At 40.6% G+C, this 144179-nt stretch overlaps 4 protein-coding genes across 14 annotated transcripts in view; 3 read left to right on the top strand and 1 right to left on the bottom strand.

Annotated features, from left to right (window-relative positions):
• The window catches only part of LOC148057621 (uncharacterized), an 11165-nt gene extending 8763 nt beyond the window's left edge, over positions 1-2402 (top strand). For 2 of the 3 annotated variants that reach the window (XR_015707963.1, XR_015707968.1), the window contains one exon: positions 1751-1885. The gene's annotated coding sequence lies outside the window, so the exon portion shown is untranslated. Of the gene's footprint in view, positions 1-1750; positions 1886-2275 lie in introns of those variants that run through there. The other variant, XR_015707974.1, reaches the window with a different exon arrangement.
• A 21484-nt stretch (positions 2403-23886) lies between these two features.
• On the bottom strand, positions 23887-74598 carry HYCC1 (hyccin PI4KA lipid kinase complex subunit 1). 2 transcript variants are annotated; one of them, XM_087773342.1, is made up of 12 exons: positions 74499-74598; positions 53421-53500; positions 52415-52516; positions 47638-47817; positions 44636-44716; positions 44105-44220; positions 43675-43770; positions 38784-38900; positions 37950-38037; positions 37255-37414; positions 29307-29601; positions 28307-28444 (listed from the first exon to the last, which is right to left on the bottom strand). In XM_087773342.1, exons 2-11 carry the CDS (start codon positions 53469-53471, stop codon positions 29333-29335), a joined length of 1260 nt encoding a protein of 419 aa, XP_087629468.1. In that variant the 5' UTR covers positions 53472-53500; positions 74499-74598; the 3' UTR covers positions 28307-28444; positions 29307-29332. The 2 variants fall into 2 exon arrangements, with proteins under 2 accessions (XP_087629459.1, XP_087629468.1); XM_087773333.1 differs by lacking the exon at positions 29307-29601 and having other exon boundaries at positions 23887-28444.
• A 23507-nt stretch (positions 74599-98105) lies between these two features.
• On the top strand, positions 98106-123709 carry KLHL7 (kelch like family member 7). 7 transcript variants are annotated; one of them, XM_087773267.1, is made up of 12 exons: positions 98332-98471; positions 100967-101167; positions 102773-102875; positions 103826-103919; positions 105118-105242; positions 107092-107267; positions 109986-110160; positions 111564-111706; positions 116997-117237; positions 120149-120350; positions 120639-120736; positions 122424-123709. In XM_087773267.1, exons 3-12 carry the CDS (start codon positions 102797-102799, stop codon positions 122705-122707), a joined length of 1617 nt encoding a protein of 538 aa, XP_087629393.1. In that variant the 5' UTR covers positions 98332-98471; positions 100967-101167; positions 102773-102796; the 3' UTR covers positions 122708-123709. The 7 variants fall into 7 exon arrangements, with proteins under 7 accessions (XP_087629384.1, XP_087629378.1, XP_087629393.1 ...); XM_087773252.1 differs by lacking the exon at positions 100967-101167 and having other exon boundaries at positions 98210-98471; XM_087773275.1 differs by lacking the exons at positions 98332-98471; positions 100967-101167 and having other exon boundaries at positions 102771-102875; positions 103803-103919.
• Positions 123710-124456: 747 nt separating this feature from the next.
• On the top strand, positions 124457-132982 carry NUP42 (nucleoporin 42). Of its 2 annotated transcripts, none has more exons than XM_087773306.1 (7): positions 124457-125210; positions 126130-126385; positions 127712-127806; positions 128112-128188; positions 130302-130388; positions 132091-132175; positions 132308-132982. In XM_087773306.1, the coding sequence occupies exons 1-7, from the start codon at positions 125090-125092 to the stop codon at positions 132874-132876; spliced, it is 1290 nt and encodes a 429-aa protein (XP_087629432.1). In that variant the 5' UTR covers positions 124457-125089; the 3' UTR covers positions 132877-132982. The 2 variants fall into 2 exon arrangements, with proteins under 2 accessions (XP_087629432.1, XP_087629444.1); XM_087773318.1 differs by lacking the exon at positions 124457-125210 and adding an exon at positions 125280-125778.
• The last annotated feature ends 11197 nt before the right edge of the window (positions 132983-144179 follow it).

Below are 144179 nucleotides of genomic sequence, written 5' to 3'. Positions count from 1 at the left end.
TCCTACTTTAACTATAGAAAGGAAGATGAGTCCTCCTGAGTTAAGAGATGAGTTAATTGTGTGTGGGATTTGTGATGGAAAGTTCTCTCTAAAATTAAAACAGTAATAAAAGTTGTTCTTCTTTCCTTTCACACATTAGGGGGAAAGACTGCTTCTAGTGACAGAGTACTAGACTAGACTGATCCTGATCTCTTTGAGGACTCCAGTACTTGACTGGTACATATAGCACTATATATTAGAATCGTTAATTGTATCATAGCAAAATATTTTTCTGTAGTTTTTCTATTAAATGTCTTTAAAACCATGTGCAGAATGTTACTTCCCATGCTATACATTAGTACCAGCAATTCTGAAATGAATGATATGCTGGTGGGCTTTTGAAAACCTGAAGAACAAGAATCTGCCAGGGAGCCTAGATGGGACTTTAAAAAGAAATTTACAAATTATTTAACTACTGTTAAAAAATTTGAAAAAAATGCGGACTAAAGGTCTCAATTAATAAATTGTATCAGCTTCTATTAATTTAGTTCCTTCACTTCATTACAAAAAGACACTATTGATCCAAAATTTATTAGCAGTGTTTCATTAAAGCCAGTGGAGGGCAGACTTGAATTGGAAACTATTATTGCTCCTTCAGTTACTTGAACTTAAAATACCAGATAGTCCCTCGAGCTCAAAGCTGATGACAATCTCATCACTTCTCTACTATTCTAATTACACTTGTGCTGGATAAGAGCTTCTTTACAATTGCTGTTTGACAAAATGAGTGTTTTGCTATGTCGCAGTAAGAATAGTGAATGTTTAAATAAAGATGCTAATATGAAAGTGGATAAGTCAGTGTATTAGCAGCTGTGTGTTATTCACAGGGGAGAATCCACACTACTTAATAATTAACCATGTATATCTTAAAATGGTTTTTAAAAGCTAGTGAATATCATTATCCGCATTTTATGGATGAAGAAACTGAGGAATAGAGTGGTAGCCTTGCAAGTTACACATCTAGGTGACCTATCAAAATCCAGATTTCTGACATCTAGTCCAGTGCTCAAGCATATCTTTTGCACAAATAAACTCTGACATGTCTAAGTCTTGCAAACATTGTGGAAATGACGGCTAGCAGCCCAAACTGCTGAAGCTGAGGAGCTTACACTAATGTAATAGGCAGGTAACCTGACAGGCAGGTTGTAGCTCTTGAGAAGAATATTCTCCTCAAGATGATGGGTGGCAGTCAGATCAGATGGCCAAAGATCTGCATTAAAAATAGTATTTTGTTATTAAAGTTAGGTTGTACTCTTTCCAAGGCATGAAAAGTCTTTCAGTGTAGACCTTTAAAGCCATTCCAATCTCAGTACTAGGAAATGTATGGTTAAAAAGTCAGTTTGCATACAGGTGAAGGATTAAGATGCTAATAGACTGTTCCTCCCTTCCCTTCATCTTTAATTATGAGCGTTTCAAATTATGAGAGAAAAAATGGGTTTCTTATTAACTCAGCAAGCCCACCCTATTTACTGTACCTGTGGTCAGTAGCATTCGAGGGATTAGTGTGACTTACCATTAAATGCCCTCCTTCATTGACACTTAAGTTGAATAGGTAAACATAATCACTAATTTTCTTTGATGAAATAAATCTATTTCATTTTCTTTATATGCTTAGGAGGTCATTACCCATTGTAACAGCTTTTTAAATTATAAAAATACACTGAATTTTTAATCTATAAACCTTAGTGTAAACTGTTCTTTCTGTTTCTAGAGAAGACTGGAGGCATGCTGTTACAAAGCTCGCCATTCCTGAGACTTGTATAAGATACACCACAGAACATTTGGTGCTGCATATTGCAAACTCCATTTGTACAATGAATGAGCACATTGCACAATGCATTTTTCCCTTTTTTTCTTACTGCTAATTTGCAGTAGACATTTGTTGATGGTGGGAATTAATCATTGGTTTATATGACTCCAATGAAAAGGACCGCATTGAAAATTATAAATTAGAATGTGAATGAGTGGGCACTTATAGTTTGGACTCAAATGCTGTATAACCTGTTACTGTGTTACTCATTTTTGGTGTATTTCCAGACAAATCATGTTGAAATAGGAGCCAGAAATATCTGGCAGTGATTTAAAGTAAATTAAAACAATGTGGCAATTATTCCAAAACTTGTTACTGTACATTTAAGCAATGAATTTCAGGTTAACCTTCAAAGAAGTCCAGAGAGAGATGTGCAGGGAGGGCTTTCAGACAGCCTATTACTGACTTTTCAATTCTATATTCAAGATTTTCTAAGTACTGTGTGAAGATTTGTAAGAATAGATTACAGAAGAGTCCACTTTGAGTTCCTTCAAGATTCTTGATGATACTTTTAATTTTACACCTCACAAAGAGCTGACATCTCCAAATAGTCACCACTTTCCATAACTCACAGAGGCCTGAAAATGCAATTATCAAAGGGAAAAGATTAATTTTCTCTTCTGCAGAAGGTAAGCTCTCCTCTTCTCAAAATAACCACTAATTGAAGGCATTTATTTACGGACTAATTTTATAGTAAACCACTGTATCCCTTAGCTCAAGAAGAAGCAAGAAAGATAACGATTCAATTAACTAAAACTGCTGCTTTGAGAAATGTCGTTCCCAGTCTCAAACTTCTTTAATTCATGCCTAATTATACATTGCTACCTATAAATTAAAAAAAAAGAAATTCATACTCCCAGGGCAAATGCTGTGATTTTGGGAAGAATACATACAATATACCATATTTTGAGTCTAAAATTGAACCTTAATTCCAGTGTAGCACCAATGCCTTCCAGAATTTTTTAGACTTGCTGTATTTCAGTGTGAAGAGGCTTTAGCTCTCTTGTTTAATCCCCTCTCTCAGTCTCTTGCAACAGTGCTAACCTGTTCTTCATTCTCAGTGCAGAGGTACAACATACTGGAAGAGCTACCACATTCTCCAGCAAGAGAGCAAAGGTGGGGGTTCATGGGAAGGGCAACATCCATCTGCCCCCCCCAGGTAAATCTAAGCCTATCTTCCCAGCTTTCAGGTGTTGTTTTTTACCTTTTGCTCCATGGTAGGAAACAAAACTTTCCATGGTAAAAATCCCTTTATATTAAAACCATAGATAAATCCACTCTGCACTCTTGAAGTTTTTTGACAGATAACTTGTAAGCTGTAAACATAAAAATCATGTACAAATAGAAAAAGTGTTGGTAAAGCAATTATATAAAAGAAGGTGTATGTGAAAATTAATGTTCAAAATGTCCTGAATATGGCGAAAAATGAGAGTTCCACTGCACCAGTTACATCTGTTCAATACATGGAGTTAAAGGAGAGATTTACTTTGTTATTGTTACCTGTGTTACTGATTAAGACTTTCAGTTAAAACCACTATTAAGGGGAAATAAGCCTGAGCTTTTGGGGGCGTGGCAAGTTTTTCCTGCTGGAAGCTTCACAGGTTTACAGCTCTACCTCCATCGTGATCTCTTCTTACACTCATCCTAGATGGTGTATATTCTCTTTTGTTTCTACCCAACTTTCCCTTTTATTTGTAATATATATGTGAAATGTTAAAAAAAAAATTATTTAAGAGCAGTTGAGATACTGCTACCTCAGAAGCACGGCACTGTTACGTACAGTTGTGTTTGTTCCGCTGGGCAGGCCCAGCTCAGTTACAGAGGGAGTTGCAGATAATGCAAAATGTCTTAGAGCAGTAGCTGTTGCCATAGGCAGATTGGCCAAAAGCCTGTTGCTGTATTTCTTTACATGGAAACAAATGGATAGATAAATCCTGTCTGAATAAAGAACGTGACATTGTTGTGTGCTTGTGATGAAAAATAAAATAGTATTTTATTGGCAAAGTATACTTAGTTTTGGATTAAAAAAAAGAAAGAAATTTGAATATGGCATGTATAAAGCTTGTACAATTGTATATGATCAAAATCGGCTACTCTGGTGATGTACTTTCAGAGACGGGAGTTTTAATGGCAGTGATAAGATACTTCTCCGGAAATTAAAGCCTGCTGCTGTCAAGTTGCCAGGACCCTTAAATGTGTGCTCAAGGGTCCTTCTCCCTTTTAGTAAATTACGCGTGTTTATACTTGCTGTCACAAGTAGCAGAAAAACACCAACGATTGCTTCCATGTTTAGAATTTTGTGGAGTCTACGACCTGAAAGCAGGCTCCGCTTAAATTACCTGAAACTACTGATCGCTAATCTCATTCTTGACATACTTCAGCCTCCAACAGCCTGCTGCAACTTCTGTTACACCGCCTGGGAATCTACGTCTAGCACTTTCTTTTTCTCCCCAGTTGGCTCCAAGCCAGAAATACATCCATTTGCACAAATGCTCCTTAACCTTGTTCACACCAGTTTTGTTTTTTTCATTTTTCTTCTTTCTCCCTCTCTGGTTGTTGTATGCTTTTATAGTAAATTCAGTACTTGCGGAGTTTTCTGTATCATAAACCAGTGGTTACGATGCATTTTCTAAACTGCTGTTTGTTTCATTTTAAGTGCACTGAATAAAATTATTTCTCCGTTGTCATTTTATGGGCATCTTACTGTAACGTAGGAGTCCTAAACATTAATGCATCTAACCAGCTTTCTGATAAGGTCGTATTCTTCCTACTCAAGAGGGCATGAGGCCCAGCTGGTAGAGGAAGGCTTTGGCATTTGTAGAGTAACCAGCGCTTTTGAAGGCTGAAAAAACATTGAGGCACAAGCATTTCTCACCAGCTACCTGGCAAGTTGCAGCGTCCCTGACATCAAGAAATGGCTTTATAACTCATTGGGAAGGTGGTGCTTGCCGCAGGAATGACATTGATATCCAAATTAGCTTGTCTTAAGTTGATTCTGAAGAACCTGCAGCTCACACACATACCTGTATATACATGTGTATTAACACTTATGCATGCATTGTATGTATGTAAATGTACATATACAGTACAGAACCGTAGGTGTATCAGGATTAGTTTTAAATGAGCCAGCTGGGATATCAATACCAACACCATTACTGAGCATAGATGTTTATACATGCATGTATCTATGTATATACACATACAGCGAACCTCCGCTGCAGCTTGGAGGTACTCAGTGTTTCAGCTACCTAGAACCGCATATGCAAATGTTTGGCATTAGAAAATGAAGAACATTTTGATTGGAGTGATTAGGTGGATACATAGGAGTTCTGTGGCAGAGGCAGGAACAGATAGTCCTGAATTTTCCGATTCCAGTTTCCACAACGAATTAAAAAAAAAAAAGTCTTTCAGGCACTTACTTACCTTACAGTTGCGGTGAGTGCTATACCAGAGTCCAGTCCAAACTTTGAAAAAGCCAGAAAGTGTGTGGTGACAAAAATAGTCGAGGATCATGATGGCATGCTTGGTCGGGAGCAAGGATTCTACGTTAAGATTGCCCATAGGACAGTCTGTGGCATCTCTTACTGCATTCTTCTGTGGGATCTTAACCACATTTAACTTCCATTTTTAATTGGATCTCAACATTAGAAAAAACCTGCAAATTCTAGCTTGTGTTAAATTTGGTTTATCTCCAGCTGAGATAAATCCATCCTTGCAGCTTCCAGTCCTCCGGGGTGTCCAAATACCTGTCCCAAGAAGACATTACTCTGCGTTAGAACCCGTGGAGTAAACTCTTAGATCAGTGAAGTTTTGTTCTCTTCAAGGTATTGCATCACGCATTTGCAATTTTTTTTCTCCCCTTAAGGCAGCTGGAGTTTCCCCTCCATCCTGTTTAACTGCACCTGTGTCCCAAGTCACTGGCACAGCAAACACATCTTAGCCCCGGTGTCGCAAGCGAATCCAGTTACGGAAAGAAGAGCGAGGTTACTAAGAGAACGGGTTTTAAGATTCTACTTCCAAGTAACACGGGTTTTAAGATTCTACTTCCAAGTAACAGCTAGTAGCTAAAATAGGGCTAAAAGCCAGGAGCGGGCAGGCTCCTACTGGTCAGTTTTCAGTTGATCAACATTGTTTTTTAATAACTAGCTGCAAAAGACTAATTAGTGACTTCACTGTGCTATTTCAAAGCGTCTAATGCTATCATGTAGTAGCAAGCTCTAGCGCTGGCTGCTAAATGCCGACTTGCCCCTCTTGACTCCATACCCAGCACTGCTCAGGACTAGCAAACCTCCTCCGCTCCGGGATTGAAGGTCAAGCCAGGAGTTCGCCTCCTGTCAGCAATAACACATAACTCTCATTGCTGGGCACAGGCAAGAAGATCTTAAACCACGAATGGTTTGCTTTTCTCCCACTAACAGTAAATTTAGAGCGGTAACTTCACGACACCAGTGGGAGCGGTGTGTTCAAACCCCCCAGTACGTGTCACGGGAAATACACACTGTCAGTTTCCCATTTACTATTTTGGCAGGCACAATTCTGTTGTTTTTCAAGCTGTTTATATTGGCCACCTCAGTGTTTTAATTATTTCACACCTGCTTCAGCATTTTAATAAGTCTGTGCTTCAGCAGAGATAGGGGACAGACACCACCCCCACCCCCACCCCCACCCCCCCCCGATTTTTCAGTTTTCTCTCACTGAATATGATACCTTAACATTTACAAGCTTCATTTACATTTCAACAGAGCATTCATCTGCGTGCTGTCAAAGACTGTGTGGCATTAAATGATATATTTTAGAGAGATTATAAATCCCAATAAAAGGGGATCAGGAATATCTACAGCAGGTGTAGAGATTTGGAACAGAAAAATGAAGGCTGGTATGAATGAAGCATGAATGGAAGTGCGTGCAAGCACCGGCAGGAACAGCAGGATAGAGGGTTAAAAGAATGGACTGTTTTGTTAACACAGAAAACCATTCCCAGCAGAAAAATTAAGGAATTGCTCTGTTTATGTCAAGGCCAAAGACCTGCACTTCGAAAACAGCCACAACACAGAGGACCTGTCAGCGAAAGACTCGGCATCCTGACCCCAGCAGGGTGGTAACAGGGCTGCGGCATCAGATAGGCCTCGCCTCTCCTGTTAGCCCCCCAGGAACACACACGTGTTGAAAACAGGGAAAAACAGGCAATGGGCAGCAACCTGGCCCATCATTTATGGAGAATAAGGTAAGCAGGATTCTGAGGTAGAAGACAACCACGTACCAGCTGATGCCTCCTAAGGGATACGAAAGATCTGTCCAGAAAGAACTTTGCTGTCCCCCGCCGAGGGGAACCTTGGGGATGTAGCGAGGGCTCGGCAGCTGGCACCCCTGCTCCTCTGGGTCAAACAGAAGCGATCCTGGCCACGCCGCCCGGGCTCTCGTGTCCTGGTGCTCGTGAATATATGAGTGTCGGAGTGTGAATGAATTAAATCTATAGCAGAATGAGGGGATAAAATCAACTTGCTTAGAAATTTTGTGAATAAATACCCCCTTCCCCTTTTGTAAGACCTCACACCGAACTTCCTTACACTAATTCCTCTGTTACAGCAATTCCCCAGTTATACGAATGAACAGTCATTCGTGTTGAGGACCATATCAAAACTCCCCCACAGACAGAGGGGCAGAGATATTCATCACTTGATCTAACTCGTGATCATTCCTAGATGAGGCATAATAACAAACTGTATGTCAGTTTATCGATAAGTATATAGATGATAATTTCCTCCCATTTCTTTTCTAAATGCCTGGTTTGCTCAGCAAAGCGGGACTTTGTACAGCATTTCATGCCACGGAATTTAAGTTTTTCTGAGGACACACATGCACTACTGGAGTGAAATAATCATAAATCATAGTTGAGTAGTTATTGATAAAGAACAGTTATTCCGTGGAAAGCCACACGAAAAACAAAAGGTTGTAGAGAGACTGAAGGAGGAAGGATGAAAAAGTCTGCTTTACATCCCTAAACATTAATTAAAATTGGGAAATAACATGTTGGCCTGAGACGAGGATGATATGGACTTGGCCGAAGTCACAGTATGACTCGAAGTTGGTAGGATGCTTGAACACCCCAACACCCCACACTAACCTGGATCCGTAGTGCCAGAGAAAGAGACTGCTAGAAGGGCTCAGTTACAACGAGGCTGGGCAGTAGCATGCAGAAATGGAGACTGGGATGTGTTGTTTCCTTCACGAGCTTTGACAGGCTTCACATATCAAGTCCTCTAAATGACAAGGTTAGGGCAACAAACTACACTGCCTTTTGCACTCCCCGGTAAAAACCTGGGGGAGAAATAAACATCCTTGTCCTTCTCTCTCACCATAGTAGCATTAAAAGAAGCTACAGTATGTACATCCATTTAGCTGTAGTATATGTAGCTTGTGCTCTTGAACTAGTCACCCAGATGTCAGCGAGGCTCAGCATCCTTGTGTTAAGTACTGCAAAAGCCATCCTCCCAGAGGACTAACATTGGATGTTACCTGGGAGCCAGCTGTATTTGATCTTAGACACGTATCACAAAAAGAGCTTAGATGTTTGCTCTGACACAATTATGTATTTATTCTTTCAAATTCAGTTTGGGCTTTTGCAGAAAGCAGGCAGACTACTGATAGCTCACCAGCCAGTTGGCTTCTGCTGTCCCAGAGGTGACCACGAGCTGGTCTTTCTGAACGTTTATTGGCAGTATTACCCTCGCTGGTTTAGCCAAGACTGACTCCCTCACAGCAAGTGAAGGAAAAGAGGGCAGGCGCTATAAGGAATTGATGCTACTTAGACATCAATGCCTGGCAAAATTAACCAAAGGCCTGATAAATGTGAAAGCTTTCAGAGACTAAGTTTGTTTCCAAACAAACATTTTACTATTGACATCACAAACTGGATTTTCTACCCAAGTAAAATGCTTAAATCCAGAGCAATCTCAAAATTGTGTTCTCCGGAGCGCCTCTAGATTTACAGAGCTCAAGAACAGAATTTCACTCCATATTTGCTCTCTTACAACGATGTTAGAAGGCTTGTGAAGCTTCTGCCTTGATATATATTTGGCACATACTTTATCTCAAATCAAAAGATGAGCCCTGGGGAGGGGGAAAGCCTGGTTTGCTAAGAACCATATCTGCCAGGCGATAAACAGTATGTATTTTGGGGGGAAAAGTTGTGCAAAAACAGGTTTAAACCTCATTTGCCCTCTCACAGAGCAGGACCGTTTGTCACCAGGGTAGGCGACCTGAGGGATAGTCTCAGTCATGCTGGCTACCAAGAGCTGCTAGACGCAGGAGATGACCTGACTGCAAGGGACCGCAAGAAGTTCAGCCTAGCCTGGGGTGACTACAAAAGCTGCTCCTCTGACAGTGCTCAGGACCTCCCATGCTGCGTCTGATCCCTCACAGCCAACCACAACAACTTTTGACTTGCCAGGCAAGACAGGTCATAGCAGCCCAGCACAAAGAATAATCCACTTTCTACATCGTCTCCAAGGACAAAGAGTCTTAATTCAAGCATTACTAAATTACAGAGCCCCAAAATTACACTGTTGAAGTTTAATTAAGCTGTGAAAATAGCCAAAAACCAGGTACTGACAGTAATTCAGCCACACAACATATGCACAGTCTCAGTTCTGCGCAAGACGGCAGCATCCATAGTAGGCAGTGAGGCAATAGCCAGGAGCTGGAAGGAAGAGGTGCATGAGCCACTGCCAAAATGTAAAGAAGCTCTCATCCAGCTGTGTAACAGTGCTGTTTTGAAGCCATCACAGAAGTGTTTTCGTTAGAAAATCAATAAGCTCATCAGACAAACCCTACCACCGTCCTGAAAAGCCCCATGAACCTGCCTGCATAGAAGTATGGTGCAAAGAGGCCGGCCCATGCATCACTTGCAAATGAAGTTCAAACTATCAGATCTCCAAGAATATGAGGCGCATGCTGAGGAAAAGGTTTGGGCTGTTACTCTAGCCACAGAGGGAAGGGGTACTCTATCATCTGCTGACAGGTACATGTTAAATATAGTTTTGATTAACTAATTGCAAGCGCTAAATCTGAGGGAAGCTAACGGAAAGATGGGGACCTCTAACAATTGTCTTGCAAAGTTTATATGTGAAGCAGTGATACAAAAAACGTCATGGGCAGATCATTGACCATGAAGGGCAGAATTCAGCTATGTGCACAGACATCTTTGGGAGCTGGCAAGAGTGGCCAGGAGATGGAGTAGGAAATTCCATCTAAATCCCTCTAAATCAGAGAGACATGGATTTGATGGATGGACCACTCAGTGGATAAGGAATTGGCTGGATGGTCACACTCAAAGAGTTGCGATCAACGGCTCAATGTCCAAGTGGGGACCAGTGATGAGTGGCATTCTTTAGGCATTGGTATTGGGACCGGCACTGTTTAACATCTTTGTCAGCGACATGGACAGTGGGATTAAGTGCACCCTCACCTGATGATGACACCAAGCTGTGTGGTGCAGTCGATACAATGGAAGGAAGGGATGCCATCCAGAGGGACCTTGACACGCTTGAGAAGTGGGCCCGTGCGAACTCCATGAAGTTCAACAAGGCCAAGTGCAAGGTCCTGCACATGGGTCAGGGCAATCCCAAGCACAAACACAGGCTGGGCGGAGAACGGGTTGAGAGCAGCCCTGAGGAGAAGGACTTGGGGGTATTGGTGGATAAGAAGCTCAACATGACCCAGCAATGTGCACTTGCAGTCCAGAAAGCCAACCGTATCCTGGGCTGCATCCAAAGAAGCGTGGCCAGCAGATCAAGGGAGGTGATCCTCGCCCTCTACTCCACTCTCCTGAGACCCCACCTGGAGTGCTGCGTTCAGCTCTGGGGCCCCCAACATAAGAAGGACATGGACCTGTTGGAGTGAGTCCAGAGGAGGGCCAGGAACATGATCAGAGAGCTGGAGCACCTCTCCTGTGAAGACAGGCTGAGAGAGTTGGGGTTGTTCAGCCTGGAGAAGAGAAGGCTCTGGGGCAACCTTATAGCAGCCTGCCAGTACCTGAAGGGGGCCTACAAGAAAGCTGGAGAGGGACTTTTTACAAGGGCATGTGGTGATAGAACAAGGGGTAATGGCTTTATACTGAAAGAGGGCAGAATAGGATTAGATCTAAGGAAGAAATTTTTCACTATGAGGGTGGTGAGGCACTGGAACAGGTTGCCCAGATAGGCTGTGGATGCCCCATCCCTGGAAGTGTTCAAGGCCAGGCTGGATGGGGCTTTGAGCAACCTGGTCTAGTGGAAGGTGTCCCTGCCCTTGGCAGGGGGGTTGGAACCAGATGATCTTTAAGGTTCCTTCCAACCCAAACCATTCCATGATTCTATGATTTTTTCCTTTTATACATTTTACATAGAACAGATAGAGGGACAATGGAAAAGACACATAGTGTTTCTGACACATTTTCCCTTGTAAAAGTCCCATTTAGGAACAAAGCATTTCAAAATGCTGGCATTTCTGTGTAAGAGAAATTCATGCTCCCACCCATCCCTGTATAGATGGCGAGTGTTTCTCAGATTGCAAGGTCATGATTAGGTCTGGCAAGTGAAATACAAAACATTAGAAAAACACAGTGCTGCTCAGCAGCAACTCCTTTTTTCCTGGCCCAGCCAGTGAGAAGAAACTGCAATTATGGAATCAAAGTCTCGACACTGTAACTATAAAATACCTTTAATTAATGGGATCGGTTCCCTTCCTCCAGAGCCAGGTTTGCACTACAGTCAGAAACCGCGTTTTTTTTCTTGATTGCCTCAACTGAGTTTCTGTTAACAGAGAGGGAAAGCGAAAAGTTTGATAAACACTGCCAGAACTCTATATTATCTGAAAGCATGCAGTCCATCATGCGACAAGAAGAAATAAATTCCTTTTACCTCAAGCCATAACACTGTGACATCTGTGTAGGCTCTCAGTGACATTAGTGCTAGCGTGTCTTGCTTTTGTTTTTAACCTCTTCACCTGGGATACTCCATTTGCCTCTTTCACAGGAATTGTAAATGGTAGTTGTTCCTTATGCAGAAGGACTCTATTTCTTCGTTCTCTGTCACTGCAGTTTCCAAGTAAGCCTACAAACAGCTAGATGGAGGCAGCCACCACTAACCCAAGAACTGCTACCAGGAAGAGCTTATCCCCGTATAATCCTGTGAAAGATACGTACATTGCAAAATAACATCTGAGTAAAATGGAAAAGGCGGAATGGTATTTTTGTTTCCGCCTGACAAAGCAGACCCGTACTATAACTACACAAAGAAAAACGCAGAAAGTGGGATGTATGAACACTTACGTTTTCAACTCAAATACCAGCATTTCTGGGCATGCTGCCCTGAACAGCCTGGTGTTTGAGTAGATACCAGCTCTTGGATAGATTTCTGTACTTTCAGAAATGAAAATGCTTCTCAGAAATGCCATTCATCTTTTGGAGCAGAGAGCCCCAGAACAATACCCATCAGGCCCCTGCTTTTCTGCTCGTGGCTTCCTATGAGGGCCAAGGCGAGGGGGAGCAACCCAAGGCCAACAGCAGCGAAATTAGAGAGGGCTTTTATGCTGTAGAGGGTGTACATGACTGATACACCTTTTCAGCAGCCACCATACTACTGAAAGGCGAGCCCCAGAGGTGCTCCAAAATCGCAGCCACAGCCCCCAAAAAGTAGGACCAAGCAGAGCAAGCCACTGCAGAAAGCTCAGGGCTCACGTGTTGAAAGCTCTGGTTCCATGAGGTAACGCAATGCTGGCCTGAAAAAAACAAATTTGAAAGCCATTGATTTTCAAGTAATAATCTGCATGCAAGGGATGCTTATTTATGAAACTATGTACGCAAAGAAGGAAGGTAAGATAAGTGCAATAAAAACACACAGTCTAAGACGAAGGATGACATTCTGCTCCCCCGGGCGTCAACACCGCCACTCTTACTGAATTCAGAAGTCAAGATGTTTGCAGATAGAAAACAGAACATCTGCCTTCATTTCAAGTAAGTGGAAATATTGTGAAAGGATACCAGAGCCTCCCGTTAAGTGGTTTAAACAGTAGCAGAAGCAAGCAATACCATATCTGAACTATGCTCGCTGATTCGGCTAAGTTAATGAAATGTGTAAGGCAGGAGCCTTACATGGCCCGTGCTGCGATGTCTTCAGTGAGATCCTGATCTATCGACATCGGATCAATGCTGTGCCGTCCTTTTGGAGCAAACCTTTCTGGCTGCAGCTATCATGAGGAGAATGTGGCATCAAGGGCTCTGGTCTAAACGGGCAAAGCATCAATTTAATTCAATCAATCAACCAACCAATCAATCAATCCTTTAATTTTCCATCCATGCTTTTGAGTCCTCAGTGTAAGTTAGTGCAAACGTTTACACAAGTTCCTAACTCCCTGTTTTCCAGACACAGGTGGATAAATGAATGTTTAAGTGGTGTGCTTTCTCCTCTAGTTCAAGGTAGCCGGGCATTCTCTCACCTTCAAATAACCAAATGTTGTAAAGACTCTGCTCCCCTTTTCAACAAAATACTTCATGGTGCTCACCAGTTTTTATTCTACTTAATAGGGAATAAAAATGATTAAACACACTGGCTACAGTATGCACAGTCTAATAAACTGGAATAACAACATTTTTCCTGGCACCACAAAACGTCACATTTTTGCTTGATGCTCACTATTGAGCTATCTGAAGCAGAACAGAAGACGCAATTGATCTGTGTTGGAAAGTGCCTCCTTTCACAATTAGCCTTCATTAAGCCTACTTCTCTACCACACCGTATTGTCCTTCATGCCAAATACATACTATTACATTCTGGTTTATCCTCACAGACAAAAAGTGCTCACACTGGGGAAAGTTAGAGGAACGTCTGGCAATATATTCTAGTGTATATTCCTTATTGACCTTTTTTAATATTCTGGTTAACTACACCATTATCTCCAGTTCCCAGTGGCTACAGGTTGCAACTCCGGGCTCTTACTGCCCCAAACAACTGGCGTCTCAGGTTTAAGGCTTTGTCTTCATTCCCACACTCATTTGCCATGTCTGCACCTATCCAGACCAGTCCTCTGGCCTGAAAATCCATCGGGAGAGGTGCTGTAGAGGAACGATTTCTATGGGACACTAATTTCTAAGCAGTATTTTAAATCAGGCACAAGTATATTAACGAATAGAAAACAAACATCTGAGAAAAGCAGCCCTTTAGACAAGTCTGCATTTTTTTAGAGGGCGACCAAAGCTGCTGTAGATTAAAAGTGGCCAATTTCCAGATACCTGGGGACATTCAATCAGTTTGGGACACCTCTGCTTAGCTTCAAGAAGTCTACAGAAAAATTGCACTTGGCAACAGTTCTTTTCTCAGTAATTCTATGCCTGCTCCTAGGGGATATTTCTGCCACTTCATCTATTTTCTTTTATATTTAAGTCTCTTTACAGTAAATAGCAATAGTAAAAAAAAAAATTCACGCACTAATACAACATACTAAATGTATATTAGATTCTGGTAGGATATTTGGGCCAATTTTAATTCCTACACTTTGAATGAAGATTACTTTTATGCAACGCTGAAACCAATCAGACTTCTGTAAGGCATTTAGCGCAGGGCTACGGCAGCTTTCAGCTCCACCAGTGCGGTGATCAATAACGTGACACATTACTGCTATGCCAGAGCAAGTGACATATGGCCGTGTAGCTGCACGTTATAATTAATCACTGATTTACAACAGAAAGAGGATAGACTGTTACATTCAATTAACTCGCCTTCCTTTCAGCTGACAGGCAGCTGAGTGCTGAACACTTAATATACTTTTTGCAAATTTCCTTCTCCGCAAGCGTTATAATTGCTGTAATTAGCACAGATCAACTATGACAGCAAAATTCACATTTCATCTGTGCAATGCAGGAGCTTATAAAAAGTTAAGATTTATCAGTTTTATTAAGTAGCTAACCAGCATTCCTGTTTTATCATACGTTCTTATATAGTTCCGTGTACTTTTTTCAGATAATTCAGTCACCTTCTATACAGAAGAAGAAAACTTTCCCAAGAAATATGAACTGGGATGAGTTCAGTTGATGACAGTCACGTGCACACCTAAGAGGTACAGTGATATGTGAAAAGTGATACAGGCGCTCCATGTTTGTTGTTGAATGAGCGTCGCTATTTTCTGTCATGCTGTTTCTAAGAGCATTTGCTGTGTATTAGTCCGTAGCAAAAAGGCTGTTTGAGGACCCTAAACCTCCTTTTTGACTTTCTTCTGTTTTCCATATGACAACCTGCTGTCACAGGTGCTCAGTGTTTTATTTGACTTGACATTTTGATTTGCCTGTCAGAATAGCGTAGAGGTTAGAAGAGGTGACTGGCAAGGCTAGGGGAGTTTACGCTAGATAATAACTTGCCCACTCAGTAGATATTGAGAGATTTGAGCAAATGTGGTCAAGTCAGATCACTATGGGACATCTTCCTTCTGATTGCCAGAAGGACCCCCAGAGTGACTTCAGGATTGTAACCCTGCTGTGCTTCGCATCAACTGTCCAGGTAACGAAAGCTGCAAAGAAGAAGTTTAATGCAAGTATTTCTGCAGAGCACAGCACAACAAATCACACGGAGGCTTCTATTGCATTTGCTTGAAGCCTCAAGGAAACGTAATCTGCTGTGATAACAAAAAGTTTAAAGGAGATCAGCCACTGACCTTGTGAGTCACTGGGTTGTTCTTCTTGGCATAAGGAGTCCACTCTACTCAGACGCCGTGGCGTGGCACGTGAACGAGCCCGTGGGGGTTACCCTGGCGTCGGCGGTGGGAAGGATGAGCAGCCCAGGCTGTGCGCTACCTGGGACGCCTGACCTTTCGTGGCCAATTCAGAGAAGCAGTCGTGACGCTGACCGTAGGACCGTAACCTGGCCGTACATTCTGCTTTAGCCTTTGGATGTGCACCGCTATGTCCTTGTACTGACTGGCCGTGGGGTGGCAATGTCAATCTTCTTGAAAACATTTTCTTACACTTGCTGGTCGCAGCCCCCATTCCTGCTCCTCCCCCTTTGTGCTTGTTCCCTTGTTCTGTTTTTACAGTTAAGGAATCTGTACATGTATTTTAGTTTCCTTTGCAAAAGTTAAACTCAGTTTTGTCTTCTGGTAATTCAGTCCATCACAAAGACTTTCTGATCCCGCTAGAGTGTACGCTTTCTTCTGCTCCCCCTTCATTCAGTTCTTTACAGGTGCTCAAGTACACTTTTAAAGGGAATTATATTTCCAAGCCAGCTTTCCACACAAGATTTCTCCTCTTCTTAAGGTGCAAATGCTAGAGACTGTCCTTTGACTAGTTTCTTGGAGCTTTTGGGTTTTTTTTTTCTTTCTCTCAGGCCAATAAACTTCACTGTCCAGCTATCTTCATTTCTCAAAGTTCACTCTTTTGAAATAAAAAGTGCTTTCATTCAAGTTCTATTTTTTATTGTTTGTCTAAAACAACAAGAAAGTTATTTTATATAACTCTCTCTTACTTCACTGTAAGTCTTGCACAGTGGTACAATGAAGTCTTGTGTAGAAGTACCAGAGTCCTGGCAGAACAAGGTGGTTTACGCACCAGAAGGGCGCTCTCACCAGCCAAGTTCCCACCTAGGGCTCATTTGCTTCTTTTCCCAGTTTCAGGAATCCACTGCCCAGCAGTATGCAACATAAAGGTGCTCAGAGCCTGAAGCAGCATGCCCTGTTCTTGCTTCAGGAACATTTTGTTGAACAAGCATGTCAGTTACGACTTCCAGAAGCAATAAGGACCTGCAATTATCAATAGAACTTGTCCTCCAATCTATAGCAAGAAAATTTAAGTCTCTTCTAATGACAGTTTCTATTAACATTCCTCTGCAAAGATTACAAATATCTCCTCAAAGGATTATAGCAGACCTGTAACCCTATCCCACTAAAATGGTTTTACTACTCTTTTTGCAACAGATTTTAGCTCAAAGACGATATAGTCATTTCCTATTTTTTTAAATCTGCCGCATTGTTCATGTGCTGCACCGGTCCGCCAACCTTTACCTGTGCCTTTTCCCTGTCCCGCAGATCTCTCCATGCTCATGCTCCACTTACAAAACCTATTCCAGTGCATTATTTCTATAGCAAACATTTTCACATCCTGCTGCATGAGTGGTCTCAGTCAGTCCTGTTATGCAAACTCTTTGCATTATTAAAAAAAACCAAAACTTCTAAGCCACATCACACTGGTCAAATCAGTGAGACTATCGACAATTTTCTTTTTATTGGGATCTCCTGTAGAGTCAGATCTGCACCTTGCTCTTGCTCTGGGTGGACAGCTTTGCTCCTCCATCACACCAGACTTGCTGTTTACACGTACCTTGTGAACTGCAGGCTCCTCGCTCTCCTCTTTGGTTGATATCTGCAAACCTTGAGATGTCCAACTTCCAACCCTCCATCCTTATCAATGCCTCCTTCACACCTTGTAAGGTCAGATCTGACCAAAGGCTATAGCCTTTGCACTGTCTCTTCCACAAACTCCCTCAGATATCCAGCTGATGGCTGGTACATTCACCAAGTCCTCTTAATTCCATTGTCTCCTCCAGTTTAAGGGCCACCTCCTTTAAGAAAGAAAAAAAATTCTTCACACCCACTCAGTGTCTCTCCTCCTTTTCTTTAGCCCTCTGCCAGAAACAGTCCAGAAGTTCCCAGCATTTTGACTTCAGGTACCAGTCACGCATTTCTTAACACCAAAGCGTGACAAGAAAATCATCAACGCTTAGACCTACGTAGCAAAGCGCAGCCACCCGTGCTGCCCACAAATGCTCTTCTAGTCCCATGTTAGGTTGTTTCAGCATTAATTTCCCGTATTTGTTACTGTGGTAGTACCAGCGCTCAGGTTCCTCTCCAAGAAGGAGACGGAGGCACAAGTTTTAGACAGGAGAGACGAGGCAGAACACCATAGCACAAGCCCTGCCTGACGGGAAGATGCCTGCCCTTGCAGTCAGGTGGGAGCCATGGGAGAAGAGGTTTCCTCCAAAAGCTCTCAGCTTTATGCCTCTCTCATTTTGTGCAGCTTCTGCATTCATTCAAAAGTGCCTACAGAGGCAGGCAGAGAGGAAGCGTACTAGACATTTTGAACTGCTTTTAAAGCTGCTGGTTTAGCCTCCCATTCACCTCTTTTCCCACAGCTCAGTACAAAGTGTGCTCTATACGACGTGTTCCTCCTCTCAAGCACGAAACAAAACTAGCCCTCAGTACTTGTGCTGTACAGTGCCTGCTCTTATTAGAGTAGGAAGGAATAATTACAGGGATTATGAATGTCGTAATGAATGTCGAGGCGTGTGAAAGCTGTTCAATATCTCAAGATCAAATAAAGATTCTTCCAAGGCGATGCTTTTCTGCCTGAAATTAAATTATGGCATTAAATACCTTATAAGTGGATCTACCTCGTAACTAATTTTGTTGGCGTATTCAAGAAGTTACTCATCTCACCATTACCAGAATGGTTCAAAACTCTTCATGCTCACAAGCAGCAGAGAGTTTTTTATCCAATACTGCTCCTAAGGTACAAAACCACTCTGTCATTCATCGAGAACTGAGCACACGTATCATGCAGCAGTATGTATCGTGCACGCCAGGCTTTACAAAAAGCCTGTATGGCTCATACAGTGTGGGACCTTGGAGAAATCCATTGCTCAGTAATTTCTTCTCCAAGTTATTTGTCCATACGCAAATTTTATTTTGGGTAATGATGCCAAAAGCAGTGAACTAATCCGTGTAGAAGCTGGATCTCAGTGTTTCAGGAGATTGGCAGGTGAAGTGCTGCTTGGGCTCAACGCAGCGTCCAGGCCGAGACTTCTGAACTCGTCTCTCCAGCTGGCCGTTCGGAAGGTGCACCCAGCCTCCCGTGCTTCCACGCCAGAGGCCTGCCCACGCAAAGGCTGAGCACTGGAAGAGCCCTCCAGCTGGCGATCGCGCTGGCCTCTCTTCTCACTCCTGTGGCCGCACGTAGAACTGGCTGCCGTACAACCGCCTCAGTACAAGGCTGGCAGCATTATAACACATCTGATGTTGGTTGGGAAGCCTGTCTTGGGCAAAGACTGAAGAAGCGATGAAAATCTTTCCTCGGCCCTTCACTGAGCTGGGGAAGACCTGAACACCTGAAACACATTCAGGGTCATGCTAGATTCAAGAGCAATGCTTTTGTAGCATGGCTTCCTATGCGGGTAGCAGGAAAAAGTAAGTTCTCGTGGATGACCAAAGCAGCTTAAAGTTATGAATTTGATGCAGCATGTGAGGCAGTCGAGAAGCTCCTTCCCAGGCTGAGTAGTTCAGAACCAAGCCTCAGATCTGTCAGAGGATTCAGATAGAGCTGAACAGGTATCATTCAGTTGCCAGGAAGCTTTAACAGCCTTGCTGCTATTCTACCTTTAAATTCAAAAGCTGATGAAGCTGTTATATACTTTTAAGCGGGATCCCGAAGCAAGAACAGCAGAAACAGGAATGCTATAGAAAGGTTTGTGCTCCAGTTCTTTCCATCTTCCCTGCTCTAGACATTTAGAAATGCAACTACTTCATGAGTACTCAACTAATCCGAAGAGATGCAGACTGAATCTTTTAACTCCCAGCACCTGTCCACATTCTTTCAAGCTGATCTTTACATCCTGGCCAGCAGAACTACTAAACCAGATCTATTCTTCCTAGACATCTGCCTGCTTGTAAGGCCTTTAGTAAAAATAGGACAGCTGCTGACATTCGGAGCTAATCTGAAGCGACTGATGCTACGCTAAAGCTTATTTTGGCTTTACGCAGCAAGGAGGGGCACACAGGGATTCAGTTCAGTAGGAAGCAGTAGCAAGGCAGCAATGCGAAGCCGGTTGTTCAGGATGAGAAGGAAGGGAGCGACGAGATGAACACATTTCGGGTGTCAGAGAGGATCGCCCTGTCTCAGGATGTGCTGAATCAGTTTGTGCCTGTATCTTTCTCCAGTCAATACAGGGAGAGCTGAAATTAGTAGCTTAGCTAAATAGCAGTTGGATTGTTTCTCTTTAATGGCTGAAATGAGGAATATAAATCCCAATGAACTAACAAGTAAACAATCTTCTGGGGAATATCAATGTTGTAACCTTGTGAAAGTCTTTCCATTTTGTGATTTATTATAGCAGATTTCTCAAACACCAACATTTTAGGGGCAGGAGAGTCTGCTGAAAGCTGACATTTGGTATGACAGTTGGCTCGCACTTGATTCCGAAATTTTATCATATATAATGTTATCCCAATTCAATTATTCAATCCAAATTATTAGCAAAGTCTGAACTGCAGGTTATTAACAATAATGAAACCACAATACATTTTAACAACACCAAAAATATTAGTGTTACGATTTTTTTTAAAACATATTTAAGGAATAAGTGCAAGATCCCTTACCATTTATAGTCAAATTAATTTACTCTTGGCAGATAATACCACCAGGAAAATACACCAGTGACGGTACAACTTTTTAGTGCCTAGCTGTGTTTATTTTAGATGGTATCATAAGCCATTGACATCAGTGCCGGTCCAAGTCTTTGCCAGCTCCAATAGTCTCCCCAACAGTTCTACAACCTCCACACCTTGACTAGCTGAAGAGAAAACCATATATATGTGTATATATATATAAGTGTATATATATAAATGTATATACATACACGTATATAACACGTTTTTATATGTATGTTTTAAATGAGCTGCTGTTCTGTTCCTACTTTGATAGGAATCAAAGATGATATTCAAGTTTCATGCACAAGACAAGTATCTTTTCAGAGAAAGCACTGAACGTTTGTTCGTTATTTTGGTTCACTGTCTGTATTGCAGAAACATCGGAAAATCCTACCCACACTGAGGACTTCTTGTGCCAATATCCGACACTCCTTCGTTTACTTGGTTGTGTATTGTGGAGGTAAAAGCTGATATTTCTTCTTACTTCCTCTGAAATCTATCCTCTCACACTAGAAAAATCTACCATCATAGTCCAGACCAAGAAACTCTACACAGAGGACTGCCAGTATTAGTCAGCATTAACAACGAGAACAACAACTAGTTAGCTTGCCAGAAGTGGAGTGTGACTCATTAACTTCCACAAGTCTTTCCACACCATTAAATTCCAGTATTGTCCCAGCACATTTAGGGTAACAGATGATTAAACACAACCTCATTTCAGGAATCAAGTTAATGAAGCGAGCGCCGTGCAATGTAAAGGCTTGTTTCACAAAGGTTTCTGGAGTCACAGTGACATTTTTCCCGCTATCCTGAATTAGCAGGTGTATTTATTACCTGGCAGCTGTGGGTTGGGAGAAAACACCCCTACTGAAGTCATCTTTCATACAGAGCTAGCTTAACATAAAACAGGAAAAATAATTGCTACGAGCTCAATGCAGGCAACTAGCTGTAAAGTCTGTGGAAACAAATGTAATTTCTGTAACTGGTTACTAACTGCTTGTGTTACCTTCAAACACCCCTCTCGCTGTGAATTGTCCGGCAGGCTCTCGGGTACCCTCACCCTCCATTAAGGGTTATATTTTGGGGCACCATTACTTTTGTACTCCCTACCATATTTTGGGAAGAGAGGAGATATTCATTGTCTTTCACTAATCAATAACAATTCCAACCTGAAACCTGAAAGTGTTCTAAGCACTGCCTTTCACCCACTGTAACTGAAATAGCAAATCTTACACACTTACAGGACAATCACAGCATCAAGTCTAATTTGTACCTTTTGGAAAAGGAAAAACTTTTAGCTTGTTCAAGTGAAATGTTAGGAATCTGAGATTTCCTTTCTCACCCATTTGTATGAAGGGAAATCGAGTTTTGCCCATTTAAAAGAACAGGTTAAAGACTGACATTTGGAAAAAAAATTAAAAAAAAGAAGAAATGCACAGTGAGATCTCTCACTACTGCCATCTACTACAGCTTTTCCATTCATCCAGGTTTCTCTACAGCATTGCACCAGAGATTACATTTGTAAGGGGAAAGAAGCCTTGAACAAAATGCAGGAGCACAACTCTGGACCTACAAAACAGAACTTGCCTTGCACAGGGAATCTGCTCGGTAGACGCCCATGGGAGACCATCCTAGAGAGAAGGGCCCAGAAGAGCTGGTTGATGTTCAAAAACCATCTCCTCCAGGCTCAGGAATGGTCCATCCCAACACACAGAAAATCAAGCAGAGGTGGAAGGAGGCCTGGATGCACGAACAAGGAGCTCTCAACTAAACTTAGACGTGCAAAAGGAGCATACAAGAGGTGGAAGCAAGAGCAGGGCACCTAGGGGGATTATAGATGCGCTGTCCAAGCGCGTACAGACAGGGTTAGGAAAGCCAAAGCCCAAATGAAGTGGAATCTGGCAAAGGAAGTGAAGGGCAACAAGAAAAGCTTTAGCAGAGGTATCATCAGCAACAGGAAGACTAGGGCTCCATGACTGAATGGGGCAGAGGACCTGCCGACAGGAGATATGGAAAAGGCCAAGGTACTCACTGCCGCCTTTGCTTCTGCTGTTACAGGCAAGAGCAGCCCCCAGGAATCCCAGGTCTCTGCGCGCAGAAAATTCCCTCAATCGCCAGGCTCACAGGGCTGTGACCAGTGGCACAAAGCCCAGCTGGAGACCTGCCCGTACTGGTATACAGCGGGCGCCAATACCCAGGCCAGGACGGTTTAACATCCTCATTAACAAAGGTGGGTGACGGGACAGAGCTCCCCCTCAGCATCTTTGCAGGTAACACAAAACCAGGAGAAGTCGATACCCCAGAGGGCTGCGCTGCCATTCACAGGGACATCAACAGGCAGGAGACGTCAGCCAACACCTGAATCTCGGGAAGTTTAAAGGGCAACGCCAAGTGCTGCCGCGGGGGACAAACCACCCCAGGCACCAGCACCCGGGGGGCAGACAGCTGGAAAGCAGCTTTGCAGAAAAAGCCCTGGGGGTCTTCATGAACAAGGGCAACAGGAGCCAGCCACACGCGCCCTTGCAGCAGAGACGGCCAACAGCCCCCGGATCGCCAGCAGGTCACAGAAACACAGTGAAGATTGCTGGATAGAAGATCTAATAATGACGACACATTGCAGATAATGGCTGCGTATCAAACCACTGTTATATTAAGACCATCAAAACTACCAAGTTGCCCAAGTGGTACTACATCACTGACGGGACAGTCATCTACTGCTGCCATCAACCAGTTCACAACTCATCTGCTTGAACTTACCTTTTAGCTGTGTCATGGTTTCAGCTGGGATAAAGTTAACTTTCTTCCTAGCAGCTGGTATAGTGCTGTGTTTTGGATTTAGTATGAGAATAATGTTGATAACACACTGATGTTTTAGTTGTTGCTAAGTAGTGTTTATACTAAATCAAGGACTTTTTCAGCTTCCCCTGCTCTGCCAGGTGCACAAGAAGCTGGGAGGGGGCACAGCCAGGACAGCTGACCCAGACTGGCCAAAGGGGCTATTCCATACTGTATGACATCATGCCCAGTATATAAACTGGGGGAAGAAGGAAGGGGGGGACGTTCGGAGTGATAGCGTTTGTCTTCCCAAGTAACCGTTACGCATGATGGAGCCCTGCTTTCCTGGGGATGGCTGCACACCTGCCTGCCGGTGGGAAGCAGTGAATGAATTCCTTGCTTTGCTTTGCTTGCGTGCACGGCTTTTGCTTTGCCTATTAAACTGTTCTTATCTCAACCCATGAGTTTTCTCACTTTTACTTTTCCAGTTCTCTCCCCCATCCCACCGGGGGGGAGTGGGCAAGTGGCTGTGTGGTGCTTAGTGGCCGGCTGGGGTTAAACCATGACCACCTGTCAGTAGTGTTTCTCAGCCAAGTGGTTTAGGCATGCTGTCTTACCTGACAGGCTGCATTTGCAGAGCCTACACTCTGTAAAATAGGTATTCAGCAAATTTCAACTAATGTGGTCAACCTTACTGTGACTTCTAGATGTGTATAATGAAAACTGAACAAATATATTACTATCTAATATGTATTTCAACAAAGCCTGTAAAGAAGAGGCAAACTTTTCTGCTGTACAAAGTATTTACAAAAGAATACAACTTCAAAAAAAACAGTTTATTTTACTGCCCAAATTATTAAACACTAAACAAGACAACCTTGCAGTTTACACATTAGGAATGTAAGTTTTCATGTACAATTAAGAGAACACCTCACTGTAAAAAAGGTGAAATACTGCGTTACTACAACACAGAACGGTGTCACACAACGAACAGAAGAATATGAGAAAGTGTGGCACACTCATTTAAACTCGGGTTCTCAGGTGAAGGCAGACATCTATAAACTGATGCAGCTATTTCACAGACTTTGGTGAATATTAAGAAATGTACACATCTAGGCTTAGAAGTAGAATTATACAAATACAAAAGGCAATATATTGCACACCTATATACAGCACTGTAAGCCTCAAACACTGACAAAAGATATCAGACATAATAATTAAGTTACAAATTTCTAGAATCCTCATAGAAATCAGAAAAGACCTCATTAGAGAGAAGCGTGGTTAAAATAGCTGTATATTTCTGTACCTGTCAAATCTGTCAGGTATTCAAGGCAATTCAAGGACATTTCACTCCCTTCAGAAAAGTCACTGCAGCTCTACAGCAAGTGGTTAGAGGCAATACGCTTTTTGCACCAACGTTACAGATTCTCACAACAAAAATAATTATTCTCAGCTTCAACAGAGTTTCTAAAGTGTTGCTGTTCAAAGCCGTCATTGGAAACATTGATTTAAAACAGTAAGGTCAGTTATAAACGTCAGCATTAAAACAACTTATAATTTGAGATGATTCACTTCTACATAACATTTTTCCTGCAGAATGTTGCAGCCGGGTACGGTGTTTGCAGTGTATATATCAGAACTACCCACTCCCGGGCAGACTACAATATGGGATGTCGTAATAGGTTTTCCTTACACTGTTAGAAGACCTCTACTTCTTCAATATACATTTTCCATTCATCAGTCTAAAGTGATCAGATAATGCTCAAAACCCAAGAGCTTGATAATTTTAGAAATACCATGAAAGAATGAATATATTTGCTTCCTGCCCTACTCCCCCCGCTTCCTTCTCCTCGCCACCCCTCCTCAATACTCCAAAATCCATGGATATTGGACAACAAATAATTCTACCCTCCCTTTCCCCTATCCTGTTTGTTGTTTTTTTTTTTCCTTTTCCATTTTTTCAGAAAAGAAAGAAGCACAATTGAAAGTTTTATTATTCATATCAGGAAAGAAATTATTTAGACTTGATCAGTATCAAGGTGTGATGTCAGTTCACAAAAACATGCTCATTGCGTAAGTTGCTCAGGAGACCAATACATACATATTTATAGGAAGCCACTTATGTATAGAAACCTTTAGTACCAAGAACCTTTCCTTTTATCATTTTCTCAAAAAAGTATGAAGCTTTATGTAATTTCAGTTGTACCAATATGAGCCTATGTCTTGGGTTTAAGCCAGACCGCAGTTAGAATAATTAGCTGGATAAAATAAAAGGATAAACTAACTTCACTTTACCACTGTTTGACTTGTAGCCAACAGTATTGTAAACATTATGTTACATATCTACATTTTATGGCATTTTAGATCCTTCAAAATTCTAATTATTTATAGCTAAAGTGACTAAATCTTGTCAGTATAATAAACATCTTTTATACCAACACCCAGCTTGAAAGAGTCTCTACTGTGGAGATAACAATCATGAACTAAATGAAACAAAACAAAACCAGTAGAACAACTTAAAAATTCTAGTCCCTTAACACTAACTCACAACTAATACCATCACAACAAACATTTGTCAATTGCAATTTTATTTATCTACTCTAGTTTATGTTTCAATTTAAATTACTGTAAAGTGTTTCCAAAGTACCCTTAAATGCTACACTGCAAGAGCAGATCAGGAGGCAGCTCTAAGTTCTGCAGGTTATTTCTTTGTGACATCTAGAACAAATTTCAAGGAGGGGAAGAGCTCTGCATTCGGTACATGTAATGCTAGCCAATGTCTGCTGTTAGCAGCCCAAAACCCTGCTATTGCTTGTGGTTATGCATGCTCCAGCAGCCACATGCATTACTCAGTCTGAAACAAATGTGCCGTCTAATGTGTATTGCAGAAAAACTTGTAAAAAAAAGAGGCAAAATTTTCTGCTGTACAAAGTATTTACAAAAACATACAACTTCAAGGAACCAGTTTATTTCACTGGCCAAAGTATTAAACACTAAACAGGACAAACTTGTAGTTTATACATTAGGAATGTAAGTTTTCATGTACAATTAAGAAAACACTTCATTCTAAAAAAGGTGAAACACTGCATTACTAGAATAGAACACTGTCACACAACAAACTGAAGAATGAGGTGTGGCACATACAGTTAAACTCAGGCTCTCAGGTGAAGACAACCATCTATAGACAGATGCAGCTATTCCACAGACTTTGGTGAAGATTAAGAAACGTACACATCTAGTCTGCAGTCTTAGAATTCTACAACTTGCTTGTCCCTATCAACTATATCTCCTCATCTCGTCATTAATTAACCAGCTTATTAATTGCTGCAAACCTGAATAACATTAGCTGCTTAAAAGTTACTTGTGCTTCTGTTTCAGTCAAAAAGGGATATCTAAACTTATCTCCAGGCAAATAGGAAAGTCTACCAGAATTTTAGTGTTTGCTTTGTTACAAGGTTCTTGACAATGAGGGATCACTAGCTGCAGAAATGTGGACAGTTGGGAATGACTATGCCTTAGATTAGATCTTCATCCTGTTTCTCCACTCATAATAATATATTATCTGTTTATCAGCTAATCACTGCTACTGGAGTGGTTTTGTCAGCTATTGCTTCTCCAAATTTCTGCATAAGAAGTTATAATGTCCATTTTTAATTAAAATCTAAACGTTATAAAAGTTGGTAACAAACAAGGTCACCAAACTAACTGGAGGTTAAAGGTTAGGTAACCTTGAACAGGCTGCTGTTTTAGAATTTCAAACTAGAAAAATAATAGACATAAAAAACTAGGAATTACAGTGCTAGTTATATTTACATTATAATTTCCCTTTGTGCTTGCAAGTTACTGAAAGTACACATCCTTTGGTAGTATTCTCAGTCTCAAGTAAGAAGTTCATGTTAAACACATTCACACTCCTGATTTGCTTGAGTCAGTGCAAAGGGCTCATACCTTATTTCCTACCTCACATTGTTACATCAGCACATCTCTTCCCCATAAATAAAAAAAATACTGATGACGGCGACTTTTCAATGAGTAGGTTTGTGCCTGATATTTAAGAATCTGAAAGACAGTCCGTCACACAATTTGCAAGTCGAAAGAGTGACTACTATGGCAACTGAGAAGAACGCCCATCCACAAGTACTGCTGCCGTATGACTTGTGGCCTAGTTTCAAAGACGTACAGAAAAACCAAAATGCATCTATAATTCAGACTCATATAGCATAAAGAAGTATGAACATTGCAACATGTACTAACTACCATTACAAAAACCGCCATAACATCAAACACTGAACTGATGTTTCTAGGTTTAACCTTACACGTAAGCACAGCTTTCTCATGTCTAACATAAGAGAATGTTTGTTCTTACAATGCCGTTCCAATGTTTCATGCCCATAATGCAAGACTCCTCTTAAATAAAATAAGTACTGGCAGTTTTGCCCACGCCAAGTGGTAGTGAAAAAGTAGAATCTGGGAAAGAGGCTCCACTTGTTCCCATACTGTGCATTTGTAAAAAACCACACATCTTGGTCAGTAGCTACACAACCAATCAATGCTTATTAAATTGGTGAAGTTATAAACTTCACATGGAGCCATAACCAATCAGGTGTATAAATACATTAAGTCAAAGAGGAACCTTCCAAGCTATTAGAAGTTGACACAAAATAATTACAACTGTTGTCTATTCACTAGTGCTGTCAAATGTGAGCCAAATAAGAATTTACAGGCTTGAGGTTTAAGAAAGTAATGTATAGCATATTAAGGAGCTGTACCAATAACAGCATAAACCCTCAATATTTTACTTTTCATACTTGCCAATTTAATATCAATCTGTTGACAAAGTTATGCTAATACTAGGAGGTCGCTGCTGATTAGGTTGTTTGCTTAAAATCGGAAGATCTGTTCTTTCTGTTCCATATATCAGTTTTTCTTCCTGAAGACTGCAAGCTGAAAACCTGTTTGCCTCTGTGCCAGATACACCACCACGATTATTTGGAACTGTGACACCACTGACCTGTTCAAAGGATTTACTAAACACAGTAGTGGTCGTTCTGGCCAGACTATGGCTGCCAGGCTTAGGCAGGGACTGGCTAGTTGTCAATGTCAGTCTCTTCAGAGAGACAAGCTCTAGATTCTCACTCATGGCTCTCTGAGTTTGTTTTCGTGACAAGTGTTCTCTGCAGGTTTCTCCTTCTTTTTCTTTTCCTCCAGCTTTGCTTCCTCCAGACCTTCGTTGGCTCTTCCCTAAAACGTTCTTACTGCTCGTGTTGCTGCTGTTAGATAGGGCAGACTGACTTGTACTAGAAGCAGCCCTAGAGTAAAACCCTTCATCAGTTTCAGATACTTCTATCAGTTCTTCTTGAATTGCTAAATCGGCATTACCTGCATGGTAGAAAAAGAAATAAAGAATTAGCAATTGACTTTCACACATTTATTGATTTTATGTATTGCTAAATTTTGATATTTACAAGCATGAAGCCATACAACAGAACAGAGAACAGAAGACAAAACACTTACCTATTCCATTACATTTTGGAATTAAGGTTCATTAGGATATAAAGTTACAGCAAATAATGCTGCATTAACTAGATCAAAAAGCATGCCCACAATCTCATTTTGTAGTGATTTTGAAAAAAAAAAAAATGCAGTCTTGTTAATTCATGCAGGAGATTAGAAACTTACAGATTAGAAGATACCACACAGAACAAAAAAGTGTAAATCTTATTTTGAGCCAGCGCTCCAATACATGATTTTGCAAAGCTCATTAATTATAAAGGTATGTGATCAATGCCCCAGGACACCCAATATGGCACCTGCACGTTTAGCAACCCAAGAATGCTTTAGGACTGAAAGGTCACCTTCTGCATCATAGGTCTGGTGGTATGAGTTGGAAACTCAAGCACAACATGAGATCTCCAGTATACCGTGAAAGGCGGAACTTGGGAAATCTGAGGTACACAGCGAGATACTTTTTTACATCCATTTTGATGGATTCTTTATACCATTGATCACCAGATTTTGTAAACCCAACAAATATGCTCAATAAACTCAAAGGTACGTTGAGTCTCACAGTGTATTTTCTCCAGATTAAATAAATCTCCTTGTAAGTATGTCGTCATTGTCTGTGGCACAGACGAAGCTGTGTGCAACACATGCATTTGTGTTATTACACATGCAAATATATTAACTGCATACTTTAATTCTCCAAACATGCAGCAGTGACCCTTTCAATCAACAGTGGTACCTTAGAGTGCAGCTACAAGTGCTCTGCTAAAACTGCACTCTGCCAGATGAGTTTATTCCATCCTCCATCATTTTTCTTACAGATTTTTGCCTCCTGATTTCTGGCATGCCTTTGCTGTCAGTTCTAGGATCTGTAGCTGTTTCCTGTACTCCCTGTAAATGCTGAACATCATTCTCTGCTAGTGCTCTGCTCTTTTCCCCATTCCCGGTCCTCTCTCCAGCCACACTTGTGACACTAATCTCAGGTATGACAAAGTTGCCCAATTCAGTAGCATCATTACCATTCTCTGGTTGTTCTAGAATTGAAGATGGATAAGAAAAAAACAAAACAAAAGATGTCTGAAACAAAACATGAAACAAAAGCCAATAGATACAGATGACAAGCATTATGAATTAAAGCAGATGTTCACATATTAACCTCTTGTTAATTAGCAACATTGGCGAGTATGGAGTTTTGCTTTATTTCTAAATTGCAGGCTTCAATCTTCCAATTATTGGCCTGCACCCACATACTGGAAAGCCCCATGCTTGATCTTTCAAAATTGAAACTTCTGAGGATCATGAAGCAAACATTCAGAGATTTTCAGAAATCAAAGAACTCTCCATAATTCACTTTTATGACTATATTCTTTGTATCACCATGCTAAAGTGAAACTTACTTTTACAATGAAATGGCATATCAACATCCCGTGTTATCATGTAAGACTAGAAGTTCTACACATACAACATCATGGTGCTGCACAGTGGTCAGCCTGAAAACTAACAGTGAAACAACTAAGCCAACTCAAGCACACTGACTTCCATTTTCTTCATTTCAAAAAACTATTTTCAAGCAGGAAGATATTTACAAGTAGGAAAATTCTCCAGTTACTAAAATCAACTTATTCAGACGAAACCTATGGAGTTTTACTGCAGTTTTTGCCACCTACTAATAATATAACATAAATGTTGATCTCCTCAGCCTTTTTAAGCTGCTTGTATGTGCTTACAACTAAATTAGTTTGCAATAAACTTATTTGTGTCACACAAGTACAGTTGAGAAAACAGGGATGATTAAGCTCGGGGGAGGGAAAGCACCAAAACTTTCTGCAGAACTGGAAACAAAGAAAGAAATTAAGGCAAAAACCAATGCAGCTTGGTTCTAAGATTACCTCTTTTCATGTGGGTAAGTCATCAACAGCAGATATACAAATGCTCAGCCTGGCCAAAAAATTATTTCAAGACAGCCAAAGATTCCTGCAGACATAGCCAAAAATCCCCAAGCAAACAGAAAACTCCACTGCTACTCAAAGTGTGAGAATGATGGTTGTGTGTAAGCACATGAGATTTAATGATATTTAGTGATAAGGATGCAATAGTTCCTACAAGGTCCTGGTAAAACAAATCCCAACTCAAAAGATGCCTGTCTGCATTAGATGAAGACAGGTTTGAGAGGGATGAACTCTTGAGAGGGGAAAAAAGTGAAAATAAAAATGGGAGTTGAAACTTTATGGAAATTCCAATGATATGCAAGTAACAAATTACAATCCTAGCAACCTGTCGGCTCCACAGTGTCTGAAGTATTCTCAGTATCTGAAGATCTTTTTAAAAGTATTCAGAATTGCTTTATCAGCACTAGCTCTACAACCACAAAACTGCATTTAGCTCACCTGGAGAAGAAAAAAAGAGAAGCCATGAGTTACAGATAGTCACAGCACATCCTCCATGAAGATGTATACCACGGAAATACAAGTGAAGAGCAGCAAGAACTACACTAAATGCTATATAGTTATATATTCTCTATGTGCTATATATGTGTATTATATGCAAACACTACGGCCACAAACTTGACAAGACTAAAAATGCACTAAAAGCATAGCTCTGAATAAAGCTCAACTGAATCCCTGTGTTTTATTCATAACGCAGCTCTTTCAGACCGGAGGATTAAGTAAGGACCGCCCAGACTATACTGCCAGTTTGCTACTGCACGTGACAGAAGTTGGCAGTACAGACATTTAACTGACAGTATGAAGTCCAAAACGAGAGGAATTTATGAGGAGATGATTTTTCATAGCAGCAGCTCTGATGCTTTTTAGCTGGAGGGGATCCTCTCTTCCCCCCGTCCCCGCACTGAGGACTCTTGTGCGGGCACAGTGTACTTCTAGGTCAAGCAGGCTACAGCGCTGGGCTTTTCACTAGTGTTTGTGCCGCCTGCACTTTTCACGGCAATGAAATAAGCCTCAAGGCTACAAGGTTATTCTGGCAGGGATGGACATCATTGTCCCCTGATGTAAGAGCTATCCCTGATTTTAACTGCAAATGCCAAGTATCATGATTCTTTCTAACTAGTCAACAAGCTGTACTATCCAAAGGAAATGTCATTAATAATTGCTGCTATTAGCCACTACCTTCCTGATATTTGGCAGGAAACAAGCTAGAACTGTTTCCAAGTATTACCCCTTCTAACAGCATTTTCTGCAGAAGTCTTCTAATGTCAGTAACAAAGGTAACAACTAAGCACCAGGAACTGCAATAGTAATAATAAATAAATAATAACAGTAATTATATAATAGTAATAATAATAATACCACCATCAAATATAGCCTTTTTTCTAAAAACATAGGAGCAGAAAGTTTAGTGAGGAGAGATCAACGCTCTGATTGGCCTCATTGGTCTAATTTTACTCGTGTGAGGTACCTGTGCCTCTCCTATGGCAATCTTCAAACTCCTTCCTGCTACCCTGGCAGTGCAGCTACAGGCACCTGATTTCCACAGAACTTCCCAGGATCCACTGATCTCCGTATGCACAAGTCGGTTCTGCTAGAAACTTCATTTAGACCCAGGACACCAGAGAGGAGAGGGCGGAACAGAGCTCACTGTCAGTCCCTTCCCCACCAAGGGCAGAGAAGCACGAATTAACAGCATCCAGTTTCAAAGAGAGGAGACTCAGAGTGCATGGCAGAAATCAGAGGAACAGAGGAAGAATTTTTTTGTTACAGATTTTGTATAATAGTGATACTTATTGTTGTTTGATGGTGTGCATTTCTGAACGTAATATCGTACTGTGATATCAGCACTTTATCCATCACTGCTGCATTCCCGCAGCTGTGTAACCATTACCCACAATGAACTGGGGAAAAAAAAAACAAAAAAAGAGTTTTACTGAGCACAATTATGTCTAATCTTTTAGTTAAGTCCTATTAACTACTTCTAATGAAAGGGAAAATACCTTTCTCCGAGTTTGACATTGAAGTACAGGAGGAAATTAGTGAAAAAATGGGATACCAGGTATCTCAACTCCTGTTAACACTGTCTGCCACAGCATCTACAGTCTCATGGCAGGGATAAGACTACACAATCCACATCCTTCATAGTAGCATCCTCTCCTTATTTTAAATTTTTTAAGAACACCTAGAACAAACCTTCGGCTTCGTAGTGCTTGGTTTTGAAGATAATACTGCTTCAAGCTGGACAACTCTGGGGGTCTATCATTTGAGAAAGAGATATTAATACCCAGTGCACAAGGCAATGTAGCAAAAGAGAAAAAGAACACTGCTAAATAGTGTAGAGACAAAACTGAACAATTATGTCAGTTTGAAAGTTAATATAAATATGCCCATAGCAGTTGAAGGAAAATCCATTCGGAGTCACATTTCTGAATGCGTTGAGTAGTACAACCAACCTTGATAAACGCATTTCATGATTACTAGCTGCTAAGAATTAATTCAAAAGATATTTCAATCATAGTCTACCTTAATATTACGGTTGCCTACATCATTTACCTCAGATTGCACAGGCAAATTGCCCATTTGGATTGTAAATCAATTTTAACCACCACAAGCTCAAGCTGCATTTCCTGCACAGCAATGTTAGCATTTTGAGTTATTCACAAAAGCATCAAGCTTATATCCCAAAATTAACATTCATTCCAGATTTCTTAAAAAAAAAAAAGTTATAGCTATTTCAGGAATTAATAGTGTTTCAAAAAAAGTAAGAAAATTCTCTCCACAGAGATTCAAAGACTAATGCTTCTAAAACTTGTGTACTACATCAAAGTCAATTTCTGCAATGGGGAAAAAAAAACCATCTTGTCCTTCTCTAGCTGATGTCGTTGGTTTTGTGTTATGTATCTTACCAACATCTGCTTAGCTCTTCTTACTCAGTCTGTTACATCAGGGTATTTCTCTTTATGCATTGCTTCTACACACAGGAATTTTTCCCCGAGCAACCCTTTCATGGGGCAGTTTGGCAGATTTTACATTAGTAAGGAAAACATTGCTAGGGCTTGCTTTGGTTTTTTCCTAGCTTCCATAAATAACCATTCATTTAGGTGTTTGTGTCTCTTACACACTGCATGATTTTTCTGGTTTTCCTCTATTTGTGAATGGAAATGGAGATGCCACTCAACACTTGTTTGTTTTTAAAACATGAACACTGCAAAAAACTAATGCTAGGAAAGAGGAGCTAATGCTCCTCTTTTTTAAGCTTTATGATTTATAGGCAATCCAATTCAATAGCACTACATAATTTGTTGATAAGTGGTGGCTAGTATCAACTGACTCTATAAACACTATCCACTTGTGATTAGATGGATACATTTTGCAAATGACCTTCATCTTTAGCACCTCTAGAGCACCTACCTTAGAAGTCTAAGTTCACAATATCAATTTGATTTTTAAAAAAGTGCTTCTAAGTAACAGCTCTAATGAACAAGTTACAGGGTTGAGTATCACAAGATCAAATGTTAAGTCGACCTTTTTTCAAAACTGACTTCAATCTAGAGTTCTAGCAAAGGCTGGCCAGATCTAATGTCTGAAAACTTTTATAGTAAACTGATTTTTAACGTGATTGGCTGTAATTCTTTTATTTTATTTATTTTACACAAATAGCTACTGATTGAAAATTGCTGCCCTTGCTTCCCCAAGGGATACTTTGCTTCATCACGTCTTCTGGTCCACATAATGTATAAGATCAAACTACCTCTCAGCTGTCTCCTCTAGCTTCCTAATCCATTTGTACAACTCATTTTTATTATACTGAAGCACAAAAATAAAACCCCCAAATAAACTTTTTTCCCCTTACACCGTGGGAGAAAGAATAATCATCAGGAGATACAAGGTTTGTCATCTGATTTCTACTAATTCCAGTATTTATTTTAATTCAAACAAAGCATCTGTAAGCACAAGCTTTGTTATTCTTTCTGCATGCTGACCCTGAAGATCTATTCCATATCTATCTTTATCAGAAATTTTGGGGCACTGACTTATGTTATTAGAAATTTTGAAATCAGAAGACCATCCACTCTGACTTCAAAAAGGCTTTTCAAGTCACAAACAACAATTTTGTTAGCATTTTATAATGAAAATTTTGAGGAGACTACCTGAAGTGGTATATGCATGGAACGTTTACCATTTAAAACAAAACAATTGGATGGTCAGTTAGTCAAAGATACCACAAACTCAGTTTTGGCCTCTAAATTAGATTAATGTTTACATAGCCTTCAAATTTACAACTGCTCCCACAACCTGCTATGCAAGTTCCCCTGCACCCCTGCCCTCTTCTTTCTTCCTCTTCATTAAATCCTGTACCATTGAGGCAAATCCAAAGTTTTCTCAATAACCCAAACAAAATGTTGAGAGGAACTTTTTTGTAAAAGTCCTTCATCTTTCAATCCTCCTCCCTAAACACTGACTGCTCGTCACTTGGGTCATACTAACTAGATCATCACTGTTTCTCTCTTCTCGTCCTGCTTTGAGATTCCCATAAAACACAGCACTCCTCCCCATTTCTATGAGTCCTAGTATTACTCTCATTTCCCTTTCACCTTACTGTTACCTGCTGCAGGGCACACTTGTCCCACCCATTTTTCCTTGAACTTCACCAAGCATCACCTTCTGCAAGAAGGCAATAATTGTAAAAACTTTTAGATTTCTGTATTTGCTGAAAAATTTTCATTCTTATAAAGATGGTTCCAATACTGATTCTGTAACATTTTTATTTCATTTTTTCTGCAAAGACAAAAGGAATGTTTATTTTAATACACTTGCAATTCCTCTGAATGAACTAGCACGCAGTATCCCTGATCCGTGTTCCCCTCCACCACCTCATTTGAACAAGCATCAGAACCACTCAAAAATAATAGCTGACAAAATTGCCAAGCTTCAGAGGGCATTTGTCCATTTAAAAGCCGAGCTATCATACAGTTTTCTTGCACTTGGTCAATAATCCCTGCTTAACAACTGTAAGCCTGAAGAAAGGAAAATAAATAATAAAGACTAAAATAGTCCTTAGCAGTCTTGAGACTTCAGTAATAACTTGCCACTGGACCTCACTCAAGTTAAAGACACTAATGTTTTTCTCCTCAGCTTTGTCTGACAGTTTTAAGCAGTTTTTAATCAATTGAAGTTTGGTTATTTTACCTTTCTTTGCTCCTCACCCCCTCTGGCAGCTTACTATTGGTACTACTACCACCAATGTGTACCATTACTGCTCAGAAAGCTCCATCATTATTTGAAAGTCATCTTCTACCAGCACATTTACAAATAATTTTCTCAACACTTACCTGAATTACCTCTCGCTCCTTTACAAGTAACTTGGCAATATTTTTCTAACCAAACCGTCCGTATACTACAAAAGCTCATACAGTACACATCATACAGAAATTTTTATGATACTACTTCAAAATCTTTATTGAGCCTATTATAAGAGCATTCTTGTCTGCACTCACTCACTTAGCCTGTCATCAGAATTACAAGCCCAGCAGAACAAGCCATTGCCAATTTTGATCACCGGTCCAGCAGCTCTTTCCTCATCTGAAGACAGTAGAAGAAGTGGAACATAATGTTTCTCCTTTCGCAGTACATTCAGCACTATTTTTTCTACTTCTCAGTCCAGACCTGTGTTCTACTTTGTGGACGCCCTTATATTAGTTTGCCCAAATGTGCTGGTTTTGGCTGGGGTAGAGTTAAATTTTCTTCCTATAGCTAGTATGGGGCTATGTTTTGGATTTGTGCTGGAAACAGTGTTGATAACACAGAGATGTTTTCATTATTGCTGAGCAGTGCTTACACAGAGTCAAGGCCTTTTCTGCTTCTCACACCACCCCACCAGCGAGTAGGCTGGGGATACACAAGAAGCTGGGAGGGGACACAGCTGGGACAGCTGACCCCAACTGACCAAAGGGCTATCCCATACCATATGACATCATGCTCAGCATGTAAAGCTGGGGGAAGAAGGAGGGGGGGGGGCTGTTTGGAGTGATGGCGTTTGTCTTCCCAAGTAACCGTTATGCATGATGGAGCCCTGCTTTCCTGGAGATGGCTGCACACCTGCCTGCCAATGGGAAGCAGTGAATGAATTCCTTGTTTTGCCTTGCTTACATGTGCAGCTTTTGCTTTACCTATTAAACTGTCTTTATCTCAATCCACAAGTTTTCTCAATTTTACTCTTCTGATTCTCAACCCCATCCCACTGCGGGGAGTAAGCGGCTGTGTTGTGCTTAGTTACTGGCCAGGGTTAAACCACGACACCAAAACATAGTAATTTATCGCTCTACCCTTAAATCCGATCTTTGTTTAAGTAGCATCAAACAGATGAGATTCTGCAGCAAAGCTGTTAAATATTTGCTTTGCTTCAGGTACTATACATTACTTTCCAGAAGAAAACAGGAACATCAGCCTCTTTAAAGAATCAATAACTTTGAATAGCTCCCTTTAACAAAAGGGTTTGGGTTTGGTTTTGTGGTTTGGGTTTTTTTTTGTTTTTTTGTTTTGTTTTTTTAAACATGATTAAGGAAATAAAGAATATGCTTCATCTGAACTGCTTTAAGATTCCCATTCACCAGTTAAGAAAATAAAAACCCGCACTTGCTGCTTGCTTACTAGAAATGAACATGTGCAAAACCGAAGTTTTCAATAGTATTTTAAACACTTGCAAAAAGCTGAGAATTCATTGCAAAATGTGTTTCTTACCATGCCTTTTCCACCTATGCCCTCGGATAGACATGCTAGTCACAGCATTTCTTGATATTCTGGATGAAGTAGGTGTAATTTCAACCTGAATGCATCTCGTACCTTCTTTACTAGATTTCATGGCACCCTGAGGCAGTGAAGCTTTTATTGCATTAGCAACCTAGAACAAAAAAGATGCAGTTAAGTTCTTAACATGAAAATCCAAATTTTAGAAGAATTCTGTCAGGGGATTCTTATTACTCCAAGAAGAATACTGTGTACAATTCCAGTTTAAGGTCAAAAAGCACACTAGCTTTTTGCACTGGTTATAAAGGATGCTGGCTGCAATTACCTCTCAGAACTAAGTTACGTTTAATACCTGCCACTTTTTGAAACAAAGTTTCCAGTTTAAAGATGTGGCTATTACTTAACATGAACCTCAGAGTGCTTCTGCACTATCATCTAAGCTTTCAAGACTTAGAAGCATTCTACTGAAAACAGCTTGTTCACTAGGGAAGATGACAAAATAACTAAGTACATTGAAAATGCCTGTGCGTGTGTGTGTATACTTGCAGATCTAGCTATTCACACAAGCACAGCCACATAGACCTCATGGGATTTAGGTTCCTGGTGTGATGTCGCATCATGCACGTTCACAAAAAGGATTTCCTAAACTAAAAGTTCTACTCAAAAAAATGTTGAAATACAACACCTACCAGCAGAGGTTCTGGATACAGTTCCAGCTGTGCTCTATACAAAATGTCATCCATAGCTTTACGAGCCAGATCCCATTCTCCATTATAACTAAAAAGGTAAATATATACATAATAATAAGCATCTGTATCAACAGATGAACCTTCTTGGTCACATAACTTTCACAGATTTAGTATTCCTTGAGAGCTCAGTTTAGAGGAGTTGAACTACTTGTGTTCATTAGCAGTAAGCCTGCTATTTAGAGAACTTGTTCTGAAGTAGTGTCTATGGAGACAGTTTTATTTTCATTGGCCACCCTGAGCAGTTTAAAAATGACATAATTAGTTATTGATCAGCTAGTCATGAAATATTCTGAAATTCAAACAGGATTGTTTTACTATTACTCCACCTTTTAAGTATTCCTGTGTTACTAGTCTCTAATTATTTCAGTTAATAAAAGAGCTTTACACATTCACATGACTATCAAAGGGTAAATGGCATCAGCATTACAGAGAAAGAATGATAAGGCCTTTTTTTACTTAACGAGATTGATGTCAAAACTCAGCATGCAAAAATGCAGACAGTGGCTGGAAAAGTTGTTTTTTAAAAGATTTTTTTTTTTTCACATCAGCAGTTACACCTATTAAGTGCTGTTCTAGCCCTCTTTCCTCAATATGACATTGGTAACTTCATCTAAATAGTTGGACAACTATGTTCTCTTCCTGAGGACCTTATTTCTAAACACAGCATCTGTCCACTAGAAAATAAAACATTTCAAAGATAGCATGCCTAAATGAGTGTAGAAATTAAGCTGACATTTCTTTATTTTGTATGCATATTAAAAAAACCCAACTTACAAGGCATAATAAATCCCTGTTAGCATTTGCACCATGAATTCAGATGAAACTGGAATCCTACTGTTGACTCCCTTGTATTTTCTCACTTGTTGGCGAGGATATCCACAGACACAAATTCTAAAGAAATTATGCATTTTTCATTAGCAAATAGTGTAGAACCACCTTTGTATAGAACTCTGCAAAGCTAGGTGTTTAGTATACATTTTAACTACAGCAGACCCACAGGAAGCTATCCATCAACAACCCTGAGCTGAAGCAGACTATTTCTTATCATGGAAGAAGGGTATGCCCTCTACTGGCAGAGTGCAAATCCCTCGAAATAGAGACATCCTAGACACGCCTGTTACATTTACACTACAGCAGAACGTGAAAGAAAACTGCCAGTAAAAGTCATTCTGAATCCACACATTTGCCGCAGAACAGAGAAAAAAAATAAGTAAATGGTGCTTAGGGAAATAAATCAGTATAGCAACTATTGATATTCCAGGCAGAACCATAAGTGTCATTGCATATAATATGGAAGTTGCATACAAGTTTTCAAGCAAAGAGACCAGAAGTGTCACATTCATAAAACTATTCTAAAATCCAGCAAAAGTCAGCTTTAGAATTTAGTTCTGAACTAAATTTCACATCAGGTTCTGTAGTCAAAACATTCTGGAAATCAAAAGTATTGGGGAGTTAAATATTCAATTCATTGGCTATACCAGACTTCTGGAATGACCTTTAATGACATTAATCAAAGTACTTCCTTCTCCAAAGCATAGACTAGAAGGTTTAGTCTCAGAAAGCTTCAATTCTTCAGCTTCAATACCAGAGCGCTTGTAAAACTCCTCTTAAATCTGTTTTTTTTCCAGAAAAACAATAGAGTTAAGATTGTATTGGAGTACCTTTCAGATTACATCCGTAACAGAGATTTCAGGAGCCTTTTTTATTAATATTAACTTTGCCACTAACCTACTGCACTTTTTTCCTCTCCTTCTCTATCCTGCAATTCATCTTCTGCTTTGGCTACTTAAAAAAAAAACAAAAAAAACAAAAACAAAACAAAAAAAAAAATGAAAACCAAAAACCAAACAACACCCACACCAACAAAAAAGTAGACAGTGCCCCCAAGATCTCTATGGCTCAGCAGCTCTCCCAGCATGTACTTTGCACCTAGTATGATCTAAATTTGACTCTTCATGCTGATATCACCATATGTCCAAATAAAAACATCAACAAAAAAAAGATTTTAAACACTTCATCAGGAAAGACAGGAAGCCACGCTAGTGACACCATGCAAGGAAACGAAAACATTATGAGATGTTTATAAAGGAAGAATCATAGAATGGTTTGGGTTGGAAGGGACCTTTGAAGATCATCAATTTCCACCCCCCCATCACAGGCAGGGACACCTTCCACTAGACCAGGTTCCTCAAAGCCCTGTCCAACCTGATCTTGAATACTTCCAATGATGGGGCATCCACAGCTTCTCTGGGCAACCTGTGCCAGTGCCTCACCACCCTCATCGTAAAAAATTTCTTCCTTATGTCCAATCTAAATCGACCCTCTTTCAGTTTAAAACTGTTGCCCCTTGTCCTGTCACTACAGGTCTTGGTAAAAAGCCTCTCTCATCTTTCTTATAAGCCTCCCTTACATATATTGAAGGGCTGCAATAAGGTCTTCCTGGAGTCTCCTCTCCTCCAGGCTGATCGAGCCCAACTCTCTCAGCCTTTCTTAGGAGCGGTGTTCCAACGCACTGATCATTTTTGTGGCCCTCCGCTGGACCCGGAGGTCCATGAAACAGATCCATATCTTTCTTTTACTGGGGACCCCAGAACTGGATGCAGTACTCCAGCTGGGGTCTCACAAGAACCAAACAGAGGGGGAGAATCACCTTCCTCAACCTGCTGGCCACACTTTTTATGCAGTCTAGGATACAATTGGCTTTCTGGGCTGTAAGCGCATATTGCACTCTATCCCCAAGCCCTTCTCTGCAGGGCTGCTCTCACTCAATCCATTCAATCCCTCAGTCTGTACTGATATTGGGGATTGCCCCAACACAGGTGCAGGACCTTTGCACTTGGCCTTGTTGAACTTCATGAGGTTAAGATACCTATAGGTATAGGATACCTACCCTCTATGCACTCATCTGGTGTTGAAGGTAATAATTCCATAAACCCTAGGCTTGTGCTGCCACTTCATAGAGTTGGTCAACTGCTGCTCTGAGCATCAGTATTCAGTCATAATTCTCACTGAAATTTACAGCCATAAATACAAACTTCTCAGACTGGCCTAAACCAAGATTTAAGTGACTCAATTCAACAATTCAGAATCATATTTCTAAAAAAAAAAATAATTTATTTTGCTTAGTTTTGAATTTTGATTTTCAAGAGTAGCCAAACAGGTTAATTTGTAACTAACTGCAAGTTTTCCCCTAAATTCGATATTGTTGTTGGCCAGAAGCACAGGCTATTTAAGTACTCCTTGCTTATTCATTTAGATTTTAAACTCCGATTTTATTATTCTTAGGAATACATTAGGTCAGATGGCATTGTGATTTGTGTCTCACTATTGAAATGGCTTAAAACTCTAATTTTTAGAAACCAGAATGCAAATAAATTTCTATCTTAAAATACAGTATTCACCTGCAAAGTATACGCACAGCTAGCTAAAACAAAAATCTTACTTCCAGTTAAGTGAATCAAATTCACTCTTCTCTTAAATAGGCTTAAGAGGTTGGAATCAAATTAATTCATCCTCTCATATTTCTTTTTGTCCATACATGGTAAAAGTTAAAGCATGAAAACTGTTTTTCTGATTCTTACCTAGTTTTAAACCACATGAGCCAGCTACTGAAATTAACTAGGTTGAATAACTCCCCCACAAAAACCCCATCTCATTTTCCTCCTCTTTTTCTCCCAGAAGAGGCTATTATTATGCAACTTAGGCAGCACTTTAGTTCCAGATAGTCCATAATTTCTACCAATGGTTTGGCTCAAAGGTAACACTTAAAATCCACTAAAATAATGAGCATTTCAGTGTTGTGTAAAGCCTGAGGGGTGGAGGCAGCAGCAAGTGTCCAGTTTAAACAAAAATGCTAGTTTACATAAAAACATCTAACCAGGTCATTTTTATGCTGATGTATATATTTATGCACTTACTAGATGCTACCACATAGAGATACAGTAAGTATTTTTGGGCGAAAATCGTGAACTCATAGTAGGAATGTGATCAGTTAACGCTGACGGTTATATAGAAAAGAGCTTAATACAGACACTCTATTAATGACAGTATTGATTAGTTTTTAAAAGCCCTACTCTGATCTGAATTACTTCCTCTAAAAAGGCTCAAATGACATCAGCAGAACTGCTTTGCTTTATATCAGAGTAAGATAATATTCTTATGAAGAGAGACTTAGTAACTGAAGATGCCCAAATGCAAAAAATCTGGATTTACAACATTTCAGATGCACACAAAATATTTTGTGCTGCAGTTGTCACGTTTACAGTTCATGTTTGTAAATAAGAAGTACTAGAAGATTTTGCTTCTTTAGAAAAGTCATAAAAATTGAATTAGACTTACTAGAAGAAAGCACATTCATTGTAGACTGCTTTCATACAGATCTTCCAACAGAAACCTAAATTCAACACTACTCAAACCAATTAAAGGAGTTATTCTATGGATTCTTCCGAGAATTTTGTCAGCACCACATCCAATCAGGATACTGAATGATATTCTGGTCTTCTGACACATAGTCCCTTGAATCCCTAAAATGCTGTCAGGGCAAGATTTTCAGTAAGCAGAGAAACATGGATGCCAAAACCAGTAGGGAATGAAGAACTAAGATAAAAGTCAAATTGCATAGCATCAAATAATTCAGTATCCAAACATTCAACATTTTGAAGTAGAAAGACTTGCTTGCATCTACTGGTTATCTGCTTGGGTTTCTTTGGAGGCTTTTTAAAAATTATTTATCCCAAATACAATCAAAACCTAATCAAGCAGAATAAACAACATCAGACTCCTGTCCACAATCCTTAGCTTCTAGATGTTTTCTACCTTAAATTTTAGACCAGCATATCTAATAAAGATCTTGTAAAGACTCTTGTAAATATTGCCAAGTGCTCCAATGCTCTCCCACCTCCTCTGCAGAGGAGAGAATCTTACAGACATCCATTACTACGTTTTGTTTGCATGAGGAACCTGGGAACTATGACTAGTAAAAAGTTGCTGTAGTTGACTTCTAGGTCTCTCTTGGGTTTCCTGGGTTAACAAGAGCATTCTAATTTTTTCCTTAACCCAAAGTCCACTTCCAAAATCTAGAGACAGACATGTTTACCACCAGTTCTTCCTCTTTGAAAAAAGACATGGATCAAAAATAAACACCGTAATTAAAGCTGAGATGGGTTTTGGTTTTTTTGTTTTGTTTTGGGTTTTTTTGAGGTAACAGCAGATTTTGGAAATAACCAAAAGTATCTGTAAGAATTGATGTATTTCTAGTTTCAAGATCTACTATAATTTCAAGAAAGTTTCAACTTGCACAGCATCCAAATATATTTAGTAAGCTTGCAATGCAAAATTTACCAAGATTTTAAAGACATTTCTGATTTTATTTAGTTAATACACCTACAACTACTTTGATTAAAAGCAAACAGTTCCTGTGATTTGACTTCTCCACTTAACAGCACTGCATATAAGCCAGGTCATTGCTTCCACATTTTGAGATCACAACCCAAAGTTACATAAGAGATACTTTAAAAGCAAATAATGCAGCTGTAAACACTTATGAAAAAGTCAAGTTTATAAGCAGCTTTTGGGAACCCAAAGCCTTTTTTTTTTTTAAATTTCAAACTGATTGCATTTCAAGTTGAAAATGCTATTTTAAGTGTAATCAACCTACAGAAGTTACCTTGAACAAATTCGACACAACGACTGAAGAGAAACTGCAGGCATGTAGCTTAAGGCAGCGTTGTAACAGAGCAGAAGGAAAGTCAGCACTTCAAACCTGGGATTTACAAGAAACATAAGAATTACATTACCAATTTTATTTTTAAAAAGAAAACAAGTTTACATAGAAATTTGCAAGAGTTATTTGAACAGATTTGGTATTTCATTTCAATAAAATTGACAATTGAGTAGTTTGGTTCTGTAAGCTTTTCCTCTTCATGTAGTAATATGCACTGCTAGTTTTTCTGCATCTACATTTACACGTGTTAAAAAAAAAACACCACAAAACACAGCATATACCTATCCACCTTCTGCCTATAACTATATTAAAAATTACAAGAAGTTAAGATATATTAGCAATTCTCAAGCAAAATCCTATTATACAATTTCACCTGTTCTGTGCTGTTAACATCTCCCTCTGAGGATGAGGTCCACTGTATACAACCCTGGACAAACCATGCTGCGATAAAGCTCCTTCAGTGAGAGCCATGGAGCCAATGCTGGAAGGCTAAACGAAAAAGGGTCATTCAAAACATGTCTACCTGAAGTCTTGCTACAATGCAAGTGAAAATAGACAACAATCAGCATCACCATATTTGTACATAAATTTTCAACAGGCTTAAGGTTATCTGACTGCCTAGCTGTCTTAGATTTGAGAAGTTATTTTACACCAGATAGGGTATATGTCTTCAGAACAGAAAAAAAAGACATGGTTCGTGCGTGGATATTATGGAGTTACGACTATTCAGTCTTGAAGAGGCCTCAGAGACCAGTTAGCAGTACTCAGAAGACTGAGAAATATGTTCCTATGTCATCATGCAGCACGTTAAAGCTACTTTTCACTTTTATTCTTAACAAAGAGGCCCCCAAAGCATACTGCCTTTCTCGATCAGTAACAACTTCATGTTGTAGACGTCACTTACTTCATGATAGACTGAAGGTTTGGACAAAGACGGAATTGTGAAACTCAGCACTTTGCTATGTCCCTCTTTGTCAACTATCTCCTGAAAAAGACAGACGATACCAATGATTACACTGTACCAGAGAAACCAGACATTCAAAAATGTTAAATGCTAGGTAGGGGTGAACAGATAAAGCAAGCCAATAAATTATTATAGGGACAGAGAGGGATACTATAACAAATCAAAGCTATGAGCTAGAAATTATCTCTGTATTTGCTTTCTATCATAGTGCATTTGCTTTGTTTCTGAAAACTATTCAAATGACTTAGCAAAGGGCACATGCATTTGCATACATAGTCCACCTTAAAAAACTAACTGGAAATCTCAATACATTTAAACAGTGTTATCTTTTTTAATTATATAGTATTTGCTAATTGTGAAGGTTAATGCTCAATAATTCTGTTCTGAAAACTATTTACCCATCAAGTAATGACTCTACAAGTAATTTGTTTTGGAAATATTATAGCTCTGGAACAATTGCAGCTTCATATGGCTTGATAGTAGCAGACATACTATTTGCAAAAGCCCAAGTTTGATAATTCCATACTTATAAAAGGAGTTAAAAGAAGCATGAATGCAAAGCTTTAGAGAAGCTACTTTCCTGCAAGTTACCACCATAGCAGTATGTTGGCAGACTTCTCACTCCTGTAAGTTAGCGGAAGACTGATGGGCAAGGCAAAAAAAGATGTGCCTACATATCACAGACGAGCACAGAATTACTTCCAATAAAAAACTTCAGCAGTTCCAAAGCAGACCTGACCAATAACCAACACCACACATACAAGAACTTCCCCCCTCTTCCCCCCGCCAAATTTCAGCAGAATATTTCATATATCGAAAGGTAGAGATTAGAGAGCAGCTTTAGTGTCTCCTAAAACCCATGCCTTGGAAGGCTAAAGGACTGACTTCACATAGTAATTATTAAAACTCATGGTTTAAAGTAGAATATGATGTAACGGAAGACTGAGAAGCATCAAAAAGACATACAGAGCTGTTCTGTCTGAAGAGTTATACAGCTCCTCCACTCTCCACATAAACCACTGATACTTTGATTTTCAATATCCATGTGGAAAACAGCTTCCTCAATATATGGGAGGAGAAGGGTAAAGAAACTGGCTGCATCCAAACTTTTAAAATCTAAAAATATCAATATTTTGACTCTTCATTCTAATCAGATTTGTAATTAAGTTTCAGGAGCGCATTTCAAGATCTGAAGCGTATTAGAAAAAACTGATACCGACAACCAGGAAAGCCAAAAGTACCAACTGCATGCACTACCACTGTATGTCTCCAAGCTGAAGGCAGAACAAACCAGTTCATGATCTCAAGGTTCAGCCACAAAAATTCCATATCCCTGACAACATAGTGAATTTAAAACTATTCTGAGCAATACTTAATTTTTCGATTTCCTTCAGTAAGAAGCCGCAGGACTCTGTTGACCATGTTAATTCCCTCAAGTTCCAAGAGATCACTATACATATTTACAGAAGGATTACTATTTGTATTAGGCTACATCTTTTGTCTTGCTTTTGAAAACAAAGTAACTGGTTAAAGAGAAAATAAGTATCTAAGCAGGTCACCTATTACCTTTTCAACCTTGTATACTGTAGAACAGTACCATCTTGATTGTCTAAGTTACAAATTTTATACGACATCAACAGAGGGGAAGAAGTCAGCATCAGTAACATGGCATTACTTTAGCCTAAGCATTCATTACATCTTAAAGCAGAAGGGGGCGGGGGGGGGGGTAATGTTTCCAAAAATCAGGCTGATCTACAGCTTCCTACAGAAGCTTGCTGTAAAATTCTTATGACCCCAAGCAGCTAGAGATGGATGGCTATGTTACTAATCGAGGAAGAAACTGTTCATAGCTAAGAGAAGATGTTACTGGACTGGTTTCAGGCTTAACTGTAAATGTAATCTCTTCTAGGAGAAAGACAAGTGATTATAGTCACAGCCGTCAACCATTTTATATGATTTCATCATGGAAATGGAGGAGTGAGTTGACTTAAGGCATAAGATATACCAAACACTTTCCAGGAATGTTTTTCTTCTCAGATACAACTAAGCACACAGAAAACACATAAGCCTGTACTCTGCCTAAAGAGGAATTGAATGTAAGGGCTCAGGTCTTTTTAAGTAGACTCCTGAGTGAAAAAAATGTTTTCACTCTCTTGCTGAAGACACTTGAGATTATTTTAGAAGGATGGGAGCTGCCTTCTCCAGATTTTCAGAATGGCAAGAGGGGACTTGAAGTTCATCACTGTTTTACTTCCCAAAAAACCTTCCTAAAACATCCAGAACATACAAACTACACTGAAGAAAATCCCAATGGATCTAATAACACTAAGCTTTTTATAATAGCCATAAAAAGACTAAATGCATAACTAAGACATGGTGCTCTTAAAGGTTCCTTCACAATTCTGTTCTTCGAAGCAGTAATTTAGTAACAAACAGTATCTTTTCATACAAAATATGAAAAAAATGTCAAGGCTATTACAAAATGAAAGGAGACCTTTAATTTCTCAAAGCTAAGCAATCTGTTCAGCAGTCGACTACTAAGAATTTGTTGAAAGTGATACCCCAGAAAATATGGGCAACCATTTCAAAAGTCGCACCTTTAAAAGCTCTCAAGCAGAATGTAAGTTTAATCACCATACCAAGAATTAAGTAACAAAAAAATTAAGTGGACTCTTTTGGCTCTTTCAGCCATTACTGCATTAACACTTTCCAGGAACCACAAAAAGAGCACAGAAAATATTCACCAAAATAAAAGAATAAGAAGTTCATGTTGCAGATTTCTGACACAGACACCAATTCGAAGAGTCAAAACTGAGATACTCAATCACTTCATTTCAATTCTGAAACTAAATTGTTAATTATTCCCCAGTAAAATACTCCACAGTATCCCCCAAAAGCACACTAGTATTTTTAGGCCTGAATAATTACATGCAAATACAAACCAAGTTATAAACTCCTAGGAGAAGAGCCTCTATGCATCCACTGCTCTGCAAATCTCTGCTGGCTGAGACGGCAAGATAGCACCACATCAACTCTGGTAGAAACTGCAGCGTAAATCGTAGCAATTGTTCCTCACCACTGCGATAGAACTCAAAGAGCTGATGGCAAACTGGCTCCAGAAGCTGAAATATAAATTACAATTGTGAATGAATAAAACATTACAAGAAACTGCAACTTTGTGTGGATCGATCCTTTGGACAAAACTGTAAACTGATACATGTTACATTTTAGCTATTGGGGAGTGACTGATGCAATAACTGCTCAAGTCACCTTATACACTTTTCATCCTTTATAACATACTTTCAGATGGTAAATGTAGAGCCTTCCATCCCATGTGAAGAAAGAATTCCAATGGCTCCTTTCTCTCATTTTTGGCTCGCTTCCTCCAGCCTCAAAGGCATAAATAGAGGATACTTGTTATCACCACACTTCATACCATGCCCTCAATATCTCTAATATACAGGAAAAGTACCTGAACAAAAGGTCTTACTATTCTAGAGCTCCAACAGTGTACACACAAATTGCTAGGAGCTTTTACCTAGCAAGTGAGACGAGCTGCATAACACCCAAATTCAAAGTATTACAATAAGGTAGTATACAGTAGAATTAGTTCACTTTTCCATTCATTAAAACCTTCTAGAAACTTCAGTGTATTTATAGGTTTGAGACAGAAGTGGGAAGCCTCAAGACCAATTTTACAATCAAATTTGTTAAGCTGATATAAATGGAAGTAATATATTGAACTGGAAGTAATCCATTGAGCTAGAACAAGTTAAAAAAAGACTTAAAAACAATTAAGCAATCAGCTTGCACTGTGTTTCTGGATTTAATGCACATTCCTGTGCTACCACCTATCTCCACTAGAAGATGAAACATAGTGTGTCATCACGTGTCCCTGTATGGAAGTTATGTTTTTATTTTGTCACCTAGTTAGGAGATTTCCTAACTCAAGTAGAAAATACTGTCAAAACCAGTAGGCACATTCAAAGCCAGCTGAACTGGACACTGAACTCTCAAGCAAAAACTCAAAAGCACATACTCAAAAATACTTTTTGGCAGCAAACACAGCAAACCATCAATAAGCGTTTGGAACTGTAGAAGGATTTCTTCTAAAAAAAAGTGGGGTAGGGAAGGGAAAAAGGGGATTTTTCATTAAATCTTCTAAATGATTAATTTGCAAGTAATAACAAATAGGAGGACCCTATCATCTAAGAAACTACTCCCTGAAAAAGAATCTAGGCAGTTGATGCATTTACATTAGTGAATTTCACAAAATGAAAGCTGAGATTCCAGCTATTTAGAATTCATTTTATCGACTCCAGCTAGTATATAAAAAAAAGCATTACATAAAATGTGACATTCTCCAATTGCAAATCTCTGAAAGACATGATTCAAATGTAACATACCTAAAGGACTAGTTTTGCTACCTTGTTTCTTACCTCCAAGATTTAATGTCTTAACAGTTCATCTACATGACTCACAGACAGAGACTCTAAATTCATTTCAAAGCCAGGAATGTTCAGGCTAGTAACAGACTTTCACTGAAATGTATTCCTGCACAAAATCCCCAAAAGTTTCCACCCGAAAATGACAGAATGCAAACCAGACATGCATTTTAGAGTATTTTAGAGATTGCACTGAGAAAAGATACTGTAATCATTAGAATTGCCATGGCACTTCAGTTCAGAAAGCAAAGTATTACTCAACACCTTTCTGAAAATCCTTAAAAACTGGAATAGACATATGTACTTTACTGCTAGTAACATACAGATCACATTTTCCATTTTATTCTAACTACAACACTCCGTTCTTCTGCTATTTGTCTAGGTCACACCTTCAGTTTTTCAATAGAGTAAGCTTTCAAAAAAGTAAGAAACCCATTCTTCTGTATTTTCCTCCTTTTATTGCAAAAGGAGACAACACCACCAGAAGGGCATGCTAGAAAAAAAATCTGCTTGTTTTCCTAAGTTTTTCCTCCTGAATACAAAGAAAGTTGAGTCAACATTTCTTACCTCCCAAAATTACTTCTAAACCCAAAGGATCTTAGCAGGTTTTGGTTTTTGTCCCAAATTACTTCTTAAAAAAAAAAACCAAAACCCCCCCACACAAAAAAAAAACCCACAAAAACACCAATCTGATCCATTAAAAAAGAGGAACTTTCAGCTTCTGACAGACACAGCTTCTCTTTGGAAAAATCATCTGTGAAAAATCTACAGCAAAGGCAAAAAAATCATGCCAAGCTAAACCAGTCATCAGTTTTTAAGAGCGGAATATCAAAGATCCTTCTAGAAAACTTTACCAGCACAAGCACAGCACCATCTTCAGCTTACACATTTCACACAATTTGCATGCTTCCTTTAATGAAGTTTCAGTTCAGAATGATGTGCTTGAACTTTAAAAGGCACATAAATAACGATGTGAACATGGATACCTGTCATAGCTATCTCAGTTGAGACAGCTTTGTATCAGCACATTTAAATACATAATCATTACAAAACCAGATTTTCTTCCTCAAAATGCCACCACATGCTGCAACCCAATATCAAAACACACTAATGATTGTTGCTGTTTCAAGATATTGTTTCACACTAAAAACAGTTCTAAAAGGTGTCTAGACTGAAACAATTTTTAATGCTAGAAAGAAGAATGTCCAAGCAATTTCATCCCTCTTCCTTTTAAGCTGCATCCAAATGTGTTAGGCATTCCAAACACTTCCTATTTCCTAATGCAAATACCTGCATGGCTACTATCTAAAAGGACAGCAATAGTGTTTTAGGTAGAAAGCAAAAAATCTTGAATTTGTGAAGAAACAAACCTCAGAAATTTTTTATTTTTTTTACTGTTGGACTCTTGAGTCAATTAAAAGTCCTTTAAATCTTCACATCTACTGAAGGCTCTCCTTGTATTGAATTACATTTTTTTCACCTATCAGTGGCCCAGGAACCTCAAAAGTAACTAACAAAGTCCTTACTAACAAAGCTACTATGGACTGGATATTTCTTTGCTATAGCAAACGAGCAGTTCATTTATCTCACAAATTGATTATTATTCTTTTTGGAAAAGCAAACTCAAAAAAAAACATTTGAAAAGCAAACATGAACTAGCAGGAAAATGCAGTCACAGATGAAAATACACGATTACTTTTCAAATGCTTAAAAAAAAAAAAAAAAAGAACGCATGCATTCCCCAAAATGAGATTAATCACAATTTTAAGGTACATATAATTATCACATTAGAAGTACACATATTCAAAGGTATACAGATGGGGTTTTTAATCTCAGCAGTATTTGTAGTGTTCACGCATTAATCCTCCCCCTTTGCATTATACACGTGAGAAAGGACAGCACATATCCTACACTGTAAAGTAAGTTGTCATTACACAATGCAGCTAATAGATCTCAAATAACAGTTGAAAGAAATTACTTGTCATTTTAACTGCTAGTTTATAAGTATTTTCACAATGTGGAAAGCTCCAAGTAGCCCTTTCCACAAAGTGACAGGTACTCGAAGAAGGGCCCAAATAAAGATTTTAGAAATGTGCTCCCAAGGCAGCACAACACTGAGTGCCAGCACTAGCTTTTCGTTTCAATTCAAAGTCTCACTAACAGGGAAATCTTCGATACCTTGCTCCCAGAATTATCCTAACAACCTTTTCGAGCAGAATTTGCAGGGCCTTGACCACCCTGCTACTAAGGGCCCTGAGAAACCTAGTGATAGCCAGAAGTAGTAAGAAATCAAAGAGCATATGAAAGTATCAATTTGGCTATCAACAGGAAGACTCATCAGATTAATTTAGATGTTGATACGCATACTGAAGACCAGACAGGCTTGACTCAGTACTTGGAATGACTCAGAATGCCATTCTGAGCAGCAAAGTAAAATTACATTTCTTCTTTGCTGGATAACCTGGGAGTTCCTTTGTCAGTATTCTCTCTAAAAATGTATATACTGAAAGCATTTTATCCTCTGACCACTACTGGCATCATCTCAAACTTTGGAAGCGTTCCTTATGTCAGGTCTTTTCAGAAGAGGAATTAAGGACTTGGTGCAATTTTAAAATAATACACAGCAGGTTTGCTAGATGGTAGAAAGTGAGACAATACAGTTAACAAGACACAACTAAAACCAGCTCAGCATGTTCTGAACTCACCTGGATACCTTACAAAAAGTGCAGTCATGGAGTACGGAACCATTCCTGGCACAGGTACAGAGCAAACCTGCCCCCTTCCCCCCCAGTTTTTTTTCTGTCATTTCAGTAAGGGTGCACCCACTGTATAAACATGCATATTTATATTGTATGTATTTAAAACAACAATAAAAAACCCAAAACCTAAGCAATAACTTAAAAGGTTTGCAACTTATCTAGCATTGTTCTCTTGGGTTGTAACAGACAAGCTTCTGATAGCTACAGATTCACATTCAAGTGATACTGAATTACATAAAGAATTCTGTCAGTCTCAAACATATTTCTCAATTCTATACCCAAGTTCTGAAGCCCCTGAGTACGATCTACAAGCTTAGCTATGATCAGTAGGTTACAAAACTTATGAATTGTTTCCACGGTAGTATGTCATTGCTAAGAACAAACATTTTGACGGAGACTCTTCATGTAGTTCTGTAGCTCACGTAGTTAGAACACAATTAACAAGCACTCAAGGTCTTATTTTATTCTGCTGGTGTTATGTCAGACATTTTGTGTGAGAGACCCGATATACTCACTTCACTCTGTGGCTCCTGAATTACTTTGTAAAGAGATGAAATCAAAGCACTCTTGTCTTTCAAGTTCGTAGCATAACTGGATATGGATGCTTCTGGCAGTGTCTGAAATAAAAATATAACTACTAGAAAAAGCAATTTTTATCTTTAAAATACAATACCTATTTCAACAACAACTTTCCATTACAAGTTCCTATTTATCAGAGCTTACTATAAACTAAAACTTGTTTCACAAAGAAATCCTTACTATGGAAATCACGATGTTTTCAGGACAACAAAATTGTGAGAAGACACTGCATTTTATCCTTTTGTAGACAGTTTCATACAGAATGTAATGACAGTGGATGGGAAATAGACAAAAACAAGAGTTTCACAGGTGCAACCCCACTGTGAAATTTCAGTACTGTGAAACTCCACAGTATGCAGATCCATACCTTAAGGAGTTTTCTCAAGACTGACTGTACACAGCTAGTGAATGTTATTACAGGATATAGTATTACTCTGAAAGAACACAAAGCCCAGTTGACATGAACAGCTCTTCACTAACACTAAACAGATTTTCTGCCAGTACTTAAGAGGGTAAAAATCCAATCTTTTTAACAACCCTTTGGAAGCTGTACATTTAAACTTATTATTCATGGCTCTTACAGTACTTCTTATCTTCAGTCCTTCAAAGGAGATCATACTCCACTATACAGATAGCAAAACACATTCCCAGTGTATCTAAGCAGACCAGGAGCAAAACCTATACTCAAGTCTAGTCCATACTCAAACCAAGACCGTTCATCTGCGATATACATTTCCACTGCTCTGTATCAGGAAGTATGTAATCCCAAAGAGGAGAAGGGGAAAAAAAAATCCTTTCAAGCAGACATTTGTATATATCACATTATCTCAGCAAAATCCAAGGTTACTATTTTTCTTCATTTTCTACAGCAATCAAGCACTCTTGCATACAGCTCCAGCAGCGATTCAAACACTACTGGCTAAATATCTGAGAGTATATTACCTTGAACTCTGATAACCATTCCTCCACAACCCCAGTATCCACAGCTAACATCTTCCAACATGCGTTCCAAAACCTTCAGCCTGAAAGAATAAGCAAACACAGTTTGTGAAAACTATGTAGTCACTGCATTAAGTAGATGATGAAAATTAAGTCCCTGTGAATATTTAAAGAACCTTATCACGCTTTTACTTGTTAACATTTCACATGCTGACATCACTTTGAACTTTTATTCTACCTCACTTATGCAAGCTGCTGGAAGCATCAAGCATGGGATTCTTCATGTACAGCAGTTTAATAAATTCCAAGTATGTATTGCGTGGGAAGCTCAATAAGTCAAAGATTTGCAGAAATGGCATTTTGAAAACAGAAAATATTACCTTTTCAATTTCAATTTATTTTTCAGCTTACAGAACTCAGAGAGAAAACTGCAGGGACTCACTGAAGAAAACGAGTGTTGAGGTTTTTCCTAGTCAACTGCTATTCCTAACTTGGTAAAGGTCACTGAAATAAAGGCTGATGGAAAACCTTTCAATCCTCCCCCACCGTGGCAACTGCAAGGCAATGAGTCTGCTGCCTCAGCACATAGCCGAAGATGGACTCCCCTGCCCAACATCCTGCACAATCTCAGACAGAGCAAGATCATCAGTACTAAGACTTGAGCACAAGAGATGCAGAGTGGCTTTTGAAATTCATTTCTGATTTCTCTTAATATTTGAGAAAACACTTTAAAACAACTGTCCTTTGGAAAGGCTTATTCTGAAACAAAGAGCAACATATCATTAAGATACAAAACTATTAAAAGTTAAAAAGAGCATGCTGTGGAGGGTACTCAAGGCATTGGTAAACTACACACATTAGCTTATCCAAATTGTGACCATGGATTTCAAACAATGACAAAATTAAATACTCATCTGAGGAAAAAGTTAGCACGTACTTGGTGAAATGTTCAGTCATGCGAGATATCCCATCAAGTTTTGCTTTGCCAGTTTAAAATTAGTTCTGAAGTACTGATACCCAAGGATGGGCTTGTTGATGAATGACAAGCAAGGAGAATAAATGACCCCATCAGATAAAACCATGGGGAACCAGCTAGGGCAATGTCCTCTTACAACCCCAGAAAGATATGCAATTCTGCACAAAGCGTACAAGAACAGTGCTGTCTGAGGATGAGAGGGGAATAAGGAAGGACTAAGGAATTATAAGCTGCACAGTGGTAGATTTAGTTTCTGGAGAAAACAGTAGTAGTAGCTGTAAACACCTAGGAGGTAAAACGCAGCAGCAGTTCCACTGAAAGGCTTCTCCTGACAGGTTGGGGCAGCTCCATAAGAAGGATACCAGCAACATCAGGGGAGGAAGATTACAACCCACAGCCAGGTGGCGAAGTGGCAGACCAGGTAGGCAAGCAAAGGGTACAGAGTGATGTAGGCAAGAGAGACCTTGTAAACAAAGCAGCAGAGCTAACCAGGGCCCCACCTCAAATGTAAGCACATATATGAAGTGCTGCCTGCAGGTCAGCATGATGGGGGAAGCTCTGATTCCTTTTCTAGCAAATCAGCATGACCGGGTGCCTCTGTGAAGTGCCCATACACCAACACACATGCAGCATGGCAACCAAGCAGGAGGAATTAGTGGTCTGGGTGCAGTTGCAGGGCTATGATCTCAACAGGATCACTGAGACACAGCAGCATAGCTCACAGGACCAGACTACTGCCACAGCTGGATATGGGCTCTTTAAGGAGAGTCTGGGATAGTGAGGAAGGAAAGCTGCCCTTTATCTGGGAGAACGGCAGGGATGCATGGAGCTCTATCCTGCAACAGACAATGAAACAGCTGAGAGCTTATGGGTCACAGATGAGAGGGCACACCAACACGAGTGACATTGTGGCAGCTGTCTGCTACTCATTACCTGATTAAGACAAAATATATGAAAACTTGTTCATACAACTGAAGAAGCCTCACATTTACAGGCACCTGGTCCTCACATAGAATATGAACTACCCTGTTATCTCCTGGAAGGGCAACACAATAGGGAACAAACAATCCAGAAGGTTTTTGGAGTGCACTGATAACAACTTCCTGACAGAGGTTACTAAGGAGCCAACAAGAGCAGGCACTTTGCTGAACATCGCAAGTACAAAATGGAAAAACCGGGCAGTGGTGTGAAGGTCGGGGCAGCCATAGCTGCAGTGACCATGACATACTAGAGCACAGGATCCCAAGAGGAAGAAGGATCAAAGCAAGAAGGAGAATCAAGAATGCTCCAGAATGGTTCACAGGCTTTCTCAGAATATCATCAGCAACAGGAAGACTAGGGCTCCATGACTGAATGGGGCAGAGGACCTGCCGACAGGAGATATGGAAAAGGCCAAGGTACTCACTGCCGCCTTTGCTTCTGCTGTTACAGGCAAGAGCAGCCCCCAGGAATCCCAGGTCTCTGCGCGCAGAAAATTCCCTCAATCGCCAGGCTCACAGGGCTGTGACCAGTGGCACAAAGCCCAGCTGGAGACCTGCCCGTACTGGTATACAGCGGGCGCCAATACCCAGGCCAGGACGGTTTAACATCCTCATTAACAAAGGTGGGTGACGGGACAGAGCTCCCCCTCAGCATCTTTGCAGGTAACACAAAACCAGGAGAAGTCGATACCCCAGAGGGCTGCGCTGCCATTCACAGGGACATCAACAGGCAGGAGACGTCAGCCAACACCTGAATCTCAGGAAGTTTAAAGGGCAACGCCAAGTGCTGCCGCGGGGGACAAACCACCCCAGGCACCAGCACCCGGGGGGCAGACAGCTGGAAAGCAGCTTTGCAGAAAAAGCCCTGGGGGTCTTCATGAACAAGGGCAACAGGAGCCAACCACATGCGCCCTTGCAGCAGAGACGGCCAACAGCCCCCGGATCGCCAGCAGGTCAAGGGAGGTGATCCTTCCCTGCGCTCGGCCCTGGTGAGACACATTTGGAATGCTGGGCTCCTCATCACAACAGACACATGGACATACTGGAGATAGTTTGGGAAGGGCCACAAAGCTGATGGATGAACTGGAGCATCTCTCACATGAGGAGAGGCTGAGAGAGCTGGGACTGTTAAGCCTAGAGAAGAGAAGGCTCATGACGATTTTATGAACGTAGATAATTACCTGAGGGGAGAAAGTAAAGAAGACGGAGCCAGGTTCTTCTCATTGGTGTCCTGCAACCGGACAAGAGGCAATGGGCACAAATTGAAATATACTAAAAAAGGGTTTAAATGTAATTTCACATAAGGGTTATTGAACACTGCAACAGGTTGCCCAGGGTGGCTGAGGAATCTCCATCCTTGGAGATATTAAAAACCCAGTTGGACAAGATCCTGAACAACCTGTTCCAATTTTCACTACTTCGAGCAAAGGAGGTTGGACTTGATATCCAGAGGTCCATTCAAACCTCATCCATTCTGTCATCCTGTATCAACAAAGCAATAGGAAGGATTGTCATGAAGGAAATTCATCTAGCTAAATACCAACTCTTTCTGACCAGCACTGAATGGTCTCTAAAGGTATAATGATGACAATATGGATTAGTGGCCTCTGAATGGTATAGGTTGTGTGTCAAACCCTGCTGCAGAGTGAGGCTTTTAAGGATAATACTGTGTGCTAACAAACACAAAGGCTAGCCCTACTACAATTATTGAAGGAACGACCTCATCAGTTCCTACAGAATCACACAATCTACTAGCCCTACTTTCATTCCTGTGAGGGCAGACAAAGGCTTTTGCAATGTCTCATGCTTCAGCAGGGTTGACAATAGTAATCATTCCCTACTGAGCCCCACTAATAGCGCAAATGCCTGTGCTAATATTGACTGTTCAAAGCAAGAAACCCATGATTTAAAAGTGTCCAGAGGAGTCCTGGATACTCCAAGTCCATAGTTGACACCACATTTATCCAAGAGATGCTTTTTTCTCACCTATTTCTACTGATCCATCATGCATTATTTTCAGATTAAAGGCTCCCAGAGAACACAGGATTCATTTGACCAGTAAAAGCAGTTAACAGCATCCTTGGCTGGCATTATCCATTGGACTAAGGACAGTACTTCAAGCTTTTATGACTGTGTATTTGAAGGCAAGTCTTTTTTTGCCAAAGCATGAACTTTTGAAATGAAATCTATAAAAAGCTGAACTAAAAGAAACAGGACAAAGTTTTTGCTGATCAGGTCTTTGATTTTTAAAGTAGCAGAGGCATTCCGTTGAGAGTTAAGGCAGTTGAGATGCACAGAAGATAGACTGTCCTTGTTTTACCTTCATCCATTAGATACCCTTCTGAATGCACTGTTTAACCTCAAGCATATATGTATCTGCAGCAATACACATTTGAGTGTCACAAATAAGAAATCTAATTTTGTAATTATTCTCCTTTAAGGAATTAAGATTATCTGTTAGACTGATCTCTTCCTAGAAGGAAAAAAAGCTTCAATTCCACACACCAGGTGTGTGCGATCTATTAAAACAGGCAGACAACCTACTGTTTTGCTAAGGATTGCCACATTTTGTGCTCGTTAAATAACAGGTCACATTGGATTGCAACAATGAATGGACAGAGTCGACAAACCCCACACTGTTCTAAAGGAAGGATTAACAAATTTCAGTTAACAATACAATTTTTTCCTGAAGCCCATAGAAAGTTTACAAAAACTAAGTCTAAAATGGAAATTTTAACACAAAGTGGGCCAAAATAAGTCCTAATTTATAGCATCTGTTACCCTTTCATACAAAAAATCCCAAAAGGATTAAAAAAAGCATGCCTTAATTACAGCTCCACATGAGTGGATTCAACTACGAGATAGGCCACTGTAAGCATTAGATACCCCAGTCACTACAGAATTAAAGCAACATGAAATGGGTACAGTAAACACATGATACTTTGAAAAAAGCTGTAAAATTATATTGAGAATGTACTTTATAAATACCAAAACTGTAATGAAAATTCAAACAATACAGCAAGCATTACACAGCATTTCTCCCAAAAAAGTCTTGTTTTAAGGTACATCAGCATGTAATTCCCTTTGAATAGGCTTTTTTCCTTGGTCTCTTCCTCTTAAGTCCCTGCAAAGAGTTCAGATGAGTGGAGTTTGAGAATTTCTTTAAAAGCAAATTGCTTTTGTCCCCACACATCAAACAATACTTTGACTAAAACTGATGAGCAGCTTCAAATGTCCCCACGCTCCTCATTCCAAGAGATTAAGAGGAAGAGTCATTTGGACATCCTGATGGAAGACAGTTGCAGAAAAGAGGAAGAAGTCTCAAAGATTCAAATGATACCACAAAATTATTTGTGATGGGTCTCAGTAACAGTCAGGTTGTCACATCGCTGTTGAACTTTCATTAGACATGTATTCTTAGGTTATATCATACATGAAGTAAAGCAACTTTAGGCGACAGTCATTGCAGGTCTTATCATATTACTTCACATTTGCCAGATGATGAAAGCATGAATAGCTACTGCAGCCCAGCTAACACATGGCAAATTTATCTCTGTGTGTTTATGCCTTGTGAGTTAAAAGCACTTTGGAGTATTTTCCACAAGACTCTCAACTTAGATCAGCAGCAAGAAATAGGATTTATTATACTAAACAATAATTAACAAACTAGCTTTCCTACCAGAACATCTATTTAAAGCAAGCATACATAAAGCCATACAGCCCTTACTAATCGCTAACATTGGAACCTTAGGACAAATGCAACTTGAGCTCTAATATCAACAAGAGGAGAGTAAGTTTAACTTACATTCCACTCAAAGTCTGCAATCCATTTTGATATAGCTTGAGGTAAGACTGTTCTCTGGATTTGTTCCCAAGTAATAAGCAGCCTCTGAAAGCTGTAAATTGATCTTGCTTTATTCTAATACTATGATAAAACTCCCCTTACATAGGAGATATCAATTTTTGCTTTGTTTCAAGATGAGTAGTACAACTGGAATAAGATCATAAGCAAGTTTATCTGACAAAAGCAAGTCTTGTTTGGAAGAGACTTCTACAAAGTCTCTACAAAGACCATTCTTTTTTCTAGTACAGCACAAATACAACAGGAACTTACTGTTTTTAATAGAGGGGTGGAGAAAAAGTTGCTATGCACTGAGCTGGTGGAGGGCGAGCCTAGATGAATTAAGATTTATTCTCTGGCAAACTTACTAATGGATCCATCTACTTAAATGGCTTCAGTTTTTCATACCTGTCACTCAAGACTCTTCTCATACAATAATATCAAATCACGGCCTTGAAGGAAATCACAGGTAACACACACACAGGTTGTTCTTTAAAAAGAAATTCTCACAAATAGGTGGCTTTCCTATTCTTTAAAGCTACTCAGCCTTTGTAGAATTCATCCACAAAACGCATGTGTGTAAATAAAATCTGGATTAAGTACAAGGAGGCTGGACTTGGATGAAGAATGAACTCTTGAGTTCTGCAGAACTGACCTTCTGGAACCACAGTGTTAAGTATTTGCTAGTGGAAGTCACAGAGCTGGAAAAAACAAAACTGGGAGCCAAAAACTGCTCAAGTCCTGTCCTCTGGGAATTGCTGGAAGAGGAGGGAAAGTATATACTGTGTCCTTACCTAATCTGAAAAGTATCTGCTTGGAAGTTTGTACTATTTGCTAAGAAAAATGTTTTTAGCCTAAGGGAAACATGGAGCAAAAAGTTACGATTTTTAAGAACCATCAGCCAAATTTGTCAACTCATCCCAGAAGGGGAACGAAGTAAACTTGTGAGCATTCTGTTAGGATGTACCAGACCCATAAGAGATCAAGTCCCTACTACATGTTGATCTTGTATTCTGTAGTAGTTTGTATACAAAAGTAGGGAAGGGCCAATTAGCCCTCAACTTTTCTTACCCTTTGAAGTGGTACAAGTAGCGTTAAAAACTTTTTAATCAGCTCTACATCATACATCAAGTTCACTTAAGGACTACAGTCTATACTTAAAATTCATGTTGCTGAACCCTTTTCTCTCCTAAGACGTTTCAGAGACAAAGACACAATCCTTGGTAAGCCTCGGAACCAGAAACAGCACTCAGGCAAGTGTGTTCTTGAATAAATTGCCAAAGAAGAGAATGTATTTTCCTGACGTTAATGCAAAACTCGTTCTAGTGATACAGTGATTTACTGTTCATTTACTATACAATTTTGAATATGGTCAAGCTATCCTGTTCAAACAGATATTTGTAGGTGCAGTAATGGGTAGCAAATCATTCGAAGTCTCTTGAAAAAAGAAACCAACGCTACTGCAGACTCCAAAAACCACTCTGGCAAGTTTCAGAAACACAAAGGCCACGTCTGACTTCTTGACATTTTTCAAACTTGCACAAAAACAAAAACCCTATTGTGCAAAGCCTGAAACAGTCACATGCTCTAGTCAAATACACAATGCAAGCAGTGCTCAAAGACTCAGTACCAAATATTCTCTGATAATTGCTATCTTCCGTGTAAAATCAGGCAGTGTCAACAAGATAGCTACAGTGCACCAAGCATCACTGACTCAGGCTCAAGCAAATTCCTAAGGTGACAAGAGATGGCTATTCAGCATCTTCTAACAGGAGAACCAACAAGCATTAGGTGAAACTATAGGTGACAGGCTCAAAACAAACAGAAGGGGTTACCAAAAACAATGCGAAGGAAGTATTGAGTCCCAAGTCTGAGTACATGAACTTTACATGAATGCACACAAAAAAGAAGCCTGGACACATTCTTGGAAGAATCCATCCACAGCCACTAAACATAAAAACACTTCTTCCAGTTCGGAAAGTTGAAGTCAGAAGTTGCTCCCCAGAACGCTCTTCCAGCTTCCCCTGTCAGTTCCTTTCTAGGCCTCTATTAACAGCAACTGTTAGACAACGAGGTTTCAGAAACTTTGGTCTGATTCAGTATGGTCATTACTGCAGTCGCCTTCACAATACAGTAGTGAACCTACACAAAGATAACTGTTTTGAACATGTTTGTTCCCAGTGGTTTGTAAAGGTTACTGAACCTTAGGAACTGAAACCGCTGTCAATTTGAATTTCTTATTGCCAAGGGCATTTTCCCAGTTTTGCTGCTTTCCCCCCACACCCCGGCCAGTGCTAGAAGCAACCACCTTATTTGCAGCTCATATTTAGATGACAATGTGGAACATCGGCCTTGAAGAGTCAGGAGTCAAAGGACTTTTCCATCATATAGATTTAAATAAGATTTCCTGATTTTGTGCACGTATGCTTCTTGAACAGTTTACATTTGGGATATGACAAAGTGATAGATATTTGCCCATCAAATGGAAAAGTCCTCCTGAATGATATCCTCTACAAATTTTTAAGATCATAGGGCTAATAATATTCAGCCACAGACAACAGACGTCAATTCAGTTTTGATGATAGCAAATAAGGAAAAAAACTAGTTACTCTAAAGAAAGCAAGCATACATTAATGAGACTGTATAGAAACTGTGAATAACTGTCTTAAACACATTTTTTCTTGTGTAAAGGATCCAGCACCATAGAATACTGATGCTTTGCAGCCCAGAAACCCACACACAAATACTTGGCATATCAAACTATAACTCACTGTTCTACAACCTTCCAGTTCTGTCAATAGGGGAAAAAAACCAAACCAAACCAAACCAAAACCTACAGTTGAGGTCACAACATCATTTACAATACTGGCAAATAGTCATATGGGCACACATGACCCAAAACATTCATGATGAAAGCTTTCTAAAGTCTTGAGCAGAAGGTAGGATCCCTATAAGCATAGCCTTTTGAAGATTTTAATCCCGATCTTTGACTCCTGGCAATTATATTTGCTCAACTTCAGATTAGCAAACAACAATTACAAACCACCTTTGCACGCCACTAACCTTGTACTTGCCCTTTACCAGCAAGGAGATAACTCTTACAAGACAACCAAATGACTCATGCCAGCTAAACAACTCGCCAAGATACAGATAGGAGATTACATGTTGATATATTCACTTGAATTTATACAAGCCATAGTAAGTCAGATTTATATTGTTAAAGCAGCACAAAAGCAGCCCTAGCAGCACAGTGCCAAACTGAAGTAAGATGAAGTAACTTCCACAGCTTGAAAATTTATTTTTTTTTTTTTTAGATCCTACTTTGCTATTTCTTCCTTGCTGCTTTTTGCACAAAAGCACTCTGTAATAAAACTGCCATACTGGTAACCACAGAGTCAGTCAAAACTGACCACCTGTAAGTCAACTTACTCCGGTTACATCCCATTCTCCAGCTTGCAGAAGTCCTACTCTCTTTCAAGCTATTTCATTTGCAGTATATCCTCAAGTGTTAGATTTTCTATCATCCGTAATATACCAACAGTTACATTCATTACAGAAAAATACAAGCTATTACTTTCAAAAGTTTTTCTTAGCAGCTGAAATATACTTGCTTCCTCTTTTGTTTTACTCCATGCAAACACTATTGTTTAAATCTTATTAAGTCTTCAAGAAAGAACAGGTATAAACAGCCTAGTCTTAGATAAAATAAAATACATGTAGTTGAAAAATCATGTCTTAAAGTATGTTCTTACTTATTCTGGATTAATACAGTTAACAGTTTAACATACACAGAGAAAAATCAAGGTAATAGCTATATGCATCATAAGGAAATAGAATTTAAATTAACATTAAAGTGAGTACAACCACAAGCTTAACCGAACATAACTGAAACAACAAAAAGAAATGTGTAAAAGGGAATAGTGTTCTAATACTACAGAAGTGACCTAATCCACACAGGTTTTCCAGTTTCTGCTTTAACCACAAAATTCCATAGGATTAAAATAAAGGTACCTTCTTTATGCTCTGATAAAAATGACCTAGAAAGCTTTAGAAATTTTGTCTGTTTTCTATGTATCAGCACTCCCGTAACTTGTGTCAGGAGCATCTACGAGCAGGCAATACCACAGTCCATGCCACGGTGCTCTTACCGTTTCTGCAAGGGAAAGCAGTGCTGCAGAAGTTACCGACTTACAGGAAACATGCTCTACAGAACCCCAAGCAAGGTAAGCCTGCTGTTCTCATGCACCCTAGTTCCCCTAAGCCCAAAGTACGCTATGTCCCTATGAAGTCCGGAAGTTTCCCTGAAACCCAAAGACAAATTTAAAATAGTGAAATAAAACTATGCAGAGAGAATTATTATGTTGCAGCTCTTGTTTCAGTGTTGCATACGGGTCTTCAACCAACCAACGGTCTTTTCAAGAGCACAGAGCACTAGTTCGGTAGCGATGCCTGACATCTAGTTCCTTGCCTCCTCAAACTTCAGTGCTACTATAGTATACCTTTACTAGTAGTTATTCATTTAATCGAGCTGTTTGTGAAGTCTGTTTGCTGCAAGCTAATTTTAAAAACAAGTTTTCCTTTCTAACTGAAAACTGCAAGTCATCTCAAGTTACAGTTTGTTCAGAACTTTCAGCCACATATCAAAAAGAAAGGCTCAGGTAATTCAGCTGTTGGAAAGACTCTCAGTGTAAAGCATGCATGAGCAGATGCTGCACAATAGCTTGAGTAAGAGCTAAAAAGCACGTGGAGAATTGAGCAGAGGCTGTACTTCACCTCTGAGCATCAACTGTTAAAGGCACAATTCCAACACCTTCTACCATTACAGCATGTAGTTTCAGCTAGAGCAAGTGGAGAAGCATTCATCGGACAAGTAGTTTAGCAGTGACTTATCAGAAGGAAAAAGACTCAACTCAAAGTACTGACAGGAGTTGGAGCAGGCTCCTCACCTTCCACTTTTAATACTCCTTACCTTCTACTTTGTAGTAGCAACATTAAGAATGCAACACTTTTAGCCAAAACTTCCCAACTCCACTGGCTGAGAATGAAATCTCAGGAGATTCTGCCTATTTCCAACCTCATTCTAGGTATCTGCACCTCATTTAATTGGAAAGGCAGAGATGCCTACCTGCAAGCCAGAAACTGACTTTAGAAGATACTACACAAGCCCCATGAGGAAGAAATTTTGTAGCAGCTCTTGGGACTTCATTTCAACTGAATCTTCCTTCTGCCTCCACAAAATGCAAGGAGCTCCACAAACTGAGAATTAGGTTGCAGAAGTTACAGGTGCTTCAGAAGTGACATATTTTTATTTGCCAAAAATTAGTTAAGTTATAAGTTCTAAAAACTTTTAAAAATAGTATTACTAGCATGAAAACCATTTAAGAGAACTCTGCCTGCTTTGAAATCACACTTTCCTTCACCAGACAGTTGCGCATGTCCAGTTAAAACTCCCCTCTACAACCTGGACTCCTACTCCGCAAGCGTTCATAAGTTTCCATGTACCCCCAAACATGAACTACCCTTTCAAAGCATTTCTACTTGTAGCTGAGAAAGTCCAACACATTGTATTTGAAACGAGCACAAAACTATGCTTCTGGCATAAATCCTGGGATAGGTCAATGATTTGGATGTCCCAGAAACAGGCTTTAAAGAATTTAGTACACTGCAAGAATAACCATGATGGCATGTTTACCCAGTGTAGGTCTACAATATAGTGTACTACCATCAGACATGATCAAAGATGACTGCAATGGAAGGGTTTGATTTTACTTTTACTCCAGAGCATTTATTTTAAATGAGTGCTATGATACATCCCATCACCCTAACTCTACCAATGCAGCAACATTAGCATTCTTGATAATATTTCCAAAATATTACCTCCAGTATACCATTCTACAATTTCCCCAAAGATCATGAGAGAAAAGCAGGAACCTCGCTATGAGGAATACACCACAGTTTTTATAGCAAAAAGAGGTTTATGGTGGTCTATTGATACACGTTTTAGTAGCTCTTTTTGACAGGAAAAAAGCTAAACAAAGGTGCATTTTCCAAAGGAGGGGATACATCAATACTGAAAATAATCTTAGGATTTAGTTTGCTTTGAGTGGTTGACAATTGCTCCCTGTTGAGTTACAGAATTAAAATGATCCATCAATACATGCACATAATGCTGCGTTAAACAGCTTCAGGAAAAACATGCTTTATCTCTTCATGGCAGTTTTCTCATTCTTCCCCATCCCTTCCCTCCCCACCACCAGCCCTCCCGCACAAGCCTGTTATACTCACAAGACTGGACACGTTAATTTGAAAAACATTTCAGAGCACCTAAGAACTTTGTGTATTTTACATACTTTATAAGCAACAGAAAAACGTAACTTCTTTAACTGAAATTTTTAAAAAAGTAACAGCAGGTCCCACACTTCTGTCTCATTCAGAAAAGATACATCCGGCACATGAAATGCTCTATTGCCACATGCAATTTCAATGCTGTAGTACAAAGTGTGTGCAGCTTAAAGTCTCAGCCAATTTACTACCCTGTATGTCTTGCTCTGTATTGTAATTTTTAAAAAAAAAAGGCAAATCCCAAAAGAATCATAGTGACAAAGCAGGAAAAAAAAGGTGTTAATTGTCTTACATTGTAGGGCATATTAATTTAGGTTGAATTCATGTTAGATGAAAAAGCTCTTCAAGTAAAAAGTTCCCACTTCATGAAAGCATCTAAAGCTCAGAATATTAATTATTCCAAGAAAGAAACATAAATCTAAGGAAACTCAAGTTACACAGGTTCTAGAGGGACTCTTATTTGAGTAACTCACATACCATTTACCCTGGAAATCTGTATCACCAAGTAATCTGTTGTTGTTCCAAAGCCATAACAACAGGAAGTTTCTAATGAATTTATATTGATACCACTTAGGTAGCAGAAAACAGTTTGAGATTAAAAATAGCAGAGCATGCATTCGTTTTCTTTTCCTGTTTCTTTTATTTGCATTCTCATTAAATCTAAAGATGTCTTCTGCTCAAGACAGGCCTGATTTCTAAGTGCATTCTTTAAGACCTACATATCTAGTACTTCCACAATAAGTGAGCAGTACTTCAATATTCAGTTACAAATTCAAACCCCTGGTTTGGAGCACAGAATTCACGATTTAGAGCCTGACAAATACTTCTGTAGCCTAACAACAAAGTAGTTGAGATTTGTTTCTGTAATAATCTGAAGTCTATGATCTTGGAACTTGATTTAGTGTATTCTGCTTATAAGCAGCAACTGAAAAGTCACTTGAATGGCAGATGCAATTATGACAATACACGGAAATTGGTCATTAGCTACACATGTATTTGGGACACAGTGGACTCAAATGAACCAGAGCTGAATGACAACAATACAGCTCAACCACCCTAGGAAGCAACTCGCTGTGTTCGTAAAAAACTGTCATACCCATAGGAAAAAGGGACTGCAATAAGCCAAGAGCAAAGCAAGCTATGTCACATGAAAGGAAATAACAAATATAATCTCAGTGAATGGCCACTTTTCAAACACTATGACATTTGTGGGGCGGGAGTTAATAACTGCACAACACAAAAGGATCATACACCTGTCATTTAAAATCAGTGGACACATTTAAGGAACCTCTTGAAGGGTAAATGCGGCATCATCTGGTTCCTGTTTCATCACTCCGTTAACTTCCTATTCACACTTTTGTCAGTTCCTCTGTTTACTGTACAAGCAGGGACCTTCTTTTAGATGTTCCTTTTTCCCCACATGCTACTGCTGCTACTGAATTTATACAGGACTTATTTTACCACACCAAAAAGCAGTTATAAACAGTTAAGTGAGTTAGTCCTTGTCACTGTTTCACTGGATTGCTGCAACTTTGTGAACATTGGTGAACTATCATCCACTGCTTCACCAGAGTAAGACAAAATATCTAAGACACTTTAAAATACCAAAATACCAATAAAATGGTAATGAATCAAAGATTTTCATTACTTCCTTTAGGAATGAATGACTGTATGTATTACATACGCTAAGGGACTGCACAGTTTAGAGATCTTCTCTCATTATGTTAAGTTTCAGGTGGAAAATCCTTATCAGTTTTACCTGTACAGCTACAGCTTGCCAGTAACAGTTTGGGATAAAATATCACTGCACAAATAACCATGACATTCTAGTAAGAACTCTTGGTAACCAGTGCAAATGCACATGCTTCAGACACTCTTAAATTTTGGCATAAGACAAAAAGAATAATATTGAAAATATGTAGGCCAAACAAAAGTTACTAAGGTAGCAAAAGAATTAAAAGTAGCAGAGATTGCTAATCTACTCAGTCAATCTCTAACATGATGCAAAAGCACTGGAAGAGTAGTTCTGCTATATGTGCACACATTACTGAAAATCCAACAAAACTTCAACAACAGAGTTCTGATACTTCCAGCAGCAGGGAACAGGTGTTCCCTTTGTTGTGTTTCACTAAGTAACATGACAAATTTCATTGTCTGAAGTAGTGTCTCATCACACCACTATGGTGGTGAAAATACCCATCATTTACAGTACTGACACAAAATGCTGCTGAGAAAACAGGGCAGGGGGAGAGAAACTTGAATTTTTTTCCTGAGCTTTACAATTGAATGTAAATTACATTCTCTCAAGACAGGCAGGAACTGGTAAATACTATACCAGCACTGGCAAAGCTACAGAACACGTGTGTCAGTGGATGTGCAGAATTACTGTCAAAAGCCTCTCACCTGCTCCTGTGGCTGTTGCACTGGGAATTTAGTTCAAAGCAAGAAAAAAAAAAATGCAGGAGCCCATTAGTCTTTCTAGACCTGACATATGGAGTCAATATAATCAGGAGCGTGAGAGATGTGAGTGGAAAGACTACAGCTTATTGAGCCTAAAAGCTGTAACTGAGTAAAAGCAGTAGCATGTCCACAGCACGTGAGATGAAGCAGATATGTATTTTGGCACAACCTAAAGAAAGTCAGTAAGGTATATACCAGAAAGGTATTATTTTAACTGAGTAGACAGTAATTGGTTCAGCCACATGTGCTACTAACCACAAACTGTAGGAGAATACTCAGAATTTCACCATCAAAATCCAGTGTAAAATCACTGTAAGGAATATAAAATTGTTGCTTTAGCACTAAGTACCAAGAGCTAAGGAATTCCCTAATATGACTATATGACTCCTCCCCACGCTTTCAAAAAAAAAAAATTTCCCTTCATCAGCCTAACAAAATACATATGGCATTGCAGTCTGATTTTGTAACCTACTTGAACTCTGGAAGAGTAACACAATTTCCTTCAGCCAGCAAACACTGAGAAGGAGTGTTACTGGGGAAAAAGGTTTTCTTTTTTATACCTGAAGATCCTATAGCCTGCTTCCTCAGATAGGGATGTTACTATAGTATACCCAACATGTCTTACATGATAGTCTGTTTGAAAATATTCACAGTATCCTAATTTTCAGAGATAGTGGCTGGTATTAAAAACCTGTTAAATGCAGGTTTTAAGATTTATTAGGTCAACTTAATGCTTTTACACATATTCCAGTCGTTTTCTTTAATATAGCAAATACTGAAGGATTAAAAAGAATTGAAAATACAAAACAATTGTCTTTACATATGAGAACAGGATTCAAGTACTTTAAAACAAACCACAATGATATAGCACAGCCTTGTCCATTAACCAGACATTCATGAAGACCTTATATTATCCAGCACTGGTTTCTGTACAATACTCAGACTGCTAGATAGCTTAATTATTGAGTATTAGATTTAATTCTCTGTCACATATTTAAAGTGTAACAGGCTTCTTCCCCTCCTTCTAAAAAAAGAATTGCAATAAAATATAGTAATAGTACCGAATCATGGTGTTTAGTATTAACAAAAATATTAAACTTGCATGCACCATTCATCAGGTTGAAGTTAATGCCTTGCTGAAGCATAAATATTTATCCAGTGCAATCAGCAGGAAACCTTAGGAGACAGCATGGCTTTAAGCACTGAAGTGAGTTAATTAGTATCCAGTGCAGCTTCAGAGCATACTATGCTATTTTTAATTAAAGGTTAGCTTCCAAATAGAAAAAAGTAACAAAATGTAAAGGATATCTCATCTCTTAGCTGAGAGAGCCATTTTTAATAGCTATCAAAAGTGCCCAAAATACAGCTTCTGTCACTAAGTTTAGAATGAGAGCTCTTATGCCAATCAGGATGGAATACAAATACTCAGCGACTTTTGCATCAGCAATAGGAGCGTTTTACTACTCAGCTAGTATTGCTTTTACCCAAATTTGTTATGTTTTGATTGCTATACAGCATTTCATGTCACCAGAGGTTCAAGACGGAAGGACACAAATGTACATCCGTTTTGGAGAGATAACCCATTTCCAGTCTGCCTCTCAACAATCGGATGATTCTTCAGCAATGCTGGTCATTTAAAATAAACTAAGAAATGTTTTCATGCACGCCCTCGCTTTTCATGGCATTCTCCATACAGAAGAGTGATGATTATTAAGTATCTGTCCAAATTCCACATGCTTTATTGATTCCAGTTCTAATAAATAATACTCCTAGTAACAACTGTTTATCGAACCCACTTGTATTAAATTTGTACACCATTTAGAAGTTACACTGAAGCCTTATGAACAAAGCCCTTAATTCAACACACCGAAACAAATACACCAACATCCTGCCATTTCTGGCACTGCAATGACAAGAAAGGGTCACACTCAGACAATTTCAGTACTCACTCGGGCCGTAAGTTATGCTGCTTTCATTCACTACCTTTCCAGTTGTTACCAAAGCACGTAAGTTCATGTGGGGATGCATCTCAAGAAATTGCTGTAAATAACAGTTGCCCTCCCAGACTAAGCTGACATTCTATTTTTATTCTGCTGCTCTTGAACATGGTCTTAATTAGGATAAAGGCTTCACAACAGTTTCACCAGAAGTACAAGAAAACACTTCATATCCTGCATTATTTTAGATGTGCTATAAATTGAAAACTATTATAGTTGTTGGGTCTTTCACATGTTGGGTTGTTTTTTTTTTTAAAATCTAATCCAGGAGTATTTTGAGTTTTCACGTTAACAAAGTTCCAGCACAAATTCTGATAGAAATCTGATGATTTAGAATAAGAACAAATGCAGAAGCATTTCACCCCTCAGCCTCATGGAAAACTTTTTAAATGTCACCAATGTTTTCAAATAACTTCAAAGATTTTAAGCGTCAGTTATTTATAAAGAAAATCTTGAGAGCATGCAGAAGTACTTAATCTTAAAAGCGTGTGTGTGTGTGTGTGTACACTTATACATTATAGAGTATAGGGAAGATTCTGGTCAATGCAGGAACTAATAAAACATTTTAATGGCATGCAGAGCTTGAGCAGCCTAGAAGCTTTAAACACGGCCTTGCAGCAATATGCATTTGCTACACATTCAAAACATTTTCATACTTTAGTACTCCTTGGCTTCAACAACACCGATCTGGCACAGATTTCAGTCCTTACCCTGACACCACTTTGTTATTGCCTTCCAAGATCATCTCAAGAAGCATTTCAAATAAATTAATCCAATTTAAGTTCCTAATTAACTGATGCTAATAAAAAAATGCTTTAATTCCAGCACATTCTCCACTCCCAAATGTGCATTTAATGCACCACCATTTCAATTCTGGCAACTGAGGACAGCAAACTGCCAAAAGGGCCATTTTTTCTGGAAAAGAAAGAAAACACAGATTTAAAGAAAAGATATCACGCCCACAATTCTAATTAAGGTGAGGGGTTTTTATACTTGCATAATTAAAGAGAACAGCATTAACAAATCAAAAGCTGTAATTTTGTTGAGCAGGAAAACTATAAGATTTCAGTAAAACAACAAATACTTTCAAGTACATCCTACCAAGTACAAACCAACACACTGAAAAATGCTGCACGTAAAATGCAGGTTTTAAGCACGTATTTTCATAATACCACAGAAGAAGTCTTAGAGATTACAGAGTCACTCCAGTCATCAAGCTATTACACCTCAGAAGATAAATACAAATTTGCAGTCTTCCATTTTTCTAAAGTGTAAGAGATTCGGACGCTAGTTCCCCTAACTTCAAAGACGACAGAGCATACACACAGTGAAGGTCATATTGTCAGGCTTCTCATTTGCTATACAGCATGACAGGATCTCCTGCTTAAACTTCATGCATATTGCTCCTGGAAGACTGACTGCTTGGTAACTGGTAACACTGTAACTAACATACAAGTGCAGTGATTCCTACATGTAATCTCCATTTATGCTAACAAAACTACCCGCACAAATCCTATGGCAGACTTAAGTATAAGCTTTGTACCCAGTCTTGCATCTGAGAGAGAGGAAGAATGCCAGGTTACACAGAGAGCAGATTTGCCTAAGTGAAGGCCTGGGAATGAAACCTGACCTGGTGATCCGCCTAACGGATTTAAGTCTAAGCTGTTCCCGATATAGGCTTTGTATGTTTGCAGAGCGCCCAGGTGATCTTTGTTAAGAGTCCAAGTGCTACTGCATTTTAAAATTCTCATCAACATAAACATTTAAGCCTCATGGAAGTTTCATTTGAAAGCCTCAAATATAGAGTATGCCACAGGCTCTGAGTCCCAAAGGAAAGCCTGGGAACCGTGACTTTTCTCTTACAAATCATGCAGATTTCTCAACTTATGCATCTTCCACACAACCTGAAACGTCACGTCACATTGGGCCATAAAATGTATGTTTATTTTCTAATTAAAATAGCCAAACATTAGCCAACATTTGATAACCAATAATATAAGTCTCCAGAACGAACAAGGTGATTTTCACATTGCATGTGTTAAAGCCAGTGACAGCTTAAGAGAGAACCTAATATTTACCTTAAGGCGGGATTTAATGAAAATGCATTTCCTGACATGAACATACAGAGAAGGCTCGAGATATTGGGTTTTTACACTAGCGTGTATTAAGAATTTGACTTTAACTCAGCGACTTACTATTAGGTTTGATACAGTCATAACACATTCATCAGTAAACGGGCTCTTCTCCCAGCCAGCCCCATTGTGCTAAGTAAAATATAGATGACACATACCACTTGTAGTGCCTAGCCTTGTAATATCTCACGCACATGCTTGCTTGCGATACAAGTCCTTGCAAAATTAGAATCCAAGTGACTTAACTACCCAGCTATGCCTGTGAACATGTCTACCATGGACTCTCTCAAGTGAAAGAAAACCCTCCCATTCAGAAGACTATGGCAGAAGTTCAACACGATTCTGCCCATGAAAGCCTTTTTCCTTGTAAGAAGCATTCTGAATAAATTTAACTTGTACCTTTAAAACAGCTCAACACTGAAAGGAAGTGAATTGCTACAGTTAATAAATCACCCAAAGCAATACTGAACTTCCTCAAAATTGCCACCCCTCTGATAAAAGGCCTGTTTAAAGTACCTTGTCTCACAGAGGGATTATCACAGAAGAGAAGCAGCTGAGTTTTGCATTTCAAAAGTAGTATTTTCATATTGTCTTCTTACTCTGGAGGAAAAAATATGCCCAAGAACAGTGCCAGATGAATCTAAAACTCAACTTCAAAGTACATTGCTCTTACCAAAAGTATTTCACTGATGAAAGTAAAATAGATTGGAAGTTAATTTGACCAAGATTTACAACACCACTTACTTTTCACATCATAAAAGAACTTGTTGGAAGGTGGAGAGGACAACAAAAGCAAGGCACTGTCACAGAGGAAGGCATTCTGTGGAAAGCACAAGCTTCTGAAAAGACACTGTAGCACCTAGCTGCATTACTGGAGGGAAAAACTGCAGAAAAGCCTTTTAGATGCAATGAAAAGCAATCACCAAAGTCACCTACACTTTGCTACATAAAACTGCTTTTTGCTTCTTTGCAGTGTCATTTGTTCAAGTTGCCTTAAAAAAAAAAACAAACTAATCGCCAAATCTGAATTGGCAGCTAACAAACCTAACAGCAATCACTTAATAGAAACTTTCATATTTTGTTCTTCTATAGTCATTTTCTCACGCACTAGCAGTGTATATTAAGAATTGTGAAAGATCAAATCCTTGAGTACACAAATCTTTTCCTTGTGAACTTAAGACTTGAGGAGCTTTTTCGGGATCGAGTTAGAATTCAGTTGGACAGGAAACAAACGTGACGGCTTTCGGGATTACAGGCAACAAGACAAGTCCACGGGCATTACCTCCGCTTTTACCATTACCTTTAAAACACAAAGCACATAGAAAGTTCCTTCAATTTAATGTATGTGAAGTTAAATAACGTAGCCTACACAGGCACAAGCCCCTGCAGCACTTCCTCCTTACGAACCTCCACCGCGAACTCTCAGCAATTGTAAGTGTTGCTGCCACCCCTCGCATCACTACCCGCGGACGCCGAAGTCAACGCGGCAGGAAAACAAAAACGTGGACAAGAGCTGGATTAGAATGAATGTATGTCACAGCACGCCGCTCAACTGTTGCCTACACCTTCCCACCAGCAGGCACGGGCGCCCAGCGCACGGAGCGGGAAGCCCGCTGCCAGGCACCGCGCTGTCTGCCCCCTGCTCCGGGGAGAGGAGCCGGAGCAGCGCCTTTGTCTCTCCCGCAGCCGGCTGCCCGCACCCCCAGCCGCTTCTCCGGGCGACACAAGCGACCGCTGCCCCGCCAGCCCCGCCGAGGCAGCCGCTTCCCCCGCTCTGCCCGCCCCGATCGCCGCCCGGGAGCCGAGCGAGAGACGGGGCGCGGGAGGACCCCGGCAGGCGGCCAGAGGCGGCCGGGATGCCGGCGGCGCTCCGGAGGGACCCGCGGGAAGGGCGGGGGGGAGGAATGGGGGGCGGGTGGGGGGAGGCTGGCGCCGGTCCCTGGAGCGCCACCCCGCGGCCCCGCTCACCCCGCCCCGCACCGGCGGCAGAGAGCGGCTCTCTCCCCGGCAAGGCGGGAGGGGGCCCGCCGAGCCCCCGCCCCGGCCCCCGCCGCCCCCGGGCACCGGCCCTCCCCCCCCGGCCCCTCCGCCGCGCGCCGCCCCCCGCGCCCTTCACCCACCGCCGCCCCCGGGTAACGGCCGCTCCAGCCGCGCGCCGACGGTCGCCCCGGGGCAGGGCGGGGCGGGGGAGCCCGCCGCCGTGTCAGCGCGCGGGACCCGGCGCCAGAAGGGCTCCCTTCAACCGGCCGTTAGTTGCCCAACGGCCGCAAACCGTCCCGGCGGCGCAGAGGGCTGCCCCGGCCCCGCAGCGGGAAAAGTTGGCTGCGCGGGAGCGGCCGCCGGTCAGACTCACCCCTCCCGCCCGGCGGCTCCTCCGCCGCCGCGGCCGCTTGCGGACTTACTCGCCCGCCGGGAGCGACAGCGGCGAGGGCGGGCAGCGGCGGGCTAGCACCGCCCGACCCCGCCGCTGCCTGGCGGCGGCCGCAGCCAATGGGAGAGCGAAGCGCGGTCACGCCAGCCAATAGGGCGGTAGAGCGGACCGTGCGGGCGCCCGCGCCCTCCTCTCCCCCAATGGGTGGTGCTGCCCCGCTCCGAGGGCGGGCGGCGGCCGGGCTGGGCGGGGGGGGGGGCGGCCGGTCTGTGAGGGCGCCCCGGGGGGGCGGGCAGCGCCGCGTCCCGCCGCCGCGGGTCCGGAAACGCGGGAGGCGGCGGTAGCCCCGGGGGAGGGCGGGAAACAAGTCGTCGTTTCCCCGCCGGGGCTGAATCGTGAGCCCAGCGCCGGGCAGCAGCCGGCCCCGCCGCGGGGGAAGCCGAGGCGGAGCCCGGGGCGCTGGGGAGGGTCGTGCCCCGAGGGGAGATGCTGCCCGCGGGGCTGCGGGAGCGCCCGCTCTCGAAACGGCCCTGCGACCGCCGGCGAGAGCTGGCGGGCGGAACAAAACGGGCAGCGGCCGCGCCTGGGGTGGGTTTGAGGGAGCCGGCAGCAGACGCCTGTGTTTCACCGCTGTCCGAAAACAGCCCCCCTCCTCCCCCGTCCCCCCGGCTGCCATCGCTTAGGAACGGGAACCGAGGTGGCGGCGGGCTGACTAACGAGGCTACAAGGCGAAATAAAGTCCGTAACTTCCCCAGCCCTAACAAAGAGAGGGTTACACCGGCTGACAGCTCCGCAAGGGATGCTTCCAGGCACGTAACGGGAGTGCCTCACCACTGAACGCTTCTTAATTTTTATCAGGCATGTCTTTGTCATCATTTAGACACTGGGTTCTTAGCCTTCCCAAAGCGGAGCAATTGCGGGCAAGCCTCATCCCACTGCACTCTCAGGCCTTTCTCAGTTACAAGTACTTTTCTCTTCTTTCTTTCTTTTTTTTTTTTTTTTTTTTTTGCAGTTTTTTTCTACTGACTTCATCCTCAGATTGCTCTGAAGAATCAACTTCAAATAAAACTGAATACTGCATAATTAGCTACTTTTTGTTTTAATTAAAGTTCAGTTTACATTTGTTGTTAAGACCAGAGCTTCTTTGCAAGTATGCTTTGAGGATTAAGTTTTAATCCTCAGAAGCACATGCTTTTGGTAATCTTCAAGATTAATAAAGATTAAATTAATCAGTAATCTAATTGCTGTGTGGCGAAACCGAGGCAAGGAGGTTGTGATTTGGTCAGTGTCAAATACCATGTAATGACAGAGCCCAGTTTAGCTCCACCAACACTTACTCTCACAAAGCATTGTCCCAGGCAATTACTCATTTAACAGCCATGCTCTTCTTCTATGCCTTACCAGTTCTAATTTCCTAAGTGGCTCCATACACGTAGGTAATATGTGTTCACACAGAAGTTTATTGACTTCCCTGGAGCCCTGAACCTGAGGAAATGGCAGGTTCAATGCACTTCTTCAAGATTTCCTGGCTATCCTGCTTATGTACATCAGTATCTTTCTGTCTGAGCTGTACCTAGACTTGTGCTATTGTACCATTAATTTCCATAGGTGTCTAGTATATAATTTTAATTTATTGACAATAAAATGTATGCTTTATTTTCAAGGATCTTCTGTAACACAAATTATAATAAACAAAAACTGCTTTCAGAATAAGTGTCTTTCTTACTAAGCCATTTGTCTTCAGAATACTCCCACTGTGTTACGGTCTAAATTCATTCTGGCATCAGTTTCTATGACACTGGATAAAATAGGTCTGTTTTCCTGAAAAGAAAGATGATATTAGTTCCAACAAAGGTGTAAAGGAGCTTTGTTATTTTACTAAGATGAAGAGAGACAATTAAATGCCATAATCTTAGGAACAACCAAATGGAACTTTATGAGTGAGATAATAAATTTCTACCTTAGAAAGAATATACATCTGAATCATAGCCAGAATACTTAATGGTTTTGGTGGGGTTTTTTTGCTTGGTGGTGGTTGTTGTTTAAGCTCTTTAACCGAGTTTCTCTGCATTTCCACCACTATTTCTGCCAACAGCAGTGCAGGCATACAGAGTCCTCATCACAATGTCTTTCCTACCTGCTGCCTATACCTATTCCTGAGACCCTTCTGGTCTTTGTGACCCAACAGTTACACAAAACACCAAATCAATTCAGTTGGAAGAGAACCAAGCAGAAAAAAGCAAGTTTTTTAAGCACGATTCCATTCCCTGAGCTGGTTTACCACTCGGTCCTGCAGTTCTGAGTGGCATGGACCAAAGAACAAGCGATGGGAGCAAAGACACAGCCACGCAGGGGGACTTTGCTAGCCTGCATCCTCAGACCCAGTACAGGTACAGTGTCAGGAGGGAGACTGGGTACTGGTGTGGCTTGTGACACAGGTGAAATACTAAGTGACCCTGATAACTGCAAAAAGAGATGTACTGAGATCAGACTGTCATTAGCTATTAATTTTACTGTTATTGATGTGTTATGACTCTAATGATTAGTAAAAGTAATGAATCATCCACAAACAAAAGGCACACAAATTCTTCACACACAGCATATGACAGACATTAACAGTTCTGCAATGTCAGGTCACATTATCAAAAGAAATTAGTTTGACTTATTAAAATCTGTGGAAGTAATATAACTCCTAAATTATTTTAGTGTTTCAGGCATTCTTACCACATTAGCCTTAAATTTTCTAAATGCACGAAACCACATGCAATACATTTTCTTTTTACTGTGTTTATATTTCTGTGCATAGATGTGCACATCACTTACTGCCTTTTAGTCTTGTGTTTACAGCAGTTTTTTACCATTAGCAATCCATTTCAAATTGCCCTCTAAGAGGAGGGCTACAGAGAATCAGAGCTTTTGTTTCACTTCCTCAGTAGTCAGGGCTGCTCAGTGTTGTTTCAGAAACAGTATTTCCAGGAAGAAGTTTCCTTTGGATTTCATAAAACATTCTCATTGCTCAGGAACATAATCTGGGACCTACAGCTTCTGCCTGCTTTATTATTTTTGGTCTGTGCCTTTTCATTCTATGTTCTTATATTTAGATTGTGAACTACAATGGAGTTGTAAGCTTCTTTAAAAATAGAAATCCTTGATAAATAAATACTTAACAACTGTAATCTCTGCCATATATTGTTAAAGCTCAATTCAACACAGCGTCCATTTTTAAAAGATAGTACATCTGGACCTTGGGAAAAAAATAGCAGTTATTTCCAGTCATCTGATCTCATAGCAAATCCATAGCCTGTCAGACACCGAGAAGGGCACTGTTTAGGGAGAGAGACAGAACTCCAGAAGTGACATTTTGTTGGTCTTCTGTCCCAGTGCCAGCCTAGGCCAGGCTGGCTGTGGCCGTAACAACTGCAGACACGGCTAGGTGGAGGGTAGCACCGCCGTGGAGCAGCCCTCACTGCAGAATTAAAAGCGGTCTGTAGTCTTAATGAGAAATTCAGCTAACATTTTCAAAGATGCCCAGAACTCACATTGATCTCCTACAGAGCCTTCGATAACTCCGCTAATTGGGACCACAAGGAAGCGTCGAGTCGTTCTTCACGTCAGCAGAGTTCCAAGAGCTTTGTTTCAAATGCAGAGGGCTCTGGAGGCTCCTGGTCTGACATCCTCCATGAAAACAGTTTCAGGAACCAAAGCATGTAAAAAGTCAGGGGAAAAAAAGTAAGAAAATCACGCTGACCTAGGAACAAAAAGATATTCTGAAATTTCCTTTCAAATAGAAATAAGAAGTCAACACTTTCTGCAAAAACACAAATTCTGCAACTTTTATTTTGGGAGCTCTGAAGCAACTGATAAATAAAATAGATTGACAGTGTCAGATGTTTAGTTTTGATTTATGGTTTTCCTCTTAATATTCCAGTTTCAACCACAAATAGAATATTTTTATAGCTTTCTCTTGCAAACATAAATGAAACTGATATCTTCCTACAAAAATAAGTTACTTTTTATCAAATCAATGTTTTGACAGAAAATTGCTCTAGCAGAAAGCTCTTTACCAGATCTTCCAGGAAAGTGAAAAATCACTAACATCTGTTTGACTCTGAAACACTGAAGCTCTCACGGTCTCAGATTTCTCATATTATCACAAAACACTTTAAAGGAAAATGTTCAAGAAAGAAGGCCTCTATAAACATTTTGTTGGTCAATTCATTGAATAAAGTCCTTTCAATAGAACTTCAGATTTAAAAAAAAAAATTATACATTGGCATAGAACTATAAAAAAACAAATTTCCTTTACTTCATCATTTATTATAAGATTTATTCTAAATAAAGATAGCTTTTCTCTTATGCTTTTTACTGACCTGGAGTTCTCGTGGCAACCTGGAGTTCTCCTCAGGTCTCCTTACTCAGTTTTTCTTAGCAAAACTTACACACAAGCACAACGCTACTATGCCTTGATTTGCTAACATTGCAAAGAAATATTTATTACAAAACCACTACATTAGAATTAAAAACAAAATAGTTCATTTATTCTACTATTCAAAGGCTTTCCAAAAGTTTAAATTCACATAACTCAAACTTAAAACCAAGTTTGACTTGCTGTTGAAGGGCAGTTCTCTAAACAATATGCTCCATATGACTATTTTGCACTAAGGGATGATGCTTACAACACTAGAAAATAAAATGTAATAGCTCCTGATTTTTATTAAATTTTAAGGAGAAGCTACTATGAGAATTTGATAACAGAAAAAGCTTTTTCTTACTGTACCACTAATGTAAGGCAAAATTTAAAAAACAGAGCAATCAAATCATAATAAACATAAATAATGCATAAACAATCCTTACTGCATAATAGCTAGGAAATCCATTACTACTTCTTCCTCACACTTTAAAAGCAAAGGTTAAAAGCATATATGTAGGTTTGTAAGCACAGCAGTTCACAAGATTAATTGTTTGAGTGGAAAAACATAAGCATTGCATCAAAGCCCATCTAGTCCAGAATCCTAGAAACAAGCCCTCGAGGTAAGGGAGGGGAAGAGGAGAACTACGTGGAGATTGCTCTCATGAGAAGTACAACCAAACACACAGCATCGTGACAGAATGGAGACCAGGAAAGGTTGTGTTTGGGAGGGGGAAGCTGGAAGAAGGTGACAAGGATCCACCGCAGCCCCTCCTGTGAGTCCTGCAGGACATTCTCCCTGCAGTGCTGCAGTCCTCCCTGCTCAGCGAAGTACTAAAAGAAATGGTGCTAATCACCATGCCTTTTATGCACCATCCCTGCGTTGGTATTAGCAGCTCCATTAAAGTATCACAGCTATTTTAATTATCACAGCTGAGCTGGATTTCCTCTACCTAACCACAAATGTTTGTGGTGCCTGACTGGGGGCTCCTCCTCGCTGTATAAACAAGGAGGAGCAGGGAGGGCTGGTGGGGATGCTGTGAAAGTAAAGGGGAGAAAGATGAGGAAAAAATTATGTAGGCAATACAAGGATTTTTACATTTTCATGGTTCTTCAGATGCTCGCTAATTGTTATTCCTACAGAAAATTCCTCTCCCAGCCCACATGTGCCTGGGCATGTTGACAGTATTTTGAGTGTATGTATTTATTGTCTTGCTGCTGGACTATGGAAAATGAACAGCTCTGTTTACAAGGGCTGTCCGACACCCTGACCAGCCCAAGAGCTGCGTAGTCGTTTCAGGAGATGCTTACAGTCATGAGCTGTCTCCCAGTGAGCAAACCAACCCATGTCCCACCCTGCCTCCCAAGGGACGCAGGGGCTCCCCCACGAGAAGCCCTGTCCTGCTGGGGCAGCGGCCGGGGCCGGGGCAGAGCCGCTCAGCGGCCCGGGCGGTGCTCGGTGCCTACGAGGCTGGCCCAGTTGCGCTCACCGCTTCCTCCCTCAGCATGTGGTTAGCTGATGAAGAGGGTGCGGTTGGGCTCGGAGCTACCAGCTGACATTTCATTACTGCTTGCTCTTGGGTCATGCTTGTCAGCTTTTCCTTTGAGTCACAAGAGCTAGAAGCACACGCACACGCTTTTATAATGGAAGCCCTCCCTTCTGATGTGCTCCCGTTAGCCCCAAACCCAGGGTGCTAGATCCAAGTATACAAAGCGCATGTGTCTTCTGCTAGCCCAGAGAAACAGCTTGATGTCCTCCTTGGACACTGATATCCAGCCTGTGTTAGTAAGCCCTTAGCACATGTACTGTGCTTGACTGCACACCGAACCGGTGGAAGCAGCCCTGAAAATCAGCATCAGTGTGTCTGTACAGCAACATCATTTTGGTCTGACCCAATTCAGCTGCCATGGCCCCATCCTACTCCCAGCTCCAGCTCTTCCAGGGTACAAGAACCAGCACTGGTCTGAAGACTCCACATTTCAAGCACTTCCCCTGGGGAAAGTTAAGGTTTCAACTACATGACTAAGTTTCATAATCCTGAGAGAGGATAATGTTTATTTTAAAGCAGATAGGGTGACAAATTACAGGGCTAAGCTGCAAGGGAGACAGAAGTCCTGCTCTAACTGTACCGATAGCACTGCAACGGGAACAGACCCCTGGAAGAACATGTGGAATTCCCATCAGCTCTTTTTTTTAAGAACAGGTTAGGTATATTTCACCCTGCTTTAAGACAGATACAGAGAACTAAGTGATACCCCTTCATGATTATCTTCTGGTCTTCTGGGCTTTTATCAGCCGTGCTTACTCTCTCCTCTCAAGGCAATGGGTTACAGACTGAATACTTTAAGACTTAAGTGAAACTCGGAGTGCTAAATTACAGTGTTGTTACATGCTTTTAGAATAAGTATGGGAACACTGTTAATGGGAACGTAAGTATTCTTAAATAGCAATATAACAAAAATGTAACCATGTAACAAAAAACTCACATATTTGAAGAAAAATCGAAAGCAAACATGCAGTAGGTAACTACCTTTGTTACCTTTTCTGATAGATTATAGCTAAGTTTGTCTCCTGATTTTATAGTTGATAGCTGTATCTTCCCAGTTCTTAAAATGTTACTGTGGGGTTTTTTACAGTTTATTTTCATTATTAACTTTGATAATAAAACACCCTAAATTTCCTGAGGACAAAGACATGCTTTTTTCCCGTTTCTATACTACCTTGACGGATCCCAAATGAGATAACTTATAAACAAGTGCATTCTTTGCACCCCTCTTATTGCCCCCTTTATTTTAATAGAATTTTATGGGGCTTTTCTCATATTTTATCTGAGATGATTTTGCTTACACAGAACAGCCAGACAGATGTCTGGTCTTGCTCTGTCAAGAGCATCAGCTGCTTTGTTTTGATTAAATATTTTGTTTTCCTGCCAGCAGAGAGCCTTTCCACTTGGTCAAGGACAAAATTCCAACCAACGTTTTTTTAAGAATGTGAACAATGAAAAAAATCTTGCCAATAAGACTTGCTTTCCTTTTAATGTGGGAGGTCACAAATTTGGTCTAATCATTTGGCCTTTTTCCCTAGAATTTATAATGTTGATTGCAGGGATTTGCTTCAGTCTCAAAGACTGGACTGAGGAGGAGAAGCAGACTCTTAAGTTAATCACACCATTAGTGCTCTGCTTTCTTGCTGTCTACTTCCCCAAAGCTTGACATTTTAAAGAAGAAAAGCTTATTATTCATAGGGCTATTATCTAGACAAAAGAGAACATTCAAATTATGGACTTATTATTTGATATAGCTGCACCCTGTTGATTTTTAGAATGTCACATTTCAGCTCAGCAGCTTTGTTGCTTCACTTGGCTCAGCTTGTGCTCTATTTTATCTGATGACATGTTACATATTATCATTCTGTCATGAAGAACACAGGCGTAGCACTGGCTGAAATTAAAAAGGGACAACACACACTAGATACGTATCACGTATTCGATCAAAACTGTTGGGACTTCCAAGGTGGGAAAAGGTGTCTGATATTTTTTTTCTAAGCCACAACTTCATGATCTTGCCTGAGAAACTCAGATCAGCTATTTAACAATAGCTAAACATATTTTCAACACGTTTCTCAAACTCTTTTGTAGATGTGCATGTTGCGGCCTTGCAGCCCTTGTGCATGTAAAACTGCAAGTGACTGACTTGTCTCTTGCCTTTTCTAGGGATTTGTTCTCTGTTTGAGAGATTAAAATTATATCTAGTAATAATATAGGGTTGTGGATTTACTCACCACTCAGTAACCATCGCTCATAACTCAGGCAGCTATGAACCTTAAAACAGACCAGACGCCCAGCAGCTCAGGTGCTGACGGTGCGGAGAGATTCGTTCTTGGTAAAAATTAAGTACGAGGATTTGAGTTTTCCTTTGGAGAAGTTACTTCTAAAGAGGATTGGGGTGGGGTGGTGGTGGGAGTATAACAGAAAGGATGTGATGGCTTTGAGCAAGGGGTGTCATACACATGAAATTAAATATAGCTGGGGAAAAAAAAGCAGTTGGCAAACTGAGTATTGCACATGCAAGTCTGCCCATATAGATCTATATTTATGGCTACCTTCAGAGCCTATAGACACCACTGCCATGGACCACAGTCCCATGTGACCCGACTGGTGAGTGTGTTTTAATAGTCACCGTGTTTTTCAAAGCATTATAGAAACGAAAAGCTCTCTACAAACGCTGAGCATTGAGAGAACTATCTTGTTTTGACAGAGACAAAGTCTATTAGAGCAAAGCTTTTTTCCTGCCTTGGCACAGGCGGTCTCATCGCCAGTATCCCCAGCAGGATTCTCCACTGTCACGATGACATCTGCTGGCAGGGACAGGGCTGAACACAGATTTCTCTGTCCAAGCATTAACACTTCTAACATCAGCAGGGTTGTTCCAAATTCACACACGGAAAACTACTACGGTATTGAAATGTGTGGAAAGCAACATGACAATTGTTAGTGTTCCAGGTATTTTAAATTGCAACTCCCTCACATGGTAAAAAAGGATTAGAGGAAATGATTCAAACCTCATCTAATATGCGTAAATAAAAGTGGCCCAGCCAGATAATTTTAAATCATTGCACGAAAAGGAAATAAACTTGTTAAATATCTCTTGAAAGATACAAATAAGCATTAACTTTAGAAGAATATGTATTATCGTAGCACTCCAAAGATAGGCAAATCTGAAACATAGGTTTCTGGGGGAAAATAATGGAAGATTGGCAAGGAGGATTGTAAATGCGCTCAAGTGACTTGCAGCTGGGGTGTTGAAAAACACATATATCATACCAATTGTTGTTTGGCCTTGTGTGTTGGACAAGTAGAACATCAGTGTTTAGATAACGTAGGCCTGTGATAGACTTAGAGGCACCCTATTGAACATGCTTGAGATTCCTGCCTTGCCATGGGAAAGATCAAAGCACAGTGGTAAACTACGCCTGTGTGAATCCTTGATAAACAGGTGAAAACAGCCGGTTCGTTGATCCCCTAGCATGGACCGAGCTCCGCGGTGCCTGCGTTCCTGCTTGTGTGCCTCTGCCTGGCTGCTGCTTCAGGGATCCCCCGGTTGGCGGGGTAACGAAAATAAATTTAGTCTTTGCATTTCATCTGTGGTTTTGTGGTTGTTCCTGCGTCCTGCCTGTGCCGGCTCACACAGTTTGTTAAAACAAACAAGATATTAGAAATCAGTTATGCAAAACAGAATAAATTGAAAAGAAAATCTGTGCAATGCTTTATGTGTGAGGTTTTTAATTTTCTCCACAATAAAAATACCATATGTTTGCATGAAAAAATAGCGTATATTCTTGCTACATTTTCACTTCATATTTGCAAATGCAAATAGATCTTCACAATAACTGAAAAGAAGAACTGAGAATGAATATGTTTTCTGAAGCATCACATCTAACTTCTTTTGTTAGAAATGAGTTTCTGCAATTTGTTCAAATGAAACTGGAGTCACCAACCATTTGAGATGCTTTCTCAAAATAAAATTTTGCAGGGAAGTACACTTGTTTTCCTTTAAGCCCATTCATCACTGTTAGACTATGGCTGCACCTTGGCAGCCTCCTCCCGGCCCGAGGAGGTCCATTGCCTGCACGAGGGATGGCATGTGCCAAGTCTATCTATTGTCCTCTTGTTCACTCTATTCTGTTTCTTTTCAATGGAGAGGAGCGGAGAATAACGATGTGGGGCAAATGCTGTGTGCTAGCAGGTGATATCTGCAGGCTCAGTCTGTGTCTGGGATGGAGAGGGTGCATGTGGATTTTGGCTGTTGCTTCTGAGTAAGTTTATACAATAATTTCCCAGGAAAGAAGTGCACACATGAGGCCAGATTCTGCCATGAAACCAAATCAAACAAAACCAGTCCTGGTCAAATAAACTTGCAGCCTAACACTGCACAAACCCAGACTCACCAGAAAAACCTAACAAAAAGAGGCTTTAATATAACAAAAGAAGGCTGTTTGCCTCCTGGAGTCCCCCTTTCCTGCTCGTGCAGGAAGAGAAACAATAACAGGTACCTGCAGATGAGCAGGTGGTCTGAAATTAATGAATTCTTCAGAAAAATCACAATATACAAAGACAGGAAATTTTTCCACGTGAAGGAAATTCACTGGAATAATGGAGAGAGGTGAGGACAGAAGAATAACATGAAGGAATCATTGCAGTTGGCATCAACGGTGAGAGAAATGTGGTGGAAAGCAAGAGGAGAGGAAATGAGACGAGTGTGGGTATCACAAGGGGCTTTGACAGCAAGGCCCTGGATCTTGAACTTGGCAACAGGCAAAGACACAGTGAAGGATTCAAATTGCAAAAATAGCTCTTGCTACTGACAGCAATGGGAGATAATGCAGGACAAACTGGAAAGAAGCAACGTCTGTGGCTGGGAGGCCAACAAGGAAAAGCACCCTGTATGACACGTGCTGAGCAGTTGCTCAGTCTACGAACGCGTAGGAGGCCTGATGTGCCCTTTGTCAAACTTCCCGAGCACGCGTGTCCTGGATTTCAAGCTGTCTAGAAATCAGAAGAGCATTGGCAAAGTAATTTGGCAGCAGAGGACTGCTGCTAAAAGTAGCCATCTACTGCCCAAGGTATTAGGGCTGGCAGACTAGAAACGTGCTGCCAATGCTTGGCAGCTTAGAAATGTGCTGAAAGGTACTAGTCACACGGCTGAAAGAAAACCACCACACCCCCAGTAAATAACATACCTCTAATAAAAAGGAAAAAAAAAAAAAAGATGCTTCAAAAGGATTTTGCAAAAGGTTTCTTCAAACAACTCCATTTAGCCAACAATTAAGTTAAATCACACTTTTAGGAAACACCAGTGCCTTTTCTTTGAAGGACATCCTCCACATAGCTGGAGTAGTAGTAGTACATGCCACTATTTAACACCCCCACACATAAAATACTACCCTTGGGAGGATTACATGTATCAAAAAGGAGGAGACAGAAAAAAGTAAAGTCACAGATATGGCATAGAAAGAAGATGTGAAGGGAAGAACATGCTCCATTTTTTTTTGAAGGGGGAAAGCTGCTTATTAGCATTGCTATACTTGAAAAATACCTCTGACCTCGGTCTGAGCAGGTTTCTTCCCACATTCCAAGCCTCTAGCTTATCATCTTTTGTGTGCGTGCGATGAAATATCACGATGCTTCTGCTTTCTGCTGGGGCCCTGTCTGCACTTTCCAGACTATTAATTATGACTCCCCTAGTCCTTCATACATAACTGTACTTCTGTTTTCTTTACTATCAATGACAGAGGTAATGAATAGCCAGCTTAAATCCTATTACCTGTTACTTGCATATGAAAGATAAAGATATCTCTAAAACTGTGGAACTGTCCACATGTACAACTGTTAGGCTTGCCATCCTCCTGGTCTAGGAAGGCTGGATGTATTTAAATTCTCTCTGCAATCTCTCTCCTTCTGTCCCTGTCAGTTTGTGTCCACAGGGAGCTTCTGAAAGGTGATCTTCCTCTCCTGTGTCTTCTCGAAGGATTTGTAAGTGTTTTGACTCCTTTTGATCTTCAAGGTCTCAGACTGAAGTTTGTTTCTCCTTGGAGACTGCATGTAATGTCCCTGAATCCTGCTAGTTTCACTCATTATCTTTTCAATGTAGGCTTGTCTGTTCTTGTGTGGGAACAATTACATGTTCTTTGTTTGCTCTTCCCACAGCCTCAGGCTAGCAAGATGGAGATGGGACACTCACTCAGAATTCATCCTGTACATAAAGTGTTTTCCCTCGGTGATTCAGACATGTATCGTTCATCAAACTGTGGCATCTCAGTCACAAGAATTTTTTTACATCTCCTTATTTTTGTCAGTTACCCATTGTAAGCATCCCAAACCGCTGTCATTCATACTGCTTGGATCAAAGATCAGCCTAAACGTGACTCTGCACAAACAACATCATCAATAGACCCTGATTACTGATGTTGTATTATGCTCGTGTCGGCCTTAGAAAGTCCGCCTTAGTAATCTGTAAATACTTCATTGCATAACTTGAATGAAGATTAGAAACGTGAACGTTCTTACATTATCAGAATTTCTTATACAAATGTCTGTACAGAAACTTATTTTAAATTAAAAGAAGCAATACTTTTCTTTTCCCCTGAAAGATCCTGTTTACTTATCTACCATTTCAACACAGAGAATGCAAACTCCTGAGACAGATACAACTTCAATGGGAAGAACTGGAGTGCAACTCCCAGGCAGCTGCCTTGATTAGGGAACAGGATCAGCACAATCTAACCTAATGTAGACATAGTCTATCAGAAGTAATTTCTTGTGCCAAAGGTCAAACAACTTGCTCCGCCATACTTCAGGCACAGCAGTGTTGGTCTGGAAGCTGATGCTGAAGCCACTGGACATCATTATGCCCTCCCAGCACTCTCTTCATTCCCATTTAGAGTTTCCCTTCTTCTCAGGAGAACAGAAAAAAATAAGTCCTTGCAATCAGCAGTGACTGTTCTTAAGCTTGAACTTCCGCAGTGTTGGTTCTCTGCTTCACTTAGACCTGTGTAACTCAAGGCCTATGTCAATGAGACTAATGTTTTTAGACACTTGCAAGATCAAGCCAGAATGGACTGCATCTTGTAAGATTAAGACTATTTTGAGCAGCCCTTTCAACATTCTAGTCAGGCTTCTTGCTGGCCATGTAGGGCCTGCACCTCTCTAGTACGCTTCAGAGTTCCTGCATTGTGGGATATCGTGTTTCTTGGGCCCTTGAGATACAAAGCTTTATTTCTCCTTTTACAATCTCATACATTTCAATGATGTAGCTAGTTCATCCAGCCAGACTCTCATCTGCTTCGTAAGGTAGAGAGCTGCAAGAATCACTTACATGGCACGAGCAGCTGCTTGACAGCATACTTCAGCACTACACAGGACAGGAAAAAAACCATATCCATCTAAAGAAAAACTCAGGACAATTTTAGATAGATAGAATGCAATTGTTCCACTGAAATTCATCCAAAAAGACACAAGCTGGACTTGCTGTTTTACTAAGTGGTTACAGCTCTGCTGACGTCAGTGCATTTGCAGCTGTTCACAACATGAATTTGGCGTTGGATCTAACAATCTTATTGTTTGCAGGGGGGGAGAGAGAAGGGTTGTTTGTTTCAGATAAAAGTGGGTCGGTGATTGTGTCGTAGCCCTGCTCACTGTCCAGTGGAAACCAGTAAAGCCCCTATTATATCCCAGTTGCACGTGTATTATTGGGGAAATATCGACACGTTGCCATGACTGAAGAAGTGAGATATCGTAGGTCGGTGTGTAACAGGCGCTGTCTGACCTTTATCTACTGATAAAGACTTTTATTAATTTGTTTGAATTTCGGATTATTTTCTAAAGGGATAATACAATATGCTATTGAAAGCAACCATACTATTCCCAGCATCCCTGCAACACGTGCTCACTAACCACCATCTGGGCTTGGATCCAGATAGATCCACTGCATCCTGTTAACCTCCTATCTAGTGCATCTTTCAACCCTCTCTTGGTCACCTCCTCTGTCACCCCCCAGGGGTTCAGCTGTCTGTGCCAAGGATCCAACCCGATACAGCCTAGCTGCATAACCTCGGCTCATGCTTCTGAGAGAATTGCTAGGTTGTGACCAAAAGCTGTGAGAAAGTCCAGGCAAAATAAAGGAAGGGAAAATTACAGAGGTAGGATTGTTGAGTTGGGGTAGTTAAGAGCTCCAAGAGGATCCAAGAGGAAGAACGCTAAAAAGGAAAGGCATAAAATATTATAGGTAGGGAAATAGGGAGATACCACTGTCACTGGAGGACTCAGTGAAGACGGCAATCCAGCAACCCCCATGATCTGCTCCAAAAAGCCGTTACAATCAACTGCAGAACAACTTCCTTTAATCATCGTTTCTTTCAAAACCAGCTTCTTCCTACCCACAAAACAAATAGCAGTCAAATGAACATGACAAATACACCAGTGTCATTCCCAGATGATTCCTCAAAGCTAGTTACTCCCAATAGCACACACGTTACTAACACCAAGGATCACTCCTCCTTCAGCAGTCATTCAGAGTCCAGGCTGCTCGCAGGCTCTCAAGGTCTCCCACCTCGGTGCTACAAAAAAACTCCAAAAAACTCAGCCTGGTGGGTGATGGGGGAGAGAAGAGTTAGAGGGGCTAGGTATTTTATTTTCTTCAAGTAAATGCCAAAATGTCAGAGCTTGTCTGTGTAGTCCCTTTACTTTGCTAACTAACCAGTGTTTGCTGGGGTCCCTTCTACAGCCCTTATTATTCACCCTAGGTCCTGTCAATTCTCTGGAGAGCGGGTGAAGTTTGGCTTATCATTTACTCTTGTGCTAGCTCGATATGGCACACGCATGCTATGCTGGGAATGAAGAGCGCAACAGGACCTATTCTAGTAGTAGGATGGAACAGCAGCAATAACAGGGAAGTATTGCAGCTAAGCAGGGGGCCCGCTGGCTGGACATACAGATTCCATATTCCCTGAATTTCATGCATCGGGTCAAGCAAAATGATTTTGCTCCTCCTAAATAAGCCATACCATTTGTTTATAATTTGTGAGACTCTCTAACTCGGCACCTGCAACGAGCAGGCTCTAACATATACTTACCTCTTCTCAAACCTTTCTCTCCTTGCATTAGTTCTTCCATACCTCTCAGAGCGGGAGAACTGAAAACTAGAGCCAAGGGGTTGAGAAACACAGCCAGCATTAAGCCCATGTATGACTGGAAATTTGTGAAAATCTATTCTATAATAGTATTTTCATAATACAGAAAGGCACACAGAAAAAAACAATCCACACAAGTTTGCAAGTGCTGCTCACCCACCAAAATCCATAGTGAGTTCTCCATCCACCCTGAGGTTCCCATGACAATTAACCTTCAGAAAGTATCTTACATTCAGACATTCAAACAAGTGTTTTAACGAGGAGTAAAAGTTTTACGAGTCTTAAATGATCACAGGCTCATACTTCTTTTCTTAACATAACCCAGAAAAAACTATCACTGAAATGGCATTTTAACCTTCCTGTGATGTTATTCTAACTTTTAACATCAACAACTCAATATTAATTCTTACTGTCATAAAAAACCCAGATTGCTTCTAAGGCCATTGGGCAATTATGTGAGTAACATAATACTGTTTTAATTGGATATTTTAGCTGGATATACATGACTTTGTTCCAAAGGAGGTGCCTCAACTGCATGTCTCTTGAGGATGACTCACACATTGTTTCCTTGAAGGCATCCCATTCCAGGCAGCATTTGGAATGGAAAAATATGATTTGTTTAAAAATGTATATATAGAACTATCACCACGTGTATTGGCAGGGCACAGAGGCTGTGAGTTCCTTTAAATAGTGACAGAATCCAACATCACTATGAAGAGAGTTCTGCTATTTCCTAGTGTGCTGCTACAAAAAATTTAAAATTGTGCCCCCCTAAGGGTTTTCCCTACATGAGGGCAATCCTTTCTTCTCCTTTTTTTGGCCTTCGAACAAGAAGCAATTCATTGGCTTATTCAAGTAGAAGGGTCTCAGGAATATCCCTTGTTCACCCTGGGAAATTGGTAAAAAGCTGTAAATCAGAACTGCTGATACCAACTTTTTCTGTTGATGAAATCCAACATTTGTGAGCCTTCATTGGTAGGTGAGATGGCATAAACTTCGCTCAGCTGTTATTCTTATGCTCCTGTTCTGTACCTCAGTTTAGCTGTGGGTAAAGCTCACAGAGACAAAGGTAATTCAGATAAATGCAGTCCCTGGCTTCACTATTCCTATGTTGTCCTATATGTTCCTACTTTAAAAAAAAAAAAAGAAATTTAAAGCTACTAAGTTACAAATTCATGTTGAAAATAGTCACATTCAAAGAGTTCAAATACGGATTTTTACTGGAAGGTCAGACAATGTTATTATTTGACTGAAAATAAATCTCTGAACTGATGAAACCTTAGTTGTGGAGAGACTGACGCTCTCCGTAACACAAGGCGGAAGTTTTACCCATTGATTTGGACTTTTACACAAACAGCTCTGCTACTCCCTGATCCTGTTTCCAGTTCGGAGGCTAACCTACTGTGAGCTTAAACAAGTTCAGACACTTAAACGCATACTGCCTGAATTCCCCTACTTAGCAAGTGGATTTATTAACACTGAGAGCCATCCCCAACGGGAGCTATTTAGATGTACATAATCCTTTTTCTGCTAGGTTTCTCCCAAGAAAAGACTAGTTCTCAAGAGGAGACGATGGCCCTTGGGGGGCCTCTGATTGCTAGAATGTGCAGAAGGGCAGAAAGCGCTAGAAGAAGACAGGCAATATCCTATTTCATGTGGTCACTTTAAGGTTATGGTATTTCAAACTCACTAAAAAGAACACGTTTAAGTCTTCACCAAGTTGATGCCCAGTAACTTTAAGCAATAAAATCAAGAAGGGTACTTTTTTTAGGCAATTCATTCCCCTTTGGACTTCATTTTTTTTAATCCTATGTTATTATGACCTTGCTACAAAATCTCCCTTGCTAGGGCTGCTTGCTTTTCCCTCTCACGGGCAAGGAAGCCTAGGGCTTCTGCAGTATCCAGAAACTCGGCAGTAGGTTCAGGCTCCGCTGCCCCAGGTCCTGGCAAACTCCCACAGGTCAGCTCTGGAGGGCAGCAACCTGTGCTACCGGCAGACGATGAAGCCAATCCCAAATCCTTATACTTCAGAGACAGGCTTGCTATGTTCAGCTGCTCTACTGCTATGTTGTTACAACCTGTGCTATAGCAGCTACTGAACTGGCTTGAAGATGTATCAAATATTATTTTTTCCTTGAGGAAGGGGCAGAGAGGTGGGTTGGATTAGAAGTATTGTAGGCAGCCTAAATATTTATCCTTCTTCAAAGCAGAAAAGCTAAATAAAGGAAAAGGTCTGGAATTAGTTCCAAACATTACCAAAACCCAGGAGATGCATTCAGCCTCCGGCAGATGTTAATGACTTTGTGCAACGCCTCCTACCGGGAGAATTAACTTCATCCCACCCACTGGCTGGGGTCAGCCAAACAGGCATCCAGGGAGTCCTCTGCTTTCCTTGTCTTGTTTGCTTTATCTGATCCCGAAAGGAGATTGTTTTCAGAGTATTTACATGTGTTTGTCACAGTTGCCTCCTTTGGCTGGCTCTGGCAATAAATCATTCCATAATAAGCTAAAACGGAAGTGCCAACGTGAAAAAGGACCGCTGCCTGACAAAAGGCACGTACCAACCTGGGCTGCCAGGACAAAGCTGCACTCGCTCCTCAACCCATCACGTCCCAAGCCTCACCACTGAAATACAGATGAGTTATATTACAACAACAGTGCAATTAAATAGCATGAAATTCAGCTTGGGAGAATGCAGGAGGTACACTTTCAAAACCAAATACATTAGGTGTCTCGCTGGAAGAACCTCCCTCATCCAAACCATCGGGGCCCTGCGTGCACAGGCAGGCTGCGGTGCCCTGACCCCCGCCGGCTGCCCAGGGGCCGGAGCTCCTTGTCACCTTGCCTCCTCTGATGACCGCTGGACCATCGGCCTGTCCTGTCACCACCCCGGCCCTGTTCAGATGTGGGAGATGGCACCCTGCCCCCGAGGGCACTGCCAGCCTGGGCTGGGGTCTCCTTGGCAGCCGGCTCCCTCCTGGGGCAGCCCTGCTCTTCCTGCTCCCCGGCACAAATGTGCTGCTTTCAGACAAGCATTACTGAACAAGCAGGAAAAATTAAACAGTTACACACAGCAGTTACATGGTGTGAAAAAGAATCACTTTGCCAGTTAGGGCTTCACTTATAAATTATTTTGTGGTCCGGGTTTTCAAAGGGGACCTTAATCTTTAATGCAAAAAGGAAGAAAAAAAAAACCAACTTCCTTACATCACGAATAAGCAAATAAAATATAAATCTGTTTTAGTCTCTTTTCGCTCTGCCTTTAAAGCTGTAATGCAACTGACGCATCTATCAGAACAGAAAATCTGGGATGCCAGGGGATGTAAGCCACAGCTCACAGCATGGTAAGAAAACCAGTCTCCCCTCCATTAGCACTGAGGGCACAAGTCTAAAACATGAGAGGGAAAAAAAAAAAAAGGGAACAATTCCATTAAGAAAAAAGAAATATAGCCATGTGAAAATGGTACTTGGACTCCAGAAACAAGCAGCGAGAAAGCTTTAATTCAAGACACTAAACAACTCTCCAAGCCAAGAAATCAGGACCTCTAGCAAACTGTACAGAAGGAAGTATCCTGGAAATACTTCAAACACAAGGAAACGGTTCAGACCAAATTCCCCTCATGCTCTGGCACAGCTTGGAGGGACTGACAAAAGGTGGGATAAGACATCCTTGCTCAGAAGAGGCTGCCAGCACCCAGTAAGAGCATGCTTCTAAGAATACCAGCAACAGTTAAAAATGTGCCAGTCAAAACCAGAATATTGATTTCAGGAAGTCTCAAGTTCTCCCCCTACTCTTGGGAGTACAAGGAAATAAACATTTGATCTCCTTAATGCATACAGTAAGGCACTCTGGCTCATGTGGCGATAAGCCCATTTTCTCCTTGAGGTTTACGCCTCCTGTGAGCATCAATGCTATGACTTCTCCTGGCGCTCCTTCTGCCATAACACAGTCAAAATTCCTATATGTAGCTGTATGGCAAAAAAAGGACTGGTCTGGGACAAATGAAGAACAGCCTTGAGGTTGTTTTTAAAAAAAAATTTGCGACAGGTTAAGATGAAAAGAATCAGAAACATTACAATTTGGAATGTATTTTGCCACTTTGTTAGATAATATACCCAAGACCCATACGCAGTCCACTTCAAAAAGTCAAACCTGCTGGCAATCCCTGGTTTAATACTATCCCTAACTAAGCATCTATTTTCATCTTTGATGTCGTATTTCCACTAATCCAGTAGTGTCTGATCTGAGTGCTTGTCACTGACCTTTTTCCTCTCTGCTGTGACATGTTGGCTCGTATTTCTCTAATCCACTGAATATGAATTGATCACAAACTGAAGAGGAGAACAGGTTTTAAAAATGGTGTCTGTTAAAGATATAATTAGGGCCTCATCTGGGCAATCCTTCTTTCATACCGAATGGGCTAGCTCCTCTTCAGTCAATATACACCGAACAAAGCCTGTTACCGATCTCAAGTCACAGGTTTCTGTTTGATTTCATTGCTTCACCTGGGTTGTCGGCTCTACTCGCGAGAGCAGCACCACTTGCACCCGTCAGTCATCCACGCCGGCGTAAGCAGAGGGCACCCGACCTGCCATAAAAGCCGACCCAAGGCATTTGAGTCTTTCACTACAGTGCTGCCAGAAATAGGAATCTAACACCACTAAGTGTCACAATAGCGTTAAATCTTTCAGAAAGGATCACTGTGCTTTTGAAGGGAGGTGGCTTGGCGTGGGAAGGAGGGATTTCTCCTGATCTCTGTGGGAAGAGTGCAGGGCTCCCTTGGGAGCCTTCCTTTCACAGCAAAAGCTGCACTGCAAGTTAGCATGAGATGTTCTCCATGTCCAGCATGACCCTCCCCTTCTCTCTCACATTCCTACTAGGACCCACAACTCTCTTCAGCTTCCTCATCTTCCCAAATACGCACACACTGCCCACAAAAGGCAGAGGCACTGCTGCCAAGAGGATGGGAAAGGAAGGAAGGGAGAGGCCTTGCGAGCAGTGTTGCTTCACCTGAGTGAAGAAGAGGCACGGGGAGATGGGTGAGTAGACCCAGGCTCAAGAGAACAAGACACAAAACTGGAATGACAGATGTATCCATATTGTGGCAGCAGTTTCCATACGGAGTCCATATCATTGCAACATAATGAGATATCACATACATTCAGATTCAGAACTTCTACATTTTGTCTCGCTTTGTGAGTTGGAAAAAACAAGACACAGGTGAACTGTTACCATTTATAGACAGTATATAACAAATTATTAATGCCAAGAGGAATTAATCTCATCCCAATACCAAAGTAACAGAAGAGCATTCCTCCTGCCCAAAGAAGCACATGCAGCCCTGAGAGAAAAGGATGCTGTAAATATTCTAATTTTCAGTTCCAGGCTAGCATAAAGAGCTGAACGTGACCGGCACCCTGCGTCATTCTAAATCTGCACCGCAGAGCCAGGCCTTGCTAATCTTCTACATTTCAGCATGGTACATTTATTACTTCAGCTTCTTGATGGAAACATCTCTACCACACTATGGATTAGAGATTATTGGATTAAGCAAACAATGTTCACTGAAACATTTCAGGATATCCAGTTGTCCTGCACCAGCCTGTTTAGCAGCATTAGTTGATCGCTCAAAATGTAATTTGATACACTTTCAGAACCACAATGGATATGATATTGTTAGTGCCAGGCCTATGGTTTCCCTCTCAAACTCAGAAATAAAATGAGCTTTAGAGAAGAGGATAATCCTTTTCTATTTTTAATTTTAACCTCAGTTTGTGAATTGAGGGATAAGATATCATTAAACTGTTAATGTTTGTAGAGTGCTTTGAGAATAACAATGTGTTTAGAAAAGACACAGCACATTATGATGCTTTGATTTGTATTACATCTGTTACAAACTGCCTATTCATTTAAATGATTTGAATTTAATTTCTCAAATTTCACAAGGAGCTGACTCGTCTTTCCAAATTTTGAATAAGAGATTTTTGTCCCTGAGATTACAGTGTTTGCTGCCATCCTTCCAAGATTCTGACATCTTGGACCTGACATCTAGGACCTCTATATGTTTGGGGTTTTTTTTCATCTTGACATGTTCCTCCAGTGTGGCTTTCTTTAATTACACATGGCAGTGCACGTACGCACACCTATGTACACACATACATAAATGATAGCTGGTTTTCATCGAAAAGGAATATAGAATCTTATCTCAGCTAAAATGAGGTTTAATCTTAAGAGTATTAAAATTTAAAGTAAATCTAGACCTTTCTTACATAGCATTCCAGCTCCTTGTTGGTGAGCCAACCGCTCCCACCTGCCTTGGTATCACGCTCTGCTCCCGGCTCACCATCCCTTTCAGAGCAGCTGGCCCTTGCTGCACCCTCACGAGCTGTTCATCTCATACTGCAGCCTGAAGTAGAGAAAACTTCATGAAAAAACCTGTCCTTGTGCTATGTTGCCCCTTATGGAGCAGAGAGTTCCCTGCATCACAGGTTACCCTCAGTCTGAAATCCCACTGAGGCTGCCCGCAGGATTTGGGTATGGCTGACCCCTCATTTGAGCCTGATCTGGATACGGACACCACGTTAGCTGCCTGCCTGTGTTAAAGGCACCTCCCTGGACATCTCCTCTAACGCTATGACTAATGCTATAGGACTATGCTACTAATGCTACTATGCTGTATGACTACGCTGTATACTAATGCTAATCATTAGGTCAAGTAACCCTGGCCGCCCCAGGGACAGAGCCATACAAAGGAAGGTAACACACAAGTGGTATCAGTGTACTGAAGTGCTCATCTGGTGTCTGTCACTGTAACAGGAGCCAGCGGTAAATTCTCTGCTTAAAAGCAGCTCCCAAGGGAAAGGAAGGGCGGGCCCTCGCTTTTAGCTTTCCTCACCATAGCTCTTATCAGCAAAGGAGCCGACCTTGGACTCAGCAAGCTGAACTCCTGAACTCAGCCGACTAAGCTGCCTGAACAGGGGAATGCACTCAGAGGCCCAACACAGCCATTTTTGTGTAGCCCACGCATAAAGTAGGCACCTTATGATTGCTTTCAACCTGAAATTAAAACTCTACAAGTAAATTCTTTACACTGTGAAATCTGAAATTGGCCAGATGTACATTCCCAGTTTTCTCAGGCTATTACTGTTGCAAGAGAGGTGTAGATTTCTCATTTTCACTGTTATATAGTAAAATCTGGAAAGCCAAGTGATAGCTGTGTCAGTCTGTTTATTTCAATGAAATAAAGGACAAATGCATTAAAATTCTTATGACTTCCATGTAGTAATAATTGTTAGATGGCAGAACCACATAACATCAAACAGAGCATAAAGTTCATCTTATTAAGGCTTACCGTAAGGTACGTGATATCAGGAACAAAACCGCTCATTCCTTTCATAGAATCATAGAATCGTTTAGGTTGGAAAAGACCTTTAAGATCATCAAGTCCAACCATTAACCTAGCACTGCCAAGTCCACCACTAAACCATGTCCCTAAGCACCACATCTACATGCCTTTCAAATACCTCCAGGGATGGGGACTCAACCACTTCCCTGGGCAGCCTGGTCCAGTGCCTGACTACCCTTTTGGTGAAGAAGTTTTTCCTAATATCCAACCTAAACTTCCTCTGGCGCAGCTTGAGGCTGTTTCCTCTCGTCCTATCACTTGTTACTTGGGAGAAGGGACCAACCCCCACCTCACCACAACCTCCTTTCAGGTAGTTGTAAAGAGCGGCAAGGTCTCCCCTTGGCCTCCGCTTCTCCAGGCTAAACAACCCCAGCTCCCTCAGCCGCTCCTCATAAGACTTGTGCTCCAGACCCTTCAGTAGCTTCATTTCATTAACAAAACAAAGCCTCACTTTATTCCATGTGCAAACCTCTCTCCCTTCAAGCCCTTAAGCTGTTCAGCACCTTGTTATCAGTGGCATTAAAGCTGTAAACATCATACAAACACACAGAGAGGAAATTCATGCTAAAACGCAGCTTGAGCTGTCACAACCCTATTAAAAAAACGGGGACTGAAACACCAAGTATTTTGGCCAACACATTATTTCTGGAAGAGGGGCAGATGTAGCCACCAAGAGAGGGAAGCGGCTGCCTTTGGTTCACGCTTGTTTCCCTTCTCAGCCCATGCGAGCCTGAGGCGCTCGGCCACTTTGTCAAGGTAGGCCGCGGTCCTTCCGCGGGAGCTGGCGGGGCCTCCCCTCGCCCCTCGCTCACCCACAGGGACAGCCAACGCCCCGCCGGCCCCTCGGACAGGGCAGCGTCAACCCCCCCGGGCAGGGCAGGGCAGGGCAGGATCTCTAAGCACAGGCCCAGGGCCAGGCCCCGGGGCCGCCCCGCCGCTGACCGGGCCCGGGGCTCCCCGACGGAACCCCCCGCACCGCCCAGCCCCACCCCGCCGCGCTGCGCACGCGCGCCCCTCCGCCCGGCACGTGACGCGCCCCAGCCTCTCCGCTCTTTGTTTATCCCGCGTGGGGGCCGCGCGCTGGCCGATGGCGTCAGCGCGCCTCGCCCCGCCCCTCGCCCCAAGGGCCGCTTCCGCCGCGGCGAGGCGTCGCTCCGGTGTCGGCGGGGCGGGCGCTGCCTGCCTGCCTGCCTGCCTGCCTGCGGGCTCCCCGCTGCCCGGCGTCGGGAGCCGGTGGTCGCCGTCCGGCAGCTGGCGGGCGTCGCCTCGGCGGCGCGTGTGCCCCGGCGGGGGTGGCGGGCCGCCGGTGCCCGCGGCGGTGAGGGCGGGGGAGCATGGCCGCCCCCGGCTCGGAGAAGAGCAGCAAGAAGAAGACGGAGAAGAAGCTCGCCGCCCGCGAGGAGGCGAAGCTGCTGGCGAGCTTCATGGGGGTGATGAACACCATGCGCAAGCAGGTACGGCGGCGGGGCCTGGGGCCGCCCGTCGGCGCCCGGGGCTTGCGGCGGCGACCCGCGGGGCGGCCGCTCCTCGCCCGGCTCCGCCGCCGTGTCGGGCTCCGGCGGAGCGGAGCAGAAAGACGCTGGCAGGGGCTGCTTGGGTTTTTCCGTCTTCCGAGCTGGCCGGCAGCGAGCGCTGGGGAGGCCGGTGCCGCCGGGCCGGGCCGGGGTGCTGAGCGCCTGATCCCCTCCGGCGGCCTTGTCGCTGCGGAGGGTAGCTGCCGAAGCGCTGTCGTATGCCGACACGGCAAGCGTAACGAGTTCAGGTTCCACTTGCGACAGCTTCGTCTTGGTGCTGAAGGCGGAAGATGCGGTGTATTCGCTTCGTTACCGAACAGTGTCTTGCCTGTGGCAGTTCTGTCCTGTCGTTAGGACAGAAGTTAAACTGCAGTTGATTGCTGAGTTTTTCCGGTTGGAGAATTTGCACAGCCCTTTTCAAACAGAAACCTGAGGGGAGTAAAAAGATGTTGATGCTGAATTTTAACCAGGAGCTGTTCTGGGAACAAATGGACTGCGTATCCCCGTGAACAGTAACAGTATAGCGAAGCTGCAGCGGGAGGAGAGGGATGGCTGCAACCGTGGTTCGGTTTCACAGGTAGCATGCCGTCTTGTGCTTCGTACCCAACGCATCTGGCCATCTTGCTAAGAAGCCAGTGGCAGTACGGAGGGCTGGTGGCCTCATCTTGACAAATTCTGACCTTTTTGGCAGATCGGATTCCTAGATCAATAGTCTAATGATTAAAGGTGACTCTTCTGTTTGCCAATAGAGTAAGGGTGGTAACCAGATTTATCGTTATACAAGTGGATTTCAGTTGAGCTGTCCAAGCTGAAAGAAATGCTGATTTTCTCCCCCCCCCCCCCCCAAGCTCAGACTTCTGGTACAAGAGCAGAAGGATGATCTGTGTAACTCCTTGCATGTGAAGAAATCTTTCTCCACAGAGTAGGAGCTGGCTTGATTGTGGTGCTATGGTTAATTTAAAAACAATGATGTGGAGCCAGAATTAAAGCTGACTCTGAAGCCAGCTGTTCAAGAACAGTTGGGGGCTTGGTACTTGGCACTGTCATGTGTTCTATCTTCTAGGGTTTAGCTGCTTGCCTCCCAGTGTTAGTCTTGCCAAAGGCTCAGTCCGGCTTTTAGTGATGTGTTCATCAGCAGTCTGTGTCCTGGCCTAGCAAGTGATATCAGAGTGCTGATCCTGCTGTTCTCCAGCACTTCAGCCCTGTTCTTCTCTCACTAATACACAGTCAGTTGTGTTGTCTGCATAAGCCATTTCATGCAACTAAGCCTCTATGTATGAAAAACCAAACTGGTTTCAATGACTTCAGGTAGAGGAGTTGAGACTTAAAGCCTATGATCTGCTTTTTCAATGTAGGCTTTGTTTCTGTTCTAATTGGGTAAACATATTCCAGGGTGTAGCTGAGTTCATAACTCTGCTCATCGCTGTTTAGCTCATACCTCTGTCATTGTTGACAAGAGGATGCCAGATGCTATTATGCTTTGTAAGCAGATAGAGGAAATATTGCCCTCTCTTAGATGCATGTACAGCCCCTAGCACAGGGAAATCACAGTGCTTTACTGTGTCACTACTCCAGTGTGTGGCATTGCGTTGTTTTTCTATGTAAGTACCTCATCTTTCAGTGTAGTAGAGTGCCAGCTCTCATCTCGTTACAAGTTACTGTAAACAGGGGGAGAGAGGATCAGGATTAAGTGCTGTGAAATCTGTGTGTACTTCCAATTCAAATTTTAAAATCTGTTATGCCCGGGGAGGTGCAACTCTGAATTTTGCCTGCTATCAGTGTTTCCTGGAAACTTCTAATCTGACCTTGGATGGTGGCTTTGCATATCCCACCCAGTGCTGATGGCTCCAGTTCATGACACTCATACTTCTTCTAGGAGTTGTTTGTAAGAGGAGGTTAACTATTACTGGATGGGCAGGGGGAGGTGTGATTATATAGGATAAAATTAGGAAGTCAGCAGGAGCCAGAGGAAAATGTACTAGTTCAGCTGATTAGTTGTGCTAAAGTTTAAGAGGATTTATAGGCAGCTCACTCTTCTTGTATTTTGATAAGTCAAGGGCTATGCTGTGGTTATAAAACCTAAATATGGATTAAAAATTTCCTGTGATGGAAATAGCAACATGCATGTGGAGCACTAGCTATTTAAATGCATTAGTTTAATACTGTAGGAAAATGGGCCAATTGGAAAGTACAGCTAATTGTAAAGAGGCCGCTTCTTGTGTGAGCTGGGATCTAGAGGCAGCCTCCATGAGTACGGGAGTTTAGAGTAAATTATGGACATACCTGCATTTAGTACTGGTAAGATGTTGGGGGCAAGTGTGTTTAGTGCATGGAGGACTTCTTGCTCATCCCCAACATGAGACGGCCCATGTCTTTGTGGGTTTTACACAGCTATTTGACAGCATGTGCATAAATCCTTTGTTGCAACTTTGCAGCTGAGTGGTGTCAGCCAAGAGTGAAGTAATTGAGAATGAAGCTGGGACAGAGTTGCAAGGTGTTGCTGAACCTGTTATTTGGAAGACGAAGCGCCCTAATGCAAGCTCACGCTCGGGTGTGTCCTTTGGTTGATGTAACACCAGTCGTCTGTTGCCTCATTGAGGTGACTCGGTGACACCAATGGGTCCTTCTAAAAAGAGGTACAGAAATCCTCAGAAGAGCTTTAGTTGAAAGGGAACAGTCACACCCAGAAACATCCCAGGGAAAGAAATGAAAATGATAGTCTGTGTTGGCTGACAAATATTTCTTCCCACACCCAGAGAGGCCTTAGAATATCTGAGGTGCTTCAAATGCTGAGCTGAGGCACTAAATGTATCTTAGAAATGCAGTGTGGAGTTCAAGCAACAGTTGCAAATCTTAGCAAAGCTTGGCCACAGGATTTTATGGTATCTTGTACTGCTAGTTTCTGATGCTTGTTTTGAATCAGATGCACTAGGAATTTCAGCTTTAAAGGATTTCCTCTGAAACTTTTCTCGAATGGTCTCCTTTTTGTTGTTGTTTCAATCCTAAATGGTTTAAAGCTACAGATGTACAAAGGAAGCTGTATGTCACCCCTCATTAACTTCTAGTTAAAACTTTTTAAAAAAATATATTATTTATATTTTGTCCAACGTGTGCTTCTGAGTTTCCTTTCCTTCAAGAAACTAAAAGATAGTTTATTTGAAGGGGCTGCATATATGGATTATCAGCCTTGTTAGCTGTGCCCTAGATAATATTGCCTGTATGTGGAAAACATTCTCGCACTGTTCTAAGCAAGTATATACTTCCTGCAGTAGAAATGCTCTTTTCTGGGGTTAGTATTGGGATGGGTGTGGGTAAGTGTTTCTGAAAGTAGTTCCATGAACTCAAGGTAGTAGTCGAAAATTAATTCCTGTTTTTAGGAAGCAATGCTGCTCAGATTTTGTTTCTTAATAAAGAGGAACTTGTAATTAACTGTAGTATGGTGTACGTTTATTTTAGTCCATATGTTCTTAGAAAGGATACCATTTGAGAATCTATTCAAATTATGTGGTTTTATCCTAATCCCTTACTCTCCTCTCATGTCTCCTGACAACTTTTATAAGTACTGTCACTTTCCTTTCTCCTTCTAGTGCATGACAGTTCACACTTAGGGGAGAAACTAACTGCTTACATACAAATAGCAAACAAATGAGAAATAAAAATATTTTTTTTTTGTCTGGAAGTCAGTTGTTCATCAGGTGTGACCAGTCAACCCGTTCCATAGAAGTGGTATTTCTGGGATACATTTTCTTAAGTGTTCCGTTGAATGCTTTGAACTTGTTCATCACGTTCACTCCAGTTGGGCAATATGATGGCAGTCTTCAGATATGAGGTTCCTATGATTTTTTTTTTTTTTTTAAATCAACAGCTGAGTAGAGAAGAGAGACACTGGTGGATGAAAAGGGTGTAATGTAAATGCTGCCCCTGCTAGATGCTGCAGAGCCTATGTTATTGGAGGCGGATATAAATGCCACAGGAAAAACTTTAATGAGAGTTCATATGTTATTTGTGACTATCCTTAAGGTACTAGTTCATGGGGAAACTGAACTTTGCTAGCTTTCCAGGTTACTGAACTTAACTCTGACTTTCAGAAAATCTTTTTATTACATAATACTCTTGATTTGTGTGGATTAAGAAAAGCAGTGAATTTCCATAAGCTGTTTTTAAAGAAATATTGTTGAAAGATTTTTTTTAAATGCTGATCTTTGTGTTTTTTTGTTTGTCTGTTTTTTCCTCTGATTTAGAAAACTTTATGTGATGTCATTCTTATGGTTCAAGAAAGAAAGATCCCAGCTCACCGTGTTGTGCTTGCTTCAGCCAGTCATTTTTTTAACTTGATGTTTACTAGTAAGTCTTTTCAAAATTGATTGATTGTAAGCTTTCGTGATGATATCCTGTTAAACTTGTGGCTGACAAGCTGTTTACTTTATGAAAGTGATTAATTTCAGGGATAAGTGAAGATTTCCTCATTTTGTGTCCTTCTTCCATTCATCTTTGTTCACCCTTCCCCTCAGTTTCCCTTTAACTCTCTTTTGATCAAGTCAAGGGTTACTTCATATGTAAGCTCTCTTATTAATTGGAGCCCAAACACTGTATTAGAGTTGGTCTCCCTCCCTTAACCTGAAAATTGGGAGGTTTTACTCCCATGACAGAATTTGTCTGCCTCATTGCTTCCCACCGTTAGGCACTTCCACATATAAAACGGGCTTTCAGAAGTGTAAATATTCTTGCGTTTATGCTATCTTTACAAATTCAGTTATGTAGTATCTGTCTTACTTTTGTATGCCTTACCCATGAATTGTAAAATGTGCTAATGCGCTATAAAACATGCATTAAAGTCGAGTAGAAGTAAAACAACCGTGCCTTCCAATGGTCAGCTTGTAACCGTCTGTGGGCAAACTTAGAGTGCTGTGTCTGGATGTGGGAAGCTTGGAGCTGTCTCTATTGTTATCAGCTTGAATGTGAAAATAGCTTTTGACAGTGCAGCATGTGCTTCCTGTTTTTGGTAATGCTAACTTGGCAGTCTGCACTCCAATCAACAGCATCTATGACCTTGTCTATTTAATACAGTTTATCATAATTTACATAATACAAGCGTGTGCACACACCAGTTATCTTGTTTGTCCCACTGCCTCCTTTCCTGACTTGCATTAATAATCCTGGGAAAACAGCATTCAACTGTGTGCAGTTTTTAGCAGGTTCCAACCTTGTATAATCACTTTATTTTCTACCGTTTGCAAAACATACAATAACTAGAGTGGCTTATTGATGTAGTTTGTCTTTTAATCTATTTACAGCAAATATGCTTGAATCAAAGTCCTTTGAAGTGGAGCTAAAAGATGCAGAACCCGACATTATTGAACAGCTCGTGGAGTTTGCTTATACTGCAAGGTAGTTTTGTTATTTAAAGCTGACACTTTTTTTAGGAAGCCTGCCAATTGTAAAATGATAAAATAGTAAAATAATGCTTCTATGATTCATCAGTTTTGTTACCATTACAATTCTTTACTGTTTAAAGCCTGATGCGACTAGACCTTCTATCCTTCTTCCCTTTTCCTTTTTATTTAATCAGTAGGAAGCCCTACAGAGTAAAGAGAGTGGTAGTTGTCTCCAAAAAGCAATTCAAAGCACTTCAAGCTTTTGACTTCAGTGTTGGAATCAAATGGTATTTCCCATTGTTCTGAAATTCAGGCCCTTATTGATATCAGCAGGGTTTCTCTTTATGGCCATGGTAGCTACCGCACAGAACCATTTCCAGGAGTTACACCTTCATCTCAGGACAGGCAGCATGGATTACTGCTCTGTGAACAGCATTTCCTTCCTATCTCAGGTTGTCAATGTGTTTGGGTTTTGTTTTTTGGTTTTTTTGTTTGTTTTTTTTTTTTTTTAACAGAGCTTGTGCAGATGACTAGGATTGTAAACAGTACTTCTTAATCAGCTCTTATGACCAATGGATGGCAGGCCTTTCATCTTTGTACTAATGGGATTAACTCTCCTTAGGAAGGCTTTCTCCTGTCTTTGAGAGGAATCTTGTTCTATGCTCCATCAGTGGTAAGAGATAGCCAGTGTCAGCACCCCGGCCATATGGTTGCCTCCCCGGGTGCGCAAGCCCTTGTCTGTGGGCTGTGTACCTTCTCTTGAAGCACTGCCAAACTGGTTGTTCTGCTTGTGCGCCCTGGGCAAATCAGCCAGAGCAGTCTTGACAATGAGTTTAGAGAGAATTTGCTGATGCCTGTTTAGGAGTAGGAGACTCAGAAAAAAGGTTCTGTTCATTTTCTGTTTTGTGAAAGCGGCTAATCACACAGGTCAAAGTACGGTACTGCAGAGGGCCTGTGTTAAAGGCTTATTCTTCAGAATCCAGGACTGTTTACTCTTTGCCCTTGCTCAGTAAAGTCGAGCAAATGACACCCATTTGGAAAGATGATGAAGGGAGGTTGCGTCTTCAGACTGTGTGAAAGATTCTTGGGCAAATAGCAGGGAAATAATTTTGCCATTTATGTGAATTGGTGTAAGTTGCTTTTTTTTTTTTTTTTACTACAACAAAGTAGGTAATTTTAGTGATGCTAATTCTACACCTTCTGTTTTGCAGAATCTCAGTTAACAGCAATAATGTCCAGTCTTTACTAGATGCAGCAAACCAATATCAGATTGAACCTGTGAAAAAAATGTGTGTGGACTTTTTAAAAGAACAAGTTGATGCTTCCAATTGTCTTGGTAAGAGAAATGCAGACTTAAATTTACTGTTTATTTTTTAACTTTGCTGTTCCTGAAAAATAGGTAGTATTGCCTAAAAGACAGTAATATTTGGCTAAATCCAGGCACATAAAAATAATTTTGCTCTGAATCTGAACTATTGTCCCTTGCTGTAGATAAAAAAATCTGGCAGTTGTCTTTGCCAGTATCAGGGTCCAGTGACTGTGCTAGGTCTCATCCCAGCTTGGCAGCACCTTGGAGCTTCTTGTCTGTTAGAGAACCTCAGCTGTTCAGTAAGGTGGAGCTTTCAGTTGTTATTACTGTACTTGGAGACAGAATTTGACAGAGTTGTAATTTCTACAAAACTAGCATATCTTCTAAAAGTACGAACAGGATAAGTTTAGGTTACTTTTGTTTGCGGTTGCTCTTCATTTTGAAGAATCCATGAATGTCATCTGGGCAGTTTTGATATTTAATACGTTCTGTAGCCCTAATGTGAACTCGGTGTTACAGAAAAGGTAGACAACAAGTAGAACTAAATGCTTTTAAATGCTTAAGATTTGGTGCACTTCTATTTAGTTAGAGATTAAAGATAAACTTGTTTATAGGGTTTCTTATTGACGTTTGTCATGTAATTCTCCTAGTAACATCTCAATCATGTTATAGGTGTTTATAATATCAATAGAAATGTTTTGTGGAGTATCTGAATTAAATGATTCAATTGACACTTCGGTGCAGTACAGCTGTTGCTCTGAAACAACTGCTGGAAGAAAGACGTTACCTTCTAAGAAAAATGTCACTTACGCTTACTTTAAGGCATATTCGCTCGTCTGTTTTTTGTTAACTAGAAAATCAATTATGGTCTCTAACACTTGCATTCTTTGTTGCTAATTTATAGCAAACAGGGAGATAAAGATTAAATAAATTTTTCCTCAAGGCATTGTTTACAAGTTGAAATGTCTTCTGTGCAGACTCTTAGGCAAGTCCATAGTTCATTTAAAAAAAAAGTGTATTTGAAAGAAACCATGGCTTATTTTGAATCTCTTGAAATTTTGTCACGAGGTGATACGCTTGGATTTTATCTTTCTAGTTTGCATTTTACTACTTCAAGCAGCTCAGGCTAGTTGCAGCCTGTAGGTTGGTGGGTTGCTTCTGCCCCACTTGCCATCTCCTCCATAGAAGGAGGAGGAAGACTGTAGCATGATGAGCAAAAGCTGCTGCTGAAAAGCTCTGTGCTTACCTGGTTTCTAATGGGAAGGTTGGATATGATGCTTCTCAGTAGCAGTTGCTATTTATACCTTTATGCCAACCTGCTGCCCTTGCAGCAGCATCAGCTTGACTTTTTTGTGTTAGTCTGCAGCTGACTGTGCTACCTGTATAGAAAAGTCCCAGTTCACTGTGACTCTTGAAGGAAATTGGGCTTGGTTGGTGACTGCTGCTGCATGAGCAGGTCAGGGAGGTCATAAAACCTGGATCCAGTTTCTCAAGCTGTTCTGGTTAGACTTTGTTATTGTGATATGGCTCACACCTGGTTTAGGTACTGTTACCTCCTTTGTAATGGGGAAAGAAACAGTGAGGAAATAGTGCTGGAGAGCTAGTTAATACAGCAAGTGGTGCAGGTCTGGCTCTCCAATTAGTTTGGTAGGGATAGGGATCAGAAGCTTGTGCTTGTCTTAGTCTGTCTTCAGTTGCAGATGAGTTATGACAGCATGTGTTTTAAAGGGGGGGGCACGGGGGAAGCATGGTAATAAATACTAAACTGGGGTTGCAAGTATCACTGGAATTATGGTAATTTTATTCTATTTTAATATATTAAAGTTAATTGCCATTCAAGTTTGGAAAGGTTTTTTTCTTAATTTTTCCTTCATAGGTATAAGTGTGTTAGCAGAATGCCTAGACTGTCCAGAACTGAAAGCCACTGCAGATGACTTTATCCATCAGCACTTCACTGAAGTTTACAAGACAGATGAGTTTCTTCAGCTTGATGTTAAGCGTGTGACACATCTCTTGAACCAAGATACATTGACCGTGAGGGCAGAAGACCAGGTGAGATACCTGTTTCGTACCAGCTAAAAGCATTGAACTTCACTATCTTTTTTTTTTTAATCAAGAACTGATTTAAAGTATCTCACTTCTGATGTTCCCACAGTATATGATGCACATAGTGCTTGCTAAATCGTAGAATAAAAGGTGCATCCTAGCTTGGTCAAAACCAAATATTAATGAATATCCACGCTTCAAGTGTGGTTATTATGTGTCGTTTCAGCAAACTAAGAAGTAGTCATAAAGGGAGTAAGCAAAGCAGTTTCCTCTATCGAGATAGCTATAGGGCTTCTGATTCCATAGTATGTGAGCTGAATTAAGTTTGATGTATTACAGCAGTTGCTCGTAGATTGGGGTTCACGTGCTGTCGGTGAAAGTGAGCTACTTCAAAGTGGCAAGCGAACTGCACCTTAATGGCTGCATGTCTCTACCCGAGTATGGTCTCAGCCCATTTCAGAGAGGAGTTGCTTCTGATGGAAACATATGCATACACAAGTTAAGCTTGGGGAACTGGGGGACTTGGAAGCAAGATGAACAAAACACTGAAAGCTAGATGCATTGACAGTGATGGATTGATGGAAGGCCCTTATTTAGGGAGTGGACACAAAAGTTTAGGTGGCTGAAAGGAGCCTTGGAGTTTCACTCAACTAAAAGTTGTAACCTGTGGTAGAAATTGCATTCACAGCTCTCCCATTTGGAAAGCTTGATTCAGTTTATAGCACAGCCCTGAATGCTTGTTCGCCAGCTGGTTATTCCTACTGCAGGAAAATAGGAAGAGTATAGGTGTGTCTGCACTGCAGCACAAAGGGGTGATTGCAGTATGGTTGTAGCTGCTGGGTACTTCTTGTAGCCTCTCAGTCAAATCCATTGAAACCATACTGAAATCTTGCCTTTCTAGCTGTGCTGTTCTGGTGCTTGAACTAGGTAATTTAAGTTTGTTTGGGTATGTCATCATGAGTCAACTCACACCTTTGAAGTGCAACAGAAGGATCTCATAGTCAAGATGATATGCATATTCACTTAGATAGAAATGAATGTTTTCCTGACTCTGAAGTTTAGCTTTCGTAGAATTAATGAATTTTCTTCAATGTGTCTCTTGCAGTAAAAAGCTTCAATGAAAATAAGAATTACCAAGAGTGGAGGATAATATCAGGTGACTAGAATATGACAGTTGGCTAGTTATAAGTATAAATATGAGTTATGTCACGGTTTAACATTCTTACCATGTGCTGGGGAAAGTTCAGGTCACAGGGTAACATTCTCAAAGCTGGAAGTGTTGTTTAGCTTGCAGCGAAAATGACTCTTTAGAATTTGTTCTTGAAGTTCTGTTGGTAAGGTAGGATGGCATGCTTTAACTTGGCAGCAGTGGTAGAAATCTTGTGTAGGCAGTATGACATCATTAAAATTCCTTTAGGAAAGTGGCAGTGTGCAGTATGCCAGTGACACTAGAGGAGTCTTATTTCTCAGGAGTACTGCTAGAAAGCTGACACTATACTCTAACTTTTCTATTGGTGTAAAGCATAAATACATTTAGTAAAAAAGGAAGGTAGCTTTAATTACTAGCTGTCCTATTTTTCCTGTATGCAAGTAATGTTTCTGTTGACGAAAGGATACAATATTCCTGTCCCAGTCATTCTGTTGCATTTTCTTAGGTGATTGAATTGAGCCTTAGATTTCTTCTTTATTTCTTTACTCTCCCTTGCTCCTTGGTCATTTTGCAGGATTATTGCTGAGGTGGTTGAGCAGTCCTTCTGAATAACTCAAATTCTGCCATTAAATGTCTTTCCGCATTATATCTCGGTCACTCTCCACTGATCACTGTGATCAGTTTCAGCTACAGGAGTAGGTATTGACTGTGCTATCACTTGTAACGAAGTTAGTGCTGACTCTGAAGTGGCAGCATAGTAGATAAACTTGCTATGTCCAAGAGCACCATTGAAGTATCTTACTATATAGGTAATATTGGATTTTCATTTCATTCCTTCCTGGCCCAGAGGACAATCATAAATAGAGCAGATTTCTTGGTTAACTTCCCTGTTCTGTCTCACTGCCCCCTAAGAAAGCCCATTATCTTTTCCTGTAAAGAGGAGATAGAGAGCAGGCTCTCTGGTAAATTTATGGCAGCCTGCAGCTAAAAAATTAAAATGGTCCCCTAAGACACAACAATAGCAATATATTTGGACCCCCAACACTATGATTTAGTAACAGAAGCAGTTTGTCAGCTCAGGAGACTATTATCAAGTAGAAACTATTTCAGCATTTCTGGTGAAGTATTATCTGTGTTTGTGACATGGAACTCGAAGCATGTTAGTCTTAGCCTGGTACAGGGGTTAACCCATTAAAGCGAATTGCAGATTCATGCTTCCCATTTGGAAGAAAAGGAGAAGAAGAAAAAAAAAAGGCTAAATAGTAGAAGTAGTGTTTTGGGTTTTTTTTTTAAGTCTGTAGATGGGTTTTATTCTGTGGTTGTGCATTTGTTTTACTTCATGTTTGAGCATTGTCTTTTTTGGTGTTTTGTTGGTTGTTTTGTTGTGGGGTTGGGGTTTTTTTGGAAGATGGTGATGGATCCCCACATACTAAACTGTTAGTGTAAGTTAAACCGCTAGTGTAAGTTAACCTCCAATAGGCAGAAGAATCAATTTGGAGCATTAAGTTTTTGTTATTTGTCTTACTGTGTCGTGATGTACCTTTATCCTTTTCTTTCCTTCTCTCTTGTTTAAGGTTTATGATGCAGCAGTCAGATGGCTGAAGTATGATGAGCCAAATCGCCAGCCGTACATGGTTGATATTCTTGCTAAAGTCCGATTTCCTCTTATATCAAAGAACTTCTTAAGTAAAACAGTTCAGGCTGAACCACTTATTCAGGATAACCCAGAATGCCTTAAAATGGTGATCAGTAAGTTGACTTCTAGCTGAAATCTTTAATGTTCTGTATAATTAAAAAAATGCTGTGAAATTTTTGAAAACTGTTTGCTTTAAAATGCTCTGACAACATTTTCACATTGAATTCATCTGACTCTGTTCCCTCTAGGATGCTGCATTTAGTTGAAGTTGGATTAGCAGATGATCATGTAAATAAAACCCAGTTCATGTAACAGAGTGTGACTTTCATTTATTTTCTGCTAGCAAATTACATGGGCTCCGTGATGAGTAATGGAATGGAGATTTTGTCAATGAGTCATTAGGGTAATTGGAAGTGTTAGTGTGCCTTTGGGACAGGCTAGTAACTTCAATATTGTTCATGTTTATATGTGCATTAATAAAAAAGATTTATGTAAAAATTTTGAATATTACAAAGCTTTCCTAAGCAAATTAGAACGTTAAACAGATGTTGCACTATTGACCGTTGCGTTCTCAAGGTGCAGATGGGATGGGGAACAAGCTTCACTTTTGGTTTTAGACACCATTTGTGAAATTTTATCGTGTAAGAAAGAAAAGCCTAGATGTTGATAAATATTCTGGAAGGAAATTTTCTAATCTTGGTAGAGGTTAACTAGTTGGCTTCATTTTAGTGTAGAGCTAAAAACCGGTATGCAACTGTTTTCCCTCAGTCAATGAGCAAGGTTCAAATTAATCTATATGTTGGTAAGTATTTGCTGACCATCGACATCTCAGTCATACTTCTTGTGTGACATGAAGTTGGGTGCATTGTTTAAGAAATAAGGATTTTTTTTTTGCCTGGTTTTAGTGGCTTGTAGCGTCACTAATATTTTTGTGTTCTTTGGAATGTTTTTTAGGAGGATGCTTATTTTCTTATACCAATTGTAACTAATGTTTTGCATTGTCAAGCTAAGAATGAAAGTGAGGGGTTTTCATGAGGTACAATATGCTAGAGATGCCTGCTTTATTAATCAGAAATTGGAGGGTGAGGAGGCAGGCACAGTTGGTTTCTGGTTGTATTCAAGTCCCTTCTTTTAGTATTGTCCTCTTTAGGCTCCCAGGTCTGCCATTCCTTTTCTTTGGGTTTGCTTCCTTTTGCCTGTTTCAATGCAACAAATGTAGTTGCTTGTTAATATTGGCTAAATGAGCTGGTCGATAAATTGGTATATAACGTGAGTCCATGTCCTATTTTCACATGGAGCAGGCAATTTGAAATAGGATGTAAATCTGGATGTATGCTCCCATCCTCCTGTGCTGCTGTGCATTCTTCCCTTTTAAATCAAAGCTGTATAGGTGTAATGTAGAAACTTGGTTTCCCCTTTTCCCTCCCTTCCCTCTCGCCCCCATCCCTGCCTCTGAAACATCCCTTTCCAGGTAGGAGCTACACTGGATCTGCAACAGTTGTTGTCTTCCTTCCAGGTGGGATGCGATACCATCTACTTTCCCCAGAAGACAGAGAAGAGTTAGTGGAAGGTACGCGACCAAGAAGAAAAAAGCATGATTATCGCATTGCTTTGTTTGGAGGCTCACAGCCCCAGTCCTGCAGATATTTTAATCCAAAGGTAATCGTTACCTCAGAATGCATTAAGATTCACTGTTTGTAATCTTAGGTATTTTATTTGCTGATGATATTAACTAAGACATAATGATCTACAAAATGGTATTAGGAAGGATGTATTCCGTGCCTCTTGGGTATACAGTTGGAAGAGTATGGTTAATTAGGAATTTTCAAATCTGTGTACCTAGATGTAATACTTCATTTTGAATAGAATGATTATGTGTTTGTTTATTGGCAATATTAGATATGGAGTTCTGATTAATCCATCAGAGTTGAGAATTGATCGATATGTGCATCCCACAGCTGGAAATAAATAAAAGGTCACCGAAACATCAAGCAGTCGGTTAGGAGTATATGAAAGTCTGTATGCATGTGCATGCACGTATGTGTTCAGAGAATAACTAAAAGCAATTTCTTTTTAGCGCAAGTTAAATTATTGGCCCATATGTTAGTGTAGAACCCAGTTTTAGATTGCAAGGTGTTTTTTCAGTGCATTTATTATAAATACGCAACCACTTCTAAATCCCAATGGTTCACAACTTTGTTTGTTCTTAAGAGTATATAAGGAGAAGAATTGGGAGCCAAGTATTACGTAAGTGGAAAAGAGTAAAAAAAACATAGAGATGGCCAATTTAGAGCAAGCAAGCAAGCTTTGCCTGAATCTTGTTTCCATGTTTCCTGAATAAAATCAAGCCACAGGAATGGTGTCTATTTCAGCTATGCAGACTAGATGGTCTAGAAACATCAGCTGCATGCAGAAGGATTATCCATACTCTGTTTTACCAGACAAGCACATGCAGTAATGCAGAAGAAAGTTGCTATGTGAACATCAGGGCTCTCTAAGTTATGAGATCACATACATGTAATATTTTGTTGCAGAAATTCTGGTTGTTCTAACTCAGCATATTAAATGCTTGTTATAATTTCAAACAGCTTTGTGTCTTATCTGTGTGAACTTTATAGTCAATGTGAGCCCTGTCAAATGTAATTCAGAATGAATGAGCCCTCGGGATGTGTTTTGAACTCATCATTCACATTCCCTTATGTAAGATAAAATTGAAGCCACCTTCTTTGAACGCCACTCAAGTCTGGGGAAAAAAAGCCTGCCAGCTTTGCTGACCTTGTTTGAGACACATTTAATATGTATTTTTATTGGGAATTCCAAATTCCTAAATAATGACCACCTTTTTTCTTCATACACATACTCAAGTAAGATAAGCAGTACTCCAGCTGGGGGTGAGGAGGTGAGGGGAACAGAGCAGATAATTCTTTCCTTTCCAAGGTCTGAGTTGGGGAAGCCTTTGATCAGGGCATTCATCCTTTTCAAACAGTTACTTGGTTTTGGCATTTTAACAAGTTGTAATTCACCCAGGATGCTCTGACCTTTCTTTTATTAGAAGAAAATCGGATCAAAGTTTCTTTCTCTTAATCTCCAGTTATTTATGTTGGAATAAAGCTAATTTTAGGCAGGATGGCAACTAGCTTTGAGACTTACTGTCCCAGTCATTAATTGGCAATGGTATTATCAGCGTAGCGTGCATGTGGTCTCTTTACCAACCTGACTGATAGGTTAAATTCCATAAGTGCCCAATGTCAATGGTGGTCAGAACTCAAAAGATAGGGGTTGTTGCTTCATCACTCTTTATAAACTAATATACCCCCCCCCAAGTTGTCACCACGTATTTTCTGAAAACTTAATCTTGTTTGAAAAATAATAATCTCAGTGCATGCTGAGTGGGAGTGACAGGCAAAGACTTAAAACTAAAAGGAAAGTTATGTATGCAGTTAGGTGATCTTCAGTCAGACCTAAACTATAATATTACAAAGAAATCTCGTTTGTGGACAAAAAGTCATATCTATCTAACTCTACATAAAGCATAGGATAAAATGGCTTATTTTTTTCATAGGCTATTTGTCCAGGCATAACACCAAAAAAACCTGAGTTTGGAAGAAATTTTGCAGAGCTGCCTCTTGATCAAGCTTTATGGCCTTGCATGTGGATTAATCAGGGCGGCAGGGGGAGGGGGGTGGGCAGGCAGAGAAGGAAAAGTAAAAAAAAGTGGGTAGTTGGAGATCTTGATTCTAACAAGCATGTCTTCCTTGAATGTTTTTCTAGTGCTTATATGCTTTCTTGGGTATTCTTAGCTAGCCTGTCATGTCTTGTTGAATAGCTTTTACTTACTTCATGTCCAACTCTAAGCTATTTAAAGATCCTTTTCTGGATGTTTTGCTTGAGTATCCGAGTTTGATCTTTAATTAACTGCGACAGTAGCTTCTTACATGCAACAAACCAAGGATCCAGAACCCCTGTTGAATTATCATCGTGTGCATGCAAAATAAGTGGGGGATGTAAGGCTCCAATGCTGCAAAGACTATCTCACGTTTAACTCACTCTAATTAGTCTCATCAAAAGATGATGGGAGCGTCACAGAGCAGAGAATTAAAGTTGTTTATGTACTTTTGCAAGGTTAGGACCTTGGTAAAGAATTGAAATTTTGTTTGTTGTCTGTTGAACTGATTGAATAGTGACCTAGTCCTTCACTTTTGATTTTAATTAAATTCAATAATTTAATTCTTTATGTCAGCTAAAGACACAGTTCAAAACAAAGGTTATGTTTTTCCTGAAAATATTTTCTCAGTTGTGATATAAATTTCAACAATTCTAACACTATAAAACTAGTGCAAAAATTTTTAATTTTCACTCATTGCTTTGCATGCAAAATTAGTCTCTAAAGTTGATATTCATTGCCTTGTTGTTAAAAAGGGTTCTTTAAATAAGAATGGATTGGATACTCTGTGTTATTTGTTGAGACTGTTAGCAGTATTACTTTAAGTCTGTATTTGTTGTCTTTGTTGCACTGTAACTGATACTTCTATTGATGCATGTACTTCATCAAGAGAGTAAAATGATGCAACAGGACAGATGCAGACGAGCATAAAACTTGTGGAGTGATCTGGCACTATTTTGAGTAGATATGTTTGTTTTCAGAATACTACTAGAAATCCTAGATGTCCTATTAACAGTGGTGGGAAGCATTTTCTTGTTGAATTTTCCACAGGATATTTTTTAAAAGCTGCTTTTTTTTTTTTCCCCAAGTTGGGAATAAAATAGTTTTTGTTTTATGAATTCTTGATAAAAATTTATACATGACTTTATGGGATTTTGACCAGCAATATGCTTGTTCTTTTGAAATTGCTGTCTCTAGTGACCAGAAATGGCTGGAAGTTTTAACTTTTTAGCAGTGCAAAATCCAGCAATGGCAAGTAAAAAGAAGCAGATGCCTGACAATGCTATTTCTTGATGATTAAGGGAACCAGTATACCTTTTATGAGGAGACAGAGCTGTAGTCAATAAGCTATTAGTGAGGAGGTTCATATTAGGCATGTCTGTTGTTTTCCCTGACAAACTTGGAAGAGGAGATATCAACTGAAAAAAAGGGAAAAGTCTTAAACCAAAGGAGGTACTTTTTCACATGGCCCGTAATTACATGTGCCATTCTTGTCACAGGGTCTTGTGGCTGCTAGGAGTTCAGGTAGTTTTAATAAGTGATTAAATAAATTCATGAAAGAGAAGAAAGTCTTTCAAAAACTATTAAATACAAAGGTACAGCTTCTGCCTCTGGTGTCCTGCATCACAATTTGTTGAAAACAAAAAACAGCAGGGAAGGTGTCACCATATACCTATCTTGGTCTTTCTTTCCCTACTCAGCCCCCCAAAAATGAGGCTTGCCAATGCCCAGGGCTGTGTGTATCTTGACTGTGGCATGAAACAACTTTTCTGCGTAATTGTTAAATGTGTAAAATGCATAAATTGAAATCAATTCTATGTGATGCAGACTAACACTGAAGAGCATTACAAGAGAATGACCTAAATTGCTTCCTGCTGAAAGAGGAGGACACTGCTGAATATGCTCAGGTTATGGCTTTTCATTTGATAAAGGTGTGGATGAAATGGTAGCTATGAACTGAAGCCATAAAAGTGGGTCAGATCACAGCCCTTTCTAACAGTAAAGGAAAACAACAGGATTTTTTGTAAAAGTGCCAGAAGTTTGAGCTAGAAAATATGTTGATCTTGCACAATGCACTAAGACATTTTCTTAAGATTTATGCAGCTATTTATTTTGCCATGCTGTAGTATGGCTTTCCTTTCTAGGATGCCCCAGGACCTGTTTCTCACCATAAAGGGCCACATGCACCTGCCAGCTCTTCTTGATATGGGGGATGCTACAAGAAAAGATTGTAAGATGTTTTGGACTATAACATGCTCTGCCTCTCTTTCTTTGAACCCCCATGTAGGAGTCGCTGTTCTTCCTCATTGACCAAGGTGTTTGAAGTATGTCCTTGCTAAGAAAATGTAATGATGTAACGTCTTGTGTGAACCATTACAATGAAGGTCATTCAGCAGGTTGAGCTAGACCATCCTGAGGTGGCACAGATAACAGTTAAGGTCCCATACTTTCCTGTTCAGTATAGGATACAAGCTATGCTCATGGAATATGTGAGATGCTTTTACTCAAGAAGTGTTTCTTGTGCTGTATGCTATCCCGGTCTGCCATCAGTTGCTGAGTTTGGTGTTCTTAAGGCTTTGGGTAGCATTCCTGCCCATATTTGATAGTCACTGATTTTGCCAATCCATGCAAAATCAGTTTCTAGGCAACATGACTGCCAGTATTTGTGATGGAGCATTACCCTATTTCTCATGCTATCAACTGTGGATAGCTATAGATCGTTTGTGTTTTGTAAATTCTGTAAATAAGCTTCTAGCTGTCATGGTAATAAAGTATGTATCAGAGCTTTTTAACTGAGTTGCTTGTCAATTTGGATATTATCTTCTCCTTTTTCCATCGCCTTTGTTTGGTACATTCTGTATTTTATTTTTTTTAGAAAGAATCTGTTACTATATGTAAGATGTCTTTTTCCATTCCTATAAAAGAAAATGCAATCCTGCTTTATTGATCACATGCATTGTTTCTGACATGATAGCAGCAGGAAGTCAATTATGTTGGGAAAAAAAATATCTGTTTTTCAGGAAAGCTGTACTGGGTGCACACAGGGAATGAGGAAATAGAAATTCATAATGTCATGGTTCATTGCAGCTAACTATGTGTCTAAGAGAATTTTTCAAGAGTACGCCTGAGGAGTATTCTTCAATAAACAGTATTCATGTTTGTTTTGAAAAGGAACTTTAAAACTGACCATATCTAAATCTCTATGAAAAGCTCTGTTTGAAAAAACACTCGCTGTGCAGGTAAGTGTTATAATCTATTAGACATTACCTGTTCTTTGTAATGCAGGATTACAGCTGGACAGACATCCGATGTCCCTTTGAAAAGCGCAGGGATGCAGCTTGTGTCTTCTGGGACAACGTAGTTTATATTTTGGGTGGTTCCCAGCTCTTCCCTATAAAGCGAATGGACTGCTACAATGTGGTGAAGGATAGCTGGTATTCCAAGCTAGGACCTCCAACACCTCGAGATAGCCTTGCAGCCTGTGCTGCTGAGGGCAAAATTTATACATCTGGTGGTTCAGAAGTGGGTAAGACACTAAAAATCTTTAAAACAAACCAAAAAAAAAAAAGCACAAACAAACATACCTGGAAATTTTTCTGGTTTTTGCATGAATGTTGAAAAGAAACTGCACGTTGCCATGTTAGCCTAATGAGTTTATTTTCCCATATTTAGAATTTTATCCTCCCTACAATCCAACAATCTATTTCTGTTGTGTTTTTAAAATGGTTTCACTGATTGAAGTGATGATATTTACATTAACTAGAGCATAAAGTACACTGCAACTCCTAAGAGTTCACTAGGGACAAGGAAATACATTTAGCTAGCTTCCATAAATCCACAGAACTCTGTGGTTTAAAATTTTCTGTGATACATGGCCAGAATAGCTGCATTTTGACAATGGCATTCCTTGTATACAACATATGTTGGGCCTAATGAGGTTTTTCAAGGGAAAAAGGGTGGGGGGAAAAAAGCTTTGGAAGCTACTGCTTTTGGTGGTGCAATCATATCTGGCCCTGTAAAGGAATTTGTCCAATTTTTCTGTCAAATGACAGGAGTTATCTTCTGTTAGTTTGTTATTCTCTTGGTTTGCTTCAGTAAATGGAGAAATACTACTTTCTGTAGGTGTTATTACTCATAATAGTAAAAAAAAAAAATTAACACCATTGGGCTTTTTTTTCTCCCCAAGAAACGTAGCGGGTGACTTATGCTGTGTGTTACAGCAACATTTTAAATTTATTTTTTCTAAATCCAATACATCATCAGCAAACCAAAGTTGGAATGTAGGTATGCTATATCCATAAAAATACAGAGCTTTAAAAAAAGCCATGTTCTTGGGGAGAGAAAAAAAAAGAGGAAAAAAAACAAAAACAAAAAACCTGACGCCAGGGAGAAATTTTCTAGTAGATCCTTTTGAGTTCTGCCTTGCTGCAGAGAGAAGTGAGCAGAGGAAAAAAGGTCATAATCGGTACTTAACATTGATAAGTCACTTAATGGGAAGTTGTGACATCTAGGTAATGTTATCTGACTTCTAAAATACTTTCGGAGGTCTAGTGTAGCAGCAGATTAAACAGTTCCTAGCTGCCACCTAGTGTGGTAAATGTGAAATAGCACCTTTCCCATTACTTGAAATAGGCTTAACTAAGGCTGCATTGGGAAACTTGGAACACTACAGTGTCTCGTAAATCTTCCTAGTTTCCCACGTCAGTTTATGAGGGAGTATGATACAAACTTTGATTGTATACTTTATTTTCTAATACATTGTAATTAGTTAATACAACTGTAATGGAAATTTTAACTTAGGAGTTTTCTTTTAAATCTACCCTCACATTACTGCACAGTTTCACTTTGCTTTCCATAAATATTCAAGACAGAATAGTAAAAGCTAAAATTTAATAACAGAGTTTATTTTGCCTGTACTTTTTTCTTCTTTGGAATCCAGTGAACACTGCTTGTTTGGAAACGTCTGTCTATCCTGAATCTAGTATTTTCTAATTTGGAGCAGGCAATTATGTGAAACCATTAATCAGAGAAAATGCTGCAGTGTGTTTAGCTGTAGAGAAATCTAAAAATTGCATGCTTTTTGCATTGATTGAAGAGTTTGAAAAACAAATTACTGTGCCAGTCCATTACAGAAACAAGGCTTGTTTCCCCTTTTTGAATTGATGGGAGTACTGTTTTATTTGCAATAGCTACCAGAGTTTGAAAGCTAAACATACTAAATTCTTTCACTATATTTCGGTGCAGGAAAAATATTTAACATTATACTGACAGCATACTGAAAATGGAAGCTTTCACCTTTTTTTTTTTTTTTAAAAAAAAAAGATATTAAAGGCAGTTCTGCTGTATTTCCCATGGATGAGAATTTCTACATCTTCAAAGCAATAAGGATGTGTATTTACATCAAGGAAAAAATACATCCCACTCTGTACAGTTCTTTGTGATAATGAGAATTACATGGTAGGAATAAACAAATGCACAGTTTATAGAACTCTGCTCCTGTATCTTGGGTCTGGAAACATAGCACTGTTTTGAGGGTTCAGATCCCCAGCTGGTAGTGAGTGCTGCTAGTGTGATACTATTTTTAGGAGTAGAAAGCCGAGGAAAAAGACGCACAAGAAAAGGCACCTCTAACTGTTCTAGGTGAATATATCTATTGAAACAAAGGGGAGAAGGATCCTGGTTCTTTTCTGAGAAAGTTGTATCCAGCATTCTCTTCTCTGGCTATAGTTCAGCTGGTTACCTGAGCACAAGTCTTTAAGCTCCCATCTATCATTCATTTGATTTCAGTAATAGTTTTATTGGTCCTTGAGGGAGGAGTACACAGACCTTGCACTTCCAGAAAATAAGTATCTGCCAGTCCCCAGGAAAAAAGGAAAATGGTGAGGGGTAGCTGTCTTGTGGTTGCTAATAATTCAGGAGTATGTTATGACATAATCAAGCAATCAGATTCCAAAGGCAACAAGTATTCTGGGAATTGGGCAAGTCAAATTGCTTAGAGAAAAGACTCATGTGAATCTGTACTAAGTTTACAAAGCTGGTTTCATCTTCACATCTGAAAGTTCAATAAATGTCCAAGTAGTGAGAGTAGCATGAGATGATGACAGTATGATCGGTAATTTATATGCATCTCTGTTCAGTGTTTATTCTCCCCCTAAAAAAAAAAAAAAATCCTCATCATTTGTTTTTGTTTTTAAACACAAACAGCAATTTTATAAACTTGCATATTTTGGAACAAAAGAGTCAAAAGAATTGCAAGTATGTACTTTCTGAATAGTACCAAGTTTCAAGTTGGCTAGTTCTGCTTTTGGAGGTGGGAAAGCAGCTTTCCCTTTTCAACTAACACATAAAGCATCAATTTGATAATTACTGTTAACTCTTCTCTCAAAAGACAACCATAAAAAATTAATGCCCCTTTGGTGGGTTTCTATTTTTTTAAGGAAATTCTGCACTGTATTTATTTGAATGCTATGACACGAGAACAGAAAGCTGGCACACAAAGCCCAGCATGCTGACTCAGCGATGCAGCCACGGAATGGTAGAGGCGAATGGTCTCATTTATGTGTGTGGAGGAAGCTTGGGAAACAATGTTTCTGGAAGAGTCCTAAATTCCTGTGAAGTTTATGATCCAGCCACCGAAACGTAAGTATTGTATCAGTTCTGATTACTTTTGGTCACTTGTGGCTTTGCTCACTCCGTAAATAACTGAGGTATAGATGAATAGGAAGAATTATATGTGGTAAGGAATTTTCCTGAGTTAAGCAGTAATAAATCAGTTATTTGTAGTTTTACTTAAAAGGCAGTTTTTCTTAAGCAGCTTGCTTCTATATTTCATTTTTCTAATGCTAGGTTTTATTTACGTATTTTATACTTATTTTCTAGGAACTAAATCGTGAGTTCTCCTGTTTTGTTTGGTTTTCTTTTCCCCAGGTGGACTGAGCTGTGTCCAATGATTGAAGCCAGGAAGAATCACGGGCTGGTGTTCGTAAAGGACAAAATATTTGCTGTGGGTGGACAAAATGGCTTAGGTACTTTAATTCTATTAACTCTCTAGCTGGTCACACAAGGTTTCATGGGGGCCTTTTTTCTTTTGCAAAGAATTCATTCTACTCTGTTCAGCTTGAAAAACTTTGAGCAGTACCATAAAACATGTCCTGTTTTTTGTCACATCATTGTTGCCTTCCTACTTCCACCTCCCTGCTTTACTGTATCTTATTTTTCAGACTCTTTTACCAATGACAGTACTGTCAAATTCAGATGTGCACCCATACTGTAGCCCAGTTCTGCAGTAGTTAATATGGCTAAACCAGTCATCTGAGAAAAGATAATCTTGGTTTTAGTTATTCTTTATATAGTTTGAGAGATTTTAGCATTCTTTTGACAGACAGGTGAAGGTGTAGCCACTTATTTAGGAACTTCAGTCTAAAGATTTAAACGCTAGTCAGCTATTCTAAAGTGGTGAAAAAGTAAGAACTTTTTTTGACTGGCTTACTTTTGAAATATGACTTACTGCCATGGGCAGGTCATTTATGATCTGTCTATCTCCTTGTCTTTAAAACTAGAATAATAATAGTTTATTTCCCAGGAGAATTGAATTTTAATTACACAAGGTTTCTGAAGTGCTTTTCAAAATGGAAAATTCTCAGCTATGAGGTTTATTAATCACTATTTATGGTAATTGGAATATTTGATTTCAGATTAATGCTATTTTAGAATATAGCTTGTATTTTAATTAGCTGCTAAAACTATTCCAGCATGATTGATTTCTAATGCAAAAATATCAGTAGATGCATTTTTTGCACACACGCTTTATCAGTCACTCATAGCCAGAGCTGCCATTTTGTAAAATGTTAGTGTATTCACTGAATGCTTATTTTAGAGGTGTGTACTATTGAACCAATAAGTTAAAGTATTATTTTGCTGTTCGTATTCTGTAACCTGACTGATTAATTGTTCTGATTTGTAAAATAATGGGGAAGAGTTATGTCTGGGGCAAAATACTCATACCTCTTAACATTATATAAAGGTTTCTTAATCTCTCAGATCTAATAATTCAGGAGTGGAAGTGAAAACTCTGTGACTTGTGTTACAATTGTTGAACAGGCATAACAGGATGATTGTAGATATTGTAAAGTCTAATTACTAGCCTATTCTTAAGGAAGTAAATCTTAGTCACAAAATCTACTATTCTCTAATAAATTTTGATTCCCTTGGTCCTTTTCAAAGGGACTTAGGCTTTTAAACTTCAATAATTTTAATATCATAATGGAGAGAGACATCCTCTATCAATAAATGACCAATTTAGGTAAAGGTACTGGTGACCCCTCTAGAATAAAATGTCCTCACCATAGGGAAGTTTCAGGTGGATTCCTGAGTTTTAGTCACTAGCCACAAATCCGTAAGAAATTCGGCATTGTTAGTTCTTCTGTTCGTGACGTAACGTTAGAATCTCTAGAAAGCCTAAAGCGTGACACTTGTTACAACACATCTTGCTTTCAGCCTCCTTTTTACTTTTCTCTGTTTCTGTATTTATAAAAGGGTAAACCACTAGTTTAGAAAGCTGTGGCCTTTTTTTCACTTTTTTTTTTACTCTAGGATTTAGGTTTTAATCTAAGCCTTGAAAATAAAGACTAAGTTTAATGAAGCATTTGTATGCTCTACTTCAGTCCGTACGGTATAATGTAATAAGCAGTTATCTATTTCATTGCTTTGTAGGTGGCCTTGATAATGTAGAATATTACGATATCAAGATGAATGAATGGAAGATGGTGTCTCCAATGCCATGGAAAGGTGTAACAGTGAAGTGTGCTGCTGTGGGATCTATAGTCTATGTCCTGGCTGGTTTTCAGGGTGTTGGTCGATTAGGGCACATTCTTGAATATAATACTGAAACAGACAAGTGGATAGCCAACTCCAAAGTCCGTGCTTTCCCAGTGACAAGTTGTTTAATCTGTGTTGTAGACACTTGTGGGGCAAATGAAGAAACTTTAGAGACCTGAAGACCTGTAGGAGATGCTGAGACATTCTTCAAGAACTTGGGGAAAGATGGCTATTGGTGCTTTGCTTCCATGTTTTACTGAATCTTGTTAAACTGAGTAATAGGAAAAACTGATGCAGTCTTTCAATTTGTATATACAGCATATTGTATAACATGGATTTTGTCATGCCCATTTTCTTGTCTGTTTTAAGAAATGGGGATGTGTTTTGAGAATCCACTTACCTAGCTGAGATCATATGGCATCTTCCTTTAAAAGAACTCTGTGTGTGGCCTTGTCAAAAACAGACCCAATCAAATTCTTTAGAAGAACTCAAAGCATTTGGTGAAGATAAGGTTTCTGGTTAAATGACACTTTATCAAGCTCAGTTGCAGAGATTCTTCATTTAATAAAGGTGAGTAAATGCAGCTTGGGTCATAAGAAATGCAAGCAAAAATTTTTCTAATTTATACCTACCTGCAGAAATCTTACTAGGATATGGTGAAGATTTTCCTCAGGAAAGACAAAGGACAGCAGTATAATAAAGATTCCCATGGTGAATGCGGATAGGTTATACAGCTCTCTAGATTATGACAGCTGCCCTCTTCCAGTGACTTTCTTCCATCATTTGCATGACTGCGTATCAATTTTTAAAGTTAGACAGGCCATATATATAGATTAGAGAAACACTTTGCTAATGACATCTTTGGCATTTTGGGGAGCTTTCACAGAAAGATTTTCTTTTTTTTTTTTTTTTTATTATACTGAGGTAGGGGGATGGTGGGGGAAGTCTACAATAATTGTGCACTATAATTAGCAAGTTGGAAACTTGGGATTAATTTTCAATATATCTTCCCAGGCATCAGACTGTATATACTGTAGATGCCAAACCAGTAGCGAAGATGGGGATAGGAATGGGAAAGCAAAGTCAATACAACAAATGTATTGATTTTCTTGAAAATGACTGTTTTTAAAATGACATGAACCAAGTCATTAAAGATACTTTATAGAAGTCTTCTAAAGTTGCACATGGTTATTAATCTCTGGTTTATAAGCATATAGTTCTGTAAATGTTTTCAGCCAACATGATAGTAAATTTCTTCCAGTGTAGAAGTTCAGCTTGCCAAGCTATCGGTGTCAACCCTGTGTACATCTTCCAACTTCTGGAAAACTATACAAGTGATGTATGTACGTCTGTCCTGCTTCCAGGCTGGATTTATTAGTATCTTCATCCTAACTTTGTCACCTCTCTTCTAACTTGCTAATTTTTTCAGATCTGTTTCTATGAGACTATCAAGATAACTTAAAAAATTGGTGCTTGCCTACCTGTACCTTATGCGTCTCTGGTGGTGTGGATTTTTAGTCTGTTTTATTTCTGAAGATCCTCCACGTTCTCATAAGTAGTATAAATTCCAGTTTTCAAAGTCAGTGCTTCTTTGTAGACTTCCTCCTGGTCTTCTTCCTCATCCTAACCACTCTGCATGTACAGAAAGTAGTAGATGGACGCATGGGCTTCATAGTGGTTCCTGCAACTCAGTTCTTTATTCAAGTAGTAAGTGAATGCTATGAAGCTTTTTATTTTCTGCTCCCCCTTGCCTTTTCCTTTTTTCTGAGCCATGAAACAAAAGTGTCAGTGGCGTCTCTGATCCTTAATTCTAAAATAATGTAAAAATGGAAGTGAACTGTGCACTTTTTGTGTTGTACAGGCTCTTGGATTTTTTTTTATCTGCTTTTAAAATGGTGAAGCACCTTTTTCTACCTTTATTTTCAAAGGGTTAATAATTCTTTTCAAGCTACTGAAAAACTTGTAAGCACGAAGAAGGAAGGGCCTTGCGAGAAGTCGGTTGTGACGGAAGGCGTGCACCCCGGCCGGCTTCTCCCAGCGGCTGGCGCGGGGGCAGGGCTGCCTGCTGCTCCTCAAACCGTCGGGGCTTTCACCTTTGTGCGAGGTGACGATGCTCATGACGTACACCGGGTAGTTTGGGGGTTTGTCCCCCCCCCTCCACTTCTACCTTGCCATCTGCCCCGGCCTATAGGCTTGGACATCGTCTTTAGACCCGGTTCGCTATCTGAATTGAAAACGGCGGGGAAGGCTCTGTCCCAGGCCCTGCCGTGCATCGCACGCATTAAACCTCACGGGGTGACAGCCCGGCGTCATCGCGCTCTTCTGTGGCGCACGGGAGCCGGAGCCCCCGCGCCCATAAACGCTCCCGCCGTAGCCCCCGCCACCGCCGTTGGTGGCGGCGGTTGGGCCCGCCGCGACGCCGATTGCGCGGGGCGGCGGCTGAGGGGCGGCAGGGGCGGGGCCGAGGCCGGCGGCGGCGACGGGCTCTCGCCGGGGCCCCGCCTCCTCCCGCCCCGCCCCGCTGCGCGGCGCCCGCCTGTGACGTCAGGCGGCGGTCCGCCATGGCCATCTGTCAGTTCTTCCTGCAGGGCCGCTGCCGCTTCGGCGAGCGGTGCTGGAACGAGCACCCCCGCGGCGGCGGCGGCGGCGGGCGCCATGGGCCCTCTGCACCCCACTACCAAGGTACCACCGAGCGCGGCGGCGGGGGGGGCGGCGCAGGGCCGCGCGGCTGCCGCTGCCTCTGCGGCCCCGGGCCGGGCGGGCGGGCGGGCGGGGGCTGGCGGTGCCGCGGCCCGCTGCTGCCCCTGCCGCGTCGCTTGCCTCGGGCCGCCGGCCGTAGCGTCTGCTGTGGCACCGGTGGAGCTGGGCTCTGCGAGATGTGCCACGGGAACAGAGAAAATGCCAGAATAACTCGGGAAACTTGGCTTATCAGAGCAGCGAGCGAGTCTCAAGCGCCTGCGGGTTCTGCCTTTGGAAGGTTGTTTTAATTTTAATTGGACGTGGGTCTTGGGAAGCTTTCGGTGTGCAAGAGACGTGACGGGGAATGCTGTCAAACAGATGGATACAGTTACGGCAAGGCAGTAACACGGCTGCAGTTGCCTACCTCTGTACCTGCTGAAGCAGCCTCAGACTTTGCCTGTTACGTGCACAGACGTGTCCGAGGTCTTAAAACTTAACTTGGGAAGTCTTTGCTATGCAACAGAGCCTCTGCTATAGCTATGTAGGCAGGAGCCCCTAATGTAAATGTACTGTGAGTTAATTTTTATTTTTTTTTTTCTGCTGGGATAGTTACTTTATAAAATAACGTAAGCAAAACTGGAACGCACTCTATTCTGCAGTGCCACGAGTTGTTGTTGGCATGCTGATGTGAGGAGGAGTTCACATCTACCTCTGATTCAAGAACTGCCCTGGGTAACTCACTAGGTTAAGCTCACTAAATAATTAGGTTAACTCATTAGGAAAAAACCTACATTTTCTTTTCAAACTTCTTATTGCCACCATAAGAATAGTTATACTTACAGTTTTTGTTGATGTTGTATTGTTTAATATCTTAATGATGTAAAACCTCTGTTTGCCCTTTTTTTTTTTTTTTTATTGGAAGGTACTAGCAGAGGAGGAGGAGGAGGATGGGGCACCACTAACCAGAGATACACTAATGTTATTCAGCCGTCTACCTTTAAGTCTAATACATGGGGTGGCAGCAGAGATCAAGGAAGAGGATTTTTTGGCTCCTCTGATTTTGGATCATCAGGCGGCGGCAGCAGCAGAAATGCAGACTTTTCGCAGAACAGATTCTCTGCGTTAATGAACAATCAAAATCTTGCTGATGGCTATAAAGATGAAGAGGAGAGACTTCTGTAAGTTATAGTCCTGTTTCACTGAAAGCATTTAGAATGAGCAGTTTAAAAGCTTACTGACTTACTAGAGATAATGCAGAGGACATGGTCCTGAGGAGGGAGCTGGGACATGTGGTAAGAATCGTAGAAAACACTACTACATTTTGTTCTCATGAGTTATGCTGGCGTGGGAAGAAAGGGATCCTTGTTTTGAACCTGGGTTGGGCAGCTAGACGACTGTGATGTTGGTAATATGGTATGGTATTTAAGTTGTGGGCAGGAGGATAAGGAAGGAAACAAAGATTTCAGTACTTGAAAATAAGGGGTCAGAGTGCCTTGGACAACATTTCAACCACTTAAAAAAACAAAACAAAAAAAACCAACTCTTTGAGAAAATGAACTGTTTGACTTAGTTTTCCTGACACTTAAGATAAATTGTTTTGCCAATAGCAAAACTATTGAAACCTGGTTTCGTGTGTGTGTGTTAGAGTCAGTTGACAGTGACCAGCAGGTTCAAGGAGGTTACAGGGCAGGTGATGAGAAGCAACAGGCAGTGTCACGTCCTGAAGAAGCAAGGTTTTGGAACCACCTTCTATTATTTTTTTTTTACGATTACATTAAGAAAATGCTTAACAGATTATTTATTCAGCTTCTCAAACATGAATGTGTATTATGTTACAAATATCTGAAATACTAAGAATCTTTGTTTGTTATTACGTAGTAATCTGCTTGTCCACTTTAGTTTTTACCCTTTCACTATTTGTTTACATTTGGATTTACTTTTGTTGATGTAGCTTCTGTTTCTCTGCTTTTGCAAGGTCTGGATTTTTATGCTTTTGATTCTTTTCCAAAAACTTATATGGAACACTTATCTCTTTCTCTTCTTTCTTCCCTCCCCCTCCCCCCGACTTTTGCTGTTTAATACTGTGCATGTTCATTTATGTTTTAAAATGGTCTAGCATTGAGAAAGTTTTAAATTGTATTGTGATCTACAGTTTCAGGGAAAATCCTGTGACAGCATATGCTATACAGGGATTAAAAAATACTTTGTGTGTTTTGGGATATTTTTTTTTTTTTTAAGATCTGGTTTGATTTACCTGCAGTTAGATGGTAAAGTAAAATGCTTTGAAGGGACATTTATGTATCTTGCCGAATAAGTGCATTTTTTCCACAGAGAACTGAGTACTTCTCTTGTTCATTCTGACTATTGTCAAACTTCCTTAATTTTCATGGTAGCAGGTATTTGAATCTGACTTTGGATTCAAACTAGGCAATTGCTTCTGATGGTTTCGTTTTGACCATATAATTTCACTTTCATCTGTGGTTTTATTTTGTTTCGTTTTCTAGCGAATGTGTCATGAAAGACATGGAAATTTGGGAATCTTCAGGACAGTGGATATTTTCATCTTATTCGCCGATGAAAGAAAAGCCAAATGTCTCAGGTAGGTAATGTTTTTAGCATTGCCATGTATTGCTGCTATGTAGAATGTTTCTTACACTTGTCCACAGTGTTGGACATTTGCAAGGTGATGATTTGCCTTGTGATGCAACAGAAAGGAATATTGGATTATGGCACATTCATTTTGGGCATTCACATCTTTAAGTTCTGTAATGAATCCCTTTTGTGGCTCCAGCTGTAACTGACTTACAGATAATGTACCAAGGCCCATTTCTTTATAACTATAGAGAGCAATTGGAAGTATTAATATATTTTCTTGGAGGTTTTTGATTATTCTTCTCCTTACAGGCTTTTCAGATTTCTCACCAGAAGAGTTGCATCTGGAGTATTATAACTGCAGAGCAAATAATAATGTTCAGAACTATGTAAGTATTTAAAAAATGCTGACTTTTTATGTGAACACATTTCGAGATAGGACTTGTTACTATTCTTCAGGTGGCAACTCTTGACTCATTCTAGAGTTCATTACCAAACTCTAGGAGATTATCAGAATGCCAAAATATTTTTAAATTACTGTGCACCAAATAGAATGCAAAAATAGCTGCTAGTCTGTATGCTCTACCGTAACTTCCTATTTCTGCCTGAGATCACAGGCTAAAACTGCCAGATCTGGGCTTCTAAAACGGGTGGCCTAAATGTCCAGACACATCAGCTCCTACAAAAAGTGGTAGCAATAGAATTTTAGCTAGTCTCAGTTAAACCTATGGTCTTTCTAAACTTAGACGCTCCTTGTCTTAGTCTTGTCCTTGCTCTTGTGCGTTATTTGTAGAAATTATTTGAATCTTGTCCCAAAAGTTTAATACTTTGTATGCTATTAAGTCAGTTTGATTGTTATAGCTGGATACCTAGTGCTTTAGGTAGAACACTGGAAGTTTATTTGACCATGTTCTTTTTCTTACCTTTATTGCAGGCAATTAATGCTGAAAATAGCAGATACTTCTGAACGAGTATATACATTTCTAGAAAAGAAGTAATATCTATATTTTTATATATATGTATAAATGTATACGTATTTTTTGTCCCTCGTAGTCCTATCAATATCAAGGAGGCTAGCACAGTTCAGTGTTGTGCCAGGAAAGGAATTAAGCTATTGGATAGACACAAGTACAAACTAATTCAAGCTACATTGCACTCATTCCTCTTCCCCTTGATTCTCTATTATAGAAGGAATTGCTGTTGTCACCACTCTTGCTTCACGTGTTTAGAATTACCAGAATTGCATTTTCAGAGACAGGAGAATTTTTATTTTTTTTTAAAAAACTTCAATTAAAAATATAAACTGAAATACAAACAGTACACTATGCCTGGCTATTAAAAAAAACCAAAACACATTTGTGGCCTCACTGAATGCACGTTTATGAAAGTCTCAGTGTATAGATGATAACTGTATGATACAGTTCTCTCTACAAAATGTTCAAATACAGCAAGTCTTTTCCAAAGCATGTGTTGCTATTCTTGAACCGGGTCAAAATCTGAATTTTCCAGCCTATTGTATAAGAGGTGATACCAAGCAACATGATCTTCCAGCATGTGATTAGACACAAAAGAATTATTGATGTTTGTGATGTAAGACCCTTTTGAAAAATTAAGGAATTTATTTACAAAAAGATTACTCATTCCACTCTTGCAGGCATTTGGGACATTATATGTTTTACTTGGTTGGTTTTTAAGGAAAATTCAGTTAGGCCAGGCTTTGAATAAAGTGTGTTGATAAACTTAAATATAGGAAATTCAGGTTTGAAATTCCTGAAAAGTAAGTTATTTAATGACTTTCCAGTTTCTTGTTTAATCACAGTTATCAGATAGACATGGGTGCTATTTATTGCTGTATAAGTTCTGTGCAGTAATCTGTTGGATCACATTAAAGGGGCTGATTTAAATTAAGGAAGTTAATCTCTGCAAAGCTAAATATTTTAGGATGATACTATTAAAGTGTTCTGAATTATAATGTTGTGAAAATGGGCATTTTTTTTCTGAAAATGTGGGAGAAGCTAAGGCAAATCTTAGGACTTCAGCTTAATGAGCGAGCACATAAGTGGACAAGCCAGAAATAAAACAAGGATTGAAGAGTTTGTTCTCTTATACTTAAAACTTACATATTTTGTGTGTGGTTTGGTTGGTTGGTTGGTTGGTTGGTTGTTTTTTCCCCAAGCACTTAATTCAGATAGTGATAGAACTTAGATGTAGAAAGCCCCAGGACATTTTTTTAATCATATTGTTACATGAAGTAAAAAAGTTGATTTAAGGACAGTAGTAAGAGAATTGAAAGGAATTCTGTGTTAATAACAAAAATTTCAGCTTCTCCCCTTGAAGTTTCAGGAAAGCAAAGATCTTGTCTTCTTGGCTTAATGATGTTTCTTTTCTAATTCTAGAAATCTTCTTTCAGTTTAGTTGTGAGATCACTCTATTTTTTTTTATTTTTTTTTTTTTAAGTCTTCACCAATAATAAAAACACGCTTTTCTTTTCCCCCCTTTTAGGTAAATTCTGTCCAACAGTTAGCGAAACAATGGAAAAATCGGCTGCTTCAGTTGAAAGCTTTAAATGCATCGACAAAAGCAGCTTTGGTAAGTGTTAATGAAAGGTAAAATGTTTCTGTTCCTGATGTCATTTTTTTTATTAATCTCGGGCAAATGTTTTTCTTAGATTCCTGGTTTTTTAGACACATCCCACCAAACTGTCCTGCAAATGCCAACATTAATTTCTGCTACAAAGATTTCTAAGACATGATAGTTGTAATATGCCATCTTGTTTTTAATGCAGAGATCTTGCAAATGTTCCATAGAAACTTCAGGTGTTATCAAAGTATTTAACTACACTCCTACTAACTTTATATAAAATAGGTGATGGGTATTGCTTTGAAGATCGCAGGATACTATATTTTACAACCCAATATACAAGATTCTTTTAGGGCACCGTTGTTTGCACCTAAATAGCTGAGACATGATTCCTTGGCAATTTTATGGTAGATCTATGAACTGTTCTGAAAATCTCAGCTACGATGTGTTACATTCTGGCACTGCAGCCTTGAAAAACATCTGGCTGACTGGCGGCATGAACACCTTGACAGTAATCTCAGAACGCTCCTGGGAACCTTAGAGAAAGTGGAAAGGGTGTAATAAGGAATTACATAAGAGAATTAACGACTGCAGTTTGAAAACTGCCCCATCTCTCCGTCTGTGTGTTTTTTATAGGGGATGATAGAAACGTGATTGAATATTCTAGCACTGCCTGAGTCAGGTGAATGTGAAAGTCTGTGAACACAGTTTTGGGTCTTACATCCACCTTTCTCTGGACCTATGAAATCAGTGAATTGCAGGCGGGTATTATAAAACCCTTTAGTTAACTAAGGAAAGTAGTGAATCAGGACAGCTCCATGTTAGCAAGGCAGCAGCTGGGGCCCAGGTTTGGAATACTATTGTTGCAAGCCACATGAAAGTAACCGTAGCTTAAGGTCGGGATCCAGTCGAGTACATGTATAGTAAGAGGCAACTCTCCACCCCACCTTTTCTTCCATGTGCTACTGTTGGCTCTTCCAAGGTATAATCAGCAGATGAGACTAGAATTGCCCTCCAGGCCATCTCAGGATAAATAGAGCATTTTGGTAAAGCCAGAATGAGAAGTTGATAGATAGGTGGGAGAGAAACTGTTTGGATAAAATTTGGAGAGATGAAGAGTAGTTGTTCCTGGGAAGGGGACAAACACTTGTGAATCTAGATGTGTCAGAAAAGAATGCTTGAGTTAAAGCCAGTATTAAATAATCAGGGAGACAGAGTAAGTTGATTTAAGTGGAGTCTGCATGAAGTGCATTAAAATTTTAGTAATACGATCATACATAGGCCTTAGCATGTTCAATGCTGAAGGTGAAGAAGTGGGATTTGGGCCTTAGCACAGAAGACTAGATGTGCCAAGGTGAAGAGCACAGACTAAGTCAAAGCAATGAAACAGATAGGGTCATAAAGCACTAACTGAAATAGGTAAGAAATGAGAATGAGAGCTGGGAGAGGTGTTCAGGTCATTGACTGACAGACAAAAATCTGTAAATTGTGATATATTTGTGTTTCTGGAGTGATTTACAGAGAATAGTGTGTAGCCTTAGAGCATTTTGTTCATAGCTACAAGAGCATGCAATTGTGATGAAAGTGTCTAACTTAGACTAAGTTTAATTAAATTGGACTGGGCAGCTATATTTTTGCTTCAAGTATTTATTGAAAGACACCTCCCTGTTTTGGAACCTAGTTTTCATTTATGTATTTGGAATTTTTTAAGCTGTCTGAATTGAAGAACACGGTCACTCAACCGTTGCCTTCCTTTGGATTTGGAGGACAGCAAACATCAAGCTTTGGGTTGTCAAGTAAGTTCCTGTATTACAAACCAATAGTTAAACATTTTCTAGAGTTTTTCTTCTGCATTATTGAAATAAAGCAGTGGTTTAGTATCACAGGTGTGTAAATTCTAACATTTTGTATAAATTGTATAATTGCAGGCTTTCCTGTGAATAGCAGCAGTAACGGTGCTAGCAGTTTCTCCTTTAAAACAAGTTCCAGTCTTGTGAGTGCATCATCTGGAAACACCCCTGCTTTTGGGAGCTCTTCCGCTGGTTGTAATCCTCCTGCATTTGGTGTGACGTCCTCTCCCAGCGTATCCCATTCTGTTGGTTTTGGCAGCCCGGCAGCTCCATCTGCAGCTTCCTTCTCATTTAAAACTTCGGAAACAACTAGCGGTTTTGGAACTGCAGGGTTTTCAGGGTTTGGCAGTTCTTCTGCTGTGAACTCTTCAAGCACCGCTCCTCTTGCAGCCTTTGGAGCTTTTAATGCAGCAGTAGGAGCTTCTCCCTCACATTCAAGCAGTACTTTATTTGGACAGACTGCCAGTGCCTCTGGACACAACACAACATCGGCATCTTCTGCAGTCACAAACAATACTACGTCAGAAAAGTTATTTACACCAAAGAGCGAATTATCAGCTGAAGAGTTGAAACAATTTGAAGCAAAAAAGTTTACGATGGGAAAGATTCCTCTTAAGCCACCGCCATTAGAACTTTTAAACGTTTAGGACTTTTAAGTTTATTCTGAAATAACGTGGTTTTGTACTTCTCCGTTACCTCAACTACGCAATTTTGTGGTTGAGTAATGAAATAAAATGCTTCCATTTGAGTTAATTTTCGTTTCATCTCCAAGTCTTTTGCAATAAACTCACAGGTATAAACATTTGAACATTTTTTATCATTTCTTGGTTATTTTGGAATGGACCTTTTACATCCAAGAAATGAACTAATGAAAATAAAATTTAAAGTTCCCTTTTATATTCTGTACTGTGAAATTCTGGGCAAAGCCTGTATTAAAAAGGCTTTGTCAAAAGTAAGAACGCTTAGGTGAGGTATTCACAGCCTGCTGTGAGTAGAATGCTAGACAGAAACGGTTGCAATGCCAGACTGCTTGTTGTTGGAGCCCCTTGTCTTTTGCCTCTTCTTTAAAGGGTTTGTGCAGCCTTTGACAATTGTCTGTCTGTGGAGATCGAGGGCTCCTGTGTGGTCTGTACCTACCTACGTGCTTCTGTCACCTGGGAGTCAGTTACCTCGCCCAGTTGATGCAGTTCAATTTTGTTAGTTGTTCTGCTTGAGGTCGTAATATGCATTAATGTAGTGCAGTTGGGGAAGGACAGCCTTGAAAGCATTCCTCATGAATAAGGAGCTTGTGGTTTGCTATTTTGACAGCTCTTAGATAGAACTTTGGAAGCTTTTGCAAAGCTACTTACTACATTTATGTGAATTGATAGAATTTTGTTGTCTGCTTCTCAAAACTTGATGGGTGCGTATATTAGCAATAGCTTTTCTGAATTGATGATATTAAGGTATATATTTTGCCAAGATACTATAAAGTAAGGGTCAGACGTCTTCCAGAGGAGGTACTAGAGTCAGGTGAAGAGTACATTTGTTCTTCACCAGGCCCTCCCATTAAAGATGTAAAATTACCAAACCTCATATTTAAGAGGAAAGCAAAAGTTTACTCTAGGATATACATACATAAATTGATTGTTTCTTTAACGCTTGAAGGTAACGTTTCAGTTCCTGCTTTGGACCCATGGTCCCACTTAAAACTCCACTACCACCGTGTTTCCTGCCAAAGGTCCGCAGCGTACTGGAAGACGGCTTGCTAGAACAGCATGAACGAATTCAGCGTTTAGGGTGATGGGCCATGGGTAGGCACTCCGCAGGCTTAACGGAAATCCAGGTTCCTCAGTCCATGCGCTCAGTGTAGATGTACAGAAACTTGCATATATTACGATACAGTACTGGGTTGCTTTCATGGATTTTTCTGGTGATTGTTTTGTAGATGAAATAAGGCATCTGCTTTTTTTTTTTTTTTAATTGTTTTTAATGACCCAGTGCGGGCTTCTTGCAACTCACATACAAAATACTGATCGCTGGCCCAGAGTTCCATTTAATTCTTATGAAATGTGTTTTTCCAAGTGGGATCTCCAGAGCCATACTGAGACTCGTACCAAGACGTGGACATCTGTCAGGGCTCACTGAGCTCTGGATCGTTTCTGCCAGTTGCTCAGATTTTGACACAGGAACCAAGGACCATACCAAAATCCGTTATACCACTGTAGTTGCAGAAAACCCCCATCTTTACAGAAGTTGTTAAAAGTTAGTATTTAACAACAAACAAACAAACAAACAAACAAACAAGTGTTTGTGGCTTGTCAGATGAATGCCATAACTGCCCGAACTCATTCTGTTACATACTATACCCTTTCCCATACTTCCCTTTTAAAGCCTTAGTGGTTCTCAAACCCAATTGTACCAGAACGCAACAAGGTTTTTTAGAAGTTCCTATAATTTTTATTATTATTTGTATTAAAGCAGCATTCTAGCATAGCAAAAGTATATTTTGGGGTAAAGGTACAGAATTAAGTCTTGCTGATAACCTTAAGGATCCCGTGGCATGTTTTAGAGGACTGTAGATGGTTCTGTCTGACATTTAAAGTAGTAATAGTTTTGAAGTCACCTGTGTTTTTTTCCTAATCTTTTTTCCTAATGCTCATCCTCTTAAATGACTGCTCTGACAAACAAAAAAGAGAGGAACATTCTAAGTCACAGTTAAGGCTGCCTCTGATGAATGCCAAAGCTATCTTTACTAAGTTGAAGTGTCTTTAAACACAGGGCCACTACAAGATTTTTGAGCTTCTGCACCTCAGTGCTGCTGCTCTGCTACATAAGACCTTAAAGCAGCTTGCTTTTGAACTTAAGTGATGAGCTAACACCTTTTGTCTTTCTTAGAGTATCTCAGCAGGCTGTTGCTGCTAAGCTGCACTAAGAGCTCTCAAGGCTGTAAAGTGCACAAGTGCTTTTTTAAGTGGAAGTGCTTTTGCTTAAAAAAAAAATAAATTGTAAGGCCATGAAAAATCCAAATAATCTACCGTGTGTACCCAAAAGAACATTGGCTAACATCATTCTAACCTACAGCAACCTAAGGGGAGAAGGGAATGTAAGTCTTAGGTCATCTTACCATTAAGAAATAGAAAGGTTAAGGGAGGTATTCCTAATCCAGATGACAAATAAAAATTCATGTTTGATTAAACTTTTTGACCAAATGCATTTTTTCAGATCGTCTCCTCACCCTCAAAAGAAAAATTAAAAACATCACTGTTACAGAGATACTAAGACTTGATGTTTCACCCCCAATGGGCTTCTGAGCATCCCAAAAGATGGCAGAGAGCAGCGTGATATGACTTTGCTAGCAAAAGGCAAGCTGTATGGAGATAAGGATAGGAGAGAATAGGAGGAAATAGTATTGCTCTAGTGGGCTTACTAACCTGCAGAAAATAAGCCACAATTTGTCAGTACATCAGTCTTTCCCAACATTTGCTCTGTATTTAATTTTTTTTGCCATTCATCCTGTGTTGCTTTTGGTATACTTGATATCAAAGTTGGTTGCAAGTACAAAGATGGCTAAATAATAGCTTTCTTTTAGCTGCAATCCTTTCATTTTGCTTAACTTGTCCTTTTTGCAACTGCTTTTTTTGTTTGGTATATGGCTGCTCTCCAGAAAGTCATAATATTGTGGCCTGGCATATAAAAACACACCTAGGGTGGCAGCAAGCTCACGGATCTTACTTACTCATTTTAGAAGAGGAATCATGAGGTGAACGTCCAAGCAAAGGGGCGTAACGTGTCCTGATTAGTAGAAGAACTTGGTCTGTGAAATAGGCTAGAACATTCAAGCTCCACATGATATTTTCAAGTACTTCCCTCACTTCGAAATAACAGGATTTATGAGTCACTGAAATTCCTGTGGTGTGGTACAAACAACTAATTTGAAGAATGATTTGAAGTTTTGGTTTCCAAGAGATCATGGATTAATCCTCGGACAGCAGCACTCAAGACTGGCTGTATACAGGAGAAAAACCCTCCGCTGCCCCAGCAGAGGAAGCAACCCAGCACCTAACACCTGGAACTTTCTCTGCCCCTTTTCCTCCAGGTGATAGCAGCAGCACTGGGAGATCTCAAAATGCGAGCTAATAGCAGAGAAGAGAGAAAAAAAAAAAATGCAAGCCTCAGAAAGCATTACAATTTTGTCTTAAAAGTGAAGCATAATAGTAGCCATGTGCGCTATAGTTTCACTACATGCAGCAGAGAGTGGCGAGGTAGACTTACATTGAATGAAGGAAGATGCACTGCAAGTAATCAACTGATTAGATTTAAGCCTCAGAGACTAAAGCTAAGGGCATCAACAACAATAAGTTAACAACAGCCAGAAGGATAGGAAAGAAGAGCTTTCATAAACACATCTGGGGAGAAAGGAATACAAAAGGCCTATTAATACAGGAGCACTGAAGTGAGATTGATAACTCTGAAATGGTGGAAATCTATTTAAAAATACTTGAAATGAGGGACAGTTGAAAAATCAATGAGGCTGTAATGCAGTTACTGATAAAAGGCAAGTAAGAAAATAGTTGTGAAATGTGAGCTTACTGCAGCACGGTGGGAGTCCAGATAATTTGCTGTACAGGTCAGTAAGGGAATCAGCCAATGCACTTGCTCTAGTTGTGATAATTATTTAGATAAGTGATAGAGCAATAGGGATGTGCTAGCAGACTGGGGAAATAATGTATCTTAGCAAGCAAAGGTACTTATTTTGTTAATGGTTACAAATAATTTGAGGAGATTCTAAAGCCAGATCATCTGGCTTTTAGTAAGGCATTTGATACTGGCATCTAAGAGGTGTCAGACGTTTATGTGACAGTGATTAGGGGTAGCGATTAGTCAGAAACATTGACAAGTCAGCGAATGCTTTTTGTTTATAGTCCACCTCCCATATCCTAATGTAGAGGATAGAGAGAAACTGTAACTTGATATTTACCTGGACAGCAAGGGAGGAAAAAAGCCATAGACAATTAGACAATTTAAATGGATATCTAGTTGTATTTGACCTAATATAAGCCAGCGGCTAAAGGAAAAAAATTATAGTACTAGTATTCAGAGGGACAGAGAAAACTGTAGAGTTGAAAGTGACAGTGAGTGAGATGTGAAGCCACAGTGGTTTAGATCAGTAAAATGTAGCGTGAGCTGTAGGAATCTCCTTCCCTGCGCGACTTGGTAATGCTGCATTTGGTTCTGGGCGGGCAGTTGCCATAAAGCTGCGTGACGAGTAGGAGATTCAGAGATGAAGTGATTGCTGGTTGGAAATGAGGATTTAGGAAGAAACTTAAGAGCTGAAAAATTACTGCTTGGTGAAAGCAGAGGCTGTGGCACGGAATGACCATCTTATTGAAAGGGTACCCTCTCAGAAGGGAGGAAATGGGATTTTTTTTTAAGGCATCTTGACTAGTAACCAGAATATGGCAGTACTTCCTCAGCAATGTCTTAGGGAGGAAGTTTCCCAACTGGGAAAGTCCTTCTCTTCCTCTGTTAAGATCTGGCCAAGCCAAAACCAAAACACTAGGAACAAATCTCTACCTGTCAGGACTAACAGTACACGTCCCCAGAGATGCTGCAGTCAACGTAAGCAGATCTGATCCCTTGCCGTTGAACCAAAAATACACCAGCAGTTGTGACGAGAGTGACAAGAGTGCAACACTATGCATTTGGAGCAGGCAGCTGTGTGTGCCTGCCACCGCTCCGGGGGGGCTAGCCGTAAAGAGGGAACCCCTCTCCACGGAGTTTAAAGGGGCAGATTAGCTCCCTAACACTGGGAGCGAATATGCCTCTTGGTCTTGAAACTCTTCCTCATTTTCCTGTTGAGAATAACCAAGTAAAAAACCAAAGAGTTGTTCTCAGCTACTCAATCTTAGGCAATGTTATTTAATCTGCAGCGCTGTTGCAAGTTTTCAGTTTGATCTGCAGAATAAAGCTAGGCACATTCTTACAATGCTGTATCACACAGCGGGCCCCTTGGTGGGACCTACCCTCCCGCAAAAGAACAAAACCAGATCTTAAAATGGAGGGAAGAAGAGCAAGAAGAACGACAAGATGTAAATGTTAACTGGCTGATCACCATTTTTGTTCAGGTGCTTTCCTCCACAGGCAGCGGGGTTCGTTCTTCCCATGTCACATGAGAGACATAAGAAACAAGTTTTACGTCTTGCCCCTTTCCAGCAGGCAGATCTGTTACGTTGCTAATTGCATAGTAGTCATCAGAAAAGTGATCTGGTGGTTTTAAAGTACCTGCAGCAATTATATCCTGTTCCACCTGAATTTCTGTTTCATTATGGCAGCACGCTCTTAGCAAGCTAAATGCTTTCTAGTCAGCATCGAGTCATGCTTCTGTATGTCTTCCATGGAGCCTTATCTTTGCAAATCACATGAAATGTGCCCATTGCCTATGCCCTACAAAGTAATTAGATTAGTTCTAATTATACAAAATAAACCCACCCTCCTGTATGAATCAAACAAGCAACATTTGCATGTGTGCGTGTAAAACCACGTCACATCACTTTTAGAGTGAGACTAATGAGGTACAATTTTGATCTCTGATAACTTAGCTTTTCTGTCTAGCCAGTGCTGTTGCATTTTTCTCAGCCTGACACGTACCTGTAGAACTCTGGCTTGTGATGCGCTTCAGTATTAAAGCACTCCTTATAGTGCCATGAGATTTTGTTGTTGTAGTTTACTTCCGCGAGTATGGGCTTCTCTTGAAGTATCTGTAATGATGAAATAGAACTAAAATCATATAAAACTGAAATAGCAGTTTGGAACCATGGGTTGCATTTAAAAAAAAAAAAAAAAAAAAAAAAAGCCTGCTATCACTTACTGTTTCCATATGATAAATGGACAGTAGATGAGGTGGAGAAGAACTCTCTGTATTTGGTATACATTAACTCTTTTGGGCAGAAGACAGCCTTCAGCGTTCTCCCATGGCCTGTGTGCTTGCTCAGCAGCTCCCACGGGGCTGGAGACCGACAGGCCCTTGCAAAGCAAAGCACTGCTTGAACTCCACTGTAGGAACTTGGCGTAACATAAGAGAGATACCCAGCCTGCAGGCAAATCCTCCCGCCTGGAGATAAGGCTGTCTCAAATTTCACTGCAGATCCTCCTGCCTGGAGTCTTCTTCAGACATCTCTGTCTCTATCTAACCTCCCTGATTTCCTGGAGACCGACGCCTTTACCCCCTGCCCTGCGCACCTCCCACTCCCCCAAGCTCCCTGGTCCCCTGCTCTTGCATACTGGGGGACATGACTCCCTTGGCCTCCCCATGCAGGTTTTGTGGAGGGAAATGGCCACCAGAACGCTCTCCTCTCCTCTCCAGTGCTCTCTGCCTCTTCCTGAAGCCTACATGGGAATTCACATGTGCATACAATGCTGATGACCCTGTCGGGACAGAGTAATCATGAATTATTTGAGACACCTCCAAGCCAGCCTGAGAATACAAGCAGAGCTGTACATCACAGCTAGGTGCTGATACAGCTCCAGCATGACTTGTCTTTCCAGCTGCTGCTTTTTCAAGCTTCTCTCCCATTAGTGCCCTTTACTCACACATTCAAACTCCGTATCATATGAGATTTCTAGCAAAATGAATCCCCCTTAACCTTCAATCATCTTCTGTAACCACTGGTCAACTCCTCCTGCCTGTTCTTCCCCGGCAGCTGTCTTTGCCTGTACTTCTCAGGGCCACACCTGGAAACTCAGAGATACTAAAGCTCCCCCCCACCTCTGACAAGAGAGTGCTTCTGCTTCTCCAGGCACTTGTCCAAAATTGGTCAGAAGATTTCTTTTCTCCTAAAAAACCCACTGATATAATGATGAATCTTCCCGTCTAACTTGTCCTCTAGTCCTCCACCTCTTTAATAAGGAGCTACAGGGCTGGGCTCTGTCCCGAACTGTACGGCAGAGGCAGAGGCAGCACCGGCAGAGGTGACACCGGCATTTTGTCACCCATCAGGTGCACAGCCCAGGGAAGGAGGAGGCACCTCTGCGCCCCCCACGCAGTAATGACTGTCATCTGTCTGCTAACAGTTGCTTAATTGTCTATGTGTGCTAACAATCGGATTAACTTTCTCCTATTTTTCCCTTCTGAGCAATGCTGTACAGAGGATGAGGAAAAGAGGAAAAAAAAAAAAGGGCAAAAAGTACTCAGGCAACTTTGCTGAAATCCATGATACTGCCAGGGGAAAAAGCCTGGACATCCTAACTTTTGATTATATGGTTGAAGCACAAGTCCAGCCTTCTTTTCACAGTAAAACCACAGAGCAATGGCTATCAAAGAACACACGTTACACAAGTAACACAAGCAATGTGAGTTAATCCTTGCATCAGGAAATACATCTGGCTGCCAATAATAGGTCCATACTGAGGTAACCAAGTTACGTTGGACATCTGACAACATATAAGGCTGTCCTCTCTCTGCGGAAAAAACAGGGGGCTCTCTCTCACCTTCTCTTGTCTATTTATCTACTTTCAGTTTGGAAAAATATTGGGTAACATTAAAGAGATTAGCAGAGCGTCTCAGTATTAAATACAGTACTGGAGAACAAAAACACACACAAGATGCTTCTTGATCACAGCTGCAATAAACTGGTTCTGGCAGCAAAGAGATTTTCTCCTACTTAAGTGGTCACTGGACACATTCCATCCTTATGATGATCTACTTTGAGAAGGTTTATTCTTCTAACAATAACATAACAGAAACAGTCACGAACAGAGGGCGTCCTATAAAGTAACGAAAGAGTACATCAGAACAATATGTGGTGGTTTTTGTTGTTTTAAAAAAATCTGTTTGTGTGTGTGTGGCTGTAATTTATAGCTATGCATCCTAGCTCATTTACTTAGGAGTCTGGGTATATTGCAGCACTTGGTGTACAGGAAGAGGAAATAAATTGCTTTTTACAGCATTCCCACCTCCAACACCGGGTCCATGATGGCAGAGGTCAGCTGGAGGACTCAAGAGCCGAGAAGCCCCAGTGCACGCTGTGCATCTTGCATACCCTGCTCAGCTCTCGCAGACCCTCAGTGTGGGGCCATCTCTAGCAAAGATGCCCCGGAGCTGTGATGCTGGCTGTTAGCCATCTAAAAATCTCCCTACGGAAGCAGGACTTCCAAATAGCAATTTAAGTTTCTGACATAGTGCACAGGACCCAGAAAACTGCTGAGGTCCAATTCATGATGTTTTCTGGTTTATATTCAAATTACTCAATTTTAGCAGGTTTCCTAAGAAAATAATATGGTTTTGATTATACCATCTGATCATCTGTCTGTGATTCCTTCTGCACCAGTCACTTTATTTTAACCCCATGGCCAATTTCCAGGCGCTTAAGTCTTGAAGATGGCTATATTCTCATAGTTGTAGTAAGAACTGGCAGCTGGATGAGGAAGGAGACCAAAATTAGTGTTGCAACTGAAAGAAAACCAGGCAAAACTCAGCTGCTATGAATACTGTTAGCAACTGGCTGGCTGAGCAGCACACATGTAAATCTAGTATCTAGAGTAGTTTGCCAGGCTTTTGCCCCATTGGGGTATTACAGAGAACAAAGGGCACCGATCTATAGGAAATTAAGTTTCATACGCACATTCTGCGGGTCAAAACCAACTTGTTTCAAATATCAGAGCAAAGTTCTTCCACGTTCAAACATGAAGTTAACCCAGGAACAAGGAGCAATACTTGTTTAGCCTGGAGAAGAGGACGCTGAGGGGAGACCTTATTGCTCTCTACAACTACCTGAAAGGAGGTTGTAGCAAGGTGGGGGTCGGTCTCTTCTCCCTAGTAACAAGTGATAGGATGAGAGGAAACGGTCTCAAGCTGCGGTTTAGGTTGGATATTAGGAAAAACTTCTTCACCGAAAGGGTAGTCAGGCACTGGAACAGGCTGCCCAGGGAAGTGGTTGAGTCTCCATCCCTGGAGGTATTTAAAAGACAGGTAGACATGGTGCTTGAGGACATGGTTTAGCGGTGGACTTGGCAGTGATGGGTTGATGATCTTAAGGGTCTTTTCCAACCTTAACGATTCTATGATTCTATGTTTGTAAGTCCAGATATAACAAAGAATTGAGGCTCCTGACTTCACACTGGATTGCTAACTTGCTGCCAATTTCGTACTTAATTGAAATCAATGAAATTATCCGTGATCCAAGAGCTTTGCTTCGTGGACCCCAAGCCTCATCATTCCTAGGATCCTGCCATGGTAGGACCTTCCAGCCTCCGAGAGCTTACGGGGAAAACAGGATCATTGCAGAAGAGTTTCTACAATGAAACAGAAACCATGTGTCACTTAAGTGAAACTGGAAATAACAATCTTACTAAAATAAGACAATTATAATATTTTTTGCCTTCTGGCCAGTTTCTAGCAATAATTGTTCACTAACCCATTACTGTATCGCTAATCCTATCATATGACACTCTACATTAATTTGCTTGCTCTTTCCTTTGGCAGAGAATCCATTTCTGCCAAAATACTTGTGAAATTTTTCAAGACATTTCACATGTCCTCAGATTATTTTGAAGAAAGTGCTGGCAATAAATACCAGCTGAGGAGATTTGCAACATATTAATTCATCTTCTAATCTTAAACCTAACAAAACTTAGCCCATAAGGCTTAAGGTACAGGAGAGTTTGAATGTCAATGAACTCAGGCATTTTGAGATGTTTTCCCATCACACACAGCAGACTCAAGAAGCCCAAACAGCCACCAGCTCCCAATGTTCAAACCAGAGACAGTTGACCGTGCATCACTATGCGCAGCCTCCTTTACTTTGCAGGCAACCACTGCCCCCAAAAAAGGCTCCAAAACATTCAAGGCAACCCAGGTCTAAGTAAGAATATTCAGACTCACCGGTAAACTGAAGCTCAGGCAGACTCCACAGCACAGCTCTGATGGGCTTTCCATAGGAAACACCGCTGACCGAGTAACCACATCTTCTCTAACTTGACATAGCTTCTACCTGCTCATATACCATCATCTCCAGATAGCAACCTCTTAGGCAGTTATCATACAAAGCTTGATAAAACTTTTGAAACAGTCAGGCAAGACTTCCCCTGTTCAAGTGTAAAACAAGAGAAAGCAAAGAGCAGAAAAACACGAGATCAAGCCTTCAGCCCTATTGCGTTGCTCCTAGAATACCTGCACTGCCAGGGGGCCGAGCCTCCTTCCCCCTTGCTTCAGCTGTGGCCCATTGCAGCCTGAGAGGGTGAAAGCAAGGCAGCAGGTGCTGAGAAGTCCCTCACAATGATAATGAGAAAAGGATGACTCTCAAAGTTTGCTTGGGTCCCTAGCAGAGGATTGCATCTCTATGCACCTTCTCCTCTCTGTGGACACATAGGTTCCACTGAGGGTTGTGTCCTGGATCATCAAAGCATTACCTTAACCGTACGAAAAAAGGTGTAACTATGCTACTTATTCTCTGCTGCCACACTCTCTTTCTGCCTCCCAAGTGTTGCTACCCGTCTTGGCCAAGTTGGAAGCCACCGAAGATTACCTGCTGGACCTATGGCTACCACAAGAGCTTGAGTTAATACAAGAGCAACCTTTGCTTACAATCAGTGTATTATATAGATAATAGGCAAGTACTAAGTAGGGCTGCGTTTCAATCCAGGGCACCAAAGCTGGCATGGTAGAAGACTGGCTGAGCTGAGGCCATACTGTAGAACCACAAGAGCACATGAAAACACTCCTGCAATACTGGCTTGGCTGCCTGGGTGATCATTATATGGTCATGAAATGCCTAACACAAAGCAGTGATAGCTGATTATGCCCACTAAATAGTGCTGTGGTACTGACACTAAGTGGTTCTATTAGCAAGTTCGTTTTGCCAGTTCTTAATTACAGAGAAACTTGGGAAGATATAAACATCAAAGGAACTCTTTTCCCTAACCAGATATGTCTTGTCTTTGTTCCTATAACATTTTAAAATTCCTCACCCTA

Source organism: Nipponia nippon, unplaced genomic scaffold (genome assembly GCF_047370975.1).
Source record: "Nipponia nippon isolate SJK-2023a ecotype South Korea unplaced genomic scaffold, ASM4737097v1 scaffold_1, whole genome shotgun sequence".
NCBI lineage: Eukaryota > Metazoa > Chordata > Aves > Pelecaniformes > Threskiornithidae > Nipponia > Nipponia nippon.
Note: the sequence above shows the minus strand (reverse complement) of the source record. Positions and strands in the feature narration are given on the sequence as shown.

Coding starts and splice junctions, on each gene's coding strand:
- KLHL7 (XM_087773252.1), top strand. CDS start 98,352: ATGGCCGCCCCCGGCTCGGAGAAGAGCAGCAAGAAGAAGACGGAGAAG. Junction 98,472..102,772: donor TGAACACCATGCGCAAGCAG/GTACGGCGGCGG, acceptor CCTCTGATTTAG/AAAACTTTATGTGATGTCAT. Junction 103,920..105,117: donor GAGTTTGCTTATACTGCAAG/GTAGTTTTGTTA, acceptor TCTGTTTTGCAG/AATCTCAGTTAACAGCAATA.
- HYCC1 (XM_087773333.1), bottom strand. CDS start 53,471: ATGTTAGCTGTGGATACTGGGGTTGTGGAGGAATGGTTATCAGAGTTC. Junction 47,818..52,414: donor TTCAGGAGCCACAGAGTGAA/GTGAGTATATCG, acceptor TTTATATTTCAG/CTTCTGGAGCCAGTTTGCCA. Junction 28,445..37,254: donor GCATAGGTGGAAAAGGCATG/GTAAGAAACACA, acceptor TCTACCATGCAG/GTAATGCCGATTTAGCAATT.
- NUP42 (XM_087773306.1), top strand. CDS start 125,090: ATGGCCATCTGTCAGTTCTTCCTGCAGGGCCGCTGCCGCTTCGGCGAG. Junction 125,211..126,129: donor CTCTGCACCCCACTACCAAG/GTACCACCGAGC, acceptor TTTTATTGGAAG/GTACTAGCAGAGGAGGAGGA. Junction 132,176..132,307: donor ATCAAGCTTTGGGTTGTCAA/GTAAGTTCCTGT, acceptor GTATAATTGCAG/GCTTTCCTGTGAATAGCAGC.